Source organism: Scaptodrosophila lebanonensis, unplaced genomic scaffold, assembly GCF_003285725.1.
Source record: "Scaptodrosophila lebanonensis strain 11010-0011.00,11010-0021.00 unplaced genomic scaffold, SlebRS2 tig00000072-arrow-pilon, whole genome shotgun sequence".
In the NCBI taxonomy this organism is placed as follows: Eukaryota; Metazoa; Arthropoda; class Insecta; order Diptera; family Drosophilidae; genus Scaptodrosophila; species Scaptodrosophila lebanonensis.
In genome coordinates, this window is record NW_022060558.1 from 3,229,857 (window position 1) to 3,333,470 (window position 103,614).

General features: G+C 39.6%; 20 protein-coding genes across 25 annotated transcripts; 10 read left to right on the plus strand and 10 right to left on the minus strand.

Moving 5' to 3' along the window:
- Positions 1–25,894: 25,894 nt before the first annotated feature.
- LOC115625439 lies at positions 25,895–27,248 on the plus strand. Its single transcript, XM_030520485.1, has 2 exons — positions 25,895–26,302; positions 26,924–27,248. Exons 1-2 carry the CDS (start codon positions 26,034–26,036, stop codon positions 27,246–27,248), a joined length of 594 nt encoding a protein of 197 aa, XP_030376345.1. The 5' UTR covers positions 25,895–26,033.
- Positions 27,249–27,258: 10 nt separating this feature from the next.
- LOC115625468 (tRNA (adenine(58)-N(1))-methyltransferase catalytic subunit TRMT61A) lies at positions 27,259–28,595 on the minus strand. Its single transcript, XM_030520517.1, has 3 exons — positions 28,411–28,595; positions 27,901–28,359; positions 27,259–27,611 (listed from the first exon to the last, which is right to left on the minus strand). Exons 1-3 carry the CDS (start codon positions 28,577–28,579, stop codon positions 27,304–27,306), a joined length of 936 nt encoding a protein of 311 aa, XP_030376377.1. The 5' UTR covers positions 28,580–28,595; the 3' UTR covers positions 27,259–27,303.
- A 391-nt stretch (positions 28,596–28,986) lies between these two features.
- Positions 28,987–29,617, plus strand: LOC115625207 (60S ribosomal protein L34). Its single transcript, XM_030520176.1, has 2 exons — positions 28,987–29,058; positions 29,127–29,617. Exons 1-2 carry the CDS (start codon positions 28,994–28,996, stop codon positions 29,539–29,541), a joined length of 480 nt encoding a protein of 159 aa, XP_030376036.1. The 5' UTR covers positions 28,987–28,993; the 3' UTR covers positions 29,542–29,617.
- Positions 29,618–35,906: 6,289 nt separating this feature from the next.
- Positions 35,907–36,432, plus strand: LOC115625512 (EKC/KEOPS complex subunit LAGE3). Its single transcript, XM_030520576.1, has 2 exons — positions 35,907–36,063; positions 36,120–36,432. Exons 1-2 carry the CDS (start codon positions 36,026–36,028, stop codon positions 36,397–36,399), a joined length of 318 nt encoding a protein of 105 aa, XP_030376436.1. The 5' UTR covers positions 35,907–36,025; the 3' UTR covers positions 36,400–36,432.
- Positions 36,342–36,861, plus strand: LOC115625511 (phosphatidylinositol N-acetylglucosaminyltransferase subunit P). The gene has a single exon (XM_030520575.1). The coding sequence runs from the start codon at positions 36,365–36,367 to the stop codon at positions 36,842–36,844; it is 480 nt and encodes a 159-aa protein (XP_030376435.1). The 5' UTR covers positions 36,342–36,364; the 3' UTR covers positions 36,845–36,861.
- LOC115625510 (pre-rRNA-processing protein TSR2 homolog) lies at positions 36,835–37,553 on the minus strand. The gene is made up of 2 exons (XM_030520574.1): positions 37,394–37,553; positions 36,835–37,336 (listed from the first exon to the last, which is right to left on the minus strand). Exons 1-2 carry the CDS (start codon positions 37,517–37,519, stop codon positions 36,872–36,874), a joined length of 591 nt encoding a protein of 196 aa, XP_030376434.1. The 5' UTR covers positions 37,520–37,553; the 3' UTR covers positions 36,835–36,871.
- A 45-nt stretch (positions 37,554–37,598) lies between these two features.
- On the plus strand, positions 37,599–38,589 carry LOC115625509 (DNA replication complex GINS protein SLD5). The gene is made up of 3 exons (XM_030520573.1): positions 37,599–37,781; positions 37,855–38,308; positions 38,373–38,589. The coding sequence occupies exons 1-3, from the start codon at positions 37,659–37,661 to the stop codon at positions 38,492–38,494; spliced, it is 699 nt and encodes a 232-aa protein (XP_030376433.1). The 5' UTR covers positions 37,599–37,658; the 3' UTR covers positions 38,495–38,589.
- Positions 38,590–38,702: 113 nt separating this feature from the next.
- On the plus strand, positions 38,703–39,733 carry LOC115625508 (UMP-CMP kinase). The gene has a single exon (XM_030520572.1). The coding sequence runs from the start codon at positions 38,741–38,743 to the stop codon at positions 39,482–39,484; it is 744 nt and encodes a 247-aa protein (XP_030376432.1). The 5' UTR covers positions 38,703–38,740; the 3' UTR covers positions 39,485–39,733.
- On the minus strand, positions 39,726–40,794 carry LOC115625507 (charged multivesicular body protein 2a). Its single transcript, XM_030520570.1, has 2 exons — positions 40,395–40,794; positions 39,726–40,332 (listed from the first exon to the last, which is right to left on the minus strand). The coding sequence occupies exons 1-2, from the start codon at positions 40,705–40,707 to the stop codon at positions 39,896–39,898; spliced, it is 750 nt and encodes a 249-aa protein (XP_030376430.1). The 5' UTR covers positions 40,708–40,794; the 3' UTR covers positions 39,726–39,895.
- Positions 40,795–41,060: 266 nt separating this feature from the next.
- On the plus strand, positions 41,061–43,966 carry LOC115625039 (exocyst complex component 8). Its single transcript, XM_030519885.1, has 6 exons — positions 41,061–41,282; positions 41,362–41,517; positions 41,579–41,906; positions 41,966–42,723; positions 42,785–43,314; positions 43,668–43,966. The coding sequence occupies exons 1-6, from the start codon at positions 41,231–41,233 to the stop codon at positions 43,851–43,853; spliced, it is 2,010 nt and encodes a 669-aa protein (XP_030375745.1). The 5' UTR covers positions 41,061–41,230; the 3' UTR covers positions 43,854–43,966.
- LOC115625038 (protein groucho) lies at positions 43,890–53,012 on the minus strand. 6 transcript variants are annotated; one of them, XM_030519879.1, is made up of 14 exons: positions 52,928–53,012; positions 51,129–51,687; positions 50,913–51,007; positions 50,461–50,524; positions 50,200–50,382; positions 49,478–49,513; positions 48,416–48,610; positions 48,249–48,347; positions 47,485–47,541; positions 47,209–47,385; positions 46,860–47,134; positions 45,772–46,445; positions 45,505–45,704; positions 43,890–45,280 (listed from the first exon to the last, which is right to left on the minus strand). In XM_030519879.1, the coding sequence occupies exons 2-14, from the start codon at positions 51,162–51,164 to the stop codon at positions 45,173–45,175; spliced, it is 2,199 nt and encodes a 732-aa protein (XP_030375739.1). In that variant the 5' UTR covers positions 51,165–51,687; positions 52,928–53,012; the 3' UTR covers positions 43,890–45,172. The 6 variants fall into 6 exon arrangements, with proteins under 6 accessions (XP_030375739.1, XP_030375740.1, XP_030375743.1 ...); XM_030519880.1 differs by lacking the exon at positions 52,928–53,012 and adding an exon at positions 52,898–52,918; XM_030519883.1 differs by lacking the exon at positions 52,928–53,012 and adding an exon at positions 52,558–52,872 and having other exon boundaries at positions 49,478–49,510.
- Positions 53,013–53,490: 478 nt separating this feature from the next.
- Positions 53,491–54,039, minus strand: LOC115625529 (enhancer of split m8 protein). The gene has a single exon (XM_030520603.1). It carries the CDS (start codon positions 54,037–54,039, stop codon positions 53,491–53,493), a length of 549 nt encoding a protein of 182 aa, XP_030376463.1.
- A 2,863-nt stretch (positions 54,040–56,902) lies between these two features.
- On the minus strand, positions 56,903–57,520 carry LOC115625441 (enhancer of split m7 protein). Its single transcript, XM_030520489.1, has one exon. It carries the CDS (start codon positions 57,518–57,520, stop codon positions 56,903–56,905), a length of 618 nt encoding a protein of 205 aa, XP_030376349.1.
- Positions 57,521–60,420: 2,900 nt separating this feature from the next.
- On the minus strand, positions 60,421–60,645 carry LOC115625567 (enhancer of split m6 protein). Its single transcript, XM_030520661.1, has one exon. The coding sequence runs from the start codon at positions 60,643–60,645 to the stop codon at positions 60,436–60,438; it is 210 nt and encodes a 69-aa protein (XP_030376521.1). The 3' UTR covers positions 60,421–60,435.
- A 5,353-nt stretch (positions 60,646–65,998) lies between these two features.
- LOC115625442 (enhancer of split m5 protein) lies at positions 65,999–66,532 on the plus strand. The gene has a single exon (XM_030520490.1). It carries the CDS (start codon positions 65,999–66,001, stop codon positions 66,530–66,532), a length of 534 nt encoding a protein of 177 aa, XP_030376350.1.
- Positions 66,533–73,002: 6,470 nt separating this feature from the next.
- LOC115625443 (enhancer of split m4 protein) lies at positions 73,003–73,488 on the plus strand. Its single transcript, XM_030520491.1, has one exon. It carries the CDS (start codon positions 73,003–73,005, stop codon positions 73,486–73,488), a length of 486 nt encoding a protein of 161 aa, XP_030376351.1.
- A 3,551-nt stretch (positions 73,489–77,039) lies between these two features.
- Positions 77,040–77,811, minus strand: LOC115625355 (enhancer of split m3 protein). Its single transcript, XM_030520388.1, has one exon. The coding sequence runs from the start codon at positions 77,809–77,811 to the stop codon at positions 77,155–77,157; it is 657 nt and encodes a 218-aa protein (XP_030376248.1). The 3' UTR covers positions 77,040–77,154.
- A 6,871-nt stretch (positions 77,812–84,682) lies between these two features.
- On the plus strand, positions 84,683–85,369 carry LOC115625541 (enhancer of split M2 protein). The gene has a single exon (XM_030520618.1). It carries the CDS (start codon positions 84,683–84,685, stop codon positions 85,367–85,369), a length of 687 nt encoding a protein of 228 aa, XP_030376478.1.
- A 2,072-nt stretch (positions 85,370–87,441) lies between these two features.
- LOC115625351 (enhancer of split M1 protein) lies at positions 87,442–88,450 on the minus strand. The gene is made up of 2 exons (XM_030520385.1): positions 87,903–88,450; positions 87,442–87,841 (listed from the first exon to the last, which is right to left on the minus strand). The coding sequence occupies exons 1-2, from the start codon at positions 88,126–88,128 to the stop codon at positions 87,588–87,590; spliced, it is 480 nt and encodes a 159-aa protein (XP_030376245.1). The 5' UTR covers positions 88,129–88,450; the 3' UTR covers positions 87,442–87,587.
- Positions 88,451–97,703: 9,253 nt separating this feature from the next.
- LOC115625445 (enhancer of split malpha protein) lies at positions 97,704–98,198 on the minus strand. Its single transcript, XM_030520493.1, has one exon. The coding sequence runs from the start codon at positions 98,196–98,198 to the stop codon at positions 97,704–97,706; it is 495 nt and encodes a 164-aa protein (XP_030376353.1).
- Between the last annotated feature and the right edge of the window lie 5,416 nt (positions 98,199–103,614).

Here is a 103,614-nt window from a genome sequence, read left to right on the forward strand (position 1 = left end):
ATCAATAAAATTTCAAATCAATGTATTGTGATATTACAAAATTATGAAAAATAGTTTTTCAAATCTATCTAAGCAATGCGATTGGCTTAAGAAATACTCGTATAACAATTCGTTTAATTTCCAAATGATTTATTGCCGTTAAGTCTTATCTGAAGAAAAGCCTTTTAAACTAATTTGTTGACTCTTAATCTTGAACTATTTAGTTGACCCGCTGCCAATACTTTCAAATGCTTTCGCTCAAGTCTAACGCCACACCCCACAACCGCCACAGTCTGCCATGGAGTGGGGGGCTGGCCAGATTGGCAGCAAATCCCAAAGCGCCAACTAAAACCCATAGACCTGCCCCGTCATAGACAATTCCAAGCTACCATTTCATGGTGACGACGATGCCGCTGCTGCTGCTGCTGCTGCTGATGCTGATGCCGATGCTGACGCAAGGCAGTCGCCAGACAGTCGAGTTTCACACACAGCCTCTTCACTTTAACACACAAGCATTTGGGGGCTATGGCTCCTTTTTTCGGTTGCATTACTGCAGCCGAGATCTTTTGGTGATATCCAACAAATATTGTAAGTAGAATGGCCAAACAAAACAAAAAGGCAAACAAACAAAACGAAACGAAACGTAACTGCATGGCCGATATGGGAGGAGAAGCCGGGGAGTAGAGGGAAGGGGGAGACGACGTCGTCGGCAGCAGCTGGCGCGATTGAATGACTCGTCGTCTCCATCGTCGTTGTCGTCTGAGATACTGACTGGCCAAGACTGGGACTGGACGACGACACACTTACAGGCGACGACGGCTCCAAGTTGTGAAGCCGCAGCCGAGGCACAGTGTGAAATATCGACAATCCAAGCGAATAAAAGCTTCAAACAAAAGAACGGTCCAAATATTCATTTTGTTATAATATTGCAATAAAATAAAATTCTAACATAGTATGACTCTCCGTTTTCATTGTATTTGCCATAAGATTTGCGATATTCTTTGAATTATAAATTCTATTTTTCTTGCGTAATTTTGTTCTCAATTGCAATAATATCTTGTATTGTATATTTTATGCTTATATTTGGAGGCACTTTTAATGGAGTTTGTAGTACGAACACCCGATCTGCTAGGTATATGATGTACTACCGATAAAGCAGAAAAATGGTACAATAAACAACACCTCAAGTAATGCCATATTCTCAACTATTTAAGAAAGCCGAAGTCTTTGGAATATTTTGATTATCAACGCCCATTTAATGTGTATATGTGCGCAGATATTTTAATTTAATTTAATCTTAGAGTTTCTCTTATAATTTGAATGTTTATCACTATTAAGCGAAACAGAGCCTTATCGGTTATTTGTGTGATTGAAAATACTTTTTTGCAACACACACAGAAAGGTGAAGAGCTTGGACTCCTTGTTTATCCTAAAGTGAGCTCTCAATCGAATGGCTCCATCGACAGGGAAGGAAGAATTTTTAGACCAGTCATTTGTGGCAAAAAAAAAAATGTTTCAGCTAAAATTTTAATCGAATATATGAGAATATTTTCATAAAATATAAAGACCATATATTTCAAAAAACATAAACAAATATTCAGTGGTTTGGCGTGGGGTCTGAAAGGGCTAAAGCATTACTTTCTGTACTGTTGTACTGTTGTTATATCGGTTCAGTAGAAAGGGCTTTTTACCTCATATTATCAAATTAGTGTAAGATGCTTTGTGTTCCATAGCACGGCAGCCACGTTTCCTATTAGCGCCGTTTTGTCTTATATCGGGACAACCTTATCATCAATTCATATTAAAGATTAAATATAAAATTTTACATTTCCAGTTAAAGTTACAGTAACAGAGAAAAGGGAAACACTGATTAGAGACTAAGTTAAGTTCCTTTCACGCTACTTTTTCGTAAACTCCATTTACAAAGTAAGTAAAATCCACTAAAGTTTTTATAACTTACTAACGTATTAACACTAATCAAAACAAATATTTTATTGAATTAATTTAATAATTTTCTCAACAGTGCATTTAGTTTACATTCAAAATTGTGGTCCTTTATAATTGTTATTTATTTGTTTTTTTATAATGGCTGATTATAACTTAATTTTTAATCAGCTTATCAGCATTTTCAGCAGACACTAATGAAATTTTTATCATCATAATTTGACGAATCTCCAAGCCCAAATTAATTCAACAATTTCGAAAATAAATATTACATAATTGTAAAGCAATGTTACCAATTTTGCACACTTCATCTGTTCTACAAGTATAGTATAGTATATCACTATTTTATACAAATCTGATTTTTTTTGCATATGCTTCCTTATAGGGCTTGCGGACCTATGACGATCTGTCTTGTTAATTCCTAAATTAGTTTGCTTACATAACCAATTTATTTTTGTTGACCCCTAATCTTCATAATTTTATCACATTTTGACAATGTTAGTCTAATAATTGGGGTCTTTGTTTTAGAAAAGAATACAATTTTAACCGCAATACTTTAAATTTGAACGTACTCTTTAGCTTCTATAGTATTATTTGAATACTTTTGTTGTACAAAATATTTCAAAAGCAATTAAAGGACTATTCAGGCATCAAAGAATTTAAAAGGACACACAAAAATTGAGCGAGTAACTTTAAATATAATCTAAATACAGTTTTTGTTAATTAGCGTCAAGAAGAAATCGATCCTTGGTTCATGCATGTGCATTCTTAAGTTTAAATGACATATTAGAGTTGAGTCCATATTGTTGAAGAAGCTGTTTTGCGGATCAATTGGTTGGTTGGTTGATGGTTATAAAAGCCTTTTGGCTAAATCTATATTTGTAAAGTAAAGATATCATCCATGATTTTTGAAAATTTCGTCCTTAGGGATGGAGATTCTCTAGAATTCATTATCAATTGTGACCTCGCTCAAGCCTCTCAAATCGACTACTAGTCTAAACTTACTTTCTAGTTCCATCCACATTTGACTGAACTATTATGATGATTGGCTATATTGAATAATACATTGATTTTAATAAATATGCTGAAGGCAACAAATTTAAGAACTGAAGGAAACACAAATATTCAATAACAAAAAGGAAACTTTAATTGCAATCCATTTGTTGCAAATGAATATATATTGTCTTTGTTTTGTTTCCGAACTGGAATCTACAGACAAGCGTCGATAAAATTCAGCTCAAATCCAAAATAAAATCAAGGAAATCCAATATTTTTTGCATGCCAGGATCAGCAGAATGTCATACTGTGCATTGGCCATTGAGCCGGGGCTGTGGCAGCGGGCGGGGGGCGGGTCCAGGTTCAGTGTGTGGCTGTGGCAGCATTCTCAGAAATATTGGTGTAGGTCACAGTCAGAGATAACATGCTGAGACTGTGTGTGCTGCCACAGTCTTGGCCTCATTGTATGCAAATGTGCCACGATCAACGCGCAGCACTCGCGAATAGAATGGAACGACATGGGCTGGCGAGGCAGGAAGGAAGAAGGCGAGGCACCACCCGCCCAGGCAACTGGCGTACAACTGTTGCTGGTGTTGGTGCTGGTGCTGGTGCTTGTGCTGATGCTGCTCCTCATGGGTGCCAGAATCGTTTTGTGTATTTGGGTTTTGTTTTGAGTTGTGCGATTTTTGGCATTTTTTGCTGTCATGGTATTTTGCATTTCCTTTGTCCTAGCCAGGCTCTTACATAAGTCCCAGCTCCTGGGCTCCTCCAAATAAACTCCTTCTGCACATGGGATGTACCCAAAGGATTGTTACATTTTAGCTTCTCAGTTTCTCCCTTTTTCTCCAATACGAGCATGTGTGTGTGTGTGTGTCTGTATGTGTTTGTGTGTTATTAGCGCACAAACAGACAAGAAACAGAAAATTTTTATAAATAAACGTCGACGACAATGGGAATGCTGCACAAAACATTTCAACAGGAACAACATGTAATCTTTTTTTGTTTTGTTTGTTTTGTTTTGTTTTGTTTTGTTTTTGTTTTGTGTGTGTATGTATATATATGTGTGTGTGTGTTTGTATGTTGTGTTTGGGGCGCATTTAAAGGCGCAGAGCAGAGCAGACCAATGCTTAACCATATGCAATGCCTGCGCCGGGGTCACGACACTTTTTGTGGCAGCCACAACAGCAGCAGCCTCGGCCGCAGCCGCAGCAGCAGCCGCAGCAGCCAAATAGTGGGAGAAGTATGGCAAATGGCTCTGGGGCCTTGTGGGTGCCTTATTGTTTGCACGGCTGGACATTTTGGACTTGGAACGCTACTACGACGATGACGGCGACTGCCTGGCGTCAAGAGAATGCGTTGCTGACTGCCTCTTGTTGTTGCTGCATTTGCAAATATTTTGCCTTGCGCTTGTTCTCTGACTTTGATTTCGTATTGTGAATGTGACTAGGACTGCGACTGAGACTGAGACTGCAACCGCAACTGCAACTGCAACTGTGGCTGATTCCTAGGAAAAAATGTTACATGAAATTAATAAATAGGCAAATAAATGTTAAACAGCTGCTGTTTGTACATGTTCTTGTTGTTGCTGTTGCTGTTGTTATTGCACGCGCACGGTAGCCATTGTTGTTGCTCACAGGGTGGTGGCAGTTTATGGCATATTGCATTTGCATAATGCAAAGCAACTGAGTAGCAGCGCAGGATCTTTCCCAGGCCTATATTGTTGCTGCTGCTGCTGCTGCTTCTGCCAGTAGGAAGTAAAGCATCAGCAACAACACCACCACCTACTATGCAGCCCCCACTCTCTCCAATGCCCTCGAGTCGAAGCAAAATCTCAAGTTCGCTTTGCCACTGCATAGCAAATCCTTTTTGTGCAGTTCACAGTCGGCCAGCTAGGCCTGCGCATGGAACTAATGCTCATATTGCAAGGCTATAAAAACTCTTCCAAATATATTCCGCAACGCCCTCACCGAAAGCGAGACACTGTAACCGTATGCGTACTAAAAAAAAAAGAAAAAACAACAACGGTAACTGAACAACGAGCAGGCAATGGACCTGGGCAGTCGAAACAATTGTTTTACCCTTTAGCAAATGAACCTTAGTGGTTAACATAGGTTGCTGGTTACACACAAGCTAAGGCTACGTAACTAATCAAAGCCTTTTCCACAAATGTTCAGTAGTAGATTACAGGACCAATAGGTTTATATAAAAACATGTAATGTACAATTTGACCCGCAAGTGAGTTAAGCTTTCTGTTACATAGATATGAAGACTTTGCTTAGAAAAAAGTAAACGGAAGGAAATTCCATTAGGAAAGTAATTAAATATAAAACATGGATTACTATTAGGAATACCGAGAACAAATATTAAAACTAAATGGCTAACAAACTTATATTAAATACATTGAGAACACAAATTAGGTATAAAGCAAAAACGTGCCGATTTATTTATTTTCTTTTTGTTGGGCAAATTAACATTAATAATTGAACGTAGAATTTAGAACAAAAACAAATAGCACATAAACATCGAAAATGAAAGATTTTAAGTACTGATGATATAATTTGCATAAGCGGTGAAACCTAATGCACAAAACATTGAAATTATCTTTTAAAGTGGAGCTTAAATACTTTAAAGCCGATTTAAATCTACAACTTCTTGTGTGCAGCAGTAATCTGGCAGACTTTTTTATTTTCTATGTTTGCGAAGTGCTTCCATATAGCAGACATTATTCAAATCAAAAATATCATTTTGAAATTAAGCAGCGTTGTTCGTGAACTTAATAGAATTTCCTACACTGATTTTATATCTTAACTACTACGAGGGTTTTAAATTGAAGAGAAATTGAAATTGAATTGAAATCCCAACAACACTTGTAGGGCAATCCAAATTCGAACAATTCTCGAGCTCCACTTTCTATCGTTTGAATTTCAAATGTACGAGCCACACTGAGCCTCGAAAAGAGTACAACAACAAAAAACTCTGCGGCACTATATTAATATGTAAGCCGCAGAAGAGAAGAAAAAACATAATAATTCGTCTATAATTTATACACAATTGTAAATAAAATGTGTACAAGCATAATTTACACATAAACAAGACGATGCGCTGCAAAACCTGCAACATCATCGCAAACAAATGCTGGACAGGCGAGGCCAAGCGATTAGAATGCGAAGCTATCTGGCTGGGGAGAAGCGGGTCCAAGCGAGGATCGAGTTGGGACTGAGGGGAATGAGGGGGCAAAACAGCAAAACTGAGTGACTGAGAAATTGATCAACGCTTGTGCGGGACATAAACTAAAAGCTTATTTAACATTAATTTCGCCACGAAAATCACACAGCAATTTTAAACATCAGTTACATGGCAGAGGCACCAACAAAAACCAATGGAAGCCGCAGCAGCAGCAGCGGCTGTGGCAGCAACAACTACAAAATGCGAAATGCGAAGAAACTATGCACAAGAGCCGCAGCTCCGCACTCATGTAATCTAAGCTGCCATTAAACAAAATACAAGAAAAACTTACGAAAACATATGCTACATATTACAGCCGCCGAGGAGTCCCAGTGACGGAAGTAAAGGAGCAGGCGCATGAGGTACGATGTAGACGCCGACACGGACGGCGACGCCGATGCCGATGCTAGCGACGACGACCTGCCTGGCTGGTTCACATTGCCTAGACAGATCTGGCTTTAGTGGGAGAGCCTCAGCACAGCTAAGCAATTGCACCTGCCTAGTCTGCCTCTGCCTCTGTACGTGTGAGTGTGTGTGTGTGTATGTGTGTGTGTGAGTGTACAACGCCGTTACAAGCGTACCCCAGCAAACTCAAAAGATTTAGAGCGACATTAGAGCAGTCAATCCATCATGACTGAACATTACCATAAATTACACAGAAATAATTGATTATTACGAGTAGACAGAGAGTTGTTGCCAAGGCGCAGGAGTACAAGCCAACAGTTGTAAGTATGTATGTGCACTTGAAGAAAGAGTTCATATAGAAAATAATTGCAATTCATTTCCATTTCCTGTTCAGAAATATTCAAATCTTTCGCAACTCAGCTGATGGAATAACTCGACGAACTCTTTATTTTATTCTCAAATCTTCTCACAAATGGGTCGGGACATTACACCAATATCAGCAATGGCTTGAATAACCCACATTTAAGCCTTATTGCATAATATATATTTATAAAAGATTTAGGAGAACAATAAAATCTCGAAATATTCGCATTTACAAATTTTTTTTTTTTTTCCTCTACCATATTTCTTGTTACTTATTTAAACTCATAGGCTTTATAATAAATCTTCTAACCTATTGAAGTTTGTCATTAACTGCAGAATTTCAATTTATTGAATTTATTTATCAGTTTCTAGTTTTTGTTCTTTAATTATTTCTTGTCAATATTGTCGTGTATTGTGAAGATCTTTTTAGAAAATTATAATTCAATTTGAAATTATATTCATCGGCTAAGTGTTAATCTAGTGTGCATTAAATCAATTATGTATTATAAATTAACATATTACAAATAAAATATATTTAAAATTTGAGCATTATTGATTTGTAGAGAACCATAAGATTTTATAAAGGTAGTTTGAAGGAGACTTCAAATTTTTGGGCCCGTAGTGTTCACTTTTATGCTGGAGAATTCAACATTTTGAGTTAAAATTTCAAACATGAATATTAAGCTCAAGCAAATATTTGTTTTCCCTTTTTTTCATCAGTGTAGCCTCTGTGTTTTTTTGAATTTCCCAGCTTGTGTGTGTGTGTGTGTGTGCGAACGTGTGTGCCATTATGCAGCCGCTGTTGCCCACTTGGTGGTGTGGTTGTAGTGCTTTACGCAGTTTTGCGAGCGCACCGATTTAGTTTAAATTACGTTGGGAAGATGAGAGTGCACATCTCTGCTCCACTGAGTAAGTGACTGACTGAAGGACTAGCTGACTAACTGACTAACTGACCATGTGCGACTATGCTCTTCCGATGGCTTGCAAAAATATTCTGCCAGTTGGCTTGTGAGTCAGTTGGGCAATCAGAGCGCTGACCAATTGCCCAGCCACTAAGCACTTTGAACTTCAAGAAATTGCCACAGAAACAACAAGCCGTCTGAGTAATTGCGTATGAAATAGACTCTAGAGTAGAGACAAGAGTTAAGTTTCCACGACGGAGTAACTTATCTCGGACAGCAGACGCCGAAATTTAATAGATGTTAACAAATTTTTATTTACCAACAAAACGCCTTCAAAAAAATCACTGATTTATTTTTGTTTATGCAATTGCGAGGCTGAGAGACAAATCGTAAGCCATTTGGGCGCTAATTGTGCGCTCAAAAATGACAAACAATTTCGTTTCGGCAGAGATACAAATGAAAAAAAAAAACTGGTATGCGGAAAAAGGCAACCAATTTCAAATTAAAATGTATATTTTATGTTGCAAGCATTTATTTTCGGATACTCAGTGATTGTATATTTATTTCAAATCATCGTAAATCATTCATCAACTTGATTTCAATTGACGCTTTGATATACGCTTTTTATACTGGATTCATATAATTTTAATGCATATTTTCGCATTTATTTGCAACTTTATTACAAATGTAAGATGAGCAGGGCTTAGGATATGCATACATATGCGTCGTATTAAGTTAAGTAATAAAGTTAAACTAGCGTTTATCATCGGAAATTCGACATCTAAGGGCTTAAATGTTATGTAGCATCTTTTTATGACTGATTTATGGCTCACTTGCGAACACAGTTTGCACTAAACTGGCTATAAAGCAATTTAACTTGCTTGGCTATCTATAACGAATCTTTATTAATCAGACAAAGCAAACGGCCCTATTTGTACTTAGGACATATATTCGAATAATCAAATATTTGTCGAAAACAGTGCTTTATATTTTAATTTGACTTTTCTTTCTGCAATCACACTTTATTTGTCTCTTCAATTATTGACTACCTTTCCGCATGTCTGCAATTATCCCATGCTATTTGCAACATTTTGCGCTTCCCAAGCCTTAAATAGACACATATACACAGATATAAAAATATTTGCAATTTCCCAAAGTGAAATCTTTCAATTGAAACTCAAGTCTTAAATTCCAGTCAATCAAATAACTCTTTATCACCGGTTCGATATTATAACGAGCTTTGAACGTCCTATTCATATCGAACTCGAATCGCTGCCACAACAATCGTTCAAGTGAGAGAGAAAGAGAGAGACCATGAACGTGTGTTTTCGCGTGTGTGTGTGTGTGTGTGAAAGAGCGGGCGCATTTAATAAGGCTAACAAGCGTCGATTGCAACTTTGCGGCGCAGCTTCGATGATTCTTTTGAACGATTGCAAGTGGCGATAATAAGCCAGGACGAAAGTGCACTCTGCCACACTGGCGGCATGTCAAGTGGGAATGAATGACGTTTTATCGCACTGACACTTGAAGTTTATTACAGTGACATTTCAATTCTGATTGCGATGAACTGTGCAACAATGAACGGATCAAGTTGCGAAGGCAAAATGCTTAAATGATGGTTAACCAAGTCTTCGTATAAATAAGAGTATGTGTGTTTGTATCTGTGTGTGTGTGTGATATTGCGCTGATAGTTGAAATTGATTGATCGTTGTATTTTTATTGAGTGATTGATATAAACGCTGTTGGGCAGTAACTTGAGCCCAAAAGGAAACAATAGTTTCAATTACACAGAGCGCGCCAAGCACAAAAGAGCATCGAGTGACGGCCATGGGAGGGAGGATTGGGGGGCTGGGAGTTTGCCACAACATCTAGATGGAGGAGGCGGAGGCCGTGTTGGGGCAACGTCTATGAAACGATATTGAAAGCTACGCTAAAAATATTGTTAAGCAATGAAATATGAAGTTTCTACCACCATAAGCCCTCGCTGAGGTGTTCGCACGCCAATTGTTGTTGTTGCTGCTGCTGTTGTTGTTTTTGCTTCTACTGGCTCAGAGTCGACTTCTGCTGCTTACTGCTGGCCGTGGCAACTGCTCTCTAGCCGCAACTTGTGCTTATCAAGATGCTTTCAATGTGCCGTTTAGGATTTTCATTTGTAGCATTTAAGTACGAAACGCTCTATAAAATAAAAGTAAGAAATCTGTACCTATATATACTCGTATACTTGCCGCCCGTGCAACTTGTGGGCGCAATGTCAGTTCAATTGGTTCAGAGACTCTAGCATCTGGAGGTCTGGCACTGACGGCAACTGCTTCATCTTCTTCGTCTCTTCCTTCCGCAGCTGCCGCCAACCCATGCCGACACTCGTAAATTACAATAAATTATGTTGAAACTGATTATTCGGCACAATTTATGAGGCCCTTTAAGTGGGCGTGTGCACTTTTATTTTATTGTGAATGATGATGTAAATGATGTTGGCAGGCATTCGTTTTATTCATTTCGATTCTTCCCTCTCTGTCTCTCTGCAAATATATATTGCAGGGCAGGCAATAAAATCGAGGGTCAAATGGGAGCAGGCAGGCCAAAGATGTGACGAACTTATTAAGAACTACAGAATGAGCTCAACTAACTAATAGGTATATGGATATTCGTAACTATAAATTACTTTATATAGTTCAAGAAAAAATTATAGTAGATTGAACAATCAAAATAACTTAGAATCCTTGAAGTAAACATAAATAGTAAGCAAAAAATGAATGAATACAACACTAAATTGTGTGAACAATAATAATAAATGTGCAGGATACAAGTTTGGATAATATGTTCAGAACTCGTTAAACAAAGTAAGCTTAATTTAGATTATAAATACTTTTATAAACAATTTAGTGGAACCTTCAAAGCAGCTATTTAACATTCTTCCACTGATTCATATATTTTCTTATACTGTTTACTCGGACTTCATTTATTTTATTTTATTTATTTCAAGTAATTATTTTACATCTTATCGGGATTTATTTTGAGATTAGAAGCATAACGAGTGAGACTTAATAAATAAAAACCAGCATATGAACTACTTATTATATTTTTAGTAACAATATGCGCTCTACGATTGCCACTCCACACTCTTGATGACTGATTTGAGGGCGAAGTATTTCCAAATCGATCATATAACAACCTTCCTAGCATAACCTATTATATTTATAACCCAATAAGTACTTTAAACTTGACGTTTTCTATATAATATAGTGGTCTGATTTGATCACAGCTTTATAGTTGCCTCTTTATACAGCTAGTAAGCTTGTAGAGTGAACACATGGACAAGCGTTTATTGTTTATTGTTATCTCTCCGGAGCATGTTAATAACTTTTTATTGTTACATTTCAACACTAGATTGTATTTAACATAAAAAATAATTACAATATGGATTTATGCTTCTCAAATTCACATTTAAATCGTTAATGTAAAAATATTATTCGAAATAATAGAATACTGAGGGCATTATTTAAAAAAATATATATTAAAAAGTACACCGAACTATCACACCCCACATTATCATGACTAAGCAGAATTCAGAGGACAAAGTTATATTAAACAAAAAAACAGACACAATTTATCTAAAAATATAGTGTATAATATTAGTAACATAGGTTTAGTATTCAATAAAATAAATTACTTCCTGGTCACAGCTTTTCCTGTTTCCACTTCGTCAACTTCTCGGTCTCGTCTTCACTCAAATGCCGCCACATTACCTAAAGTCTCTTGCTAATTTAATATCCACATGCCAAGCTGCTCTTTCTGCTTTTCAACTAACTCAACAACTATGCCGTGTCCATCAATAAACTTCTGCGAATTGGCCGCAGTGCTCAATACTAAACTGCGAAAACTAATTGAGCCATTTTGAGGTCTATGATAATCGTTTAGGACGCAGAGCCAGAGCACTGCAGTGACCAGTCAGGAGTGCCACGCCTTCGCCTTCGCAATCGAGTCAGAGACTGTGTCAACTCAACTGTGCAATAAAATTAAAGTTTTGTTTATGAATGGAATTACCTGTGGAACGACAGACAAACGACATTTGCGGCAATGCCAAAAGAGCAAAGAGCCGCAACTCAGCTGGAGCCTTAGCCATAGACAACGGCTCGGATTCACAGACACTTCATCTAAATGTCAGGCCATATCTAGCGACACTCGCACACACACTCACACATACACACACACAGAGACATTTATATACAAACACAGTCAGCTAAACGCCTTCAATTTCAAGACTAACACTCGCATTCGCACTCGCATTCGCACTTGGATGAGTTGGAGTCAGAGTCGGAGTCAGAGTCAGAGTCTAAGTCGTCGGCATTACTGAAGACCAAGACGATGACGATAGAGGCGAGGATGGCGGCTGCTTTTGGGAAATCAATTGCGCCGCTTGCAAACGAGCCAAAACAAATGACTTGGCTGCTTGCGCGACACCAGCCTGCCGGCCATGGACATGGACGTGGACGAGCGCTGCAGATCATTAGTATAATTTAAGTAAATTAAACGCAGCGATTAGACTCAGGATGCACAAAGACAACAAGCTGAATGGTGGCGAGTGTTGAAGTCCACCAAACGGCACTAGCGATGCTGTAGAAAGCAGCGGCGGCGGTGGAGGTGGCTGCTGCGGCTTAGCGGCTTAGCGGCTTAGTCCAAACGCTTGTGTTTATTTAAATTTATTGTAACATTTGCGCTAGACGCGCAGACAGCCATTTCAATTTGTAAAACAAGCGAGCAAACAAGCTGTTAAAATATAATGATTGGCAAAGGAAAAACTCAGCATAAATACACACACACGCACTCACACTTAGAAGGTGTTCACACAATATAATATTATAGGAAAATGTATGCCACTTTGGCAAGAAATCTCTGGAAATTTCTGTCAAAGTGTGAAAATTAGTAATAGATGATCAAACATAAATGCGTTTCCAATAGTCCTGTGAATCGCATGCTGACTGAACAATAATGCGTGTTTAGGCTTAGTTGTGCTATAAAGTATGACTCACATATCTAGAATATCTCTGTGCAGGCATCCTTACTGTGGCTTTTAGACTAAAACTATATAAACATAGTTATATAATAACAAGAAAGGAATGCTAAAGTCGAGCAGGCTCAACTCTTAAATACCCTGTACCACCCCACAAAAAAAAATGATTAAAAAAAATTTAACTAATTTAATTAATTAATTAAAATAAATATAAAATAGTTCATACATTTTATTATTTACATCAGAATCGTGAATTACACAATTATGTCAAAGCAGCAACAAATACAGCTGCGGACACAGCTTGGGCCTGGTTATATGGCTATAACTTTCTTTCTAATCAACCAATCAAAATGAAACTTGCTATACGGATATATAACCCAAACTGGATGTGGCTACCAATAATTTTCAAAGTTCCAAAAACTACAGGAGTTATAGAAAATCGCGAATAGGGGGGGAGGAGTGGGGCGTGCATCAGAAAAATTTAACAAACTCCTCCTTTCTCGGTCTCGGGAGAATCTGGATACCAAGTTTGGTTATTCTAGCTCTTATTCTTTCTGAGATCCTTGCGTTCATATAGACAGACAGACGGACATGGCTATATCGACTCGGCTTGTCATCCTGATCAAGAATATATATATATCTGGCACGCCTCCTTCTGTGTGTTCCATGTACACTCGCACAAAACTAATATACCCTTTTACCTGCACCGTTTGGGTACAGGGTATAAAAATGTATTAATGTTGACTCCTTTGTTGAGAATAAAAAACCTTTATTTACTTTATGCAATGTATTAAGGATAAGTGCAATAATAAGTGTATTAAAAATTAGTAAAATGAACTAAAAATTATCTAATCACTCAACTTTAAGAATTATTCAAGCATAACAATTGTACAGTTTCCTTATTTATGATACTTTGTGATCGATTAGATTGTATTAATAGTGTACGTGCAGGACAAAAGATTTGACAAACTTGCCTGCCAAATTTGAGAAACTATTTGGAACATCTGAACCGTACTTTACACAAATAGAGCTTAGTGGGTTAGACTGACCAAAAACGCTTATCGCTTGCAAATTTATGTGGCGTTTAAGCATTGTCTCAATGCTTATGATTGCTTATGCTTGTGTATAAACCATTTGGCATTGAAAATGCGCACACATTGTTGTGCTAAGCAAAACTGAAACCAAAAGAAACAACAACAGCAACAACGTGAAAAAATCTATACGTTTCTTTTTTTTTACAAGCCAAGCGCGCCAGTTTCCCACAGTGAGCGGTTGCTGCTGCTGAGGCTGAGTCTGAGGCAGCGACTGCGGCTAGCAGCTAGACAATGGACGACGACAACGTTTGGCACAGTTGAAAGTGGCGGCGTATCGACAACAGATGCCATGTGCAATATGAGAGAGAACCACACAGCCACACATCCACACAAAAGACTGTGTGGCAGTGGCAGACTGAGTCTTTGGGGTAAGACGCTCTGTAGCGCCGCAGACAGAATTACAAGCACAGTTGAACAATGCAGCCGTCTGCCGCCAGCGCCGCCGCCGACTTGTTGGAGTTCTTGTTGTTGTTGTTGCTGTTGACAAAAGCCCGCAATGAAACAACAAACAAATAAACAAACAAAAAGTCAGCAAAGTACAGACAAAACAGCAATTCATATTTGCTCTGATTTATATGGCGTCTAGAAGTTTTCCATTTTTATTATCATTATTATTATTATTTTCTTTCCCAGGCGCACAACAAAAGGCGCAAAGCCAAAAGGAGCTCAAAGAAATGGCAAACGATGTGCAATCAATCAGTCGAGTAGGCTGTAAGCGCACAGTATTCTGGCCAATATTAATGTGCTTTAATTTGCAAGTTGCTAGTTCTCTCTGTGGATTGTCTTAGCAAGTTCGTTGCCTAAGTCTTTCGTTTTATGCCACACAAAGTGCTGCGCTGTTCGTTGCGTTTTCGTTGGAAATGTCATTAAAGCGCCACACACATACACTCTTATGGGTACTCGTACATCGGGGTGTGTATGCATCGGCATACCTTCAACAGCAATGTCGATTGTTCATCGTAATTGTTGTTGTTGCTGTTGTTGCTGGAGCTAAAGTCTCAGATCTTCATAGCTTGATATTCTAATTGCTAAAATTGTTTGTCACAGACAAGTGTGCTTCATGCTCAATGAATAATCATCAAAATCCGGTTGTTGCTGTTGCTGTGGCTTTAGTTGTTGTGGTTGTTGTTGTTGTTGTTGTTGTTGTTTTTGTTGCTGACAAGCAAATGACAAACACCCGCACAGCTGCTCGAATCCCACATTGGTGGTCCTTCCCTTTTGACTTTGTGTCGCACTGATCTAAATCGCTACGCGCACAGGCAACAGAAAAACTAAAGCAAAGCATCAAAATTTTGCAGCTACATAGTCCGCTTTTCGATTTTATATTGCAATGGATTTACGTTGTTACACTGAACAAAATTTATACATACTTACTTTTTATATACAAATAATTGTTTCTCTGTTTTTCTTTGCAATTCAGATGTAGTCCAGTTTTCAATATCAAATAAAATAGCATTTGCTTTCAATCGCCTCTTCTTTTCAGAGTAAGCAAACAAGGTTGTAGAAGAAACGAAAGCGACCGAAGAGCAAACGATAAATATTCTGTACGATAGTTAGTCTTAAAGAATTCATCAGCGTTGAAGTTTATGACAACCATAAGCATATTTAACTGCAAATTAAATTGTATATAAAAATTAACTAATATAAAACATTTCAGAAAAAGAAAACTTAGTATCAAATAACAGCATATTGATTTACTATAGAGAAGAAAAGACAAAAGTAGAAATTGAAAGAACTAATCCAATAATATAAGTACCTTTGGTAATTCTTGGAGTTTGTACAAAAACTATTACCCTCTTACTATCTCTTAATATTAGTGCTCTTGTTTCGTTTTCTCACAGTATGTCCACTATTAAGGAAGTTAAAGCCATAAATGTAATATCAGTCCATGGTCTGCTACAGCTGTTTTTGATACTGCTGTTTTGGCTGAAGTCCAGAACGGTTAGTACACATAAGAATGGACACAAGCTTGATGAAAATGTATGCAATTTAAAAAGCATGTTCTTTTGTTTTTTTTGTTTTTTTTTTTTTTTTCTGTTTAATCATAGCATTGAAGCCGTGCATTGGATGTGCATATAGTTAACTAGTTTTAACTACAAAACTAAATATATTTATAATAAAAAGATAGAGAAGTCTTATTTAATTTCACGTCATAGTCCTAAAAACATTGCGTTTGTTTTATTTCTGGTTTTCAAAAATATTCACAAATTAGGCTTTCTAAAATTCCAGACTGAAGATATGTACAAGTATGTATATACCCTCCATATAAATATTAAAATTAGTGTTTGTTTGCAGGCGGTAATTGGTCAGTATTTGAAACCCACGACTCACATATAAATACAAGTATAATTTATACTAAATATTTAAACTAAATTGAAATTATTTAATGTTATTCCGATTTTTTTTTTTTTTTTGAGTGTGCTTTTGGTAAAGCTGTTGCTGTTTGCTCTTGCTTTTCCATCAGATATGAAAGCTGGAGCGCGTCGTTCCAGTCTTCGTTGTTGTTGGCGTTGCTGTTAATGTTTTTTTTTTGTTTTGCTGCCATCGTCGGCATCAGCGGCATCGCTTGTCTGCTCCTCGCCCAACGCAGTTTTCGGCTTGATTTTCTTAATTAAATTTTTGCTACGCTGCTGCCGCGACCTTAACTGCGACTTTGAATCCAACTGCGCCAGAGCCTGAGCTGCGACTGCATGTCGGCGCGGCTGTTGATGATGATGATGATGTGTGTTTTATAAGTTTACTGCAGCCCAACATCCAGCCAACCAGCCAAAGATTTTGCGTTCTTGATAGAGTCTTAAGTTGTTAACACACTCCCCCATTTTCTTTTTCACAAATGGTGCTGTTGCCAAACTTGAGAGATCAAAGCTTTTGGGGAGTTGCTGGCACATTTTTACGCAAGTACGTGACATATTTAAACTGCAATTTTTGCACACATAAAAAATAACATAAACGCAATTGACTATACAGATATACTTTTTCACAATTGGTAAAGCCCTATAAACATAAATTCCAACAGGAATTTATTCCAAAAGCAGAAAGAATATGAATTAAAATTGAATAAAGAAAATGGGTAAATTTTTGTGATAAAATAGATTGAGACTTAAGGAAAGTAACCTCCACTGGCTTTTCAAAACCCACTCTCCGCTTTGTCTGGACTTTAAGTTCTCCTGTACAACTCCGTGATTATAGTAAGCCCAGGCGGGCTGTGGCTCCGAGATATGGGGCAACGCAAGCGAAAGCAACGACATTATGCACCGAACAAACTCCAAAATCCATAGAATCATCACTAATAGGTGCTTGCAGCCACATTCGAACCAGTCAGTTCAGCAACATATAGAACTTTCTTTTTAAAACCCATAAACCCCATACTTGTAAAATAAAGAAAATAGGATTTGATTATTAAGACCTAACAACCCTTAAGAAAAAAGGCAGAGATTCAATACATAAATAAAGTATGTAAACAAATTATTTAAATTATTAAAATATTCCAAAATTATATTTTATGAAAATAAATTTAATATTTTATTAAAGTTTTTAAATGAGACATTTGTCTGACCATTCTACAGGTGTGAGGAGAAGGAGAGGAGAGGATCTACAGATCCAGCTTCGACAAATCATGGATCAAATTTGTCCACGAGAATCCCAATGTAAATACAAAAGGCATAAGTAGGATTCGTGATAAAAACAAACATAATTCATAGCTTTTTATAAATTCCTATACTTTTCAAAATACACTACAAATAATACCAAACTTATAAAGATATTAATACTCTTGCTATTATTTCTGAAAAAAATTCTAAATTAGGAAATGGAACTAACTGTACAATTTTGTGAGCAAAAATGTTTGTTAAGCCGAAATTCATGTCATATTTTGCCACTCTCGCTGCTGCTACTATAGCCAGCTTACACACATTCCTAGCTGCCTAATCAACCATTTAGCAACTGAGAAAAGCAAAATAAAAAAATACAAACTACATCGGCTTGGCCGTGCCGCGCCATTTTGCATTGACACTCATGCCACCGTTAATTAATTAAAAAGAAAAACTTATAGACGATTGCGTTGAAAAGATAAAACAACAGGCTAAGTAAAAAATAAACACAGAATAAACAAATGGAAAAAATACAAGAAAACACTCTACACACACACACACACATACATGCACACGAATTTGCAAAATGTAATAAATTGTGACAAAAGCAAGCAGCAACAACAGCAGCAGCAACAACAACATCGGCCACAAAATATATGGCGAAGGCGTCAAGGTGTGACATTGACCCTGTGGCACAAATCTCTGTGAGCGTACTCGGTATACAAATGAAACTAAAACTATTGGCTTTATCGCAACAGCAACAGCAATAGCAACAATAACAAATAAAATACATTGCATTTAAAAGTGCATAAAAATATATTGGTTGGTTAAATGGAAACACACAGTCGAGTTTGTCTTATTCTTAATTTTTATTTATTTTATTTTTTGATTTCATTTTACATGCATACGAGCTGACAATGAATTATCAGCAGCCAGCAGCAAAAAAACAACAACAACAACCACCCCAACAACAACAAGTACAATTACAGCAACAGCAACATTGGTTAGTCAGCCAGGGCCAAAGTCACTTAAATTGTTGTGGTGTGGCTGCCTTAGTAATTGTTGTTGTTGTTGTTGCAGCTGCGGGCTTGCCACTTGCAACAGCAGCATGCAATATATCCCTGCAGCAAACCAAACTAGTTCGAAAACCGAAACGTTTTTAAGCAATTACTTAGCTAGAAAATAACCCATCAACAAAAGTAATAAACAAAGTTGAAAGAAGTAGAAGGCAAACGCAATTTTTTTAGACTTTAACGAACGTTTTTTGAAAATTAAAACTCTTGAATTCATCCAAATAGTGCTGAAATATTCCGTGTGATAAGGTCCTCTTAATCAATTAAAAAAAAGACTTCGAAATAACTGTACTTGATATGAAAAACGTGTAGTTTTTAGAATACCATTATTTTGGACTTCCCAATTTGATATATTCTATTCTATTCTATTTTTTATACTTATATTATTTTATATATATTTTGTTTGCCAGTGCATTATAATTCTCCACATCAAAATATTTGCCAATAATATATTAGTACACATAAATAGGACTACCATTGCTCAGAACGTTTTATCAAATAATTTGAATAACTCACTTACCTACCAAAAAAATGGTTCTGGCCTTATCATTTAAATACAGTTCCAAAGTAAACAAACATTTTACTTTCCGGTCATCTATATGTGACTAAAGAGTTGGTTAGAAGAGTTTATTTATTTGATTTTCCGGTTGGAAAGGTACATTCCTTACCGACTGCATGACAATAAACTAGATGATGCAAGATGTTCTGTGACCAAAAAAGGTGGTACGTGAAAGCATTGAATGGATGAATTGTTAGCATTGTGTAAAGTGGCTGAGCAACTGAGTGTATTTATTTTCAGCTTCGAGGAGTTCTGTATAGATTCCTACTTATGGTTGATACCTGTATTCATTAGTAGGAAACTGTGTGTAAAGTTTCTTCCGCACAAATTTAATGATAACCAAAAATTGAGCACGTTGGTACCAAACGTGAACCTAATTGAAAATATTTGTCTGAATAATATAATTGGACAAAATAAACAATTATAGTTAACTTTGAATTCAATCAATGTTTAAAACTGCACAAATACATTTTTCTACATATCTTTGAATACCATTTCTCCTCTCGAAGACTAATTTTTCTTATCTTTTTCTAAATGCCTTATTATATTTCCCGTCATCTATAATGGGATCGTTGTCATTCATGATTTGCCATTTTGTACTACTTGTATGTTGTTGATGTAAATTGTCACTTCTTTATATTAACCACTTTTCATAATGGTCTTTGAACGATTTATAGAGTGTTAAATACAAATTCCTTTATTGAAAATATCTCGTAAACTGCAGACAACTGGTATCAATAAACTCATCCTAAGCCTTGTTTTATATTTTGCACGAATTTAGTTGATTTTACTTAGTTTAGTTAATTTCAGTTGATGTTTTACAGATCGAATTTAATAGTTATAGGGTTTTTACACTGAGACCACCAGAAACCCGCATTGAACGTCTCAGTCCCTTCTGCAATGAATTATTTAACCAATTATTTTCAGTTGAGCGGATATACTTTCATATCAGCTATGCTTTTGACATTCTCTAACACCAATAATACCAATACCTTCTTTTTTAATTATACTGTTATATTTATAACTTATAGTACAAAAAAAACATTTCTGTTACACTCTTCAAAACAGCAGTGAGTGGACAGGAAATGAACAATTTTATTTACCCATCAACGCAAATAAAAAACTTGTATTCCATACATATGCATTTGATTGGATGGTTAGACATAAGAATTGGTTTCGTTTGTATACAGTACTATCAAGTAATTAGAGAACTCTATAAAATAGCAATATCTGTCTATAGCGTTATTCTACGAGATTCTATATATGTGGGATAAAATCAAAATAATAAAAATTCCTGGACGATGTATGAACCAGTTAAATAAATACCCTATATATATATGGCTTGTAATAATCTCGTTCAGTTCTAATGTTCGAAATAAAATACTTAATTTTCATAAATTACTAATAATAATTATCTATATCCAAAGATTTATTAATCTCCTTAACATCTTCAATGTCGCACTCTATTTAGATATAAAAAAATATAAAAATTAAATAAAATTAAAATTTTAAAAACCAAAAAAAAAGTAAAATTTTTAAACTATTTTTTTTAAAATTTGTTGCCCTACTTGTTCTGGCTTAGATATTCATACGAACAGATAAATAGGCGGCCTTTATTTTGATATTAAATTATCAAAATGTTGTATATTACCGTACTTTGTACTTTTTACTTTTTAGTTTGTGAGCTGACGTTCTAGAAACTTTCAATGCCAAAATGTTCACCAACATTTTTCCTATGTTCTGATTTGCCTTGCTTTGTAGAATGGGATTGGATAATTCGTTGAAATCTAGTAAGCTGTTCTTAAGCAGCTTACCTATTTTCAAATGCCAAAGACAAAGTCTCGCTCGAAGCTCAATTATTGGCGCAAAGTCAAGTACATAGCTTAAGGCTTAAAATGTGGCTGTTGTGAGTACATTTTGAGCACAAATTTAAAAGCAATTATTGGCATTAGTAGAAATATTTTTGATTTGCAATTTTCTCACGGCAACCAAAGCACAGAAAGAAACCCAAAAAGCTCACACAAAGCCTTTCACAAAAAATTAGTTGCATTTCTTTGGCTCTCTCTCTCTCTCTCCCTATCTCTGTTGCAGTGGTTACTGCAGTTGTTGTTATTTGTTGCTACAGGCCAAGCAATTGGTTTGTCAATAAGACAATTGAGCGGATTGAACAGCAACAGGAACAACAACCGCAGAAACAACTGCAACAAGTCGAGAATTTCAATAATTAGGCAGCCGTGTGCGCTGTGCGGGTGTAAAAAAAAGGCAATGGACAGAGGGCAGGCAAAACCTCTCGGATATATAAAAACTGGTGTTAAAGAAAAAGCGTTGAGCTTGCGAAAATGTAATTTGTTTTCACACAACATAATCAACATGATAACCCCGGCCAAAACGTCTTTAGATTGAGTCTAATGATGATAAACGCTTTTATTGTGAGGTAACTACAGACTCGGCGCACCGACGCGGCAGCCACAGCGCTAGATAGAGAGAGATATATATGTATGCATATATAGGGGGAGAGAGAGAGAGAGAGAGATGGGGCTAGGTAGAGAGTGCAACAAGCAAAGTGGCACAGCAAACGTTTTTTATTTTGTTGTTGCTGTTGTTGTTGTTGTTTTTTTGTTTTTTGCAGCGCACACGGGCAATAATAAGTCAACATTCCAAGGCGTGTTAAGAGATGCTCGATTAAATGCCTCAATTGTGGCTCATATTGAACACCAAGCGTTGAACGGCGACCAAAGACAACGACGACGACGACCCTGCAACATCGACACCCGGCATAGAGACTTACAACAACAGCAACAACTTTGCTGGCGTACCACCTGTCTGCAAAAACGCTTACCAAGCAGTTGTTTGTTGTTGTTGCTGTTGGTGGGCAGAGAAGAAGCAGCAGCAAATAACACGCCCCCACCAACGGTCAACATGGTCGTTGTTGTTGTTGCTGTCGCTGCTGTTGTTGTTGCCTGACTTTTAGCACTGACGCTCAACGACTGGGCGAAATCGTTTAGTGTCGTACCTAACTAAGAAAACGTATTTTCAATATCGAAATTATTATTATTAGCTGACAGCAAATCGCAGTTTTCGACTGACTTGTTGTTGTTGCTGTCGCTGCTCTTCTTCTTCTTGTTTGAGGAGGTTTGAGGCTGCAGTTGTTGGCCTGTCGCCGGCGCATGTTGTAATAAATGGACAGTCTTTGGTGATGCACTTTGTACGCCACTCATCTACAGTTCCCTATGTATGTACATACCCTTTTAGTTAGTATGAGATGCATGAGCTAAGCATATAAATTTGTAACAAGTTTTAATGCACGTCTCAAAATGTCCGATGATTTAATGTTTGCTTACAAATTTAAGTTGCCCGATAGAATTTTTGAGTTTCGTAGAATGGCAAGTTGTTCATGAGATGAGAATTCAAGTCCTGAGCCTATGCAGATCTAACTAATAATTCATATTTTAAAAGATTAAAAAACTTTTAAACGAGTTTAAATATGTATACCCAAGGTATTCTATTGATTGCGATTGTGGTTTGGAAAATCTCAGTCCAAACAAAACCGACCCAGAGAAGGTCCAAAAAATCAGCAAAATGGTAATGAATTACCTAAAAGTACGCCAGAATTGATAAGGTGTTCAAAAAAGTTCTGTACATCGTCAGCGGCGAGTATTATACGAACTTGTTGAGTGACGAAATCGAGAAAAAATGACGACATTTAAAGCAAAAGAAAAGACACCAATTCACACTTCCATTATCGTAAAGTTTTAATTTTAATTCTGAATTTTTATAGATTTTTGTAATCCCGCTAATTTATTAATAACTAAAATATTAAATTGAAAATTGCATTGAAATTCTGTAAGCAATGGTAGTGAGGTGCAGTTTGCATTGATTATTGAAATTAAACGTTATTTTCTAATTTAAAAAGAAAATCAGCTGTTTGTCTGTGAATGCCTTGATGAATACAAACTTTTATTTTGTATAAAGTAAGGGTAACAAACATTTTTCAACAAGTTGTTGCGAATTCGACATTTTAAAGACAATCTTGATATTATACCATTATATGCAATGATCAATGCAAATCTATCCGAGATCGGAGAAGAGTAAAGAAATGATTTCATTTGTTTTAATATTCGTCAACCATGGATCAAGTTCTGCGTCTATTTTGAAACACATTCAAATTTTTAGCTTTTTGGACTATGGCACCAATCATCAAACACAAGTTTATTTTCAGAATTTGTTTACTTTTGTTTAAAAATAAATATAAATAAACTTCTTTTAAAATTAAAATTGTTACAAGAAAACTTTATTATAAATTAATTCCACGTTTAGACTTTTTTATAGTCATCAAAAACTGGAGGATTTGATAATCTTTTAAGAAACTGACCATACAATCACGTTGATCGAAAGCTTGTTTAATGTTGTACAGATTCCCATGTACGTTGCGGGCAGAGTATGCACATTTCATTGTCACTATCCTGCCACTAAGTTAGCCATAATTTTCTACAGCGCTCACATTTATGTGCGCCCTGTTGTTGCTGCCGCCGCTTCTAAAGGTGAGAAACTGGCCATTTAGCTGGAGGGCAGCACTGCTCCCCGGACACATACATATAAATACACATCAACATGTATACAAATACATAGATAAATAATACAATTAAACGCAATTTAATAAAATATTTTCAATAAAATGAGCATTTCTAGCTGAAAATTTATGCATAAGCTAAGCAGGTGTTTAGTGTGGTCGCCAACAGCAACAACAAATTGTTGTCTATTCGACTGTTAAAAGCGGCAAGGCGCAGCGTGTGGCAGACTCATAACTGTATAGGACAGTGAAAATTCGTTACAGTTGTCGATCAGCTAACAAGATAATTGTACAAATAACAAAGCGCAGGCAAGCCCAACAGCAACAGCAACATTAAGAGCAACAGCAACAGCAAGAGCTGTGATAAGCAACACGTTGCAACTATCAAATTACAGATCTTCCAATTAACTCGCCAATAAGCGGCATAGCTTTTAATTTGATAATAGTGCTAACTCACGCCCACCAAAAGGCAGGCAAAGAGCAACAGCAAGCAGCAACATGTTGGCAGCAACACGCAATGCTGCAGCAGCAACCACAGCAACAGCAACAACAACAACCACTACTACTACCACAAACAATAGACGCATTTGTAACGCGCAACGCGGGGGGCTAATAAAGTTGGCACATTGAATAAACAAGCGCAGAGCCAAGGCTGACAAGGCAAAAAGAATTGTTTTTGTTTTTCCAATTCGATTTTTCATTGTTTTTTTTTCTTTGCCTTTGTTTGCCTGGGGAGGTTTTTAGTTGCGGCTAGTTGCTAGTGAAATTATTGAGCAAACACTTAACATCAATCAAACACTAAACGACAAGCGAAATATTTAGAACAACGACGGGCTAGACCAGCAACAGCTACAGTAACAGCAACAACAACAACAACATGTTGCCAACAACGATGATGTTGGCAGTTGACATATGAGCAGCCAAAGAAGAAAGCGCATTTGCCGCCACACCAGAGAGCAGCAGAGAAAGACATGGCAATATAAGAAAAGGAAAACGATGTGAAGGGCCAGGGGTGCAACATCAGCGTTCAGTCAAACCGCAAGCGGCTACTACACACAGACCGCCTAACAAGGACAAGTTCAAGCCCAGCGTACTCTAGCTTTAACAAGTGAGACAAGACTCAGCTATAGAATACCCTTAATGGACGCTGAGGAGACCCCGATGGATGCAAACATTAAAATATAACTGTAAGCTGGACTTCTCTGCCGCCAATTCTTCGGAGGTTTGCTTTCTGAAATATATTTTTTATCAGCTATAATCAATATTTCAGTTAACAGTTAATTTGCAGTCGGCTTGCTTTTTATTCATACATAAAAAATAGCTACATAAGAAAAATAAATAACAAATGATCTTTTTACTGAAAAAGGAGAAATAATAGCTAACATTTACTTATGAAATTAAGTGTTATAATTTTCTGTTAAAAACCACATGCTTTTATGATGTAATCAATAGGTCAGCGAATATAAGCATTTGAAAAGGACCAAAATAGTAATAATAATCATGTATTGTAATTAGATTAGAAAATTATATACATATGTATATATTTATATGTACTCATCTAAGACCAACTTAATTACAAGTACGTATTCGTGCACATATCTCCTAATTACTCATATTCGACGATATTGCTCCCCTGTTTTATTGGACTATTAACTTAAATACATTCTACATTTAATCATTCATTACATACTTTGCAATTGCAGGACAACATTTTGAAAAAAGACAATGCTGATAAAAAAAAAGACCTGTATAAGTCATGGGGAGGCCACTCCCAACAGACGTAGCAAGTGGAAATACCCTTGTTACCGATTTCAAGGATGCAGAGTATTTAAAATTATGTAACGGCAGCAATCGCTAGCCCGGCTGCAAATTTGCAAGTCAAGCAGCAGCCACAACAGTCAACAGGCGGCCGAGTACGTCAGCTGACGGGCGTATGGATGTCACTGTTTGGATAGACAGTCGGACAGCTGAGGCGAAGCCGACAGAGAGAGCAGCGAGAAGAATCGCAAACTCGCGGCTCGCGAAACGGTTGGCGTGAACTTAATCATGTGCATGATTGTGCAATATTTTCATGTGTATACAGGTATACATATGTAAGTATGTATGTGTGTTCAAGTGTGCGTTGCGTTGGCAGCGCGTAGTCAGTCAGCCAGCCTGGCAGTCAGTCAGTCGTCCTGACAATCCCCACAGCTCGCATGCTCCAAGGTTGTTATGGACGCCCATGTTTATAGTTGTAAACAGGCGACAACAGATAGACGAGTTTCCAGTGGATTCCAACTGCGGCTTGTAACTGTAATACTTAGTTGCGCTTAATACTTCGAAATGATCTCTCGACGCGACAAATTGCTGAACCAGCCCTGGGAGCAGCTGCGCTATGCCCAGCATCGCGAGAAGGTTATGTCCGCTCGCCCGGCTATAGATACCCACACTCCTCGCCAACACGAGCATGTGCAGCGCAAGTGGAAGAAGCAGCAGAACGAGAAGGAGCGGCAGCAGCAAATCGAGAGAGAGAATTTGCGACTATTACAGAAACTCGCCGACATAATGCGCAGCAAGCGCATGAACAACTTATGGTTGGAGCCAAGGCCCAAGTGAGTTAGGGTTCCTTTCAATTAGTGATAAGTCGGAAATCTTTAGATAATGCCAGGGAAAGCAAATTCAAATTGTAAATCCAACAAAAACGATACTACTTTCCACCTTTATCGCCGCTTCCCTTAATGAGGTGCAATTTAATCTAGGGGAAGTTGGCTGCATTATAAAATAACAGAAATTATTCTACTTTTTGAAAATGAAATTTTTCGTATTTGTCTTAAAGTGATATTAATCGAATTAATTATTAATCTAAAAGGTACCTAAATTTTTTCTTCATTTTATGACTAAATGGCACTGGAATTACTTCACAAATTGGTACTTAGTTACACCGACAATTCTACAACTTGTATAAAAGTAAATGCTTTCCAAGTAAAAAGCCTACAAGCCACCCAGATTCCTTAAGCCAGGGACTTAAGGAAATTCCAGTTTTGGGCCAAGAATATCCTTAAAACTCTTCAACAAATCTTACATTTTTTAGACTTTTATTTTCAGGGAGGTCTGTCTTTTAAGGTCTTTCATTTGAACCAATTTTGGCACTCGCAAATGTATTATAAATATTATCTAAATGGATCACTTCAAAATTCGTATCGCTAATAGAAAATCCCATATTGTTTTTGCAGCTTTCTCAATCGCGAGAAACTTTTCCCCGCGCGTCCCTACTCCAGCCTTCCACAAATTGTAACCATTTATGGCGCACCCCCACCAGGCCCACTTATCTATGGCATGGTGCCAAAGCCAAGCGTCGTGGGTCGTTGTCCCACATGTGCAGGCAATCCGGAACGCACTGAAATTGAAATACCCGAACAACGCATTCCTTGGGCGCCAGGACGCAAATCCTGGAGTCGTAGGGTGGACAAAATGGCGCAGATGCAACGTTGCTATCATTGCGGCTGCATGAGGCAGGTTGAGTCCAGTTTCTATAACGATTTTTCTTTCGATGAATGAAACGCGCAAATAAAATACTTAAACTTTATTGGACACATACAAAAATGTGGCGTTATCATGTTTTCGCAATGTTCGGCGGCAGTGTGGCGAACGTAAGAAAGCCCGTGTGACCGGGAAGCACTTGGGGATTACTGGATGTAAGATACTTTTTCAGCTCTTTGGGTGTTTTGGTGGCCTCGCTGCTACTGCTCTTGGGTTGCTTCAGAAATTCCAAATCAATGACCGGCACAGTGCGTGTCTTCACCACATTTTCCTGCTGCAGCACCTCCATGGAGCAGATCTCGTTGAAACCCAGCTTAGACAACGCATTTATGCAACGCTGCGACTGCTCAATGCAGGGTGAGAAGGAGCAAAAGCGACCGCCTGCAAAAGTTGAGAATCGGTTGAATCGGTCACTAATGAGTGACAAACTTGCCTGGCCGGCAATCGCACAGCACGTCAAGTGTCAAAAGCGGGCTCATTCAATGTCAAACACAATGAAATGGTAGATTGACTGCCTCAGTGAGCGGCCAGCAGCGACAAGTCTTGCCTTTTTGTTTGTTGGTTTGTTTGTTAGTTTGTTTGATGCTTGGACGTTGGTCGGCTGTGCGCAAAGGGCGCTGACAACTTGTTGTCACCGTTGACTGGCCAACTATCAAAGCGTTTCACTCACCAGACAACTTCAACGCCTTGAATGCATGTGGCACTGCCAAATCCGGCGCTGGTAGATCCAAAAACACAGCATCCGCTCTACCATCGAGTTCGCTGGTGAAGCCCAAATTGCACACATCCCTATGGTAGACCGTTACGAAAGACTCCAGACCATGCTTACGAAACTCGTCGCGCGCCTGCGTTGCACGCAAATCATGAAAATCAAAAGTGTGGAGATGGCCAGTCGGTTTAAGAGCACGCAAGAAAAAATGCGACAATGAGCCCGAGCCAGTACCCGACTCAACCACCACAGCGCCAGGACGCACCTCTAGTTGATGCAGTATCATACTTATGTCGGGAGTGTAGATGATTTGTGTGCGATGTGGCAGTGTTTGTGTCCACAATTCCGGATTTGGTTGCAAAACATGTGCCCAGCCCTTAGAAAGTTCAACCCGACTGCCATACTTCACGCCAATAATGCCTTTATAAGATGCAAAGTTTTTTACTGAATATATTTTATCTTATTGCTTACTTTCAACTTTGAGGGAGCCGTAGGGTGTCTGGAAGATGTGTGGTATGGTTTCGCCTTTTTTATTTAATATCGTGGGCACAGCTTCAATGGCGTGCATAGAATTGACACTAAGGTACAAAATGACTATATCACCCTTCTCTATGTGCGTCTGGGGTTTCAGAAAACTCATCTTGCAGCTTAAATTTGCGTTTATTTATTTTTATTGACGCCGCACGTTTATTTACAAAATGTGCGCGCACAGCTGTTTAGTAAAGATATCGATTAGCCGATATTTGGACTCGATACTTGCTATCGCCTCAAGCGCATCCAACTTCACGTCGATTTTCTGCTTCTTTCTCTCTTTTGGTTTATTACTAGAAGTATGTAGACGTTTAATTTTTTTTGAAGAATAATCCGTAAACATCTGCAAATTAACAACGCTAACATCCAGAAATAGGTCACGCGATGTTTGCGGAACATGTATATTTTATTATAAACTATTTCTTATCTTGGTTCCACACTCTCTTCTCCATTTCACGCTCCTTTTGCAACCGATTATATCGCTGAATCTTCATGGGTTATCAATTGGTGATGTAGCCGCAAAATGGTGCAGCGCTTGACTTTGAGGAGACGTCTGTCCTACAATACCAAGTCCAACAGGAGGCGCATGTAAGTATTTTTTCGAGATTGCCGATTTCCAATTGTAGCAAAATATTAAATGGTTTTGTTGTTTACAGTGTGCGCACACCCGGCGGCCGCCTGGTATACCAGTACGTCAAGAAGAACCCAACTGTGCCACGCTGCGGTCAGTGCAAGGAGAAGCTAAAGGGCATCACACCATCTCGCCCCAGCCAGCGGACTCGCTTGTCGAAACGTCACAAGACAGTCTCCCGCACCTACGGAGGTGTGCTTTGCCATGGCTGCCTGCGCGAGCGTATTGTGCGTGCTTTCCTCATCGAGGAACAGAAGATTGTCAAGGCCCTGAAAAGCCAGCGTGAGGCATTGGTGAAACCCGTCAAGAAGGTGGTTGAAAAGAAACCCACCAAGGCGGCCGCAACCAAGAAACCCGCCGGCAAAACCGGAGCCAAGGGCGCTGTAAAAACTGCGTCGAAGAAACCCGCACCTAAAACCGGTGTTAAGTCCAAGAAGTAAATGTTAAGAGATTTTTGTTTGAAACAATAATTGGACGCGGAATAATTTTTAATAAACAAAAAATACAAATATTCAATGTTTCTTCCAATTTTGATTGTGCTAAATGATTTGTCTGCAAGTGCTGGGAATTAAGCATTTTCTGGAGATGTATTGGTGATGGCTTTTTACAAAGCACTGAATAAAAATATTAGAACGAAAAATCCTTCCTTTAGTTACGGCACCTCAGATTTATTGGTCTACATTCGCAAATTAATGTTTTTTTATGTAATTTGATTGACTTTTAAACGTTCATTTACATTAAGAGTTTCTAACATGGAGAATTGCGTATTGAAATCCTTAAACATATTACAAAATCATCGTGTGCTGGATTTTAAAATAATGAAATCGCTCAATAATATCTTATACGTATACAGATTTATCGTATACCAAGTAAGGCTTGAGGCTTGAAAATTTACTCAGGGACCGCAAATAAAGATTTTTTAAAGAGAAAGCGAGGAATTTTCTAATATCATTTTTGGCGATTATCTATACATTTTCACCATGATTTAAAAGTTTTAAGTTTAATTCATTCTCTGAAAATGGAGTAATTAATTTTAAGTTATTCATTACAACCTAACTAATAATCATTATTTTAAAGCAAAAAAATAAAACTCATAAAATAATGATTATTGACTTATTATTTAAGGATATATAGATTTTGTTGTTTTCCCTATTAAAAAGGAAGCGACAGTTACAACTTAAAGTTTATTTTTGATCAATAGAACTTAAAGAATAATCATTACTTTATGAGTCTTATATTTTTGCTCATAAATAATGATTGGTTAAGTTTCAATGTAAAACTCAAAATTAATCATTATATTGTGAATGAATGAATAAAATTATTAAATAATCATTATTTTGTAATTTTTATATTAACATTAATAATGATTGTAGTCCCTGAATTTACTACTTTTAAAAACGTGAAAGTCAAATTTTTTTTGAATATGGGTTTTATTATATACATACATGTATGTAGAAGAATAACACTAAATAAAGAAATGTAAATCATTAAATGATGTTGTGTGTAAAACAAATACAAAGAGAATGTGTCATGTGATCGGCTTGCAGGCTATAATAAGAGCAGGGTTTAAGAGCAAATATTGCCTTAGCCGAGCAAAGCGCATTGTTGTTGTCTAGGCAGTTGAGAAAAGGAAATGTCAAAGAACAAAAAGGAAGAGTAGAACGAGTAAGACAACGAGCCTCGAGAGAGCAGTGATGCAAGTCAGTCTGCTTCAAGAAGTCAAAGGCAACACTACCAGTGCGAATTGCTGTGCTCACGTAAAGAAAATGGCCGAACAGCGCGTCACGCCGCGCGAATTATCCAACCCTTCTCCGACATCAGAAGTGGGATCGGCCTCGCCCCAAAGACATTCTGACAATGATTGGCGAACTCTGTTTGAGTCACAGAATCGTAATTTTATGGAATTGATAAAAGTTATGCAAGTGCCATATGCAGAGTCTCATAAAGAAAAAATAATTGTGTTGCCAAAGTTCGACCCTGACGACACGAGCGCGGACGCGTCTGCATGGTGTAAAACAGCAGACATGATAATGTCCGAAAATCCCTTAGAAGGTAGTGCATTGGTCATCGCACTTAGCAGCTCCCTAAATGGAGGCGCATCGCAGTGGTTGTCCCAGATTTGCTATGCTGGAATAACCTGGCTTGAATTTAAGGAATTGTTTCTGCAGCGATACGAGGGTATAGAGACGCCAGCCGCCATTTTCTTAAACATTCTTAACGGCCGACCGAACGCAAACGAGTGTCTATCGGTGTATGCAAGCAGATTGGTGACGTCACTAATGACGAAATGGAAGCAAATGAGCGCAGAAGAAATAGCAGTCTCGTTCGTGCTGGCACATACCTCGCAAATTGATACGAGGCTGCAGCGTATGGCGTTTACAACGAACATCAAAACACGAAGCGAGCTCCAGCAGCAGTTGAAAGCATACGCTTTTGGTAAACGCAACGTGCAAATCACTTCGGAACACACATCTGGCCCCGAGAAGAAAAGGTACAAGTCGTCTTCTATTATGAAATGCCATTATTGTGAAAAACCTGGACACAAAATGGCAGAATGCCGCAAGAGGAAAATGGACGAGAGAAATGCACCGAGAACAAACCAGATGCAAAGCAATTCAGCAACAGCGAGAGAGCGAGGCGCAGTGACGTGTTTTAAATGTGGCAAGACTGGCCACATTTCAACGATGTGCACACGGGGACTAGAAGCAGCGAGCAAAAGCAACATACAAGAGAAGCGAGTAGATGTCTGCACAGTAATGGAACCAACGGGACTATTGTTGCAATTTGGTGAGCTCATTCCATTCTTCTTTGACTCGGGCGCCGAGTGCTCTTTGATAAAAGAGAAAATGGCAAATAAATTTGCTGGAAAGAGAATTTTCAGTACAGTTATGCTGAAAGGCATTGGTGAAAATTCCGTGTATAGTAATTTACAAATTCATACGACTGTTCAAATATGTGAGCATACTCTGGAAATATTATTTCATGTAGTATTGGATAAGTTTTTAAAGCACAATGTAATGGTTGGTCGTGAAATTTTGAGCCTTGGCTTCGGCGTTGCCATGGACGCTGAAAAGTTCAGTATTTATAAAACAAAGGCTGTCAACATTGTTTCAGATACAACAAATAGGTGCTATCTAGAACATTTAAATAATGATGAAGAATTAAGTGATGAAGACAGAAATAAATTGATAGAAATATGGCAACATTATGCTGAAAGATTTATAAGTGGCATACCAAAGAGTCGTGTAACAACAGGTGAACTAGAAATTCGTTTGATAGATCCAAACAAAATCGTGCAAAGGCGTCCATATAGACTTAGCGCAGATGAGAGAGAAATAGTGAGGAAACAAATAAAAGAGCTGTTAAAAGCTAATGTAATACGTCCGAGCTGTTCTCCGTTTGCCAGTCCGATGCTGCTAGTTAAAAAGAAAGATGGCAGTGACCGCCTATGCATTGATTATCGAGAGTTAAATGCCAATACTATAGCAGACAAATATCCACTGCCGTTGATATCGGATCAAATCAACAGACTGCGAGAAGGAAAATATTTTTCAAGTTTAGACATGGCTAGCGGATTTTACCAGGTTCCCATACATGCTGACTCAATTGAACGTACGGCATTTGTAACAGCTGAGGGTCAATACGAATTCTTATCCATGCCCTTCGGGTTAAAGAACGCCTCATCGGTATTTCAGCGAGCAATAACACGTGCCTTGGGTGAGCTGGCATACTCGTATGCCATTGTTTACATCGATGATGTTTTGATTGTAGCAGGCACTAAAGAAGAGGCATTTCATAGATTAAAGGTGGTATTGGAACTTCTGACCAACGCCGGATTTTCTTTCAATGTAAAGAAATGCACATTCCTCAAACCTAATGTTGAATATTTGGGTTATCAAGTCGAAGATGGTCAAATTAAACCTAATTCTCGGAAGATACATGCCTTGGCAGCGTTATCACAACCGCAATCAGTTACACAGCTGAGGCAATTTATAGGTTTGGCATCATACTTTCGACAATTTGTGCCACAATTTTCAGAGCAAATGAAGCCACTATATCACCTCACCTCCAAGAATGGTAGCTTCCATTGGAAGCCAGAACACGAGTGTATACGTCAAAAGATTATTACCATATTAACTAACGAGCCGGTTTTGATCATTTTTGATCCACAGTATCCCATAGAGCTGCACACTGATGCGAGCTCAGAAGGCTATGGAGCAATACTTATGCAAAAAGTAGAAGGCAAAACAAGGGTAGTCGAGTATTATAGCAAGTGCACAACCAGTACGGAATCCAAGTATCACTCGTACGAGTTGGAGACGCTAGCCGTATTTAATGCAGTTAAACATTTCCGTCATTATCTTCATGGAAAGAAATTTATAGTGTATACGGATTGTAACTCATTAAAGGCTAGTCGTTCCAAAATTGATTTAACTCCACGGGTGCATAGATGGTGGGCATATTTACAATCATTCGACTTCACAGTCGAATACAGGAAAGGGAATCGCATGTTGCATGCAGATTTTCTTTCAAGAAATCCTATCCCTGCTGAAGCAAAGACCGTCAAAAATATTACTGAGAAACGTGTAGACTTGGCTGAGCTGACTGACAATTGGCTGATTGCTGAACAACAGCGAGATCCAGATTTGTCTGTTTTAATTTCTAAATTGCACAATAATGAGCTTAATGAGGACATGGCAAGAACGTATGAAATGAGATCTGGTATACTGCATAGAAAGATTCAAAGAAATGGTAGAACGCGCTGCTTGCCAGTGGTACCAAGAGCATATAGGTGGTCCGTAATAAATCACGTACACGAAGCCATAATGCATTTAGGTTGGGAGAAAACATTAGATAAGGTATACACCTACTATTGGTTCGAGAATATGTCAAAATATGTGCGTAGGTTTGTAGAAAACTGTATAACGTGCAAGGTATCAAAGTCATCCTCGGGCAAGATTCAGGCAGAAATGCATCCGATACCCAAGGTGGAAATACCGTGGCATACAATACACATTGATATAAGTGGCAAACTAAGTGGCAAAAACGATTTGAAGGAGTATGTCATAGTACAAGTAGACGCATTTACTAAATTTGTTTACTTTTATCACACATTAAATTTGGACACGGAAAGTTGTATAAAAGCGGTCAAATCAGCAATATCCATTTTTGGCGTGCCTACGCGTATTATTGCTGATCAGGGTAGGAGCTTTGCCAGCGCCGCTTTTCGAGAATTTTGTTCATCACAAAACGTTAATTTACATTTGATAGCTACGGGAGCGAGTCGTGCGAATGGACAGGTAGAGCGCGTAATGGGCACTATGAAAAATATGCTGACAGCAGTTGAAACGAGCGAGCGTTCCTGGCAAGAAGCATTAGATGAAGTACAGTTGGCCATAAATTGCACGACAAATCGAGTAACAAAAGTTAGTCCATTGGAATTATTGATAGGCAAAGAGGCTAGACCACTAGGCTTAGTGCCAATGATAAATGAAGAAAAAGTTGATGTTGATTGTTTAAGAAAGCAGGCCAAAGAAAATATGTTAAAAAATGCTAACTATGATAAAGCTAGATTTGATCAAAATAAGGCAAAGATTGTTAAGCATAAGGTTGGAGATCATGTTTTGCTCAAAAGTGAAGAGCGGCACCAAACAAAGCTTGACCCCAAATTTAAGGGACCGTTTGTCGTGATTGAAGTGCTTGATGGTGACCGATATAAATTAAAGTCCTTGATAAGTAAGAGGACATACAAGTATGCCCATGAGTATTTGCGACCGTTACCAGATAGTCAAGTTACTGCAGAGTTGGAAGATGTGGAGGGTGGTAATGCAGAAGAAGGCATTGGCCAAAGCCCAAGCTCCCACCAGTGACGATGTAGTATTGTCATACACAAGGACCACGCCCGTACCACTAAGTTATACCGATGGCACAAGTGTAGACGGAGGGTGTCTATCATGGCGTGCGGCGCGGTTGTCGTGGTAGAGAACATGTGACTTAAAGTGATCATGTTGCAAGGGCAAGTGGAGTCCATGAGTTGTGGTATGATAGAGAGATATCCAGATGTTCGGGTTTTCGCAGAAGAGTACGAGCTACTGGTTGGCACAGCCGCAAATGTGTGTGAATGCCTGCAAAACCGTCATTTGAAGACACATCTTGCAAAGAAGTGTTAAATAAACGAAGTAACGATAAACTTATGGTAAATTGAAGCGCAATACTTGAATTGATTGACTATATATAGTATAATAAAAAAAAAAAAAAAAAAAAAAAAATATTGAGCAAGGCATGAAGCCGACGTTTGAATAAGTTTTGTTCGAATAAGTTTTATTTGAATAAGTTTTGTTTTGCTAATTTCATTATGATAAGATACTACACGAGGACGTGTAAGAGCCAGGAAGGCCGTGTAGAAGAATAACACTAAATAAAGAAATGTAAATCATTAAATGATGTTGTGTGTAAAACAAATACAAAGAGAATGTGTCATGTGATCGGCTTGCAGGCTATAATAAGAGCAGGGTTTAAGAGCAAATATTGCCTTAGCCGAGCAAAGCGCATTGTTGTTGTCTAGGCAGTTGAGAAAAGGAAATGTCAAAGAACAAAAAGGAAGAGTAGAACGAGTAAGACAACGAGCCTCGAGAGAGCAGTGATGCAAGTCAGTCTGCTTCAAGAAGTCAAAGGCAACACTACCAGTGCGAATTGCTGTGCTCACGTAAAGAAAATGGCCGAACAGCGCGTCACGCCGCGCGAATTATCCAACCCTTCTCCGACATGTATATTTATCTTTCATCTGACATAGTTTGTCTGCGATCATGAGCTGGCAACACTAGTTTGCACCATAAACAAATCGTTTGTGCTTCTTCTTCACATTTTGCTATTCAACGGGGTAACCTCCGTCATGCGCTCCTTCTTAGGCGATTTTAGCAAACAATGGTTCAGCCAAACTCCATCAATAAAACAAACGAGTCGTAAGTTCAAGTTTAAAATAATCCTGTGGCAATCCATAAAACAGTGTTACCAACAGAACAATAAGAGTGCCATTCGATTCGGCACGACATGCGGAAATCGCCTTTCGTGTATTAAGCGTCGACTTGGAGCCGCACCGAAATTTTGTGCAGAAAAAGCTGAGTCTGGAAGGGGACGTACTGACCGTGCATTTTAGTGCCGACCAGGTGAAGAATCTGCGGACTGCTATCACCTCGTTCTTTGAGTGCCTACTGCTCTGCCAGGATACTATCAAACAGTTTGGTGCGCCAACGCTGGATCAGAATGCCGGAACACAGCCCAGCGCCCACACCGCATAGAGCCATCTATGGATTTGCGTTCTACATGCTCTTCACAATACTCTTTATCGTCTACGTGGCTTGGGCTTATCTGCCAGTGGAACTCGGCTTGCATTCCTATCTTCCGGACAAGTACTTTGCGGTGTTTATTCCAGTCCTAGCCCTGGTGGGCGCATGGTTTTTCATAGTATTCATATATCCTGCCATAAATCTGTCATTAACGCCAAATATTGATGCCATCTCGTCGGTTGTAGATCCGAAAGTGGCGCTTCCTAAGGGTACCGAGTTTACTGATTGGGCACAGCTGCAATGCAAACAACAGAACATAAGCCCGACAAGGAACGCAACAGTGCCTTTAAAATATTGTGATTTATGTAGAACCACACACACGCCGAATCAACGTGCCCCTATAGCTCCATTGCGCTTTATGGACTTACAAGAAGTAAATTCCGCCTATTACAACTAACAATTCGTGTTTTTATTTTAACAATCCTCACTTTCTACGCCCCGTGCGCACCGTGGTCCAACCCTCTTCAGGCTCAACGAACTCCTCGGCTTGTTTCTTGCGTGTCTGAGAGCGGGTAACTCGGCTACTGGAAGCAGCCTCCTCTTCGCTCTCATCGTCGTCCTCCATGTCATCGTCATCTTCGTCCATATCCTCGTCCGACGACGAGTCTCCCGCAACGGGTGTGTATGTGATTTTGACATCTGGACGCAGCCAGTCTTTGCCCTGCGGCAGCTTGCTCAGCTCTGTTTCTATCTGTGCATAATGCCCTTGCAACGCCAATTGCTTGTATCGCAACAAATTGCGGCATATTTCCGGTATGGAGTGATCGTCACACAGCGTATTGAATTCCTGGTCCATGAGCTCTTCGATCACTTCCTGCAGTTCCCCTTGGGTAATGTTCTCGTTGCCAATACAATATTGGTATGTGTAATCCATTATTTGTATGGCCACCTGGAGGGTGTCAATGCATAAATAAGGTTAGAAAGTATGACTGGATGAGCGACTTACCTGCTGGCCATTGCGCCCTCCCATCCCATGCTCCACAGCCAATCGCAAATTTTGCCAATTGTTAAAGATCTTCTCAACAATTAGCCGAAAATTGTTGCCGAATTCTGTTTGTTGTGTCGCAGCCATAACGTGGAGTTTTGCGTTTAGTGTTGGAAAACTGTTGTTTGACCGATGTCAGCTGTTCGAACAGTTTGTTTGTTCGAGTCAAACTGCAGCTGCTATTAATGAGAGCCCAAAATTCCAACAAAAAAATAAGGGAACCATAATGTCGGAAAATGAAAATCTGGATGTCCCCGAAACACAATTAGAACTGGACACAGACGCTGCGCTCCAGAATGTAGATGAGGAGGATGACGAAGATGAAGTGGAGCAAATTACTGCCCAAAAGGTATGGAAACAAAAACTTTCTACTTGTTGCACTCTCATTGCCGATTTCTTTCTTCACCCCTACATAATCACAGGTGTTGGAAATTCTCGAGACAGCGTGGACAAATGAATTGGGCGCACCTGAGCTGCTGCAGCATCAGACAGATATGCTGGAACTTATGTTATCCCAGGTGGCACACATGGAGGACCAAATGAAAGATCTAGACAAGAATGATTTTCGCATGGTGGTGCATCAAATGGAGCTGGAGAGAATACGCTACATCATGGCCAGCTACCTGCGCTGCCGACTGCAGAAAATTGAGACATACACGCAACACATTATTAACGAAGATGCGCAACGCGAACCAGAAGACAAACGCCTATCAATTGAGGAGAGCAAATACGCGCAAGAGTTTGTGGCTCATGTGGATGAGTACTTCAATAAAGTTGCCACTCAGTATATGCCGAATCAACAGCGCGGGGAGGCCGAGCAGCGCATTGTGCTGCCGAATCTAATGAGCCATGTGTTCCTAAAGGCCAACGTAGCTGGTAAGTAAAAAACAATATACACATATTATTTTTTATGTGGATTTTCTCATTGTTTTGTTTACAGTTCCCGCTGTTATTGTTGGTGTCGATGATGAGGAAGTAGACTTGGCGCCCGGCTCGCAGCATATCATTCCGTATCAAATGGTCGCAGATTTAATTCATAAAAATCAAGCTCAACTCATATGATTAATCACATACATATATAGATTCATGCGTATAAATTAAGCACAGATAAAGATAATATTCTAAAATAATATATGTTTAAACGCCACCATTCAAAACACGCTAATACCGCGAATCTTCAAGTGTTGAAAAATGACGGTTCATCAGCTGTTGCCGCCATGTCTGACGCATTGCTGTGACGTCAGAAGAATTTGATTTCCATTGGAAAACCAGATACATAACCACGCATCGATTCAGTTTCAGCTGCCAATGTGGCGCGCATTTACGCGAGTGAGACAAAAGCTTCTAGAGCAGTGTGCCAACGGAGCAGCGACAAAAGTCTGGCCTCAATTAACACAAACACATTTCCAACTCCATCACAACAATTGCGTTTACTTGCACATCAAAGCCGCTCGCAATATTATGAGCCCGAAGCCAAAGGTTGTATTCGTGTTGGGTGGACCCGGTGCTGGCAAGGGCACTCAATGCTCAAAAATCGTTGAGCGTTTCCAGTTTACGCATTTGTCGGCGGGCGATTTGTTGAGGGAGGAGCGAGCAAGGAAGGGCTCAGAGTTTGGTGCACTAATTGATGATTACATACGTAATGGCAAAATTGTACCTGTCGAGGTCACGTGCTCGCTGCTCGAGAATGCCATAAACAAGTCGGGCAAGTCACGATTCCTCATTGATGGATTTCCTCGCAACCAGGACAATTTGGATGGCTGGAACAAGCAAATGTCCGACAAGGTGGACATGCAGTTTGTGCTGTTCTTCGACTGCGGCGAAGATGTTTGCGTGGCACGCTGCTTAACACGCGGCCAAGGCGGCTCTGGACGAACGGATGATAATGAGGAGAGCATGAAGAAACGAATACAAACTTATTACAATGAATCGTTGCCTATTATTAAGTATTTCCAAAACAACGGACTGGTTAAAACCATTGATGCTAGCCCTGACGCAGATAAGGTGTTTAGCGAGGTGGAACGTGTGTTCGTGTCTTCGGGCTTTCAGTGAGAAATGGGAGAACCGCAAGCGACTACAAAATCGATGAGGTTGTCTGACTCATTTCATGGTTTAGGTTATTAGCTCTAGCTAATTTTTTGTGCGGGATTTTAGGAATTGTGTTCATTTGTGTGTGTGTGCGTCCACAGCCAGGGCCCTAATATTTAATCTAATTTAGCACCATTCAATATATGCAAGATAAAGTGAAACTTAAATACGATAATAGTGAAAAATAAACAAAGGCTTGTTGTAGTTCATTAATCATAAACAAGTGTTCTTATTGGTTTTTTTTTCCAGCAGTGGGTTACATAGGTATTTAAATTTAATAACATTTCAGTTCCACACAAACTTGAACCGGACACAAATCATATTCGTACAAAAATGCATAAACTATAGGTTTAGGTGAAGAGCTAGAGGCGGTGTTTAGTCCTTTCGTAATTTATCCAGACGCGCTTGCAAATCGGCGTCAGCGTCGGACATGGGTGACGAGGCACCGCTGCTGCCGGCTGTGGTTGCGCCTGCACCACCACCGCCGCCAGAACCACCTCCACCCACGGCACCCGCTGCAATGGCGGCTGGCGTTTTCTGTGCTCCACCTGCTATGGATAGGGAGCCGGAAGCAGTAGGTAAATCTCCAAGTTGCTCGCCCAGCTGTAGACCCAGTTCGTCTAGGACTTGCGAGACAACGGCATCGGTCTCCTCCTCATCGCCCTCATCCTCCATGGCGTCGTCAATTGCGTCATTTATCATTTCTTCCTTCATATCCATCATTTCAGATTGCTTTTCAAAGTCTTGCAGGATCTTTTGTATCTGTGGGAGATTCAACTGCCGGTTCATATTCTGCATTGCCTTCGTGACACCTTTAAATGGAATGTGATTAGTAGAAATATTTCTCGGACGTATATGACCCACCCACACCCACCTTTCATAGCCTGTGCCATTGTGTTTTGGGATTTGAGCGTTTGTATTTTTAGTGAGACGGCCTGAATGTTTGCCTTCATCAGCATGAATTTCTTTGAATATCGACGCGTGCGCACCAAATCCTTGGCCATGATCTTCACTGCGTCCATTTGACCCTCTTTTGCCATTTTCTTTATGTCTGCTATAATTTTTTTCTCTTGCTGGTCCATTTTCATGCGCTCACGGTCCAGATCGCGCATCGCCTTATTTAGGGCCCGCTGATTTTTGCGCAGCATCTCATCTGGAGACATTTTCTTGCCGAAAAGCCAATCCATTTTGCAATATACAAATTACTCGTGAGAAATGGGAATTAATTACGACTGAGTCTGGGAATGACTGAATCTTGAAAATTACTCATCGACCAAAACAACAAACAAGCCCAGCAGGGATGGAACGCATTGTTGAGCTCACCGCTTTTGCCGATAGATTTATTTCAATCGAAATATAAATCAAGTAGACAAAGTTGGCAACGCAGCGTTCAAAACAAAAGTTTGCTTATCTTAAATAAGATGCTATCTCACGATTAAATGCTGATTTGCTTTTCTCTTCTGTCAAGTTAATACATTTTTCATGCATACATTAAATCTAAATCGAATAGAAAATAACTATTTAGGAATCTATTGATATCGGTAGCGGTTCCACGACCCAAGTTGGCAGCACGCCATGCGAAAAGAGAAATAAGCAAAACATAGGCGGAAACAGTTGTAGTGGCTTAGTAAAATCATAATTGTGCTTTATTAAGACGTTCGGTACCACAACTTATATTCCGGCCACATTAGGGCTCTTTCTCCATCCAAGATGACACAATCCATGAAGGAATTTGACGACTTCAACTTTAGTGTTGACAAATGTAGGCGTTTGCTGTGCATTGTTATTGTTTTTTTTTTTTTGGGAGCAATTGTAACTTTTTTTCAACCTTAACCGCACAGATACAAAGGAGCTGACGCGTGAATGCGTAGGCGGCAGTGATTTACAGCAGAGAAAGAAAGAAATTGAGGCATACAGTGAGCAGACGTCGGCAACACTGAAGCAAACATGCAAAAGGAATTATATGAAGTTCATTGAAACCGCAAAGGAAATAACCCGTAAGTCCGCTCCAACTCAAATCAACATCTGCGCTCTTTTATAACTTTGAACTCTTCACAGATCTGGAGTCTGAAATGTACCAGTTGTCTCATATACTCATTGAACAACGCAACATATTGGCATCGTTGACGGACGGTAAAACCTCTAGCAATTTAAAGGCGGAAAGCGTGGAGGCGGACAATGCAACCACCGAAGATCTGGAGAACAGTCACGCGACGCGCGCTGTTAAAGAAATGGTGCAGGGCTTTAATGGAAACTTGGAGGGGAAAACATTTCTGAACGAGGGTGCGCTTATTGAACTAGATCCCAATGATTACCGACCCATACAGCGGGTATTTTTCTTCCTGTTCAACGATGTGCTCATCGTGTGCAAAGTTAAGCATGACAAGTATGAATGAAATTGTGATTGAATTGTTCGGAACCGTATTAACATTAAGATAATTGCAGGCGTCTCGAGTTTCTCAGCGAATACGATCCAAAAAAGATCGCTGTCATCAACATAAGAGACTTGGATGGCGTCAAGAATGCCATTAGCATTATAACAACCGACGGGTCTAAGATGTATCAAAGTATTACAGCTGCTGGCAAAAGCGAATGGATTGAGAAACTAAACGAAGCCTTTCGATTTGATCAGCTAAAGAAAACCAAAAAAGGTCCGGCTCCGCAACCACCCACGCGTGTCAAACAGCAACCGAAAAGTGAAACACCCCCGCCATCGCATAGCCCAGCAGAGCCCAAGTCCTTGGAGGATGAGACGCCCGAGTGGGTAAGCACTGCCAGTGAGGAGATACAGACGCTCATTGCGCAACGTCACTTTGAAGATGCCCAAGCACTCATCAAGCGCACACAGGACTATCTGCGCTTGAACAATAAACTGCCAAGTGCGACCATCATTGAGCGCAAGGTGAAGGAGCAGGAGCTAAAACTGACCAACGTGTTACTCAAAGAGCTGTCTAACAGCCACAATCGCAATTTGCAAATTGCGCTGCGCGCCGTTAAGCGGCCGCTCAAAATACTCGTGGAAATGGGCCGATTCCGACAGGCGAGCGCCACTCTCCTTAAAGTGTGTACTGTAAGTTTGCGCGTGGCACAGCGTGAAGCTCGTCGCAATAATGCTGAAATTTCCGAGCTATTCTTCTGTGATCTAACGCAAGTGGCATGTGATTTTCTGAACGCCTTTGAGGAGCAGCCCGCCTGCGTAAGCGGTAAGTGTGGAGATGTGCATCTTCTTTTCAATAAATATTAAGGTCAAAACTCTTCCCACAGCGCTCGTTGTCTGGTGCAATGCTGAACTGCAGTACTTTGCAAGTCAGTTAATCAAACATTATCTAACCAAGGGCACAGCGCTGGAAGCTGTGGCAAAGTGTGTGGAACGCGTCCGGAAACCATCTACGAAGCTGACAGAGATTGGTCTGGACATTAGCTACCATTTGGAAGGTCTGTTGCGCACAACGCTCGAATCTCTAATTGAGGAATCCAAGCAACGTTTACTGGATACTGTAGGACGCACCGAAGAGAGTTGGCAACCTCATAACCTGCACACGAAATCCAATTTGAAGCGAATGCTTCTCGAACTAGATAGCTTGGGCATTGATGTGCGTGCCCAAACCACTGGCGATACTTGGATAAATTTGACACAATCGACGGTGGTTTTCATACGCCACTTTTTACAGCTTACGGAGCACTGTGCCTGTCTGGCCAAATGCGAGACACTGCTACAAAGCTTGGAGCTCTTGTTGCGTGATCTGTTTGTGGCCCAGCATGCGCTAAAACCGCCCAGTGACATGGCTGTGGATGTAAGTTGATTCGTAAAATTGTGTAATAATCTGCCGATAGCAAACGTCTTAGTTTAAACAAAATAAGGTATTTAAAATTTGGATCGCCATAATTTGAAAACAAATCCTATTTATTTAAATTTGTAAATCTTATCTTTGCCTAAGAATATGGCTGTGATTGAAGAAATACTTCCAACGATAGGTCGCAGAATTAGCCTTGTCGGGAAGGGGGAATTAAAAAATATTTTAATTTGGAAGCCTGTTATATCAGAGAGAATTAAATAGATATGCTTTGGGAGTTTGTTATCAGGAAGCACATTTTCGTACATTTTGCATTGCCCATTACAAATGAATTGCCATTCTTATCTTTTCAGCCCAATTTTGTGATGAAGAACAAAATCTTTCTGGTGGATAATTTGCTGCCCATTGCCATTGAAAAGTTTCGACACATTTCGGGCCGTCAGTGCGATAGTTTGCGGGAGCTACAAACGAAGCTGGCACGTCAGCAGGGAGCACCCCTTCCTAAGCAACGCAGTGTCTACACCACAGATGTTTTTTAAAGTCCTTTTTTGTTTTGTTTCTTTACATTACTTTGATTACATATAGTTTTTTATTTTTTCTTTCGTTTGCTTCAATTATTTATAATAAATTTATATACATTATATAACCACAATAATATTTGTAAAATTAAAAATCGAAGCGTGTGCTGCACTCTATACTCTTCTTGCTTATTACAATTTTGCATCAGCTTAATGACGACGTGCGTTTAGCGAAACTCGCTCTATATATATGTGTATACATATATATATATACATCGTTTCATTACTATATATACTAACATCTAAACAAGTTTGCTGAAAACGCGCACGATTTGCCTTTGTTGTTGCTGCCGCAACCGTTACACAAAACATAGGATTTTGGACTTTTTTTGTTGATTCGTTTTGGAAAAGACATGACAAAATGTTCGTACATTTCAAATTACATATACACCAAGCAAAATTTGTTAATAGGTTGATGTCGTTCGTTAACATTTGTTAACTGTAATTTATGTGAGTTGAGTGTGTTCAGCGTGTGTTTGTGTGACGGCGCCTGCTTAATTTCATTTTTTTTCTGTTTTTTAAATTTATAATGTAAAATTCTTAACTAAAATGCTTACTAATTATATTCATTTATATTTATATATTTATACTTTTCTTTATGCAAATGTTTGTGTGTTTGTTTGTATGTATGCACGTGTGGAGGTGTGTGGGTGTATGTGTGTTTAGGGGTGTTCGTGGGGTAGGTAGTTTTACTTTAAACAATGTTTTACGACTTAAAACTTAAAGTTGTTTACGCTTGCTGCCACACTCTGTCTGTCTAAACTTCATCCGCTAAATTACAAAAAACGTTCGATTTTTTTCGGTTTCTTATACACAAATTAAAAGCAAAAAATCTAAAAAACGCTCGCACTATTCATATCATCGATAATCATAATCTCAACGCTCCTGCAATGACTAAATCTGTGCAACGTCTTCGTACCGTCCGACTTTGCACTTTGATGAACGTAGGTAACGCCGACTTGTTGTTTTGTGGCGGTTGTGGCTGCTGCTGCTGCTGCCGCCATTCATTCCACATACATTTTTGTGTTGCAACTTTTATTGGACTTAGCTTAAGCTTAGTAGCTACAAGTATGCTTAATTTTTACTTTTTATATTTTATAGATTTTTTGTTGTATCTATCTTTATGTAGCAATTCGCTTTCGTTTGCTGCTGCTTCTGTTGATTTTTGTTGAACTTTATGCCTGCCATATTGTGTTTTCACTTTAGCTTGATTGGTTGGTTGGTTGGTTTCTTGTAATAAAAACTATATGCGCTTCTTACAAAATGAAAAAAAACGATTTTTAATAAATAACTTCGTAGACAGTAGCCTTCTTATCGCCCGATCCCGTCACAATGTATTTGTCGTCAGTTGATATGTCGCAGCTAAGTACGGATGATGTTTCTTTCGACTAAAAAAATAAGAGAAAAAGGCGGAAATTAGTAAATTATTTATGAAGGAGTACGTTCAAAACCGTTAACTCCTGTAACCGGCTATGAACAAACGTATCTTTAAGGGCGATCGGTCACAGCCCTTTGTTGAATTAAATAAAATTATGTACTTCAAAAATGAACAAATTCATTAAAATTTGGGATTGAACGCATATTAATATTGAACTGAATATTGATAACTCACCTGGAATATACTTGCACCGTAGGGTGTTCGCCATGCGTTAAGCAGGTTGTCCTTGCCCGTGGAAACAAACCACTTGCCACATGTAGCAAAGCGCAGCGACAGCACGCAGCTCTCGTGCAAATGCAGCTGATACTTGTCCGGTTTCGATGCATGCAATACTTCAACGTGTGAATTCTCCATGCCCACGGCCAGCCAATCACCTAAACAAATGCAATAGCGACTCATTAGTATTTCGTTAAAAAGTTGAAATGTGTATTCCTAACGCACCTGTTGGACAGTAGCCTAGCGAGAATATTTGAGAGCTGAAATCGTGCTGTTGCAGCTGACGACCTTCGCGCAAATCCCATGAGCGCACCGTATTATCTAGACCACCGGTCCATAGGCGCGAACCATCCGGACTAATGTCAATGCATGAAGCACCATCGGTATGTCCTTGGAACTGACGCACCAGTATCTCGTTGTGCAGATCCCAGACGGCAATGTTGCCATCGCTGCAGCATGAGAAGCACACTTTCGAATCAGGACTAATGGCAAGCGCATAGCAAGCAGGCGCCGCTGAGGTCAACTCGGCCTTAATGCGTGGCGTGGGGCTGGCCAAATCCCATATAGACAAGTTCGATGCCTCGCCTCCCACAATCAGCGTGCGTCCATCGGGCAGCAGTTTCACCGATCTTATATAATTGTCACGTTGCAGGCAATCTAGCTGACTAACGGGATTTTTATTTCCCGGCTGTGAAATGTCCCAGACTTTGACGCATCCCTTGCCCCCCGTGTAAACATATTTTGTAGGATTTGAAATGGTTACAGCACAGACGACCTCTCCATGCGATAATGTGTTTATTTGTCGCGCGTGTCGCGGAATTCCAACGCCAACTAGCGCATCCGGTGGGAATGGCACCGGTTGCAAACTGCCCTCACCGTTCATATGGAAAGAGTATGCACTGAAAGAGAAAATATATCAACATTAACAATGCGATCAATCATATGTTAATTATTACTACGATTAGATGAAGACGGAAAATTGAATTTTAATGGCATAAACCTAAATTAATACAGTGGAAACTCTCTTGGCCGGACCCTCACGATCAGCCAATTTTTGTTTACCCAAGAGGAAGGGATACTTAAATACTTTATACACCGATCGAATGTTTTAGAAAGTGTCCGCTGAAGAGTGTCCGGATCAAAGAGGCGTTCATTAAGGAAGTTTTCACTGTATACCAATCTTTGCAATGATTGGGATACATGTGCCAATTCAACCACAAGCCTATTCTCAAATTTCTTTTACAAAGTATTAATAACTTATTTGCTCTGGGTTTAAATTAATTGACTAGAGTGTAATTGTTTATAGAACTTACGGCTTTCCACCCGTTAGTGCCGAAGGATGTGGAATGCCATTTGTTCGCACATGCCCATGAGGATCGTACGGCATTGGTGGCGGTCTGCCATAGGCAGGATCCGATGGTGGACGCTGGTAGTGATCCGCTGGCCGTTGATAGGGCGATGGAGGATAGCCGCCTGGCGGTGGACCACCCTGTGGCATCATTTGTTTAGGATTAACAGCCTGAGCTGGTGTGGCAGCATTTGGTGTCGGTGTGCGTGCCTTAGCACCCGGTGTGCCTGGCTTTTCCATCTATAAAAATGTTGAGATGAGTATTTGTTGCAACGAATCATCCATATTATCCATAGTAAAACGATTTAACTTACATCTTTTGTCTTGAGGCTGGGTGTGGAACGCGACGAGCTTGAGCCTGAGCGAGAGGGCGGACGCTCCTGTTTGATTCCACTACTGCCAGGTTTATCTAAGCGTTCACCATTTAAACTTTCCCGGTCCCGCACCTCCATGGACACATGCTCGCCATTGGGACGTGGAGAGTGGGATTCCTGCAAATCAATCAGATGAGTGAAACATTTAGTATGTATAATGTAATGGGTGTGCGTGTGTGTTGTGTCTGGGGAACGCAGCAATGAAACTCAACTCACCATTTCATTTGCAACATCTACGACTAAATCTTGATCGCTTTTCTCGCCTTCATCCTCCTGTAAATAATTTTGAAAAAATACAAAATATAAATAAAATAAAACTCGTTTAATAAAAAATCAAGCAATTTTAATACAACAACAATAATATTTGTATTTAACCGAATCATATAGAGGAGTGCTAGATTAGATCAGAGAGCTATTTAGCGGTAAATCACTATCTGAAATGATTTTATGACTAGTATAGATTATTTCTGGATACATTTTGCGAGCATATGAGTTAATATGATTCAATTCTTTGATGAGCAATGTACTACTTTTAGTGTTATATGAGGTTGATTTGGTGAGTTGAGATGCAAGGCGCTATGCAATGAATGTTTGAAGCAACTAATGAATGTATGTCATTCATATCGGGGATAAATAAAAAATTGTAAGTTCCGAAATTCCATTCAAATTATTACGCATATATAAAACGTTGATCATTATTAATAAAATGATTATTAATAATAAGATTGATTGATTGATTGATGGAGATCTCAAGTACACTCCAAAGACAAGCAAATAATTGATCCAATATCACACCCATGTCATTAATAAAAAAGTAACAACATAAAAATGTTTCTAGCTCTCAGCCTCTTGTATTTTTAAAGTTTACTAGATTGGTTTTTAACCCATAAAAGACCATTATTAGATCATTTCGAACAGAAACCTCAGAGTCGGAATTGTGCAAAGTTGAATTATAATTTTGGCGTGGTGCATAAACTTACTTGTAATTTCTCGTCCTTCCGACGTTTCGTGTCGGTCTCAATGTCCAGTGGCGAGCGTGTGCGATATTTCTCACGATCCGCTGGTGAAACCGAATTACGCTGTAATTAAGTAGAGTAATTAATAATGACCTATCCATGTCATAATCGTATTATATATTTATACGCACCAAGCGCTCCTCGGCGCCCGCTGGTCCCTCCAGGCCCGTGGGTTTTATGTCTGGTCTATGGTGATCTGGCGGCGCTTTGAGCAAACCCTGTGGGCCATGTGGCAGGCCCATGGTGGCGCCTAAGGCCCCAAACGGATTCAGGGCGCCAATTGGCTGAGGTGGACCGCCTGGTACCTGCTGAGCGTGTATTTGTTGCTGAAAACGTGAAAAGATAACCATTTTTAAGAATTGCCTTAAAATACCATTTCGAAGCAGCGAGCTTTTGTGCGTGCATATGGGCAGGCAGCAGCAGTATCTGCTTTTTCGGTTAGAAAGTAAAAAGAAGAAGAAACTTAACGCTGACAAATGATGTGCGGCCAAGTTTATAGTACGAGTATAGTATATTATTTGTATTTGTCTTATAATGAGGAGCGACGGACGAGCGAGCAAAAGAGCGGACGGCAGCGGCAGCAGCAGCAATAACAAAAAGCTTTAAGTGTGCATGTGCGTGTGTGTGTGCGAACAACAACAACAACAATATAGTAGTAGAAATAATAATAATAAGAAACCAACAACAACGGCGTTTAGCTTGAGCATAATGTTAATAAATTACTAAATGAGCACAATAACAACAACAATAATAGCAATAAAAATAATCACAATAGCAACAGTAAACACTCAATAAAATCAACTCATGGTATTTTAATCTTAATTTCCAGTCAAAAATTGTACTTGTTATGAAGAATAATTTTTATATTTTAAACCTTATAATAACAATATATTAAGAAATGTATTAGTGACAAGATTCTTAAATGGACAATGCAACCGAGAGTTTACAAATTTCTATTGGCGCTCTGTCGACTAAATGGAAAATTGAATGAAAATCTACTGAAAATGCGTTTGCTGTGTATAAACGCTATTATTAATAAGTATTTCACCTCAAATGTTATGTATTGATTTAACTGAATTTAAGTTGATCATATCGAGCAGTACTGTAGTGTGTAACATGTAACAAACGATGTAGGGCATGAAAAAACGGACAACTCTCTCATTAAAACTAAAATTGCAACAAAAATAACTTACTAAAAGTTGTTGTATTCCATGTTGCTGCTGGTGCTGCTGGAAGGCGGCACGCCACACCACACACACGTTTTAGGATTGTGGGCATAATTTTGGTTGGTTTTTATTTTTTTGAATGTATTGTTTGTATTTGATAATTGTTGTGGGCGCCAATGTAAGTGGCATTGAATCGTGTACAAATTTGGCCACGCAAGTAAAATAAATAAATAAACAAAATTAACAAAATGAAAAAGCCTATCTTGAAAACTCTATTCTCGAGTGCATCGACTGTAGAATACCCTGTACCCAATAATATATTGATCGACAATTTTAATGGATAAACAATTTCATTGAATACTTTTTTAGTTAATTTAGCTTATCAAGTTTAAGGATGCAGAATTTAACATTAAGAAAATGTTACCTAAAGTGAAGAGTTCATGCTATTATAAAATCAGAATCCAGACTCAACCGTTAAAATATAAATTGACTATGTATATTTATTGATCGGTTGAAATCTCGTTCTTCTGTTTTTCAAACAATCTATGGACCTGTCCCAACTTCCGTTAAACGCGAACTATTTTGAAATTCAATGGTAGAGTGTGACGCAAAATCTTTTTAATATTACGTAACGATAATAGATCCGGCCCATAATAAATATTATTAGTCAATAATTCTTGGGTACAGGAGGGGATTGTAAGGAAGTCTTCACATTTCGGTATTTTCGGTGATAATATGAGAGAACTTACCCCAATTATCAGATTCAGTTCCTGCATTGTTACTTGCTTCGCGCGTTCCACGGCCTGCAGTACCTGTTGCTGATGATCGGCCTGTAGGAATGGAAGTAGCTGATTGATCAATGTGTTCAGACGCTTGGCGATTTCCGTTTGCTTGTGCATTTCCACATTAAGGCCATAGGACATTTCATAGTACTGCAATAAAAGAGAAAGTGGAAGAGGTGCAAGGCGTTTAGTGAGATCCGCTTATTAAGGAATTGGCTGTTTCTTTACCATAACATAATGGCGCTGCATTTCGGTTTTCTCATTCGCTAGCTTCTCGCACTCCAGTTTAATGCTAAAATTCACAGAAAAACACGATCAGCAAATTAGTTGACTTGGCAAAAAACAAAAAAGTAGCCGAGAACACATAAAGGTAACAGGCACAGCTTCCGTCGTGGACAAGGAAGCGCTCAGGTTTAGCCTACATCTACACGCTCCATATATTTACGAATCCGTCTATATATCTATATATGTGTGTGTATGTTTGCGCATATGGCGCAGCATGAAGAGGCGCGTAAACCGGTTTGGTAGACGCAGCAGCAGCCACGGCAACAGAGCCAAACACACGCATACATATACAAATGAAGAGAATTGGAGCCGTCTTCGTCGCACAGACAACAGCGTGCCATATCCCTATTGTCGTCATCACCATCACCATCGTCGACGTCGTCGTAGATACTTGCCTGTGATTTTGTGCCTGTAGAAAATTGAACTCCTCCTTAATGCGCTCCAATGTATCGGCAATGGTAAATTTGATTGGGCCCTGAGGTGGTGGTCCCTGTGGGGCAGGCGGCGGGGCGTGCAAAGAGAATACAATTAGCAAACACTTGTACACATGCCGCAATGGCTGCTGCTATTGTTGTTGCTATCGCTTTGGCCACGATGGTTCGGTTACTTACCCCAGCGGCTGGGTGACGCACCGGTGTGGGATACATGCTTGGTGTTTTTGTTGTATTGTTGTTGTATGTTGTTGACTAAATGCTACTGTGCCGCCCAACGACAACGACAAATGTTGCTGTTGTTGTCGTTAATGTTTTTGCTAATCGACGACACTAGCACACACCAATTGCAATATTTTAGTAGTAATTGTGGAAGTAGTAGTAACTTGTTTGCCGACGCCAGCGTAAATATTATAGCTGTTCTCTTTTCCTCTCTCTATTTGTTGATTGGGGTTTGCTTTCTTTCTATTGTTTAATAATTTTTCTCGTCGTGTTGCTCCTGCCCAGTCAGTCTGTCCTTCTTCACTTCCTGTTGGCAGCGCGCTCGCCGCTGCTTTTGAGCTGCTAAGCTGCTGCTGCTTCTGCTACCCTGACTAACTTCTGCCTAAATTAGCGCTCTTGCCATGTACAAAATTTTTGCAAGCGTTTTATTGCTTTTGTTTTGTTGTGCTGCGGCCCACGTCTAGTTAAACTCTTGCGTTTCCATATTGCTGTTTAGTGTGTGCCTTTTTTTGGTATCCTGCGAATGGAATTGTACAATTTTATGCTTTAGCTATGTTTTTTTTTCGTTTTCGTATTTTGCACCATTTTTTCGATACGTAGAATTTCACGCGCACACACACAGACACACACACTCATACAAACTCGCACGTATTTATGAGCATCTCAGCAATGGCTGGCAAGGCAGGCAGGCAGCGAGTACACACATACACACACTTACAGAGGCGACGACGCATGTACGGAGTACGAGTGTGAGTGTTTACCGCCGAAAAATCAAGCGCACAGTTGCATGTGCCTGGCAAATTGTTACGCAAATACACCGTGCGGTCAACGCACCAATTTAACTCTCAATTTGGGGTAACTTTAGTTAGCATTTTATTATAAAATTTCAACATTGTGCACCATTTAATTTAGTTAAAAGCACGCTGGCTGCGCTCTGCACAAACAATATACCAACATATACAGACAGACGACTGCAATTAAATAGGGTTGCCACGCTTGCTCTAAGCCGATGAAATTAACGTAATCAATATTTTAAATGATCACAACTCGTTTTGAGTTATACATTGGGGTTTAATTTTGAGCACATTAGTCGCGCTTAGTCGATAAGCAATCATTTTGTTTGGTTTTAAAAATAGGCAACACCAATTGAATTTTTTTAGCCGATGTTAGAACGGCAACACTGTGCTGCTTGCTTGCTTGCTTCAAAAACGAGAGCGACGAGTAGTGGTGTAGGCGCACACACCAACAACAACATACATACACGCGACGTCAAAGGAGCGAGTAACGAACTCATACACACACAAGCGGGCAGAGCAAAAGAAAAAATTAATACTGGCCCATACAAAAAATAAACAAAAGCAATTAAAAAACGAAATATTGGTAATACCAAATTTTTATTAGCTGCATTTAGCCAAACTTGCACTCGCACATTTTATCAGCGCATGCAGCGTGATAACAACACTGCACTGACTTTTGATCGAGTCGTAATTATTTTTATGCGAAAAGTATATAATTTTCTTAATTTTCGCCCGTAAAACTGCTCTGCGACCGACCGTCCTACCAACTCGCTTGCTATGTCTGTATGTGCTGTTCAGCTTGCCTCTCTCTTCTAGCAAATTCACGCGCACTCGCTAATACTGCAAATGGCGTTCTCGTCTCAATTTTTTTGCATCTGCTTTGATTAAATATTTTGGATTTTAAATATGTTTTATTTAATTCGTAATCACTTTTTTTGATTGCACGAAAGGCTCAATTACTTGTTGTTGTTGTTAGTACACATCTACGATTTATTTATATATTGGAAACTTGAATTCGAAACACCCGAACTAAATATTGCAGATTTAGCCGCATAGAGATGTAAAAATATACATATGATGCTATCGATAGATTGTGTATCGAAAACGCCTAATTACCCAGAGTTGCTTAGACTGCACAAAAAAAGTTCGGATTGATGCTGCCAACTCCCTGTAATACTGAGTTGCAGATTATAACGGCTTTTTAAACGGAGGCTAAGGTTTGCAAAATCAGTGTAGCAGTGAGGGTTGCAAACTAATTAAAATTAGCCATACAAAGTAACCCCCCGATTTTGCCTACACAGTGTAGTAATAAGTGGCATTTAGCGAAATAAAGGGACAACCGCATCTGTACTCAACAAAGCGCGTTGCTTAAAAAATAATAACCCATAAAATAATTTATGTATAGTTGAAATTTTATTTATTAAATGGTTTCTTGTTTTCGTATTTATTGGTGCTAGTTGCTATTGGCCTATATCACAGTTGATTATCACAGTTGCGTTGTACATTTCAGTGTTTTGCTTGCTTTACCAGGGGCGCCACAATTTCTCACTCTCCATTGGCGACGGTGCTGGACTTTCGCAATCACTGTGATAACCAGACGAGGCGGGACTAAGTGGAGCCGGGCAGCTGATAGTCAGAGGTGTCATTGGTTCTGCTGGCGCCATTGTCGTCGTCATTGTTTGAGCTTCATGGAACTGCTGCAGGTTCTTGTAGATGCGACCCAAATGCGTCATCACTGATTTGCCCAGATCGACGCTCATGCCAGGTGTTGCGGCCATAACACGCGACACTTCGTTAACAGCATTCATGTAGCCATTGCGGAAGCTCTCCAGAGGCACTGGTGCCTCCTCCACTTGCTGCGTCCTTTTGTTAGACGCCTGCTGACGCATGAAAACCACAGCCGACTCGAGCATTTCCGCTTTGTCCAAGCGCAGAATTCCGTCGTCACCGCGGAGCTCAGCAACAAGTGTTTTCAACGTGTCCAGGCACTTGTTGATGCGTGCACGACGCTGGCGTTCCAACATCGGTTTCTTCACCTTTTGGTAGATTTGTGTCTTTGTGGCGTATTCCATTTTTACGTATATTTTGTGTATGGAATTCTTGTGTCTGTTACTTAAGCTTTGAGCTCGACGGAACGTTGTGTTGCGTTCGCTGGTTGTATCGTGAATGATGCTCTGTTAGCCGACGGGACTTGCTTTTATATCCGAACTGCACTGCACCGTCAAGAATCTACCCCCTTACGCATGAGTGCCTCGTCTCGCTCGCTCGCGCATCCCAACATAATTGCGGCCTGCTCTGACGCTTACGCTGCCCTTCCTGCAGTGGTTGTTGCTGTTGTTGTTGCTGGCGATGTTGAAACGATGAACAGCTGCATGTGCTGGAGGACAATCCTACACAACAATCCTTGTGGCTCGTGGCGTGGGAACCGAGCTGAAAGTAAGTTTCTCACACAATTTTTTTTCATTTGTTTTCCTTTTGGCCACATGCTTCGCTTTTTTAAAGGATCAGAGCACAAAATTTGCAGCTGTCGTTGTTTAGCTCGTAGGTTGCAGTTGTTGTTGTTGCTCCTGTTGCTGTTGCTGTTGCTGAGTTGCTCTTTAGGGCCGGTGTTATTATCCTTAATGCATACTTCACTGCTCATCCTGCGTGTGCTCTGTATGCGTTTGCTTGTGCGTGGGCTGTCCTTATTGTTATCCTGCCGTGTGATCTTTCGCTTATTGTTTCATCAATGTATGCAGATGATGATGGCATAATGCGGTCTCGTTCCCATTGCCCTGCCCGATCCTGATGACTGTTTATTGGACACAATTAGTGTGGCATATTGGCTTCGTTAGTTTCTCTTTCGGTTCTTGTTACTGTATCTGCTAATGTTGTTGTTGTTGTTCTGCTGCTGCTGCTGCTGCTGCTGTAGTTAGAGTGACCGGGCGCCGAGTGCGTGCTATGGCCTGGTCTGGCCGGAGGTGAGCCTGAGGTGGGCTGTGGCGCGTGTACTAATAGTAGGGAGGCGAGTGAGGCTGCCGCTTGAGCCTCTTCAACCCCCCTGGCCCAGCGCTGTTATTGTGAGATCAATTAATAGGTGTTGCCGGCAATCGAAGTGGGTCATTGAGTAATTGAATTTTAATATAAGCATATGGGGTGATGTGAGTGCGAGTTTATTTATGTTCTGGTGTGTGGACTCGTGCCCCATTTGACCCATGCACACGCACCTCGACCAGATAAATGAATGATCGAGTGCTGATATTTTTGGCGGCTGTTATTGTGAAATAGACATTTGACAAGTGACTTTGTATACCTTGTTGCGATCCCATATTAGAAATGTCTATAATCAAGGCTTCACGCCAACTTAATAGTCGTTTTTTAACATCTGGTTCAAATATAGAAGTAAGGGTTGATATCTATCTGTTATTAATTAATTTTTCATATTTAAGGGTTTATTTTGTAAAAGAAAATTGGAAAAAAACGGAATTATTTTGTGTTCTTGAAAAAATCGAAGAACCCAAACCCAATTGAACTAAATAATTATGGCGTTGTGAGTTATCTTTTCAATCTATAATTTTGAAATAGTCTTTGGTTTTTTATTTGAATTGGTTCAATACCACTCAGTACTATATATTCTGTAATATTTCTATATGAACAAAGATTTCCTAAATTCGATTAGGGCTTTTGAAATTTGTCTTTCTTATAGGTGCGTTTTCAGATAAGTTCAAGTCTGCCTCACTTATTGGGGCATACTTCTTATACAAAGTGTACAAATTGAAAATATGCTCGGGTGAGGAGAGTAATACCCAACGATGAATTTTAGGTCGCTAATTACTCTGAATAGGCACGTTTGTGAGTAAGCAGTTTTTAGAGGACACGTGGGATCATTATATTTATAGCTTTTACTGAAACAGTAAACGGTTGATGTAGGCATACAAAGTGTCACAAAATTTGTAGGTGATTCTGCTTTTTAGTGCTTCAAGACTACGTTTGTTTGTATTCAACATTATTTCCCCTAATACTAATTAGAAAATGTTTCTAAAATTACTGAAGAATATGGGGACAGTCCATTTATCTATTCTTATTAGACAAAAATTCATGTGTAGTTCTTAAATTTATATAAGATAGTTTGTATAAACAACATTAAAAAGATCTAATAATTTATAATTGAGAAAAAAGTTAAGGGTACCCTTAGACATGTCGCGATTGTCAATCAAACAGGCGCCCTGGGACAAAAGCATATTTAAATTTAATTGGTAAATGAGTTAATTCAGATTTCTTTGGATAATAAATTATTGAACTCTTAATTAAGGGACACAGATGCTAAACCAATACAAGTATATGTATGTATATCAATTAATCTAGAAATCAAATGTACAATTATATTGAAATTAACCTCAAATTACGCACAATCCTGAAAAAGCTGGGCGAAGTGTGATGTAATTAATTGGTCCAAATAAGCCTGAATCATTAAGATAAATGAAATGATTTATCAGTTTGATATTTCGGTTTATTCGGACATATTAACTTATTAACACTTGTGTAAATATCCAGATTCATTACAGAAATGCCATCACATTCACATTTTGTAGGCACAAAAGTTACTTCACATAAGATGCTACACCTGTAGAATATAGAAAGGTTTTCAAATTGAAAAAACACAAGAAAAATGTTCTTTTCATATTTTGTTTGTATTTCTTTTCGATCATCTTAAGAGCTAAAACATTGTATATAGTGGCTATAAAAACAGACTCCTGGCTCCTACAATTGTAATGTGTAGTAAAAATTAATAAAGCATGCCCTATCACAGACTAAACTTATTAGCTAAAACATTATAACACTTAGATGACAAATGAGGATCATTATAAAGCATTGTACACCCGGCGATTATACAAATACATAAAGCTAGAGGTTCCATTGCGTCCTTGCCCGTTCTCTGGTGTCATTCGACGACTTCTACCAGGGACGCCAGACGCTGGAGTCGCTGCTGCTGCTGCTAACTTGTAGCAATGGCTGAGCCCTGGGTGTGGAGCTCATGGAGGAGGAGCTGCAGTCGCTGTCGCTGGCGTAGCCGCTGGACACGGGGCTGTAGGCGACGGAGCTGGTCTGGGCATAGCCCGAGCCGCAATTGATGCTAAGTGGCGCATTTACTGCCGTTGGCTGTTCCACAGCGCTCTCCAGCTGATTGAGACGCATGCCCAGGTGTGTCATCAGGGTGGTGCCAAAAGCCACATCCACTTTAGGTAAGGCGGCTAAGGCGCGGGAGACTTCATTGGCGGCGCGAATGTAGCCAGCACGGAAACTCTGCTCACTGTTGTTGTTGTTGTTATTGTTGTGACTGCTGGAGACTGCCTTGGCTTGCTTTAGCTTGCGCAAATGCTGGACTGTGACCTCCAAGATGTCGGCCTTTTCGAACTTGGCACTCGGCTCGCCATTCTGAGCCACGCACTCGGCCATGAGATCCTTAAGCTCGTCCAGACATTTGTTGATTCGAGCGCGTCTCTTGCGCTCCAACAGCGGCTTCATCACTTTGCGATACTGATAGGTTTTGGACAATTCGTATTTTGTGGCCATTTTATTTGTTGTTGTTTGTTTCAACTTTGACGTAAGAGTTTTAGGAAAATATTGAAAAGCGGATGACTGTCTGCACTTCACGACTCTTGTGGCAAGAATGTTACTGACGTTTCGTATTACCGTCGCTTTTATAGCTGCACGTGCCGTCCGTCGACGCCGACGTCGCTGCCAACGTCGTCTCGTGCGCAACTCACGCAGAGAGCGAGCTGCAGGGACTGGGACAACGGACGACTACAAACCAGTCAGCCAGTCAGTCAGAGAAGGCGCAACAACAACACCTGCCGAGCAAATTACTCAGTCACTGGGTCGTCGTCGCTGCCTGAGTACAGTGGACAAGGGCTAAGAGTAATATTGTACATGTAGAAAAGCAAGAGCTGTCGGACTTGAGAGAGTTACTTTGTAAGGTTTGCTTGCCTTTTATTTGTTAATGAGATAACATTGCAATACTAAAGAAATAGGCTTCATTTTTATAAACTTATTCAAATGGGTAAAACCTTGAATGTTCGTACCACCATTTTACTTTTCCATTAAATGTAAGTTTTTAATGTTTTTTCTCCGTTAAATTCAAATTAGATCGTTTATAATTATTTTTTTAATTATATGTTATTTATTTTTTGGAACGGTTTATTATTATTATATAGGAAATATTCAATTGTTAATTAAACTTTTTTGGTTACACTTTAAAGCAAAACTTTAGAAAGTTCCTGAAAAGTTATGCCAATAAAAGAAAAGTTGTGTTTGGCCAATGAGTTCATATTAAGTGGGTAACACTGTACGCATTAAGATCGTTTCGTCGTCGCCTCACTTTATGCGCATGCGCAGACTGCTGTCCCTGTGGCTCGGTGGTGGTGGTTGGTTTTTCTCCTGTTGGCTCGGCAAACAAGTCGAGAGTATACAATTTCGTGCCTTGGCAGGGGATGATGTTGCATGTGTCTGCGTCTGAGTCTCTGTTGTGAGTTGTGTGTTGGCGTGGTGGTGGTGGTGGTTGTGATGGTGGCAGTGGTGGTGGATGCACATGTTTATGTTGCTGTTGTTATTTTGGGTTTTTTCTCTTCTCTCCCTGTTTTCTTTTACTTTGACGTTCCAATCGTGGGAAACACTTTGCCCTCAAGTTTCCCACAAGATTTTTCTCGCTCGTTGGTGTTATAAGTTATAATCGGTTCGGGCTCAATTCCCTAGCCCTTATGCACATTGCACAGTGGGCCCGGTGCAGCTGAAAATCCATGCGCACATGTACCAGAATCTAGGAAATTTCGTCTGCAGGCTGAATGATATTTACGGACTTTCCAGTACGTGTTCCCTAACATGATACGCTTTCGTTGGGCCTGTAGTCTCTCACCATTCAAGGGATAGGTGCTGCTGGCTAGGTATTTTGGATTTTACGCTGCGTGTTTTGTACTTGATACGGTTTGTTTTGGACCTAGTAGGTGTACGTGCGTGGGAAAGCAGTTGTGGTGCATGGGTCTTGCATAGAAGCTCTAAGCGAAGTAGGAAGTTCTAGGTAAGGTGATTTCCTGTACATACATATGTATGTATGTACCTGCATGTGAGAACTAAGACTACATTGAGGAACAAAATGTGCCTGGAAAATTACATGTGACAAGTTTATGGAACTAATTTAAACTTTGTGTCCTGTAACAGATTGAAGGCTATATATTCGGTTTAGTTTAATGACTTACAATTTTACAATAATATTCCTAACACTTTAATAAAAGTTAGTTTGTCAGCTGAAGATTTTTTCAACCGTACTAGGTCTTCTTCTAAATTTCCTGCACTTGTCCCACTGTAAATCTGAATCTGGAGAGTGGTGAGCTGGCAGCATTACCGAAAAAAAAAACTACCACCTGCCCTTTAAATTTTTTTTCTTCTTGTCAGATATGGCCCATAGGTTCTGGCTGTTGTTGTCGTTACAGTTGTTGTTGTTGCTGTTGTCAATTATGAATGCTGAATTGTAGCTTCTGTTGAACACTTGGGCAACGCTAAGTGGCATGCCTGGGCATGCGTCCATCCATCCGTCCCGACGTGGACAGACCTGGGCATGGATGTGGATGTGGACATGGATGAAGACGAAGACGGGCATGCAAACTAAATGACTGTACGGCAAATTGACACACACTAAAGATTAAATGTATCGCATTCGTTAACTATATAAACAATATAATACATACATATATGTGCGCAGTTACTCTGCACAGGAAGTGCGAGCAGGACGGCGCACACACGAAGGAAGAGAGGGTGAGTGAGAGGGAGAGAGACGAGCCGTTACAATTTTTGAGTGTGAGAAAATTTTATGCGCTGCACATGGCGTCCGTTTTATTGAGCATGCGAACGGCTCATGAAAACGCAACGGGGTAGAATGTAATGTCATGATTGTTGTTATTGTTGCAGTAGTAGTTGTTGTTGTTCCTGTGGCTGCACTGTTGTCATTTAATATGTGTGCGCATGTCTGGCACGCATATCGAGGCACGCTCGAAGCATGCGCAAAGTTTTTAGAGCTTGCAAGTGAAGAAGCGGTTGGGGCTTAAAATTTCTTTGCAATTCATGTTTTTTCTTTATTTGTCTTAAAAACTAACAACATAATTACAATTTTAGTCTAGAATTAGTACTAACGAGCTTTTGTCGAGTGTATCACACAGAATGTATTTAATGTAAGCATACTAGTTTAAATTTAAACATTTAATTAACACCTTGACGCAAATGGCTGGATGCCCTTGTTGCTGTCGCCGTTCTTGTTGCTGTGTTTGCTGCTCGGCAACATGTTTGCAGCTTGGCAACATGTTTGCTGTTTTGCAACTTGTTGCGGCTGCCATTGAAGAGAATCCATTCATTCATTATTTCATTCATGCAGCATGTTGGCTGGCAGCTTCTAACTACCGGTTTCTGGCTTTTACAACTTTGTGACGTTGCTGATGTTGCTACTGTGTGGCGGCATTTGCATGCCAATAAAAGCTGCCCGCTGCGGTTTCCAAACAAAACACCAATTGCTGGGCAGCTGCCTGCATCATTCGCTCGTTGGCCTGGTTTTGGGCAATCTCCTCATAGCTGGCTGGGCACTTGTAGGTGTTGTTGCTGCACTTGCGATAGCGGTGCAACATTTTGGCAATTAACACTTTAACTTTAAACATTTTCGAATTTCGTATGGATGTGTTCACGTCGCCTTGCAAATTTCAACTGTGCTGGGACTGCGGCAAGTGTTGCGCTTTTATAGCGCCGGAAATCACAATCCACCACCAACCCACCAGCCCACCAACCACCGCCCGCTCAACTCGGCGACAAGTGGCTGTGCAATTAGAATGGCAGCAACATGTGAGCGACACATGTGGCAACACGCGGCCAAGCCCAGAAAAGCATTCGAAACTTTCAGCTCTCCTGGTGGGGTGCACGCCTGGCACACAGCCACCGAGTCCCTATCTCAGTCGCAGACTCGACTCTTGCCTGCCACGCTTTCAGCACGCCAACACGGTCCTCAGCAGCAACAGCAGCAGCAGCAGCGAGCGCTATGCTCGTTACCTTCCCCCCTTCCCACTTCCATTTCGAATCCCAATCAGCAGGCACAACAGGCAGCAAGCTCAACACGTGCAGGATAATCTTGTCTGCCTTGCCCTCATATTGCTGTTGTTGTTGCTGCCTGCTTCCTTTGCCATCGTCTTTTTTATTTTAATATACAAAATAAATATTGAGAGCGTTGAGCAGTTGTGGTTCCCATGGATAAGGTTTGAACGTACGTCGGGCCGTGCGCACAAACTAGGGGAAAAATATCCCACGGTTCGAGTGCGAGTGCTCGTTCTTTTGTGGCAGCTGTTCGCAATTTGGGACAGGGCGTTGCAAGCAACAGTGGTTGATGTTGTTGTTGTTGGCGTTGTTGGCGTTGTTGTTGGTGCTGGGCTATGTTGCTGGCACATATTGCACTTGTGCGCCTTTCAATTCGACAGCGAAAGTCGAAGTCGTTGCTAAATTTCATCAAGTGTTTGTTGTAATTGTTGCGCATGTTACTTAAATGCTCGGTCAGGCGCTGCCAAAATAAATTTAATTACACACACACATACACACACACACATACACTTCTCATTCATTATCAATTGGAAACGCTTAGAACGTAAAGTATGCTTGCACCTGATTAATATTTCTGTTGTCGGTTTCCATACCCGTGTGTGTGTGTGTGTGTGTTTGAAAAGCTCGTTTGGCGGGCGCGTGGCATTCACTTGTCTCGTGTTGTGCACTTCTCTGAACGACCGCCGGAGCGTTGGGCGGCCACGTGCAGCCCACAATCAATTTTAATTGCTCACGTCCTTTTACTCGCATTTGCGGCTGTTGGCCTCGCAAGGTGGGCATTTGTTGTGGGCGCCTAATTGAATTGAAGCTGGCCTATAATTCGAGTGGGTGTAGATCTCAGTCGATTCTTGTGTGCAGGTGGGTGGGGGACGCATGGATGGCACGTGATGTTGGCGCGTGCTCTAAAAATGTTTAAGTGCACTGTACATTTGTTTATGAGTATTTTTGGATTTTCTGCAAACTGATTTCAGAACTGAAAGTATTCGAATGATGAGATGAACTAGGGGAAGCTATCCATTACATAAATTCATGCTCATAAGTTTGTAAATAAAATGAGGAAAATTTGTATGCCCAAGAGAGTTTAAACGTTTTTTGTTCCATAAACAAACATACTCGTAAATGATATTCGAATGGTCTTCCAAATATGATTTATCGCTGCGATTAACCATAATAAATGAATTAAAGAAGCCTTTCTAAAAATCGTGAAGCATTTGTTTCCTTTTGGTAAAAACCGAACTCATACATCCTTATTAAGCAATTCTCATATTTTCCGCAAGTTTGAGTTTTGATTACAAAATGTCAAATTTTTTAACTCATTATTATATTCTTAGAAATGCTCTTTTGAATGAAAACTTTTTCAAGCATGCATTCAATGCATGCATAAATTTCATTTGTAAATAAGTTATTGTAAATTTGCTACATTTTTATTTACTTCAGGCATTTATTGAGAAACTGTCGCATAAGCAAAATAAAATGTTAAAATGCCGAATTCTTGACCACTCTGTTTCTTAGGATTTTACATACCCCCAACTATGTATGCACAAGTATATAAAGGGAAGACAATAAAAACAATGTGGTTCCACGCACTTGGAATATATGCGGCATATCCTTCCTGTCATCAGGAATCAAAAAATCATCGAGAATAATGGCTATTCAATATGGATATTCAGGATATTTCGTGCGCCCTTATCAGTTCAGTAAAATACGGGACCATAAAGTACAAAATTTTTATATTTATTACTATTTTTGTAGGGCACACCTATTATTATTATTCTGTTCACCAGAAAACAGTAGTATTTTATGAATTAACCAAACGCAAAATTTTTTTTTTATACATACATATGTGGATTGAAAAGTCTTTTTTATATGTTTTGACGCCGAAGTATGTTTATATTGAAAACTAACAATTTTGTTGATAACAATTAAAATATATATGAAAGGACATCAATTATTCTGTCCATGATTGCATCTACATACATACATATGTATATATGTATGTATATGTATAAATCTGATTTTAATTATAATCAATTCAGATTCTGTAAATATAGTATACATAGGTTGCTTGAAATGAGTATTCTTATGAGCTCGGCAGACTTATTGGACACTTTCTGTGTATACTCTTATGTTCTGTAAAAATCAAATCTGGTCTGGCTCCAAAAACTGCAGTGTTTTTAAAACTCGACCGACCATCTCATTCATCTGATTTAGCTCCGTGTGACTTTTGGCTATTTCATAAATTGAAAGATCAGGACATTTAAGACGAATCGATGACGATCATTCCAGAAAATAAGCTTTCGGACTGTTTCGAAGATTAGAAAAATCTTTTGCACATGTGCATTGCATCCAGAGCGGGTTACTTTAAATTCAATAAAATAGATTTAAATGAACAAATGCGATTTTTAAAGTTATATTAAATATTTGTTAATAGTAACCATACATAAGTAATACATACATACATAGTTAGTTATTTAAAAAGGAAGTGTTTTTTAGTTTTGAAATTGTGAAGCTGTTCGTGGTTAACGCTGAGTATTCACAGTAGCTGGATTCTAACATTTTGAAGGAAAAGACTTCTGAGCACTTTCCCAATTATCAATTTGAATGTTCTGCTTTCTTATCACAAGCGATCTTTTCGAACGATCTTCATGTACAAGTATGTATGTAGCTCTCAACACACTTCTTGTGGCATATTAATGTTTAATTGCAACTCCAATCATTTCCAATCAGTAGCTTCATCTCCTTTAGCATTGCAAGTCCAGTTGCTGCTGGCCTACTTGTTTGTTTTTAATCACTCAAGTTTTTTTTTACGCAACTCCATACAAAACAAACCCATCAATTGAAAAGTCATCAATACACATACATAGATATGTATGTACATATGTATGTAGTACTATGAGGCTGGTCTATTGATGTTGACCGCAGACTAAGACTGAGACTGGGACTGGGACAATCGTCTTTGACGGCACATGAGACCCAATTGAAAGCCAATCACGGCTGCTTTTCACCTTCGGCCAATCAACGCCGCTTGATGGTGGGAAGGGGACTCGTAAACTTTAGCGCCTGTTCAATTAGCGCATGTCGTAAAGTACAAATAACTATTGCGTACGCAGTTCCCAGAAGCCACTGGCAAGCAACAACATCCACAGCAAAAACAACAAAGACGGCGACAACAGCAACAACAGAAACAGCAACAGCAACAATTGCGGCAGCAGCATAATCATGGAGTTGCTGTCGCCGTCGCCGTCGCCGTCGTCTTACCTGTACGACGATTTAAATTAAACAATCGACAATGACGACGACAATGTTGATGACGACAAGAGTGGAAAAACTAAAGTAAAGCAGAAGCAGTCAACAATCAGTCTGTCTGTCAACTTGATCGTCTGTCAGTTAGTCAGTTACTCAGTTAGTCAGTTACTCAGTTAGGCAGGCAAGCAAACCACACGTTGGTTACTGATAATGTGCGGTGCGCCGGCGCAATAAAAATGTGTGCCGCCGTAGACGCTGAAGTCGCCGTCACAGTCGCACAGTGGCCTAATCGGGCTTTCCTCAATGCAAAAATTATAGCGTCTTAGATATAGGTACATACATATGTACGTAGATACTTATAAATCGTTGGGCTTAGCTTGCTTGGTATTTAGTTTATGCTAACTGGGTTGCCCATTTCCGATGGTTCCAATTCGGTTCCAGCTAGCTCCCCGTGTAACTGAAGCTAGTTGGGATGCTGTTGAGTATCCTGAAGAGGTCTTAAGAGCTGCCTTAGAGATCCTAAAAGTATTTGTAATTGCTACATCCATTAAGCCAGTTCTCGGTTTCCCTTCCATACATTGGATGGGTCCGGGCTGATTTTCTGAAAAGCGACAAAATGTTCATCAATTCACATAATTTGCAATGTTTTTAATTCGTGTATCACTTGAGATTAATAAAACCTTCAGTTCTCTGGCGCTTTAAGAATTCTCTTCTGTTCTATTTATATTTAAATTTTTGTAACTAGTTTTGGCTCAATCGGCTACTGTGTGTCAACGTCGGCCGTGCCGCTTGGTAGTTAGGCCCTGCTCTTGTTGCTGTTTTTGTTGTTGTTGTTGCTGTTGTTGCTGTTGTTGCTGTTGTTGCTGTTGTTGCTGCTGTTGTGTTTGTAATCGTAACCATATAAGCGACTTAAATGGCAGGTGTGCACATCGCGTGGGAAACACACGACGCTACCGTCGCGGTTCTCACGATATGAAAATCGAGCGCATAGGTAGACGAGCAAATGATCTGCGGGTGCCACCGTGTTGAGCCACCGAGCCACTTTATGTGGACGCTTGACTGGCGCGCGTGTTGATTACATTTCATATGGCCATTTCGTAGAGTCTGAGCCAGAGCCAGAGCCGCAGCCGCAGCCAGACTGAGACGCATTTTCAGCTTCCGTCACATCATCAGCTCACGCGAAAGTTGCGCTTGAAATACTAACCGGGCTCGAAGACAAATCAAGCAGCAATCGGTCTGTTGGTCTGCTGGTCTGCTGAACTGTCTGTCGTTCCGTCTCTTCTCATGGTCAGTCAGTATTTTACGGTTTAATTGCAGCAACAATGCGTCAGCTACACTTCCAGCCCTAGTCCTTGCCTTTGCTTTTCTTTTTCTTTCAATCAAACCAATTGTGTGTTTGTCTGTCTGTCCGTCGGACCTTTTGTCCCCGCCTTGGGTTCCTCTTTTGTGCGTAACATTTCTCGTAGAAGTAGAAGATGCGAACGCGTTGATTTCCTTTCCCACGCACCAGACACAAGTTGCCAGAGATTCCTAGGTTTTCTACCTGCGGCAGGTCCTGCAGCAGGATCCTGCGCTCGCCTATAAAAGCCGCTGCTGCACTCGTTGCTGGCATCATTCGAACAGCATCCTGCAAGCCGTGCACATCTCAGCACACACACAAACACAACAAACATTCTCAAAATGGCTGCTCAAAACACTTACGTCTCGAAAACCCAGCATTACCTGAAAGTGAAGAAGCCGCTGCTGGAGCGTCAGCGCCGCGCCCGCATGAACAAGTGCCTGGACACGCTGAAGACACTTGTTGCCGAGTTCCAAGGCGATGACGCGATTCTCCGATTGGACAAGGCCGAAATGCTCGAGGCTGCGCTCGTCTTCATGCGCAAGGAGCTGGTCAAGCAGCAGGCGCCTCCAACACCTGTGCCCATGGACAGCTTCAAGAATGGCTACATGAATGCGGTCAGCGAGGTATCGCGTGTTATGGCCTGCACCCAAGGCATGAGCGTCGATGTGGGCAAGACGGTGATGACTCATCTGGGCATCGAATTCCAGCGTATGTTGCGCGCTGATCAGCAGCAAAGCGAATTGGAACTGAGCTGCAAGGCGTCGACCGCATCTCGTCCAGTTAGTCCTGCTTCCTCTGGCTACCACAGCGATATTGAGGAGCCTGAGGCGCTGGCCACGCCCAAGCCAGCAACCATGTGGCGTCCCTGGTAAACAGCAACCACCAGAAACCACACCTCCAATGAGAACAACAAATCATGTCTTCCAATTGACTCGATGCATCTGTGATAAGAAGAGCTTTACCTACCCTAGTGTAATTCTAGCTAATAAGAACAAGAAAATCCAAGCTTTAATAGTAATAAAAAACACCTAACATAAAAAGAAATTGTTTCAATTATTGCAAATTATTGCAGATTATAAAAATAACAACAAAACAAATGGTTTATGAGTATTTCTAATACAATGAACCAAACAATTTATAGTTGATTACTTGGGCCTGGTTCTCAACTTAAAGATAATGTATAACTGAAGACAATATTAATTGAAATGCTGGAAATGCTGAAACTCCTAATAATCTAAAAGAAACAATTTTCATTTAATTCGGGCCATTATCGTGTATTCCTTAAAAATCCACTTAATTATTGTAGCTCGGTAATTTTTCCATTTTCGTCAAAAAAGGAAATGACCCTAAAGAATCCTAGACGGATTTACATATACTTAGTACAATTTAATGGTATATTTTTTCATAATATTATTATTATTATGCTGCGGAATCGGGCTACAGATTTGGCGACAGTTTGATATTTTACTGCATTTTTTTTAAGCTGCAATTAAATTCTTTAAATCATGCTTTATGCGATGATAGGCAGGAACGAACTCACATTGTGGCATTCATCTTAGCTCGTTGAGCAATTTAATGCTGTCACCAAAATCGATAAAAATTCTGTCGGCTTTACTTTAAATGATGGTTAATGATCTAATGTGATAGAAAAAGGCTCCGGCTCGGATCACCATACAATCATCAACGCAGAATCAAGATGGAAACTACGAGTTCTCATAAAATTAAAATATTATTACAAAATGGTCCAACCTCGGACAGATCTGAAATTAGGACTAGCAGGAAAAACGAAATTTTTAAGTGTTTTTTTTTAACTGTTTAACTGATGTATATCCTTAAAGTGTTTGATCTTAATCTTTAATAGTAGTCAGTATTTCATTGGCAGTTAAGTGTTTAGTCCACCTAGTAATGGTAAGAATTGAACTCATCCCTGCAGATACACTTCGTGGAGGCGGTCGGCTGAGATGGACAGTAATCCTCTAAGCAGCCTGTGTGTCACAGAGATTTCAAACTCTAATCGCTTTAAGCTCAGCTTTTTAATGCCTCAATTTGTTATCATAGAACATAAAGACTCTTAAATATGTCGCTTATTTGATTTTCTTAAATGTAAGGTTTAATTTCTATATTTTCTAGCCCGCACATATAAAAAAATGTTTAATTTTTAAACTATTTACTATCAGTCAATTTTTCATGTTCACCACACTTTCTAGTTTTTCGTATACCTACTATACTTGTATTTGAAGTGTAAATATTTGTGTTCTTAAGACCCCCACATGTCTAGCTTGCTTGAGACTGCTCCCCCGACGGGGTGTCCAATGACACCACAACATGCTAATTCTCACAAGATAGCCGCCCCTGGTGCCGTAAATATGAATAAGTCGGACAGGGAGGTCTTTCAAACTACTCGTATACTAAAGGAAAAAACTGGAAGAAATGAAAACCTTTGCTGTGGTCGCCATCGCCCCTGAGTGGCAACAAAACCGTGAGCTGTTTACGCCTCGAACACAAATTTGTATGCACGTGTTGTTATCGAATCTTCATGTCTGCCCCTCACAGTGTCTGTTGTCTTTGGCGAGGATCGACAGAGGATCGAAAGAGGATCGCCTGCAGACCGTTAAAGCGTAATTAACCCCTTTGTGAGCTGCACGTGCGTTGAGTGATGGGCGGCCACTGGCCTGAGTCTGAGGCACGCCTGCCATTTAGGCGGTGTCCTTTCGCCTAAACTAACAATGTCGTTCCGAGAACTAACCGCCCGCATTTATGCATCTCACATACTAATTTGTAAACTAAAAAGAAAGATATTTTAAAATGCGGAGCGCCGAAGATATCGCCGCATGTCTCGTGTCAAGTGTAGGCGGCATGTAATATGATGACAAAAAAAGGACCTCACATGTGTTAGCCCACAATGGATGTTCCTTTGGTCTTGTCTTCTGTTATTTTATCATTACAAAACCACCGCACAGCTCGTCACTGGGTCGTATTCAAATGTTCGACTTGTCTGGACCTGTCATTTTGTATCTCTACGCTGGCATTGGAACTCGTATCTCATTGTTATTTTAACTCGACAGGGCACTAAATGCTGCAGACTAAAGATAATTTACACTTGAAAAAAAATCACCATACAAATTCAAAGCCGCTTTACTCTACACTGAAGACTTACCAAAGAGCGCAGCTATTTCGCTTCTAAGAACTTATTTTTTCGGCTTCCTGAGAAGCACAGCAATGCCAGCTTCGTGGAATAATTAATTTGATTAAATCGAACTACAGCTAATTCTTTTAACGGTCTTTTTTACACGATTTTGATATAACACGGCTTTAAAATTAAAAATTGCATACATATTTCTTTAGAGATAAGGAACCAATCACCAATTTTTGTATATGATCAATGTCTTTTTTTACACGGTTGTTTCTGGATTCGATCTACCGTGTAAAAACAGAATTAGTGTATTGTGTATTTTCATTTAATTGTCAAATGCTGTATTGATTCGCTTTGACTCTCATTACAAGATTTCTTATCAACATTTTGAGTGGTTGGGAGTCTCTAAACTAATAAACCGATAGACAAACTTTTGCCCAAAAAGTACACCTTCAACCCATTGTTTCCAAATTAAAAAATTAAAATATCATCAATTAGAGTTCAATGTCAGATTTTGATTGACTTGTTTTATTTGAGTGCAGTACAGAACAAGGAGTTCCGTGGTTTTTCTTAAACTGAAGTGATTTTGGCTGTGGGCCCATTATCATCCTGTTGTGGTTCTTCTTCTTCTGTTACATTCTGGAGAATCTTTCGCATGCCCTCTTTGAAGTTCAAGTTAACCAGTAACGGAAATACCGTAACACCAATGCCGCTATGGTTATGAGCGTAATTTGTGGAAAGTCCTGTAAGCGGACCTGCGGCCTCAATGATCACTGTTCAATGCTGCAGTGGCATTTCCAACTAGTCCAGAGCCGAAAGCAACATATGTTAATAGATTGTAGTTGTATACTAGTATAGATATGTATGTATGTATGTATGTATATAGTATAGTATGTGCGAGTAGAGTGTGTGAAAATTCGTCGCCTGCTAGTTACGCACGTTCGAGGGGTTCGCGAACGTCTCGCACTTGCTGTTGTCGCTGCCCCGGCCTCAGATAATAAACAAACGTGTCAGTTGGCGTTGACGGTCTTTCGAAATGGCCGGAGCAGAGCAGTACACCCCGCTGCGCTTAAACGAGGTCGTCACGTGCACAAACATGCCCAACTATGAGACCACGACTCTGATCCAACTCCCGTCCCCGACAGCGTGTGTGTACGCACACTTGAGCTAAAACATACACACAATGCCATTTAGGAACCGTAAGGGGTCAGGTTGTTTATTGTTTCTCTTTTTTATGCAGGCCTGGGCCGTACAGGTTTTGTTTCGGGCTAATCTACTATTTCGAACCTTTAATGATCGGAACGATAAGGAATCAGTGCACGTGTTCACTGGGTTTGGAAAGACTGTACATAGACTTTTGAGAAGAGAAGAGTTCCTCGGAATGTTGCTGTGGACACAGTAGTCTATAGCCGATACAGTTAATACAGTGGTAGCTGACTGTGCCGACCCCCACCGAGCTGTGGAATAATCGTCTTTGGCTTTACTTGGCCATACAAATGGAGGCTCGCACGTGCGCTAAAATTGGAATAGAAAACTACAATGTGGGTCAGTCGGTTGTACTGATGGAGGACAACAATAGTAGGCGAGTACACTTTCTCTCCGGCCATGTCCTTTCCAACTTCCTGTACTATATTGTACTATAATTGTTTTTAATATGTGGGTTCGTTACATTGAAAAATGAAGCTAAGCTGAGCGGCAAATCAAACGGAATTAAACGCCTTTTTAACTCATGCGGGACTTATTTATACCCTTTTGCTTTGCCTTAAATATTTGTAGAATTATTATTGGAAATTTGCGTCCCTTATCACACTTCTCACTGTCAAGAAAATATAATTGAAAATAACGTCTTTTAGGTTATTTGTTTTATATGAACATGTTTTGTAAAACGTTATCAGAATTATTTAGGAGCACATTGCATCTACTATGACATTGATTAATACTTTTATCTAAGTCTTATGTTAATTCCCCTCATAGTGGCACTGTATATTAAGTCTCGCATTTTTGTTTAAGGCACGATATTCCTATTGCAAAATTTAAAATCTCCTTTAGACCTCAAACGGCAATACTGTCAAGTAACGTTGCCTCATAAATCAGTTCCATTTACCGATGCCATTTAAAATTATACTATGAGAGGCATTTTATTCAGACATTCCACAGAAACTACCTACAATCGCCTTCTTAGGTCTAATTATACGAGTAGCTATCGGCTTTCTAGTGAGCTCAGCAAACTTTTCGAAAGCTTTTGGTAACATTATTAGCGATAGTCTGAAGAAATCCTAGGGGTCTGTTTTGAATGCGGGCGGAAATTGATTTTAATAATTATACATAGATTAGATTTCCTTGGGGTGTGCTTATAATGTTTTCAGCACTTAATAAATTTAAAAATGCCTGGAAATGCCGCTTTTTCAAGCCATATGAAGAAAGTTATGTGGGTAAAAAATATATAAGCATCTACAGCCCTTTATATAATTATTAAGTAATCGTCGAACAAGTCAGTCCAAATACACAACAACAGCCTTACAATTTACGAAATGTCACACAAAGAAGCCAGAAATGAAACCAACCATGTAATCATATCTATCTAAGGGACATCAATAGAAACGAACTGTTAACGCCAACCTACAAATTCTCACCATGCTCTACACAACACAACAGCTTCTACTAATACAACAGGAGAGACACATTTGGTCCTTGCTTAATCTTAATTTGTCCTCTCTGTGTCTTTTGTCCGCTGACTCGCACACAACGATTCCAAAATAAAAAACAAATACACGAGTACACGCTATGTAGCTCCATTTCTTAAAAAACAAAAAAAGAAGCAAGAACCCAACAGCAGACAGTTCAAATATTTATGGCCAAGTCAAAGCCAATCCACACCTCAATGCCTCGGTTAGCTATTACGAGTAAGTGCTCCTGGAGGACGCCCGCTGTCGACGTCGCCGCCTCACGAGCCATCACGTGTCCAACTTGCGCGCACAGCACGACGCGTCGGGAGCAAAAAGGACAGTTGAGCTCAACCTCAACATTAACATCAGACTGGGACTGGGACTGGCTCCATGCCACACGAAGCACACACGCACACGGACAGACACAGATACAGACACAGACAGACAAAGTGCGCCCTAATAGTAGGGACCCCGATTTAGGGCTGTTAATTGTGTGCCATCAGAAAAAAATTAAAAGCAACTCCTTCTGCTTAAAAATGCCTCGCACGTTTAGTTTGGTTTTTTTGGTTTTTCTTTTTTCATTTTTGTTTTCTTTGCTCCTCTCGCTCCTCGTTGGGTTACGCCTCGACACATTTTTATAAATTTCAAATTACAACGCATTAAATGGTCCCTGTGTTTGCCTATTCAACTAGTATTCGATCTGGGCCCTGTCAGTCATTAATTGTTTGGGTCGTTCAAGCGTTGAAAATTGAAAATATTCTCCCACGATTTCTTCGGCACCGAAAGTGCACACGTGTTCAAGAAAAAAGGGATTCGTTGTCCCAAATGAGATAAGTGCATAAAGAGCTGCCAGAGCCAACAACAACAACAACAACAACGACAACAACAACAACTGCTGCAACGATCCTTAGCAATGAGCGTATAAAAACCAAAAGTGATCAGCAAAAAGAAAAAAGATTCTTTTTCAATATGCTCTAAAAAGGATCCTCTGCTCCGTCCATCCGCCAGTCCCCCTGTCTTTGGTTCGTTCGTAAAATGAAATATCGTGCGGCTCGAAAGTGTGGGAACTGGCCAAAAGTCTTGCTTCTCACGATCCTGCCACAGGATAAAATTGCTATGCACACACAGCAGGTGCGAGCAGTGCGACAGGATCTGTTGCTACACTCCAACGCATGCAGGTTAGCGAGCAAGCTGTCCGTCCCGCCAGTCCTTCTCAAAACACACCTGCCGTTTTTTTTGTGTGCAGGATTTTCTCGTTACTCGTTTGTCTGCGCACGTATCCTTGTACTTTCCCACACTCGCAGTATCTGGTGTATCTTTTGCCTGCGACCTGCTGGCATTGTTCTTGTTGCTGTTGTTGTTGTTTGTGCTGCGGTATCGTGTTCGTTTTGCCTGCGGCTGCGGCCTGTTGCCTGCTGCCTGGGTCCTGTGCGGGTATAAAAGGCAGTCGCTGTCGAGGATCAGACATCATTCGAGCACTGCGCTTCGTACAGTAAACAACTGAGTCAACTACAACATTTTAACAAACTCAAAATCAAACAAAATGTGCCAGAACAACGCCATGGACATCAAATCCTCCCCAGTCACCACCGCCAACAACAACAAGAAGCTGACCTACAGCGTCAAGAAGTTGCTGCAGAGAATCTTCAAACAACAACAGAGCCTGAAGCACTCACAGAAAGTCAACTCTGTCGAGTCGCTGGAGTCCTTGGAGAACAGCCGCAATGCTGATCTAGAGTCGCTGGAGTCCTTGGAGAACAGCCGCAACGCTGATCTTGAATGCGCCTCCCTGGAATCCTATGAGAACGAGGCCAACGAACGCCTTTCGGCCAGCTGCGACATGGAAGACTACGACTTCGAGCAATTGCCCACAGTGCCCGTTCATTATGTGCGCACAGCCCATGGCACCTTCTTCTGGACCGCCGCCTCCGACCTGCCCGCCGACAACGATCTTCTCGAGCCCTTGTACTGCAGCACAGCCAACGAAATTGCCGTCGCTCAGTTCCAGGATCGTTGGGTGCAAGCCTAAGAAGTCCACTCCACTCCACTTAAACAAACATGGTCTTCCACTGGAGCTGCCGTTCCAGCACCTCAGCTTTAATCGTCTTCCGTTATATTTTGCAAACCCTAAAAAGCAAAAATAACATGCAAGCAACCTCAACTGAAGAGCTTTAGAAAATTGTGATAAATTTTAATTAGAAATTTAATGAAAATACAATTCAAAAAATGAAAACAAAATTATATGTTGTTCTTATTATTCCTCCTCTCCTTCACTCGCGTATGCATCATTGAAAAGGTTGAGCTTATCGAACTCCTTTGCGTAACCTGAAACCTTTTCATAATTAGCGTGACTCACACAAAAATGGGTTCGGGTCCGTCCTCGAGCGATTATCTGGCCATTGTCTGCGGCTTAACTGCCCTCTGCCTTTCCGAACTGTTGCTCATTGTTTGCCTGCAGGTAGAAAAGGGCGAGCAGGAGCGCAGGGCACAAGATTACGAACTCACTGATCTTTAGGGGTTGCTGGTAGTTCCAACCAGCCTAGCAGGTTGCCAGGTAACTCAACTCTGATCGTGTGCGTGTGCGTGTGTGTGTGTGTGTATCTGTGTGCAGTCCAAGTAGAAAGGAGCAAGACATCGGACCATTGCTGATCTGTGCTGGTGGGTCCAATTAGGGTTTGCGTGTTCTTTGATTGCTCGGTATCTAATAGGAAACGTTTAAATGCCTGTTATGCTTATCGTATGTAAATAAAAGGGTTATCTTTCTGTGCAATTCAATTATATACAGTAGCGCTACATTTTCATTTTCTTCAGTCCAAATAAGTTTGTTACCTGAACTCAAAATTACTTGAATGACCTATCGTTGGATCTTTATGAATTACGGTTTCACAGATTACTCAGGTCAGAGCACACTCATTTACTTGCACTTAGGAGCGTTATCAAAATGTGCTGAATAGGGTTGGAATTATCTGGACGTGCGTGCGTCAAAAAACCAAACACCGCAAATGCATCGTGATTGTAAACATCATTAAATGACAATTTATTAGCTCTTTGAGAACAAGTCTAAGAAATTATGCTTCAGAGTAATAATATGTTATCAATAGACTAGTATATAAAAAGTAATATTTATATATTGTTCAAATGTGGAATACTTAACCATACTCTCAATTAATTATTGATTATCAAAATAATGAATGCATTGACTTTTTTAACGATGACACCCACTGTTACATTTATTTGCTGTACCTGGACTAGGACTTGAACATGAAAATAATGTATATTTTAGAACTATCTTTTTTAATGAACATCCAGCTTCAATATCTGATATTTTGAGCCACTCCAATTTTTTAATAATATGCTATAGTAAGTGTTCTTTAATTCGATCTAAAAAGGCTGCAAATCTAAGGTACACGAAATATTTTCTTTAGTATTAAAATAACAACAAATACATAAGTACTATATATGTACATTTTCGCCAATATAGAACAAAACAAAAGACTTCCCACTTTTAATATCGAACTATATTCTTAAACATTATTATTGCTTGTTGATTTATTTCCAAATATTTTCTAAATATTGAGGGCATTATTATTCAAAATAATTTATAAAAATTCGTACATAATAAATAAATTAAATAATAAACTATGTGCTTTAATCCTCAGTAACCCATTCTCGTAGCAAAAATATATATATTTTAATTTGTTAAGGAATATACAAATAATTGTAGTGTCCGAAAATTTGTGAATGGACCTACTTGTATTTAGAAGATAATTGTGATAAGTAGGTCCATTGGATTTACTGTTTTATGATTTCTTATTGCTGATTCGTCTCTGCTGAATGCCATTAATTACTGAGCTTGAAATACTCTTCTTACAATATTAAAAACCAGCTGGAAAGTGAATTTCCCAATAGTCCTATTTGTTCGAATTTGTCAATCGCAGTCCATAAAAACTGCATTCAAAAAGTAATCCCCTACCGAAATTATTAGCTGCATGGTTTAATATTTTTTTAAAAAGGTAGGGGTCCCGGGCGATATTAATCGAGTCTCTGATTATAGTGGCTTTTAATAAATAAACAAATTAACAAGAAGTGCGGACCAGCTATTGATTTAATGCTTATTTCCAAAGTATGAATTAATTCGATATAGTTGAGTACATTTTTATACCTTTCAATGAAAAGTGTAAGGCTGTATTGTTTTTGGTGTGTACGTTTGTAATACCCAGAAGGAAGAAGGAGAATGTTGAAGGGACATACTTATTCAGCATGAAAAGAAACCAAACGGAATATCCTTGTACTGAGGCTTCTTTTTGACCGACAGAGATAATACCTATGTCGTGGCCGTTGGATCATTATACATATTATATAGCTATCGTAGAAACAAGATGAGTTCGAAATGGTTTATGTATCAAAGACTTATTTAATGTCTTCCTCTCTATAGTATATTAATATGAAACTTCGACTCGTTAAACAATAAAGCACTATTATACTAAAACTGGTGGTAACTGCTCTAAGCGATAATTAAATACTTCATAAAAACTCTGTTATTAAATGATAAAATGGGAAGTTGAAAAAAACTGGGGAGATCAGGCTCACAAAAATCAACTGATAATTGAAACCAGGCCAAAACACTCAACCTTCATAAACCTATTCTTATGTATATCTAAGTATAACAAATGAAAGTAAAAAAAAAGAAAAACAATTGGAATATAAAGAGAGAAGCTTTAAGCCAAGGTTCCTACAAGTAGTTATCGAAATTCCTTGTCATCTCTGACAGGACAAAAATGTATTAATCTGGGAGCCACATAAGTCTAATCCGACGCTTAGAAAAGTTTTCCAATCGCTACCTAATGGAATGGAAATGGATTGAGAAGAGCATTGCACAGGGCGTAGGTGACGTTAGCTTTTCTGATAGATATGCATATCGTTATTTGTCATTTCTAGTCGGCCTCAATCGGCATAGATAGATAGGCAAGAAGTTATTAATTTTTTTTTTGTGTAGCACACGCCGCCTTGTCTGCGCATGTCACAGAACTTATTGAAGTTGATGTTGTTATTTTGATGTAACAAGGCAGTAATATTCTCGATATACTACGCACACTACACTGCCACCAAGAAATGGAAAAGTTATTTCCAGGAGACCAGAATAGATGCAGCTGAAAATTAGAAAATGATGCAATCGAGTTTGATTATTTCATAAGATATTATTTGCATTTATTTTAATATCAGTATATTGTTTTCAGTTTGATTTTCTTTTCCTCAATCAATCGTTTCATAAATTAACTTTTATAAATTATTTAAAGCTTAATTTAGTTACTTGGATAGGGCGAACTTAAAGTAAAACACTCATACACATAATCAATCGTATTAAAAGCTAGCAATACATAGGAAACTTTAGCAAATTATTAGGAAGGTAGCGCACTCAAAACATTTGGAACGATTTAACGAGCTTCAATTCAAAAAATATGCAGTTATATCACAGGTCGAACCAACGTACTAAGCATAATCAAATAAATCTAATGTTTAATATTACAAACAATGCACTAAGAAATTCAAAGTGCGCTTGCTTTGGAAGACAACGGATCTTGTTGCTGTTACTTTTGTTGCTGTGGCTTTGGCTCCTGCAACTTTTAATAGCCATTTTGAATACTTAAGATACTTGCTAGAAGCTAGAGATGTAGTCGAGTCTGCCAGTGGGGCCTCACCAGGGCCGCCAGACAGGCTCCGAAGCGCCGGACTCTTGCGAGCTGACGGATGCCGTTTCGGACAGCGCGGTCCCATCCACTGAGGTGACATCGATGAGTTCGTCCTTGCCCACCAAATAGGCGCCGTAGTTGGCGGCAGCAGCGACGCCATAGCCGCTAAGCAGAGGGAAAGGCAAGCGTCCTGTTGCATAACCGACGGCAGATTGCTGCTGCTGCTGCTGTTGTTGTTGCTGCTGGGTCAACAGTTGAGTTTGCAACTCTATGAGACGTGTTGACAGAAACTTCATAATCTTGCGTCCGATTTCATCGGTTTGTTGCGTCTGCAGCAGCACTTGTGTAATCTGATCGGCGGCGTGCACATAGCCGGAGCGAAAGGACTCGACATGGGCAGCACTGGTGGCTCCAGAGCCACCGCCGACGGCCTGCAAGGACAAGCCACCGCGCTGCTTCAACTTGCGCATGTGGTCCACCGTCAATTCGAGTATGTCCGCCTTCTCCAGGCGCGTCACATGCTCGCCCTCTTGCTGCAGACACTCGACCATGAGATCCTTGAGATCGTCCAGACACTTGTTGATGCGCGCGCGTCGCTTGCGCTCCAGCAACGGCTTCATCACTTTGCGGTACTGATAGGTCTTGGACATTTCCATGACCATTTTTTTGGGAGAAGCGCGCGCGTACTGTTCTTTGAAATTGAAATTGTCTTATTTTAACACTTTGGCAATGCGTTGCGTAGAACTTTTGATCGGCTCGCGAGGGCTAAACACACATTTTCACGTCTATTTGTGCTGCTCTTTTGGCGCTGGCTTGTTACAGTTTCTCGAGGCACTGCGCGTGCGTGGCGTTCAACAGGCGGTACTTTTGTGAAATGAGTAGCAAACAAGTTCCCAACGTTACTTTTATACGACGTCGGCTTGCCACGGGCTCGGCTCCCGCATGATCGTTCACACACACACACACACACACTCACAGAACCTCGTGTGCTGTCGGCTCGGTAGCTCTCGGCTGAGCGCACAAAGAGCGGCTACTGTTAGTTCAACTTGCGGGTTTGCCAGCCATCGCCATTGCTTCGTCATGTTGCGCCATTTTAGATACAGTGGAGCTTCGCTTAGTGGCATTTCTAGGGCATCTTAAAGCTACATTTGACAATTGTTGAACTACTTGTATGTTATATTTTCTCATGCATTCTTTATTCATAATTCAGTATGCATAGCATAAATACTTAAAATTTCTGTATTTGATTAATGCAAGTGAAATTGAAAAAAAAAAAACTGTTCAATGGACATTTTTTTCATATAGAGTTTCCTAAGAGCAAAAGGGCCCGAATTTATATATCAGGCAGCAGGAGATGTGACAGACTAAATGTCAGCAAGACAGCTCCAGTCGATATAGATTTTAAAAATCCACAAGCTTAGCGTGTCTTGCTCAATCCAATTTAATCTCATGTTACATATGTATATGTAGATGCCATATACACAATCGGTGCAAAAAGGGACTCTGATATAATTAACTTGTGTGCTTACAGCGTACTCTAGGCCAAGCTTAGTATTTAACATTTTTTGAATTATTACATTATTATATGACTGGAGGAAAGCGGGTGAGTTTGTACGGGTTTCACATTCCACCTAAATCTTCTTAAATTACTATAGAAATATAAAGCTTAAGTTAAAATAATATAAAACATCTATTTTGAGTTAAAATAATATAAAATATATGATACAAAAATTTATTAAAAATATGTATTTTGCATTCATTAAAAAATGATGAACAACCACAATGAGTAATTTCATTTTCTTACCATAAAGTCCTATATTAATTAATTGTATAAATATTAACAAGACGTTAACAAGACGTCTTGAACGCTATCTAAATCTTCATTTATAATAAAATATGCGTACTGTATATCCCGCGATACGTTTAAAATATTCTGAAAATAATTGCACAATTCTTTCAAAGTTTCAAAAACTTAGTAAATTCCTTTTCGTACTCTACGACAATATTAGGTAAAGAAATTAGATTTCATAGAAGTCGCTATGCATAATATATATTTCTTATATACTAATTCAATCACGATAGGGAATTTGGATCATTTCATTTCAGTTCTTTATGTAGAAATTTCACTGTGATCTCCAACACTATGCCAGCCTCATAGTTCGCTACCCTAAGCCTGGTGAGAGCGTGCCGAGCTGAGCTGCTCTCCGGCGCGCGTCTTCTTCAATTGATTGCGCGTGGCTCTCCCGCCAACGTCGCCGTCGTCGTCGTCGTCGTCGTATCGTCGTCGCCGTTGCCGACCATGTCATACTTATTGTCAATGATGACAGTTGCTGCTGCCACCACTTGAACCGGGCTGGCTCCGGCTCTGGCTATGGCTGTGGCTCTGGCTGAGGCTCCCATTCGTCGAAGTCGGCTCTTTTTAGGCGTTCTCACTCACACAAGCGGGAATAGAAATAAACACAGTCACCGATACAAAACACACACACACACACACATGCACAGAGACCACTTGGGGCCTACTGACGGCGCGCTTTGTATCTGTGCAATTGCGGCTTGTGATTGTGAATGTGTGTGCCTACTTTACGAGACCGTGGGAAACAGATTTGTCGTGTGTTTCCCACACGTTGGACGGATGGCTGGATTGTGATGCGATCCGATGGATTGCTGAAATGTTTTCTTGTTGTTGTTGGTGTTGTTGTTGTTACTGGTTGTTGTTGTTGTTGCTGGTTGTTGTTGCTGGTTGTTTGGGGGGGCTTTAACTCGCGCAATTATGTCGCATGCTTGGCTGATGATGATGACTGCGACAACTACAACTTAACAACAACAACAACTACAACAACAACAATGTCGACGACAACAACAAACAAATCAACTTTGCTGCCCTCGCTACTCATGGGTTTGCGCTGAAGCGTATCGATTAAGTGTAACAGTTTTGGTGGCCGCCTTTGCGGTTGCACAGACCCCGAAAAAGCTTTGCATATCTCAGCTCCATTCACAAGTCACAATCCACGAATGCTGAGACTTCAGAAGTTGCTCATGAGCTCTGGCTAAGCCATAAACTACAGCTTCAACATCCGGTTGTCGTTCTAAGATTTTGCGTTTTTCGTTGCTGTATTTTTTCTTCTTGTATTCGCCTTTTCGCTCTTTGCTGAGCTTGGGCTACTGGGCATAGGGCAGTAAAGATTCAGGCACTCGCATTCGCATTCATTCATTCATCAGGCAGCAGCCACACAGAGTGTTTCAAATGCTGCCTTTTTTCTGTTTATCGCCAGCGCAGCAATATGACACTTCTGTTATAAGTATACATACAAACACACATACATACATACATACATATACATACATACCAATAAACTTGTGTGTGTGTGTGTGTTGGTGAGCTGGACTTTTTGCCAGCCTTAGCAGTTCCCATGATGCTGCAGAATCTTCGATGTAGTTGACTTCTTCTTGTTGTTGTTACTGTTGTGTGTTTGTTTGTCTTGCCCATGACTTCCGTTAGCCGTTGTGGCCGAAGCGTTCCTATTCATTCATTATTATGGTTGTTATTGCTGTTGTTTTATGCTGACAGCAGCAACATTAGCGGCCGCGCTTCAGCTTTCATGCCGAATCAACTTTCAACTCTGTTGTCACACGTGGCGTATGAGTAATGCGCATTTGTGTCGCACACCGCGCATGCAAAATGCACAAACATTTTTAACTAACCTCAATTCACACTAATTGCTTGTCATATATTTTAAAACTTTGCGCTAAGCACTAAGCGCTAAACCCGTCGTGCCCATTGGTGATCGTTGGTGACTGCCGTGTGAACCAAAGACGACGCCAAAGACGAAGCCACAAATGCGGTTCACCTTCGGGTAGCAACGAATTTCTTGTACTCTACCTCCCAAACAAAAAGAGAGAACAGTATTGCTTCTTCTATATATCAATTATTGTTTTCGATTCATCTTCCAAATATACAAGTAAGTAGTATGTAATAATTTATAATTAGGACCATTTAATAGTTAGTTCACTTTGTACTTTAATAGTAGATTCTACTAGCTGCAAAGCTTGAAGTTTTATTTTTTTTATATTTTACACTTTTTATGATCTTAACTTAAAGTTAGAGTCTTTTGAAACTTCGCTAATCTGTATTGTTGAATAGAGGGTATATATCTTCGGATTTCCTTTGCTTTTTAGGCTTGTCTCTGTTTCTTCGTTCTATGCCTTAGCAGTCCCTTTGATTTGTGAAATGAGAAAGAATTTCGAATCATTTTCAAATTCATTAATCATTTAATATACTAGTACATTGGTTTTTTGCTATAAAAATATATATTATTTTACAGTTTTCCTGTTGATATAAAATATATTTCTGGGCATTAACATATGTATGTATAGTACTTCAGAACAAGTCGCCCAAAACATGGGCAGAAATTGAAAAGACCTCCCTAGAGTGAAGAGTAAAAAGTTATTTAAAAGCTAGGCTATCTGTTTTTCTGTCTGGCTGCCGGTCTGTCTGTCTGTCTGTTAGTCTTTCCGGCTGTCGCATTGTCTGCCTATAAGGCGCGAGCGGAGGCGCATGCGCTGCCTAGTCATAGTTGTAGTTGCTATTGCTGTTGTTGTTGTTGTTGTTGTTGTACTCGTAGTCGCTGACTTATTCGCCGTTGCCATGCCAGTCGCTTTCAATTTAGCAAACGTGCAGTTCAAAGCTGTGGCGCTGATTGGGGGCAAATGTGCGGGGCAACGTGCCAAGCAGGCAGTGAGGCAACGAGGCAGGCGGACAGGCTGGCGGACAGGCGGGCAGGGAGGCAGGGAGTAAGAGTATGGCAAGCTCCCAGGCTAGCGAGCAAACGACGTGCAATGTGCAAGCGGCGAAGAGTTCAAGATTAATAGCGACCAAAGCGATGCCAACAACAACGGCAGCCAAGTTGCAAGCGTGCTGTGCACACGCGATTGGCACGAGTTTGGTGCTTTTGGCCCGGCAGGCAAACTGGCTGACTAGCCTCAGACTCCGACTCAGAGTTGGCTTAGATTGCGCGACTAGTTTTGGATAGAAAATAGTAATAACAACAACAACAGCAGCAACAACAACTAGTATGCGCAGGCATTGTGTGGGAACCTGACGCCGCAGCTTGGCACTGCCTGATGAGGAGTTGCAGTTGGGGTAAAGGATTGCATGGACCAACTAAATCAGGTCACGGCCTCATTAGTGGGCAGCGTGTGAAAAACATGTCATAATGACTGGTGCATGAAATGAACTTATCACATACAGGTTCAGCCTTAACGACATTGTCAAAGCCTTGATTATAAATGACAACAAACTGGCGAGGCGGCAACAACAACAACAGCTACTACTACAAGTAGCAAAAACAAAAAATCAGGAAAAAAAACAGCTGCAGCTCAGACCCAAAATCCCAAGAAAGGAAACAAAAATAATAATAACAACAACGACAACAACCAACAACCCAAAAACCAAGTGAAATTCTTATAAGCCCTTTCCCACACTCGCAACGGTGTGCGATGACGGCGGAGACGGAGACGGCGGCGGAGACGACTGCGCCTGCGCCTGCGCCTGCAATGCTGCTTCTTCTGCTGCTGCTGGCTAACGTGATTTGGTTGTTGTTGCCCCCGCAGGACGGAAATGAGCAGGGACGTGGTCAAAGGGGCTGCCTGCAACAGGTACCCATAGCAAATGCAATACAAAATACACATACGAACACAATATACTCTATCAATAATTTTTTATTCTATATTTTCGATAAATGGATATTCCGAAATGGGTCAGAAAGTTGTATGAATGCATAAAATTATCTTTAAAAAACATATATATATAATATATAATACATGCATTTATGAATCGTCAAAGAATTTTTCTTTCAGCTCCAAATGCTTGGAGGTTGTCTAATCATCGATGCTTGGAGTAGAAGGCATAGCTCCCAACATAATCATCAACACTTAATTTACACTTATGTACATATATGTTATTATATATGCTCGTACTTTATCTGATGCCAATTGGAAGCTTACGTGTTCCACAAGGACTTGTTACCTATAGTATATCACCAGCAGTCGTTTTAAAACTTCTACACATAATGTAAAATATGGGAACTGAAAAGAACAAATTTGTTCATAGCATTCTCTTTGTAACAGCCTAGAGGATCGATCGTGGGATGTAAAATCGACATAAGAACGGCACCAACAACACTGAGTAGCATTGATCAGAAACACATATAAAGATTTTATGCGCTTACTACGACCATCATGGCATAGTTGCAATGCCCTTTCGAAGAGTAAACTGACACCGTCTCTGGGAACGGGAACTCTTCGATCGCTGCGACTGCGACTACTGCCGTGGGACCGTGTGAATGTGAAAACAAAGTCAGTCGTGCATAAATGACGCTCCGACAGTGGCGTCGACGCCGAGCATATCCGTCAGATGCAGAGCCCCTGCTCAAACAGCAGCTGCCGCACTATGTGGCGACTCCGCCGCTGGCTGCCAGCTACCTGCAACTCATCAACTGGCCCTTGTCGATTCTGTACGTGCAACGACGAAGTATGGGAAAGTACACACAAACTTGGATTCCTGTTGGAATTTATTTGGGAAATACATAAAAAGTAGCTGTGTGCAGGTGTGTGTACACGTTCCGATGTGTGTGCGTGTGTGCTGTGTGTGTGCGTGTTGAGTGCATTGCGCCCCAATCGCAGTTGCTGCCGCGGTCAACGTCGCTGCTCTCATCGCCTCACCGTGGGGCAAAGTACAAAGTCAAAATACAAATTTTAATTTTCAAGTAATTAAGTGGAAAATTACCAACATTTTGGTTGTTGTTATGTAGAATACTTACTATAATTTTGTAATCCAATTACTTTTAATTAATAATTATGTTAATACATAATTCTATTTAAGGGATACCTAATCATTTTTAAATAAATTCAAAAATTTGTTAAATAGCTATAAATTGCAAGAAAATCGCCCCGAATTAATTATTATTTTTTTTATTTTATTTCGGAACTACTTAAAAATGTTATTAATAAATATTTAACTAGTGAATTAATAAAAATTAATTAAAAGCTAACCGGACGTTCTTTACAAATTATTGCATATTAATCATCATCGTTACTTATAATATTTATTTAGTTTTTAGTTTTATTTTCAATTTACTTAAGAAATGTGTGTGCTGTACAAACATAATTAAAATGCATGCAGCGAACAATCGCTTCCGAACCACTGTTCCCTGGGTCGCACACTCAAATTTCGTACGGTGCTTGGTCGTGAGATCAGCCGGTATACGATTTCACTCTTGACTGGCCATGGAAACGACCGACCGACCGGCTGACTGGCTCAGTGGCTCAGTCGCTGACTGGGCCTCATATATAAATATGAGCGCCGCCAAACGCAGCAGCATCAGTTCACAAACGAAACTCACGACGTGCGCACACGCAACGCTCGCAACAAAAACAACAACAAAAACAAGAACAACAAGAAGAACCTCAAGAGCAATAAAGCACCAAGCCAGTTTAATATCGTAGCACTGCTGGATTTTATGTTGTTCGGCAGAAATGTATTTGGATACGAAAAACTTGATGGCCGCCAGCCAAAGCACCACAGCTTTACCAGCAACGCCAAAAAGTTCTTTGCGCATGCGCAAAGTTTGGCAGCCCTTGCGACGTTTGCTATCAGTGGGTGGCCAAAAAAACCGCGCACCCCGACACCCCAACAATGTGGACCTGAATAATACACAGCCAGAGCTGCGCGTTGCCCTCGAGCCTCTCGATCTGCAGGCCGAGAGCAAAACACTGGAGGAATCACAGAAGATCGCACAAAGCTTGGAGGATGAGCGCTTATCACTGCCAGAGTTGTCACCACCGCCCAACACACCCACACTTATCAGCAGCGTCAGTGTGGAGAAGGCTAGTCCGCAAAGTTGTCGCGCCTGTCAGCATGGACGCAACTGCCAGCACGGGCACCACAACACAACAACAACAACAACAGCAGCTACAGCAGCATCAGCGACAGCAACACATCACAGTTCCAGTTCCAGTTCCAATGCCAGTTCCAATGCCAGTCCACAATCGCCCACTTTGTTGGACTTGAGTGTCATGGAGGCGCTCAACTTGCCCCTGCAGTACATTAGCACCGACAACGGCACCTTCTTCTGGGCCAACACACAGGAGCGGGTGGACGACGATCTGCTCCATGCCTGGCTGTGTCAGAGCTTCAGCCAACTCCCCGGCACACTATGCTAGAGTATATAGTAGAGTATATTTGCCGCGATTCGGGCTTAATATGCTAACACACAGATCTCATTGTTTATCTTCGCACCCGTAATATTTATTTCTTGCGCAATATTATTTACTTTGTTAATGTGATATATATTTTTTGCAAAATAAAAAAAAACAACTATTGTCATTGATTGTATGAAAAGAATTCGATAATGTAGTCGATTATATTTTGTGGGTCAAGAATTGGTATAGCAGAAGGTTTAATGACGACCGAAAAGTCGAAAAGACTGGGCGATCCAATCCATTATAGTCATCCTCACATGTCGATTGTTTAATTGACTTATAAACAAACACTCAGAGCTAAATTCTGCCATGCTGATTGAAATTGCAACTAAGGATATCACGATGATAGAATGTTTTACTGAAATATACTGAGGCAAGAAATGGGCTTCTTAATATTGTATTCAACTGTAGATGTGATAAACTCAAAGTAACATTCCTTGCAAATCTGAGAATAATTCAAAATTGCATTTTTAAAACATAAAATGTCTAATATCACATCATTTTCTTTTATATTATTTAAAAGAATTAAATGCATTTCAATAACAAAACAAAATATCTCTATATCCAACTAACAGCTTTAATAGGCTTGTACGTTGTCGGTAGCATTTCCTATGCGGTGGCTAATTAATTAATAGAATATATAAGAATGTAGGCTATAAAAAAGTATTTAACCATTAAACCAGATGTTCCATTACAATTCCAATTTTATTTTAAAACTAACATGCATTATTTAATAAAACTAGCGCCTACACATTGATACATGAAGGATAAATAATATGTAATTATTTTAAAGTGTGCTATACTTTATCTAGCTCAGTCAAAAAAAAAGAAAAGAACCCATATCTATTGTTACACTTTATGCAATAAAAAAGGGTCGATAGGTTTGAATATGTGTATTTCATATGTATATTATATTATATGTAATATATTGAAGTTGAAGATCTTTTTGAACATGCATTTCTATATCTTCTTCCTTTTACTCTTTTTCCTTCCCGCTTTCCTCTTATTTCAAAATAACTCTAGGTTCATTTGGAGCTTTGCTTACTACGACCATTTGAAAATATTTCTTTCTAGTGGGAACCCACATATTTAAGGGTGCCTGCGATTGTTTTAAATTATTGTGACTGGTGCTAAAAAGAGTCATTTTCAATACATTTCCGAAACAAGGCTTGAATGTGCCGAATGGAAAACTCATTTACATTATGGGAAAATTGCATTTTCCTAAAAAGTATCCTAAAGGACATGCAGGTTGCGGCTTAAAACATTGACTCGAAATGCATGTGTGCATGATTGTGCAAAACGTTGTATTGAGTCGGAAGATGACTGTTTAGAATAGGCCACTTTTGAAAAAAATATCAATTTCTTCTTTTGAAAAAGTCTGTTTACTTTGTTTGAGCCTCCTATTAGCTTTCATGTGAATAGATAGAGAAGGTTAAACCAAAAATCTGCTCCTGTGTTTAGTTTATAAAGTCGTGCAACTGAAATAAACTTTCCAAAAATATTTTAAATGATAAATTTCGAAACAATACCATACAAAAGAAATGTACTAATTCTATGACAGCTATGAATAAATCGTGTAGGTATATGTATATGGTTTGAAACTAGCTCGGTCTGCGTATGCATAAGACAAATCTACAAGCCAATTTTGTGGGACGTACTATATCTGTTGGGTTTCAAAAGTTCTCGGTATTTATATGAACGGATATATATATCTTCATTAACCTTTGATGTGGGTCTGCCACGTCTCCCTCTGCTTAATACATACCTACATTCTGGCTTTCTAATATTTATATCTTTTCACCCATCAGGTACAGAATAGAAAAATAAACCAGCTTTTAAAGAATTTGTCCTTTGACTGGGTAGCTGATATGGTATTAGCTTCTTAATTACACATTCCACACACAAGTACTGAGAAGACAAGAAGGAGTTTGATAATCATCTCCTTTAATAGTGGTAATAACTTTTTAATTAGACTCAGAGACATTCGAATAGTCTGGAAGTTCAAAAGAAGAAGTGCAATAACCCAGAAGTAATTACGAATATAGCGAATTTATTGAATTTGTTGTCATATTTATTATTTCAAAAATATTCGTTTTTGGTGTTGCTTGTGAAATTTAACGTGAGGTATAAAAATATATTTCAGCCTGTAATGTTCCATTCCAAAGGGATCTGTCGCTCCCTAACAGCGCTCAGGTTGCAGAACTCTCAGCTGCTCTGAAACGCCCGTGGCCTTGAGGGCACAATTGAAGCCCTCCAGCATGCACAGATTGCTTATCAATCCGCGATATTTTCCATTGGTCACACAAAGGGGCTCATAGATCATGGTGCAGGGCTTGAAGCACTCGGGCCGGTCTAATTTGACGGAGCCCAGTTTCTCGTGCAAATTGTCCACATGCTCTGAGCTGCACCAGGCATTATCCGTCAATGAATACTCTGCAATGGAAAGGTCAGTTATAGTTATGTGGATAGGTTCGAGATCTCTTGCTTCACTTACTCTGCAGGGCGCTACGTTCACGACGACAATTGCTGACCTTCAGATCGCAGGCGTTGGCAAACTCTTTGAAAATTTTGCCATCTGTTGCACAAACTGGACGATAGACGGCAGCGCATACCGATGGACAATCCTCCTCATTGTTGGACACCGTGTTGGCAGCTATGCCGGTCAGTAGAACCGCACAGCAGAGGGCGACTATTTGCAGCTTAAGGTTTGCCATTTTCATATGTGAAACAACTTCTGTTACGAGTATTTGGCTTTCGTGGTAAAAGGTCTTCTGACTTTCGATTCTTGTATGCACGTATATATGGAGTTTCTGTGTAGTTGCGTAGTTCTTGTGGCTACGTGTGCTTTGTGGGTACTATCGATTACAATTGCTGTGACTGTCTGAAATTGTTAGATTTATATATACTCGTATACGAAACTCTTTAGCTACTGCTCTGTGGTGGTTATCAGTGGCCCGATAGCGAACCCGCTTATCAACACAAAAAAAGATTGTTTATTTTCTCGAATAAATTTCTACCACATTGCGGGGCGATGGTAACAAACAGACCGATGACTAACTGTTTTCGTTTTCAACTTCATTGGCATGTATTGCCTAATTGTGCGCTGTTACTCTTGATGTTGCTGCTGCCTGTCTGACTATCTGTCTATAGGCCACATGCCATCATCATCAACATTACCGAAAACATTGCTCTCCATATCTTGTTTATCAGATCTGACAGCAACAAGCCACAACAATTCATCATACTACAGACAAATAATGTACTCGTATTTTGGCAACTGGTGACTTCTTCGATAAAGCCGGGTAATATACCGTTAAAAATAGTTGATGAACTCCACTTCATGTTTCCAGCACTTCCCAAAATATTTGCTATCTTATTTGTTTACAACATGTATGGAATGCAAAATGCGCAGTTTGCTTCAAGTCAACAAAATAATAGCGAAAATTCTGTGGAAAGCAATTGTTTACAGCATTTGGGAGTAGGAAGAAAAACTTTTAGCTGATTAAAAACAAAACAACATCTGCTTGCTTGGAAAACAACGGAAGTTTCGACAATTATGGAAATTTTCTGCTGTAATGAAATATTCAATTAATTGGCTCAGAATCAAACTGCCAATTACTTTTAAATTCATTTTTTCATTATTATTGACGAATTTCTGAATGAAACGATGGATATTCGCATTATATTTTTTCGTTTTTCTTGGTATTATTAGGGAAGTAGAGCTATTCAAATAACCCATGAAAATCCGAGTCTTAAACATGGTACCTAAAACCTAAGCTTTTACCTCGCCATATGAAGCCATATATTGAGTTCGCATACAGATATCAAATTCTGGGAGGAGTAATGCTTGGAAAATAACGGAAGTTTTGACAATTATGGAAATTTTCTGCTGTAATGAAATATTCAATTAATTGGCTCAGAACCAATGATGTTTCTGGGAAAAGAACTGAACTGCCAATTACTTTTAAATTCATTTTTTCATTATTATTGATGAATTTCTGAATGAAACGATGGATATTCGCATTATATTTTTTCGTTTTTCTTGGTATTATTAGGGAAGTAGAGCTATTCAAATAACCCATGAAAATCCGAGTCTTAAACATGGTACCTAAAACCTAAGCTTTTACCTCGCCATATGAAGCCATATATTGAGTTCGCATACAGATATCAAATTCTGGGAGGAGTAATGCTTGGAAAATAACGGAAGTTTTGACAATTATGGAAATTTTCTGCTGTAATGAAATATTCAATTAATTGGCTCAGAACCAATGATGTTTCTGGGAAAAGAACTGAACTGCCAATTACTTTTAAATTCATTTTTTCATTATTATTGACGAATTTCTGAATGAAACGATGGATATTCGCATTATATTTTTTCGTTTTTCTTGGTATTATTAGGGAAGTAGAGCTATTCAAATAACCCATGAAAATCCGAGTCTTAAACATGGTACCTAAAACCTAAGCTTTTACCTCGCCATATGAAGCCATATATTGAGTTCGCATACAGATATCAAATTCTGGGAGGAGTAATGCTTGGAAAATAACGGAAGTTTTGACAATTATGGAAATTTTCTGCTGTAATGAAATATTCAATTAATTGGCTCAGAACCAATGATGTTTCTGGGAAAAGAACTGAACTGCCAATTACTTTTAAATTCATTTTTTCATTATTATTGATGAATTTCTGAATGAAACGATGGATATTCGCATTATATTTTTTCGTTTTTCTTGGTATTATTAGGGAAGTAGAGCTATTCAAATAACCCATGAAAATCCGAGTCTTAAACATGGTACCTAAAACCTAAGCTTTTACCTCGCCATATGAAGCCATATATTGAGTTCGCATACAGATATCAAATTCTGGGAGGAGTAATGCTTGGAAAATAACGGAAGTTTTGACAATTATGGAAATTTTCTGCTGTAATGAAATATTCAATTAATTGGCTCAGAACCAATGATGTTTCTGGGAAAAGAACTGAACTGCCAATTACTTTTAAATTCATTTTTTCATTATTATTGATGAATTTCTGAATGAAACGATGGATATTCGCATTATATTTTTTCGTTTTTCTTGGTATTATTAGGGAAGTAGAGCTATTCAAATAACCCATGAAAATCCGAGTCTTAAACATGGTACCTAAAACCTAAGCTTTTACCTCGCCATATGAAGCCATATATTGAGTTCGCATACAGATATCAAATTCTGGGAGGAGTAATGCTTGGAAAATAACGGAAGTTTTGACAATTATGGAAATTTTCTGCTGTAATGAAATATTCAATTAATTGGCTCAGAACCAATGATGTTTCTGGGAAAAGAACTGAACTGCCAATTACTTTTAAATTCATTTTTTCATTATTATTGACGAATTTCTGAATGAAACGATGGATATTCGCATTATATTTTTTCGTTTTTCTTGGTATTATTAGGGAAGTAGAGCTATTCAAATAACCCATGAAAATCCGAGTCTTAAACATGGTACCTAAAACCTAAGCTTTTACCTCGCCATATGAAGCCATATATTGAGTTCGCATACAGATATCAAATTCTGGGAGGAGTAATGCTTGGAAAATAACGGAAGTTTTGACAATTATGGAAATTTTCTGCTGTAATGAAATATTCAATTAATTGGCTCAGAACCAATGATGTTTCTGGGAAAAGAACTGAACTGCCAATTACTTTTAAATTCATTTTTTCATTATTATTGATGAATTTCTGAATGAAACGATGGATATTCGCATTATATTTTTTCGTTTTTCTTGGTATTATTAGGGAAGTAGAGCTATTCAAATAACCCATGAAAATCCGAGTCTTAAACATGGTACCTAAAACCTAAGCTTTTACCTCGCCATATGAAGCCATATATTGAGTTCGCATACAGATATCAAATTCTGGGAGGAGTAATGCTTGGAAAATAACGGAAGTTTTGACAATTATGGAAATTTTCTGCTGTAATGAAATATTCAATTAATTGGCTCAGAACCAATGATGTTTCTGGGAAAAGAACTGAACTGCCAATTACTTTTAAATTCATTTTTTCATTATTATTGATGAATTTCTGAATGAAACGATGGATATTCGCATTATATTTTTTCGTTTTTCTTGGTATTTTTAGGGAAGTAGAGCTATTCAAATAACCCATGAAAATCCGAGTCTTAAACATGGTACCTAAAACCTAAGCTTTTACCTCGCCATATGAAGCCATATATTGAGTTCGCATACAGATATCAAATTCTGGGAGGAGTAATGCTTGGAAAATAACGGAAGTTTTGACAATTATGGAAATTTTCTGCTGTAATGAAATATTCAATTAATTGGCTCAGAACCAATGATGTTTCTGGGAAAAGAACTGAACTGCCAATTACTTTTAAATTCATTTTTTCATTATTATTGATGAATTTCTGAATGAAACGATGGATATTCGCATTATATTTTTTCGTTTTTCTTGGTATTATTAGGGAAGTAGAGCTATTCAAATAACCCATGAAAATCCGAGTCTTAAACATGGTACCTAAAACCTAAGCTTTTACTTCGCCATATGAAGCCATGTATTGAGTTCGCATACAGATATCAATTCTGGGAGGAGTAATGCCGTAATGTTATTTTCAGTGATGAAAAAGTTATGGGATATGGGATATGGGGATCGACACACCTGTTATAAGCGTGGTCATGGTGTTGGGACAGTAATGGCATGGATTGCGTCTTGCTACAAAGGAAAGAGTCCAATGTGTTTTATATCGACAAGATTAACTGACATAATCTATGTAGAGCTATCGGACGACAAATTCGTGGACCTTTCCACAGGATAATGCGCCAATACATAGGTTAAGTTGACCACATAATATTTTAATGAGAAAAATAATCCAGTTTTAAAGTGGCCAGCAATATGTCCGGACCTTTATCCAATTGAGGATCTCTGGGGTATTCTATCTGCACCTCAGAACACTTCAGTTCAAGAATTGACGACAGTTTGAGACAGCAAAAGAGCTTAAAAGGGCAACAGAGTCCCAATTGGCAAAAATTGACCCAACCCACTAAAAATCATTGGTTACTGCACTCTATTTCGCTTAAATTTGATAATAATGAATATTATTATTATGGTTTTTACTTTTTTTATAATGAAGTAAAAGTTAACCTTAAGTTTTCTATATATTGAAATTTCTGTAACGCAATAAAACTGCAAATCTAAAGTTTTTTTACTAGCACGAGTACATTTTTAAACTTACAAAAATATGCGACACATATAATTATTTTACTGAGGTATAACAAGTATTTATAAATAAAATATTGCCTTAGGATAAGACAAGGAAAAATAATAATAATAATAGAAATAACGAAACTCTCTTTTATATATTGAGAAGCTCTTCAGTGGCTTTTTCGAATCAATAAAAATCCTTATTCTTCATGTTTAGTTTTCAAACCAATTCCAAAAATGTCACGGCATTTTATAATTTTCTCATTGCTGCAATTATTTATTATTTTTTTAATTAGCCACCTTATAAAATTTATCATAACAAGCAGTCGTTCATATTGGAGAAAAATCGTAAGCTGTTCATCGTGTTATATTACATTCCTTTGATCGCCCCCCTCGAACAATCAAATCGAGCAGCACTGCGCAAACAGCGCCCCAAGGGGATGCATGGGACCAGCTCATGGCAGCTCCGACTCCAGCCAAGTGTAATTAGCGCTGCTCAACGTACCACATACACGACATCGCCTCAGACACTGGCACTGGCACTGGCACTCGCAGTCACTCATAGGCCTAATCACCGTTTAATGTGTTCACACACTTGTTGCTTGCGGCGCCCGCGCCTTCAACGTCGATCAGCCAACAAGCTAGCCAACTAGTCGGGGCATACTGTACGAGAGTATAGACAAAATGCTTGGGCACGACCACGGCTGACCAATCAATGACCGCTAAACGCATGCCGGTCACGCACGCGAAGGCCGCCGCGGCGGTCGCTGTCCAAGAATTGGGTACACAAGCGTACGTTAAACCCAAACCCTCAGCACAGACAGAGACTGCCCGGCGCACTAAGAAATGGACAAAGCTACGTACAGCAGCAGTCACTTGAATAGTTACACTGTCTCTTACTTTAACATTAAATTCAACTAATAAACAATTTACTGGCAATTTAAGGCATCTAATATCTATTCGTTTTCCAGCGCTTCGCTATTAGCGGCATTCTCATATTTTAATAATAATTAAAGTTAAAGCAATCGTTTATTAAATTTGCATTAATATGTTTTGCATTTGAACGTCAAACAATTTCCTCTGGAATGGTAAAAAGCTTGCAACGTAAAGTCTAACGAATCATGACCGATTTATTCTTTCTTTTCAATCTTTCATCTTTATTTAAGATCTGTCCTAGTGTGGACAATTATCATACCAATCATGCATACCATAACGAACTGACATCATCATGACCGATGCATCATTTAAATACTTAAATGGGTTTTTATACTAGAAACAATTATAATCTGAACTTCATTTTTTTTCAACAATATTGAAATATGTTTTAAAATGTATGTACGAGTAAGTAAAAGTTAGTTAGCAATAATCACTCTAAATAGGTATTCTGATATGTATAAATTAAATTAAATGATTCTATTTTCCCGAAACGGAAACTTATAAAAACGTAATGTTTTGCATCTAGCAAGATATTAAAAGGATCAATATCTAGCCTGTTTAGAATTCCATTATATTTTAGCTAAAAAACTATAAGCTATAAAATGAAAAAAACATGATGCTCTTATGATTCTGTTATGAAATGTACAAATTTATGAAATTTGTTTCCTAAAATATTAAATCAGGTTTAAAAATTTGTGTTGAACTAATTCAGATTGAAAAATATGAAATCCCTAACAAACCCATTCAATAAGCAGTCCAAAATTTAGCGTCTTTCAGTATGAATTTCTAGAAATTAATTACGTTATTGTGATGTAAAGCCAAATACATATATTTAATGCGAAGCATCTGTACAGCTTTCGAAAGGAGTGGCGGATTAATTATGAATAGTACTTGGAACTCCAAACAACTTAGTTTTGGCAACTCTTGCATTCTGTGGCATGCAAAGAGTGAAATAAGTTGAGAAACTTTCTAATGTAGAGTTCTTTGTTCGCCAGAAATACAGTTCTCAATGAGATATTTTTGTAAGTCGTCTCTCATATTAGTCGTGGATATGATTCCTGCATTGATTTGTAGCCAAGATCGGTTCCGTTTTCATAATGCCACTACTAAATTAATTGCTTTATTGAACAAGAACTATTTGCTTTATTTAACTAAGAACTTGTAGATCAAGTGCGTACCTATTCAAATGATTCAAACTGTAGAAAATTATTGGTCGCACTTGATGGTCGAGGCAGAAACAAACCCACACACATATGTATACTTAGCAAGTAGTAGATGCATATCAAAACAAAGCCACACCACAGTCGCAATCATCACCATCATCATTACCAACGGCATTCTATTATGGGTTCTTTCTTCCAATTCTTTCTTTCTACTCTGGTCGCGCGCCCGCCGCTTTGCATACGAAATTAATAATGTGCTGTCAAAGCCAATTTAACAAAAACTTATATTGGCTACTTAATTTACGTCACGGCGCTACCAGAATTCGTTGACAAAAATTTGCATATTTGTTCTGTTGTTGTTGCTGCTGTTGCTGTTGTGTTGTGCGTGCAAGTGTGCGTGTGTGGAGAAATGCGTCTGTGATCGGCGTGGCCATGGCTAAGAGATCGAGCTTCTAACAGAGGTTGGAACCACCTCACACATACCGCGATTATCTTTCGCGGTACTGTTTTTATGCCCAATTTCGACGTCCGCCTTGAAACGCCTTGGCATGTGAGTATCTGTGTCTTGTATGTAGATGTGTGTGTGTGTGTGTTTTGTGGCCCGTGCGTGGAAAATACGGCGGCAGCGGCGATGGCGGTGTCATCAGCGACGTTGTCGTCGACGATGGTAGGTGTTGACGTCTACATGTTGCATTTTAATTGCGGTTTTCGGTATGGACGTTTTTTCCAATTGTTTTCTTCTTTCTAGAAAAGCGCACATAAATAAGTTGTAAGACACGGCGCGACAAGCACCGTCCAAGGAGTTGCCGCTGAGTTATGCGCGTTTTGTCCATATTTGGACACGGCATGGCGGGGCCAAGGCAAGTGGCAAGTACGTTCAGTTTTGCAGCAAGGGCGTACACTTTACACAGTTCGATTGCTTGGTGGAAGCAATTTCTGGTCTTACCCAAAACTGAGTAGCGATCGTACACACACAAACTAAAGATTTAACAAGCTACTAGTATCTTAGAATAATGATTGTCTTTTCTATCAACAGTTTCAAAAAACACATTGTTAGAAACAGATTCTGCGATTTTAGAGTTTTTTCTTAGGCTTTCTTATCTTTTAAGTTTAAATTATAACGAAATATGAGAACATATCTTTATTTTAATTTGTAATATATATTATATGGTAATATGTATTGTAATTATATTAGAATGTAACGACAGCACTACTTGTTGATTTCTTAAATATATTCTCCTTTCAAAACTGAGCCACATAAAGTCCATCAAAAGTATTAAAACTTAGTGCTATACCCCTGTCCTTACCTCAGCATCGCGCCTTGACATAGTTAAATATGAAACTACTGCATTGCCTTCAATGCCTAATGTTCACAAAATATAGGTTTAAACATTAATACATATATGTTTTTTTTAAATTCTGAGCCCAGCGCTCAAGTCAACAATTATAATAAAAAAGAATGAAAAATGGACAACCCACAATGGAAAACTAAACAAAATCATCTCCCAGCTATCCAATTTGGCTGCTCAACTATATTCGATGTAACCAACCTTTGCTTTATGCTCCTTCCTCCCTAGACTTTCAACATATCGAGCATGTGTTAATCAATAAACTCCTTCCTTCCTTTCCTTTTGTATTTGGTTTGTCCAAATACATTCTTCATTTATTGCACACAATTTTCAATTTTTTCGGTATAGAGATTAGCATTATAAAAGTCCTTCGTTAAAATAAAATTAATAAATGCATTTGTAATGAAGTAGTTAAAGAAAAGCTAATAAATAACTATGGGAAAACGATTTCGCCTGCTGATTCAAAATAGGCGAACTCTTTTCACTTATCTTTACCTTAAGAGAAAGCACCTGAAAATTAACTCTTTATTTAATTTCAAGCCATAAATTCTAAATGAAAATTCAGTTAGTTGCACGTTTCTTGTGTTCAATTAATTACTATATACATATTTATACTTGTTCAACGTACATACGGCTTGAGAAATAACGGAAAATATAAATTTGTTTCTATCTCCAAAAGCTTTAAATCATCTCTTTATTGGAAACCGTTTCACTTTTTAATTAAATTGAATTAAATATATTAACACCAGATATATAATTTGTTTAGAAGAATGAATGGTATCCATAATTAAGGGGCGAATGCAAATCACGATCTGTTTCAATTACAACGCCTCTCCAAGTTTTTGAGCTGTCGTACAGAACTTTGCACCAAGATTTCTCTTTAAAGGACACATTACTACTTATTTCTTCTTAGAAAAACAAGATATACATGTACAAGTATTGAAAACTATTCAGAAAACCATTAAAACCAATTGAGAATGTTGTTGTCATACGGGTATGTGGTGATTAAAAATACAAGATAAGGGAGTGAGTTAGGGTATATACATATATACTATATGTCTGTACATACGTATACCGTATATAGTGCGAGGCTCACAATCATATCTCTAAATTCTTTGTTGAAGCCTTGTAATTGATTTCCAACTACTAACAAAACTAATAAACACACTTTGTAAGGTTTAGGCTTTAGTTGTTCATCGATAAGAAAGTGTACCCTACTTTTGTTTTGTTTTGTTGTGGTTTTGTGAATGAAATGCTAGCGAAGTCATTCATAAATTCCTATTAGAAAATTTGTATACTACCTTTTAAACAAACCAATGATAAATAACTGCTGAAATAACTCCAGCTTTATATGTTAATTCATACAAAGTTGGATGCTGAAAGAGAATTTGTCAACCGATGCCCAATTAGTAGTCAAAATAATTGCTTTTTTTTTTAAATTTATATTTTGTATAGGATTTCTAAAGCTCTGATTGTTTTTATCACAAATTCTTATCGACTAAATTAAAAACTAAAGGAAGCGCTCGGATCGCTGATTGAGTTTCGGGTTCGTCCATTAAGTACGATGATTAAAGCCGCTGCTGCTACTGCTATCACATTTTTTGTAGTTGTTTAAAGCTTTGATAGTTCCTGGCTACCCATGGCAGGATGTGAGTTAGGCCTGCACCCAACGATCCTGGTATTGCATGAACGGATGCTGTTGGTTGGTGTAGCAGTAGGCGGGTTGCAGCAAATCCTCATCGGCGGCGGGGACAACAACGCTGGAGATGGGCTGCAAGTTGGTGGTCCAGAAGAAAGTGCCGGCCTCGGTGCGAGCAAATCGAACAGGCACATAGATGTCCTGCTCCTCCTCCTCCCCCTGCTCGGATTGATTTTCTTGCTGCATCTGAGCGAGTTTCTCATTGGCGGCGTTCTCATCGATCTCGGCATAGTAGACTTCTTCGACTTCGGCATTGCGCAGATTCTCGACAGATTCCGATTCGATGAAGTTGACCAATTTGCACTGTTGTTGTTGCTTTTGCTGCTTCTTGAAGAGCATCTTCAAGACGTGCTTGATGCTGTAGCTGGCCTTCATTTTGCTGCTGCTGTTGTTGTTGTTGTTGACGTTGACGTTGCGGTTGCTGTTAGCGGCGACAACTTGTTGGCACATTTTCGAAAAATTGGAAATTGAAAATTCTTGTTGCGTGTGTGGAAGATTGAAGAATGTGTGTGTTGCTTGAATCGCTTACGATTTCAGAATGATTTCACAACCGACAGGCGACGGCTTTTATAGTCGCAGACACTCGGCAAACGCAATGCCGATGCCCAACGAAATGCATTTCCTGTGCGCACAAGAAACAAACATGAGGACGGAGCGAGAGAGGCAAAGGCGGTGGCAGAGGCAGAGGCAGAGAGGGGACCGGTGGACAGACATGAGTACGTGGTACGCACACTATAAGTGAGTCGCTGCGCTTGGCCAGAGCGTGGCGAACCTCACCCTCATTGAAAAGGCAAGAAGAGACAGATAAGCCCAGAGAGAGAGGGAACGAAACGGTAGTGGTAATGGTTCAGTTCGAGAACCTGAAATACGACGCCTGTGTAAGGGCAGCAGGGGCCGCAGGTAGATATGAGAAGGAGCGTAAAAGAGCGTAGGAAGTCATGGCACAGCTAAGGAAACGTACCCCTACAAAAACTGCAACTGTTCGAGTCGAGACTGCCGAGTGTGGGAAACAATTTTTCGGTGCCTCGAAATTTAGGAAATGTATTCAAGTGCTTGAAAAGAAATCCATATGAAAAAAAGGGCAGGTGTTCCTTGAAAATTTTTCTCACGACGTGCCGTTGAAACAGGACTAAAGCGAAAACAAGCGCAGGGGCAATATTTGGGCATAGGATCACAACGCAGTCGTCATCGTCTTCATGAAAGGAGTGCAAATTGTAGTCCTAATGGGCAATCAACCTTAAGGCAGCGCGGCAGAAACATTCCCACACATTCGTCCTGTCTGCTGTTGTATATTTGTATTTGTATTTGTATAGGCATTCGAATCACTTGTTTAGTGTTTTGATTTCGAACTTTCCCACACGGCTTTGTGGTGCTCGTTATGGTGGTGGCAGAGGTGGTGCACGAACTCGAACCTTCCACCACCACCACCATCAACATCAAATTGAATACGACTGCCACTTGTCTTCGATTTCAGTTTTAATGCGCCCCCTTATTTGTTGCGACTCGTCGCTATCCTCGATCCTCTAGAGGGTGCATAAAAAGGAGCAATGAAATCTTTTTGAGATATTTTAATTAATTTCTGTGTTGTGGGCAAGTGTGTGAAGGCAATCAATGGGATGCATTTGCTAAGGAGCATCTTTAATGATATAGAAGAGTGTATTGGGCAAATGACAGTTCAGACAACAATAATATATGTGCGTTCTAAATAACGGCACAGAGTCGCTATCTTTAAGATATGTACGGGTACATAAATGTATATTGATGGCGAGGGTGCTTGAAGAATTAAAATTTTGAAATGTGGTGCCTTTTACATTGATGCTTCAACTTGCCGGCTGTTATTGTCCAAAATTTATGAAATCCCTGACTGGTAGGCGCCATCAGAACAACGTGGCCTTGACTATATGGTGGAAGAAAGGCAGAGTAGTTTGTTTGGACAAAATCACAGCTTCACAGTGTATTTTCAAATTGAAACTATTTCGATGGCAGTTTGGGTCCATTTTTTTGGAAACATTGGGAAACACACTTCTCCCAAGATGCAAAGTACAGATAAACAAAGGCCATATGGAAGCCCAAGTTGCTTCACCCAGCCATCACTCGACACATTTTATTTATGCTATCACTGCAGCTCAATTGTAGCTAATGGATTGTATGAGGCTCGACTACCCCCCGTCAAGCATGCCGACAATATTTATCGGTCTAGGGAGGCACATTAGGCCTGAGCTCACAGCCCATGTGTCATGTCACACATGCGCATGTTAATGTGGGGGTCGGGCTGACAGCTTATGCTCTACAAGTGGGTGATGGCGGGGGCGACACAGCACAGGGGGAGCACATTGACAGTTTACACTTCAGTGGGGGTGCTGGTGCTGGTGCTCGCAACTCCAAAGGTTCGCTTCAACTTCGGCTTCGTAAGCCTTTGTCAGGCCTGCATATGGGTAATTTGATATATGCACTTCAAAAAGCACACACCACATGCAGACATTGCGGCCAGGCCAGGCACTCAAGAGACCAGCCAAGATAATGGGCAACGTGCCAAGTGCCAAGAGTGTGTTTCTGTGTATCTGTGTGTGCGTGCATGTGTGTGTGTGTGTGAGAGAGATTGTGTACATACAACAAACAGTGCATAAAACGGCCCACAACCCAGTGAGCCATTCAAGAGTCAAACTTGAAGCTGAAGTTGAAGCTTAAGCTCGAGCTGCCTGCACTTAGAGAACAGCGCGTATTTCCATCTGGCTAACTATCTAAAAGGGCGTTTAGTTTAAAGGCCTTCATTATTAATAAAAGTAATTACAGCTAGTTCGTCTGCAAGATGAAAGATCTTTGCGCTTAAATGTGTAATTCCATTAGGTACCTTTCTATGGACCACATATACTAGATTCTTCTGTGCCTGAAGTTGAAGCAAGCCCAACCACATAATACCTCTAAACAGCATATTTGAATACATCACGAACTGGACAATAATATTTATACCTTGATAGAACCACTTGAGGCAATGGGCGCCCATTCCGACTATGCAGATACAAGTTAACAATCCACATTACAAAACATCCATATTGTTAAAGTTAACTTTGTAACTGAAATCGTCCTTAAAAATGAATGAGTAATTTATAATTAGTTAACGCTAACAAGAGAAAAATAATTTTTTAAATTCAATTTTAAAATTTGCAAAAGCATATTGTTATTGGCATTGATTTCTCAGCTTAAACGTTGGCTTTTGCTATTTTAAAATATTAAATAGAGATTAATAAGAGATTAAATATAAATACATTTATAATTTTTGTGCTGGGTTCCTCATTTTTGTTTTAACGAAAGGATTAACAAATTATGTATGTTCAAGTTATTGTTTAGATTTTAGGAATGCAATTCAAATATCCCGAAACTATCAGCTAACTAGAGCAAGTCGGAATGAATCGAGACATAGGCAGTTGCCTGGACCCCCCCTCAAAATCTCCAACAATTATCTACATACTTATCTACTCATATGGATGCATATAAGATAGTATGTACATATATGCCGGTTTTGTTCTGTTGAAATAAGGAACATTTAAGTATTAATTAAAAGGCGCTCTCTATAAATCAAAGCACCTAGAGGTTTGTGAGAAAGTTGTTACCCCTTTGCAAAAATTTCTAATAAATAAGGATCAAATTTTGAACAGTTGATGCAGGACTTTATAGTTGAATGAAATTCTGGATTGGAATGCGAACTTTTTTCAGAGTGTGCCGGCGGTGTGTCGCTGACTGACCGAAAGTTGAGGCGCGGGCCTAAGTGAATATGCATAGCCCCCACATCGTGCTGGGAGGGGGAGCATGCGCCGCGCCCGGCCTGGCCTGGCCGGGCTGAGTCTTTTATGTGATCTTGGCCAGTATGTGTCGGCATCCAGCAGCCGCAAAACCGAGCAGCAGCTCAGGCTTAGCTTTGGCGGATGGCAAACTGGTTTGGGGATCTTTACATACAAGACTTTGGCTGCTGCATAGCTATATACACATACATACAAGCACACAAACATATATTTAACGCTCATTTTATTGTCTGTGTCGGTATGACGAACAAATGTGTAAAGTATTAAAAAATAAAACAACAGCGAAAAAAGCAGAGACCTACAAAAAAGCAAAAACAAAAGCGTCGACCGCATCCTAAACACCAAGAGGCCGAGCGGGCAGCAGCAGCAACAACAACAACAACAAGAATAACAACAGAGAGTACAACAACAAGAATACAAGCGAACGAGGCAACAATAACAACAACAACAACGGCAGCGGCAACGAGCCAGCCAACCAGCCAGCCAGCCAGCCAGCAAGCCAGCCCCAACCAATCTTTTCAAGTTGATCCCCATCAAGATATTATTTGACAGCAATGAAACGACTGGCACGAGTTTGTTTCCCACGGTCTGGCGCTGTGCATGTATGCGTGAATATCTGTGTGTGCCAACAATAACAACTACAATAACGACAACAACGACGACGACGACGACGACGTGGGGCCGGCTGGCTGCCTTTTGGTTTGCTTTGCCTTGCCTTGCCTGCCTTGCCCGTCGTCCGTACGTCTGTCGTATCGGCCGTGCCTTTTGTCGGTATGTGTGGGTTGTTGCGGCAGCGCCAAGTGGGTTCGGGGGAGGGGGTGGGGGGATGGGGATGGGCGCATGGCAGGGGGAATGGGAATGACGCTCAAGCTGAGGCTGCTTGCTTTTCGCGGCGCAATAAAGTTGAAAGCGCACTGTTGGATATAAATTAATTCAACAACACGCTATACTTGCTGGCTGCCTGGCTGGCTCTGCTCGCTGCTTTACTGCTTTGCTGCTTTGCACGGTCTCGTGTTGCTGGTGCTGTTGCTGTTGCTGTTGTTGTTGCTGTGCGATCGCGCGCTCAGCCCAAAGTTGGCCGCTGGCTCAGCGGGGGCACTGAAATTCGCGCGTGCGTATGCCATCGATAAAAAAATAAAAATTGTTTAACAAAAAAGCAAGAAATAAATATAACACGACGACCAAAGCGGGAGAAATGAGGTCTTTGTTGTGCCACTGCTTACACACACACACATACATACACATATGTATATACATTTGTGTGCATGAGTGCGGCTATGTTTGTGTGTGTAGAGTGCGAGTCGAGTTTTAAGCTTGGGTGACTTTGACGCATGCGCTACATTTGTTTGCTGTCTGCAAAATATTGACAACTGTGCGTATGAGTCATATTGTATGCATGTACATATGTACGTAATGTTATAATATATTCATGTTAATACACATACTATTAAGTTTTAAATGGCATAATATGTAGGTTGATAATAATATTAGAATCGATTAGCGTCGAAAGCTACAAAGGATGTTCTTAGCATTCATTTAAAAATTTGCAAAATTTCATTATGTTGCGTAAATTTTGGCTTGAGTTGAAATGCATTGTTATTTTGGAACTGCGAATCGTTCTTATTCGTTGGAATAAGGGTGAATCATATTGCATATTTGTCTAATTTAAAATATAATTGAACTAATAATACAAGTAATTGAACCTTTGGCTCGTTTCAATTTTTAATTTTAATCGACCAATTACTGTAAACGAACTTTATTTGCAGATCAGATTTTACCTACGCATAATGCTTAAGTGTGATTACGCGTAGTTAACAAGTCCTCCAAACTGGATCACTTTCTTTCATTTAAAATGTACAAATTAGAATACATCAAATAATTTTTCACTTTACTCATGAAACTACAAGTATATACGCATAATCAATCTTAATATTCAATATTAAATGATAAGAAATGTGAAATAGGCAAAATCAAGAAGACAAAACCCATAGCATTAACAATAAACACTCAGCTTACATTTGACACGCGCTTGTCACTCGGTCGGCTTAATTGTGCCAATTGGAATT

Coding starts and splice junctions, on each gene's coding strand:
- LOC115625445 (XM_030520493.1), bottom strand. CDS start 98,198: ATGTGCCAACAAGTTGTCGCCGCTAACAGCAACCGCAACGTCAACGTC.
- LOC115625511 (XM_030520575.1), top strand. CDS start 36,365: ATGCCGGAACACAGCCCAGCGCCCACACCGCATAGAGCCATCTATGGA.
- LOC115625509 (XM_030520573.1), top strand. CDS start 37,659: ATGTCGGAAAATGAAAATCTGGATGTCCCCGAAACACAATTAGAACTG. Junction 37,782..37,854: donor AGCAAATTACTGCCCAAAAG/GTATGGAAACAA, acceptor ACATAATCACAG/GTGTTGGAAATTCTCGAGAC. Junction 38,309..38,372: donor CCTAAAGGCCAACGTAGCTG/GTAAGTAAAAAA, acceptor TTTTGTTTACAG/TTCCCGCTGTTATTGTTGGT.
- LOC115625355 (XM_030520388.1), bottom strand. CDS start 77,811: ATGGTCATGGAAATGTCCAAGACCTATCAGTACCGCAAAGTGATGAAG.
- LOC115625567 (XM_030520661.1), bottom strand. CDS start 60,645: ATGTTTAAAGTTAAAGTGTTAATTGCCAAAATGTTGCACCGCTATCGC.
- LOC115625529 (XM_030520603.1), bottom strand. CDS start 54,039: ATGGAATACGCCACAAAGACACAAATCTACCAAAAGGTGAAGAAACCG.
- LOC115625443 (XM_030520491.1), top strand. CDS start 73,003: ATGTGCCAGAACAACGCCATGGACATCAAATCCTCCCCAGTCACCACC.
- LOC115625351 (XM_030520385.1), bottom strand. CDS start 88,128: ATGAAAATGGCAAACCTTAAGCTGCAAATAGTCGCCCTCTGCTGTGCG. Junction 87,842..87,902: donor TGAACGTAGCGCCCTGCAGA/GTAAGTGAAGCA, acceptor TTTCCATTGCAG/AGTATTCATTGACGGATAAT.
- LOC115625441 (XM_030520489.1), bottom strand. CDS start 57,520: ATGGCCACAAAATACGAATTGTCCAAAACCTATCAGTATCGCAAAGTG.
- LOC115625512 (XM_030520576.1), top strand. CDS start 36,026: ATGGTTCAGCCAAACTCCATCAATAAAACAAACGAGTC. Junction 36,064..36,119: donor ATCAATAAAACAAACGAGTC/GTAAGTTCAAGT, acceptor TGTTACCAACAG/AACAATAAGAGTGCCATTCG.
- LOC115625442 (XM_030520490.1), top strand. CDS start 65,999: ATGGCTGCTCAAAACACTTACGTCTCGAAAACCCAGCATTACCTGAAA.
- LOC115625439 (XM_030520485.1), top strand. CDS start 26,034: ATGATCTCTCGACGCGACAAATTGCTGAACCAGCCCTGGGAGCAGCTG. Junction 26,303..26,923: donor TGGTTGGAGCCAAGGCCCAA/GTGAGTTAGGGT, acceptor TTGTTTTTGCAG/CTTTCTCAATCGCGAGAAAC.
- LOC115625039 (XM_030519885.1), top strand. CDS start 41,231: ATGACACAATCCATGAAGGAATTTGACGACTTCAACTTTAGTGTTGAC. Junction 41,907..41,965: donor TGCAAAGTTAAGCATGACAA/GTATGAATGAAA, acceptor AGATAATTGCAG/GCGTCTCGAGTTTCTCAGCG. Junction 43,315..43,667: donor CCAGTGACATGGCTGTGGAT/GTAAGTTGATTC, acceptor TTATCTTTTCAG/CCCAATTTTGTGATGAAGAA.
- LOC115625510 (XM_030520574.1), bottom strand. CDS start 37,519: ATGGCTGCGACACAACAAACAGAATTCGGCAACAATTTTCGGCTAATT. Junction 37,337..37,393: donor GAGGGCGCAATGGCCAGCAG/GTAAGTCGCTCA, acceptor GACACCCTCCAG/GTGGCCATACAAATAATGGA.
- LOC115625508 (XM_030520572.1), top strand. CDS start 38,741: ATGTGGCGCGCATTTACGCGAGTGAGACAAAAGCTTCTAGAGCAGTGT.
- LOC115625507 (XM_030520570.1), bottom strand. CDS start 40,707: ATGGATTGGCTTTTCGGCAAGAAAATGTCTCCAGATGAGATGCTGCGC. Junction 40,333..40,394: donor AATGGCACAGGCTATGAAAG/GTGGGTGTGGGT, acceptor TTCCATTTAAAG/GTGTCACGAAGGCAATGCAG.
- LOC115625541 (XM_030520618.1), top strand. CDS start 84,683: ATGTATTTGGATACGAAAAACTTGATGGCCGCCAGCCAAAGCACCACA.
- LOC115625468 (XM_030520517.1), bottom strand. CDS start 28,579: ATGAGTTTTCTGAAACCCCAGACGCACATAGAGAAGGGTGATATAGTC. Junction 28,360..28,410: donor CGGCTCCCTCAAAGTTGAAA/GTAAGCAATAAG, acceptor CATCTTATAAAG/GCATTATTGGCGTGAAGTAT. Junction 27,612..27,900: donor CAAGGCGTTGAAGTTGTCTG/GTGAGTGAAACG, acceptor CAACTTTTGCAG/GCGGTCGCTTTTGCTCCTTC.
- LOC115625207 (XM_030520176.1), top strand. CDS start 28,994: ATGGTGCAGCGCTTGACTTTGAGGAGACGTCTGTCCTACAATACCAAG. Junction 29,059..29,126: donor AAGTCCAACAGGAGGCGCAT/GTAAGTATTTTT, acceptor TGTTGTTTACAG/TGTGCGCACACCCGGCGGCC.
- LOC115625038 (XM_030519879.1), bottom strand. CDS start 51,164: ATGTATCCCACACCGGTGCGTCACCCAGCCGCTGGG. Junction 50,525..50,912: donor CTACAGGCACAAAATCACAG/GCAAGTATCTAC, acceptor TGTGAATTTTAG/CATTAAACTGGAGTGCGAGA. Junction 45,705..45,771: donor GCTAGGCTACTGTCCAACAG/GTGCGTTAGGAA, acceptor GCATTTGTTTAG/GTGATTGGCTGGCCGTGGGC.